This window comes from Mus caroli, unplaced genomic scaffold (assembly GCF_978045245.1).
Source record: "Mus caroli unplaced genomic scaffold, Mus_caroli_1 scaffold_17, whole genome shotgun sequence".
Classification (NCBI taxonomy): Eukaryota; Metazoa; Chordata; class Mammalia; order Rodentia; family Muridae; genus Mus; species Mus caroli.
The window spans coordinates 14,462,511-14,604,349 of NW_028227272.1; the positions used below are offsets into that span (position 1 = coordinate 14,462,511).

The following is a 141,839-nucleotide window of genomic DNA, read 5'->3' on the forward strand; positions in this document are numbered from 1 at the left end:
GCAAGTGTATCAGAGTCGTTGCCCTCTTCGTGGAATCGTGGAAAGACCTTCGTTAGACATCTCTGATCTTTCAGTGTCTGCTTCTTCTGAGGAGAGAGTTGACTTCTTGTCTCCTTTAGAACTCTGCCCTTATCGAGTAGTCCACAATTTTATGCTGCCCTGATCATTTCATGGTAATTTGCAATGTAGGTCAGGACTGAAACATTTTCAGTTTTCCTTAACAGTGAGACTGAATTAAGAATTGGAAAAAACAAAACAAAACCCAAAACCTAAGAATTGTTTCTCTTGCCACATGGCAAAGATTGGTGGTCTTTCAAAACACAACTGCCTTAAACTCTTACTGTCCGGCTTCTCTCCTCGCAGACTGGCACTGCCAGCTTAGCACCTTTTCTCCTGTATTGAGCAGGGCTGAGACAGAAAAGCTATCACTAGTCCATCGGTGGCACACAGTAGACTCTCTGCTCTTTCCAGCTCTTGATTGTTTTGTGTTTCTTACCATAGGCACTGGGAGGTAGGAAGCTGCAGGGCTATGCCTAATTTTTGGTGGTGAGTTCAAATACTTCCTTTATAGAACTTCTTCATTTGTAGAAGAAGCACACGTTACTTGCTTCACCCTTCTCTTACAGACACGAGATTTGTAAGGAGTTTGCTAGACTCTTGGCTCTGCTGACTGCTAGGTGGGTGCTGAGGAGTCTTTTGCTGTTTTTTACCCTTGTTTCCTGATTTGCATCAGCCTTGTGGGCTGTGAAGATGTATTTCCTAGTGGTGCTGTACCTAGCCCCCTTTGTGTTTGTTTTCTCATAGTGGCACAGTGACCAGTTCAGGCAGGCACTTGAGTTATCTGGCTAAGGTATTAGAAGGTCCAGATCAAGACTTGCTTTAATCTTCAGGCTCTAGGGAAGAATATGCTTCCGGGCTTATTCAAGATGCTGCCACAATCCAGTTTCTTTGAGGTCTTGAATTCTAGCTAAGCTGTGCTCTGTGTCTTACAGTCCACTGACATTGTACTGTACTTGGTTCTTTTAAAGTCTCTTTAGAATAGCACTTAGATGAGTGCTTCATTGAATTGGCAAGCAAGAAGAGTCTTGGGGGTTAGTCAGGGATTCTGCCTGTTGCTGGTGATTAGGTAAGGAAATAAATGAAAAGCTCTTAGGGTCATCCTGGCATCTAACAAGTGCTATAGAAGCATTTATCAAGGAGTTGCCACCACAAGGCTAGTTCTGAAGCTGGCTACTGTGATCTGTATGAGTTTGCACTTTAAAAATCAAAGGAATATGTGATGTAATTTGTGCTGAGTTCAAATGTTCTCCTGGGCATCCTGAAATTCTGTGGTATAGAAGATATTGAGATTTTGTCTTTGTTTTTCCACAGTGGTTCCCTAAGGCAGCCGTTTCTTGCTGGCCCTGGGAGTCTGCTATGGCGTTCCCTCACCTACAACAGCCTAGTTTCCTTCTGGTAAGTGTCACCTGCCTTTGGAAGGTTGATGATGATGGTTCTATAGCTGAGGAACTTAAAACTTTTTCCCACTGATTTGAAGGACTCATTTTTACGAGACAAGCTGCCTGCCCCGTTTCTTTGGGTTTTGGTATATGTGTGTGTGGTTCATTTTATTTATTTATTTTTGAGATAGGGTTTTTGTATGTAGCCCTGGCTGTCCTGGAACTCACTCTGAGACCAGACTGGCTTTGAACGTACAGAGATCCAACTGCCTCTGCCTCCTGAATGCTGACACTAAAGGCCTGTGATACCATACCTGGCTGTGTAGGCCTCTTGAACTCAAGTCCCTCCTGCCTCAGCTTCCCATGAGTTGGGATCATTGTGGGTTGGTGATTCAAAAGCTCTTGACTGGGCCTTTCTTTCTTTCTTTCTTTCTTTCTTTCTTTCTTTCTTTCTTTCTTTCTTTCTTTCTAGTAAACAATACCAGATCAGCATTAGAATGCTTACCATGCCTTCTGTGAGTGCAGGATATTGGGTGTGTTTAGTCTCTGAACTCTGATTTTCTTATTACAAAGATAATTGATTCAGCCAGTACTGGGGAGGCTGAGACAGGAAGGTCATTAAGAGTTCATGACCAAGGTGGCGCACATCTTTAATCCCAGCACTTGGGAGGCAGAGGTAGGTGGATCTCCATGAGCTGGGGACAGCAGGTTCTACATTGTGAATTCCAAGTCAGCCATAGCTACACAGTCAAACTTCATCTGAAAACAAAAACAAAACAATAATTGGAAAAAACCCAAAACAATAATTGATGCAAATGTTTTTTCCTTAGTTTCCAAACTGAGAAGGACATTTACCAGAGCGGTCATGATGCAGAAGCTCTGTGTATGTGTGAAATGTTCTAACTCTAGTTGTTGTCAGGGAAACGGAGGGATGCTGCTCCCTGTTAGGGCTTTATGTTAAGTATTAGAATATGAAGCTGGGAAAGCAGATAGAAAGAGATTCTTCGTCGCAGTGGCCAGGTGATTTTTGTTGTTGTTTTTCAAGACAGGGTTTCTCTGTGTAACCATGGCTATTTTGGAACTCACTCTGTAGACCAGGCTGGCCTCGAACTTAGAACTGCCTGCCTCTAACTTCTAAGAGCTGGATTTAAAATTGTTGGCCACCTTACCTAGCTTTATATATATATATATAAAGATATATATATAGAGAGGGAGAGAGAGAGAGACAGAGAGAGAGAGACAGAGAGAGAGAGAGAGAGAGAGAGAGAGAGAGAGAGAGAGAGAGAGAGAGAGAGAAAGAGAATATTTATTTCTCAGTGTACCCCTCTGGAGCCAGCTGGCTTGGCCTGCACAGTCAGATTTACTCCTCTAAGAGGGTTCTTGCAATCCCTACTTGTTTAGAGGTGGTCAGGTGGCCCAAGTCTTCAGCTTGAACGACTAGCATCTCCTGATCTCTACTTGGCCAGAGGTCACTTCTCCGTGGAGTCAGTGTTGTGCCCACATCCCAAGACTTTTGATAAATCTCCTTGGTTTCTGTTCTGAGTGTTTTGCTGGCTTATTCGTTATCTTAAAAAATATTGAGTTGGCTGAGGCCATCTGTAGTTTTAGACTACATTATTATTTGTAATTAAAATTTTTTATTTTGTTTTTGGAGTTTATAATATAATTATATCATTTCCCACTTCTCTTTCCTCCCTCCAAACCCTCTCCAGACTGCATTATTTTTTAAGGTGGTGATTCCAGTAAGTTGCTATGCTATGCACTGGTTAAGAGAAAAGAGGTCTTATGTACTCTGTGTTTTTGGCTGTTCTCACTCATGCCACAGTGGTACAGTCGTGGGTTGTTAAGGAGGTGGAAAGTGTGCACCTTCTGGGTATGAACTCAGCACTTGTGGACTGAATAAGAGTTTCCCATACAACAGGGATCCTGTCCTGACTGCAGGGCTGATTCCAGTGCTGACCTGTTTGTGGGTCAGCGGGAGTCAGTTTCCTTTTGATAATGCAGCACTTTGAGGTAACAGGATGCTTAAAGGAGAGCACCTGAGAATTTCTGGTCTGAAATTGATAGAATTATAGCTTCTCTCTTCTAGAAGTTGTGCATATGCATGAAGTGCTGGAACCATGCACCACACTATGTATTTCTGTTGCTTGTGTTTCTGCTTTGATTAGACACAGACTATTTGCAGCTGCATAGCAAGTCTCTTCATGACTCTTTCACATTGCCTCCTAGGCTAGCCTGAAAGCTGACTCTATAAATAAGCCCTTTGCACAACGTTGCCAAGATTTGGTGAAAGTCATTGAGGATTTTCCAGCCAAGGTACAGCTTTACCAGCAGTTCCCTTTCCATATCACCTATAATTTTTAAAAAAAGATTTATTATATATAAGTACACTGTAGCTGTCTTCAGACACACCAGAAGAGGGCATCAGATCTCATTACAGATGGTTGTGAGCCACCACATGGTTGCTGGGATTTGAACTCTGGAAGAGCAAGCAGTCATTGCTCTTAACTGCTGAGCCATCTCTCCAGCCCCATCACCTATAATTCTTATCTGTAGTAGGTACAAGCCAGAAATGCTAGAAACAGCCTACAATACACATGACAACTTGCAACAAAAAGGAATCCAACCCAAAGTCTGGCATAGTAATGTATACTGTAGTCCCAGCACTTGGAAGGCAGGAAGAGGCCTTCCAAGTTCAAGGCCAGGATACATAGCAAGCATACTACAAGGTTGTGTGAGATCTTGTCTCAAAACAGCAACAACAAAGTATCCAGCCCCAAACATACATGGTGCTAATAAGATTGAGAACCTCTGACATAAATACTTTGAGAATGTGTATTTAATATACATTTAGAATTGTTGAGCCCAAGAAATTGACCTGGATAATGAATTAATATGCTGTTATGTTTCAGTGATTTGATTTTAAAAGATAGCTCTCCTTTTTAATAGATAACTGTTAAGGTTTTGGGGAGTGGTGTTCTTATGTGTCAAGGTACACATGTGTTTGTGTGTATATGTGTATGTGTGTGTGTGTGTGTTTGTGTGTGTGTGAAGTTATGTACATGCACGTGTGTGTGCCATGCCAAAGGTTTGTTGCTTAGCAACTGTCTACCTTTTTGTTTTGAGATCTCACTGGGACCTGGGCCTTGCTGTCTAGGCCAGACTGGGTGGGCCGCAAACCCCAGGGATTCTCCTGTCTCTGCCTTAGCACTGAGATTATAACGCCTCTATTTTGGTATGGGTGCTGAGTTTCTGATCAAACTCAGGTTTTCATGCTTGTACAACAAGCACTCACTGCCTAAGCTATGTCTTTACCCCACTGTGAGTTCATTTGTTTGTGGTTGTTAGTGTTTTGTAATATGGGGGCTGAATGCTGATCTCGTACATGGTGTGCAAGTGCTCTGTCACTGAAGTACATCACCAGGCATTAAAATGTTATACTTGGCTGAGTATGATGGTGCACACTAACAGTAGGCTCAGCAGTTGAGAGGCTAAGGCAAGAGGATTTCTGTGAGCTGAAGGCCATCTTATTATATAGGAAGACTCTTGTCTCAAAAAAGCAAAGCAAAACAAAACAAAAACATTAGTGGAGTGAGGAGGGAAACTGAAGAGATGGCTCAGTGCTTAAGAGAAGTGGCTACTCTTCCAGAAAAGCCCAAGTTTAGTTTCCAGTACCCATGTCAGGCAGCTCATAGCCATGTGTAACTCCAGCTCCAGGAGATCTGACATCTGCTCTGACCGGCACTCATGTGCACACACTCATGCATATACACAGAATTTTTGAAGTGATAAAAATAAACATTTCTTTAAAAATATTTTAGTCAAAGGGCAACTTAGCACAAATATCAGGTTGGTGTGTTACATGCTGGTGGGAGAATTCAGTTACTCTTCGCCATGGAACAGAGCTTCTGTGGGTCTGTATCAGAGTGACCTCCAGTGGGCAGTGTGTGGCAGTGGTCCTTAGTGACCAAGCATCTAGCTGCCTTACTGTGCACTGTTTCAGGAATTGCATGCCGTCTTCCCATGGCTGGTGGAAAGCATCTTTGGCAGTCTGGATGGTGTCCTTGTTGGTTGGAATCTCCGATGCCTACAGGGACGTGTGAACCCTGTGGAGTACAGCACAGCGATGGAGTTTCTAGACCCAAGGTATGCAGGTTTCCTACTTGAGAAGGGCTGAGTACTTCCTCATGTTGACATACTCCTCCCCCTTTTAAATTTCATGTTCAGTGGTCCAATGATGAAGTTGGTTTATAAACTTCAAGCTGAAGACTATAACTTTGATTTTCCTGTCTCCTGTCTTCCTGTAAGTAAGCCCTGCTGCTGAGTAGCACTAAGGGGCAGAGGGCCCAGATGGGAAATCGTGCTATAACTGGGTGGGCAGAGAGTTTTGTTTTAACAATCTCATTAGAATGCGGGTGGAGACTGGCTCTGTGGTCTGAATAGCAGCAGGAAGCCTGAGTGACTACAATGCTCCAGACCTTCGGGGCAGGTTGAAGTGTGACACTCAGGAGAAGACAGACTGGAAACACCCAGTTCTCACCCTTGTGTGTGTGAAACTTTATGACTAGAGGAGAAATCTAAACCATGCTCCACGCAGAGGATGGACACTCTTTCCATAAAGCAGGATCTGTGTGTTGGTGTCTGCCTCAGCAGCCTCCCCCATAGTGCTGGAATAGCTGAAGGTCTCTGTGCTGTTGACTGCCTCTCTTTGCAGGGCCCTGTGAAGGCATCCATTCAAGAGAATGTCCTCCCTGACAGTCCTCTGTACCACAACAAAGTCCAGTTTCCCCCGACCGGAGGCCTTGGCCTGAACCTGGCCCTCAGTATCCTTTGCTGACCCAAGGTGTGGGAGGTTGGGAGGGGCCAGCGTACTGTGGAAGGTGACCCACTACCTCTCTATTTGCTCCTTGATACTCTGATCAGATCCATTTGAATACTATATGTTCTACTTTGCTTTGAGCCTCATCTCTCAAAAGGTACAGAAGGGATAACTCCGAGTATGGCTTGTAGTACAGACCCCATAGTGAAGGGCCAGGGCCTGTGATGGCCACTGATTGGAGCACTAACAACAAATGTTGTTTTCTAGCCAATGCCTATGTCCCTCCATGTCCGTACTTCGGACTGTGCCTATTTCACCCTGGTGGATAGGTACCTATCATGGTTCCTACCCACTGAAGGCAGCGTACCTCCACCACTCTGCTCCAGTCCAGGAGGCTCCAGCCCCTCACCAGCTCCCAGGTAAGGTTGCCTTGACTATGAAGACCTGGCTCTTCTATGGGGAGTGGCCTCATTAAAGGCATTGCCCAAGCATTGCCTAGTTAAGTATTATCATCCATGTTCAGGGTTCCCCAACTTTTTTTAGGTTCAATTTTCAATTTCTCTCGCCCTGGCAAAGACAGGAGTAGGTAAAACTTATCTCTAGCTTCATTGACACAGCCAGTGGCCCTCATGGCAGCTGGAGTCTGAGTCCTACCAAAGCAATGAGTTGAGTGGAGGGGAGGGACGATTGTAGAAATTGGTGGGAGAGCCTGGGCTGAAAAGCCATTTGTGCCAGGCTACATAAGATAAGCCTTATGCTGCACTGCACAGTTGGAAGTGGGTTACCTCTGTAGCCTGAGAGTGGCTCGGGGCCTCTCTGGCTGTTTGTTCTAAGCTTCTGGTGAGCCTTTAGCCCAGAGCCTCTAGGTCCATTCTCCTTAGGAGTCCTTCTGCCCCAACTGGAGTTGTTGAAGCTCCTCTACTCCCTCCCTGACCTCACTGGCCCACTACCTGCTCTAGGAGGCTGTAGGCAGGGTTTTGGTCTAGCTCATGTCTACTATTATGTGCATACCAGGCCATGTCTTCATCTAAAACTCACCATGTGGGGAGATGCTCTCAAAATATGGAGAGAGACTTGGGAAGTGAGGCTTCTGAGGTGGTCATGTGACCCGTCCAGCAGGTCCAGTTGTTCGAGGGTCTCGAGGGGACCTTCTCCTAAGAACCAAATGGGGGGGTAGAGAGAGATGGGGGCGTTGTGCGAATAACTACACGGAAACCGTTCTGGATTGCATCAAGCCCCAAATGTATTAGCCAGGTTTAAATGTATTAGCCAGGTTTAAATGCACAAGCAAAAGGGGAGGTGCCTTTCAGCAGGAGGAATGGGGCAGAGGAAATGCACCTCAGCAGGAGGGATGGGGCAGCCGAGGAAGTACTTCTCAGCAGGAGGGATGGGGCAGCCGAGGAAGTACTTCTCAGCAGGAGGGATGGGGCAGAGGAAATTTTTCTTTTGGTGACTACACGGGGAAGCAGGAACTTGTCGGTATCAGGGTACATCTTGAGGTCAGGACATCCAGCACTGACTTAGGGCTAGAACGATCTGTGGTTGTTCTCGGAGTGGTGCGTCCCCAGTGGCCCGCTTTTGACCCTCTTTTCTTCTGGGGGGGTGGGGGGGGCCCAATTCAGAGATCAGGACAATAATGTTGCCTTAATAGCTCCCAACAGTCATGCCAGTGACTGGTGACCTAACCCTGATACTCTGGTAGTACTGTAGTTGGGAAGGAGGGCTTCAAAGTCCAGTAAATTCCTACCCACTCCAAAGCAGAATGTAGGTGCTAACAGATTTGCACGGATCTAGTTTGTTGCCTTATTTTGGCATTTCATTTTGAAGTACTGTCACACTTACAGAAAAGTTTCCAGGTAGAATTTTCACAAGCATTTTAACCCAGATTTCTAAATTGCCGATACAGCTACAACTCTCATCTTCTGTCTGCGGTTTTGTAAAACATATATGGTTGGTGTTTTGTTTTGTCCTGTCACTCATACTGTGTAGCCTAGGCCAACTTGAAGTTCACGATCCTCTTGCTTCCACTTCTGGAGTGTTGGGGTAACCATTTGGTATTGCAGCATGTTCCCCAGAAGCCATCACATGTCTTGGTTGAGCTCAGTGCATCTGTCCACCATGGGAAGATAGCATGCTACCAGGTTGTCATCAAATCTGTATGTTCACCAGCTACCCTACCCATGTCTGCTGGCTGCTCACTGTGTGCAGTTGTCTTAGGTTTCTACTGCTGTGTTAAAGATCATGAGCAAAGCAGTGTGGGGAGAAATGTTTTATTTCATCTCTAGCACTGAGGGAAGTCGAGGTAGAAACTAAAGCCCAGGCCATGGAGGAATGTTTCTTATTAGCTTGTTCCTCGTGGCTTATTCAGCCTGCTTCCTAATGAACTCGGTACCATCTGCACAGAGGTGCCCCCCACCCCAGTTGCCTGGGCTTTCCTATATCAACTACTGAACAAGAAAGTGCATGACAGACTTGCTATAGGCAGTTTGACTGGGGGCATTTTTTCACTGGAGTTACCTCTTCCCAGGTAACTAGAGTTCGTGTCAAGTTGAGGAAAACCCAACAAGGACAGAGGTTATCTCTGTAGTCCTTCGGTGCTTATTCTCCCTACACTTGACTGGCAGAGGCCCCTGGGCGTGTTTGGCAGGGTGGTGCAGGCTCTCTTTCCTTGACTGTCTGCTCATGCCTAGGCCCAGCTTGGGCTGAGTAAGTGGGAAAGGATTAGTCACCACAGTGGGAACTCCAAGCAGTGAGTTGTCCTGTCAGGTCTTTGCTGTCCCTGAACTGCAGTGCTGGTGATAGGTGCTTAATCATCAGTGACCAGGTTTTCCTAATGTAAATCCAGATCTGTGCTTTGTACCCGACTTGAGGGCTTGGTGGGGAAGAATGTCAAATCGTTATTTATGTTAGCGTCTTCTGTTCTCAGTTACAGTTACTAATAGAGCAGGTTGTAAGTGTGACCTCATTGCATCCCTCACGGTTGCTAAGTGGTCTATAACAAGGATGTCAAATGTTTAGCACAGACCTTGTGTCACTGTGATGTGGTGTGTTGTATTGACTATTGGGATCATTGATTTCCGTGTCAGCAGAGAGAGGAACCTAATTTACTATTGTCTCTGTATATCCTGTCAGAACACCAGCCATGCCCTTTGCCTCCTATGGCCTCCACACTAGCCTCTTGAAGCGACACATCTCTCATCAGACATCTGTGAATGCAGACCCTGCATCCCATGAGATCTGGCGGTCAGAAACTCTCCTCCAGGTAAGAAAGCCCAGTCCCTGCTTCTATTCCAAAACAGACTGCTTAGCTACCTTCCACTCTGAGAGGCAGAACCCAAAGATACCCAGTCAGCCGGTGGCTGGGTGTAAATGGCATTTTATTGCTGTGACATTTAGAAAGCAGATAAGGAGAAACTGATGTAGTCTTGTAAACTAAATGTAATACACAGAATTCTCTGTCTCGGCTTCTCTTGTCCACTGTATTGTCTTCATTGGATCTATTCATTCACCAGTCCTCTAGTTTCCCATCCGCGCACATGTTGAGTGTGCCCTACCTTGTTCTCCTCTGACTCTTCCTGTGCTGCGAGAGTTGGTCTCCAGTGATTGCCATCTGCTGGTTATTAGGTCCTGCCGCAGAAGTGCTTGTATGCTGCTGCATGGTGTGGGCTCTCAGAACCTCCAGCAGTGAGCTCCCACCATTGAGCAGGAGATGCAAGTGGTAGGATAGTGTCCCTTGGGGGACTCACTGAGTGGCCCTGCTCTCTTCAATGTCCTGGTGTCTGGAGAGAATCAGCTGGTTCACACTGCGCTCTGAGGCTGGTGTGGCAGCCAGTGTTGCTCTCGACAGAGAAAACTGGGTAGGTAGCGCTCCATCCCCAGCTGTACACTATTGCTGGACTGTCTCAACCTACCAGCCACACAAGGAAAGACTAGAAGACTTTTAATAATTCTGAAAGCTTGGCTTTAGCTTGGCAGATTCTCAACTGGTTGATCTAAGTAAGCCAGACTCCCTAGCCATGTCTTTATACAGTGCAAGAGATTGTCTTATACAACTGGAGTGTGGAACACACTGCTGCACTTCCAGTAGGTCATTGTTATCCCTGTTCCCACGGGAGTTCTGTGTTGGTGTAGATGGTTCATGGGCCATGAGGACAGATGACAAACACAGAGCTTACAAAAGGGTTGGAGTATTCTGTTTCCTGAACCAGAGCACCAGCTTGTTTGTTTGTCTGCCCTCCCTCCCTCTCTCCTCCCCACCCTCCCTCCTTTCCTTCCTTCCTTCAGTCCAGTTGCTTTTCTTTTTCTTTTTTCTTTTTTTTCTTGTTTTGAGACAGGGTTTCTTTGTGTAGCCATGTCTGTCCTGGAACTTACTCTGTAGACCAGGCTGGCCTCTAGAATTAGCATTACAGATGTCTGTGACCCACCATGTGAGTGCTGGGGATTGAACCTGGGTCCTTTAGAAAAGCAGCCAGTGCTTTTAACCTCTGAGCCATCTCTCCAGCCCCCTAAAAAATTTTTTTCATTAAAAAAAAAAATCTGGGTAGTGGTGGCACAGGGCTTTATTTCCACCTCTTGGGAGGTAGAGGCAGGTAGATCTCTTGAGTTTGAGGCCAGCATGATCTAACAGAGTGTGAACAGCCAGGGCTACACAGAGAAACCCTGTCTTGAAAAACATACGGGGACAGGCAGTGATGGCACATACCTTTAATCCTAACACTTGAGAGTTAGAGGCCAGCCTGGTCTTCAGAGTGAGTTCCAGGATAGCCAGGGCTACATAGAGAAACTCTTGTCTCAAAAAAAAACCAAAACCAAACAACAACAACAATAAGTTTAAAAAGTAAAAAATAATTATAGAAAAGTATGTGTAGCATGAATTGTATCATCTTAACTTTTTTCCTTTTATTTATGTTTTTTTTTTTTTTTTGAGACATTCTTTCTGTGTAGTCCAGACTGACTTAGAACTCCTGATTCATGTACCTCAGTCTATGTGTAGTGTTGCGTACATTCGATTGTTGAGCATATGTGTGCCTGTGTGGGTTTCTGTGCACCACATGCATGCAGTTACCTGCAGAGGTCAGGGGAGGTCTTCAGACTCCCTTGAATTAGAGTCACAGATGGTTGTAAGCCTCTGTGTAGGTGCTGAGAACTGAACCACTGCAAGAGTAGCAAGTGCTCTTCACTGCTGAGCCCCTCCAAACTGCATTAAACATATATTTTTAATTAGTTCATTGGGAATTCTGTACATGCATATAATGTATTTGGATCATAATTCATCCCCACTGTTCCTCCCAGATCCACTCCCCATTCCCTACTTCTCCTAGCTTCCTGTGCTTGTCCTTCCCCTTCCTTCCTTTCCTCCTTTCCTTTCTCTATCCCTCCCTCCCTCCCTCCCTCCCTCCTTCTTTTGTTCTTTCCTTTTTTCCTTTTGTAACTCACAGTCCAGTCTGTATTGCCCATGTACTCATGAGTATGAGGCTATCCTTTGGGGCTCAGTTGACCTACCAAGAGGTGCACTGTTAAAGACTCCTACACACACACACACACACACACACACACACACACACACACACACACACAGAGAGGGGGTGGGCAGGCACAGAAGTCATCAGTTGTTAGTTCCAAAGCTTTGCCCTGTGTTTGCTTCTGAGTTTTGTGGTTTCAGCTCTTGTCACTATGCCGTTTTGCATTAATTCTTGGGTGGGATCAGATACTTTGCAGCTTTCTTTGGCTTGTGTGCCTCCTGTTTTCAGCACTATTTGTTAGCAAGACTTCCTCACCATTACATAGTCCAGTGCCCTGGTGACAGTTTGATCAGCTACTGTCCTTTTGCAGGTTTTTGTGGAAATGTGGCTTCATCATTACTCCCTGGAGATGTACCAAAAAATGCAGTCCCCTCATGCCAAGGTATGTCTCTGCTCACTATCCCTTCTCCTGTCTTGAGCCCTGGCTAGCCTGTTGTATCTTGTCCTCAGCATGAGTCACTTGTCTCAGATTGGATGGAGGAAGACTCACTGTTTGCCTTCACTCAGATAATGTACAGAAGAGGTGACCCTGTCCTTTCTGAGGTCCTCCCTGCACAGCCACACAGCCCTTCCCACCACTGGGGAATGGCTCAGATCTGATGCTCCTTGTCTTCTGGGACAAGGCAAGCTGTGGCTCTCTTTGGGATTCATGTTTAACTTCTCATGTCTAACTGTCATCAGCAGTGCCCTGATGCTTTCAGGTGACCATGAGCAAGCCCCTACATGCTGTGTTGACCTTATACCTCTTTGCCTGCTTGCTGCTCTGAATTGTGGCCATTTGTGGTGCGTGGGCTCTGGGACCCTCCTGCATGTGGCCTAGCCTGCTTCCTCCTCTTCTCTTCAGCCTTTCCTTGCCTTCCTCCCTGGGTAGCACAATCATTTGCAGAGATGTGGAGGTGGCAGGGTCCCTGGGATCTTCTGGTGGTGGTGTCCCTTGGGAAAGTACTCTGCTGGGCTTGTCAGAGTAAAACTGTTCTGTTCAGTTAGTGAATGGCCTGTGGAATTGAGAGTCACAGAGCCATACATAGGCAGTGTCAACAGACACTGCTGCTTGCATCTCCTTACTCTGTGTAGACTGATACTGTCACTGCTAAGTAGATTCTCGAGCACTTGCTTTAAAGTGGAGTGGGTGGGTGATGGTGTCCACATTGAGTCTTGTGACTCAGTATTGCACCCTGGGTTCTGCTACCATAGAGTCCCTGGAGCCACTGTAACTCCAGCCTTCTGCACTGTGGGAGATTCTCTCCTACTATTTTCAAAGTGCAGAGCCCCCCAAATCTCCTGTCATAGTATCACAATGGAGAAGGGAGGGCAGGGAAGGGCTGAAGACTTCTCTGGGGCCTTCACCACAGAGAGCCTGTGACACCCTTCCTGCTTCCAGCTGGTTACTCATGCTCTGGGTTGGCATGTGGAAGGCTGGGCCTGGACTGCCCTAGGTTCCCAGAGCCCTCAAGCAGGCTCAGCCTTGTGCACATGGCGTGGCCTTGCCGAGGCAAGCTTGCTTTGCTGCAGCATCTCCCTTGTGCCTGCTGTCTTTCCAGTGAGTAGAAGCCACACTTTCGTTCAAGAGTCAACCAAAAAGGCCCTTCTGGATGGTCTCCTCTGACGATTCTGCTTCCTTGGTCAGAGGGAAGGGTCAGTGGCTGTGCTTGTGTTAGCAGTGAGGTACATCCCTCTTGTCCCCACAATCGCTTCCTCTTGGCCAGACCTTGGGTGGGTGAGATGTGCTGGGAAGGTTGGTGCTCCCTGGCCAAACTTTGTACTTTTCTGCCTTCTACTGACACAGAACGTAAAGCCCAAAGGTTTCCAGTGGCTGGAAACCAGGGAAGATGGCTGCAGAAGTTGCCCTCATTCACAGCTCCTGTTACTGGGGTCTGTACCGTACCTTCCAGATAGGCTTTCCAGTACCCACCAAGCCCTGACTGCCACATGCAGAATATTTGACACCAGAGATTCCATTCTGATCAGACTATGTGCAGAGTACGCGTTCACTGCCAGGACTGGGGGCAGTGCTAGGTGTGGCCTATAGGCGGTTGAGACTTGCCTTGTGTTTTTTTATGAAGGGAGCCTGGTTCCTCTCAGCACTGCAGCTGAGCCTGGGTCTGGCACAAAGGAACCTGTGTGGAAGGGCCTTAGCTCCCCTCACTAGAGGATCAGTGTCTAGTAAAACTATTCTTTCCTCTCCGGTTGCAGTTGATGGGCATTCTGGTAGGGCATGGCCTTTGTGTGCTGTCGCTGGGCATTGAGCGGTGCTGCAGGGAGGTAGGGCAGAGGGGGCTTGAGTGGGGCTGAGCGGCTTGCTGGCTTGGCTGTTATCTCTGCTGCCCTGGGCTGTCCCTGCCACTAGGGGGGGTGCGACTCTGCAGATTCCTGAGGGTTCCTTCTTTTGGGAGCCCTGTGTGTGAGAGATGAGCCGTAGAAAAGGCTGTCTTTCCAGTTGGAACTAGTAAGCACCTTTAGTAGTTTCCAGTGTAGGAACAGCACAGCCTGGTAGACCAAGCCTGGGCCCCGGGCCCATCTCCTTAGGTCTGAGAGAGCCACTAAAGGACGAATATGTATGGTTTTAGATGTGTGAGACTTGATTCTTTCATATATTTACCCCCTGATTTGATCAATATATTTATTCCCTCTTCCCTCTTTCCTGAGCCTCACACATGCTAAGCAATCTCTCTATCACTGAGCTATATTTCTTGTGAATTTGATAACTTCTTGTCAAATCAGCCCACGGAACTCCCTCAGTACTCCTCACTCAGTACCTGAGGGACATCTCAGGGCCTAGTCCCCAGTATTCCCAGATCTTTGCATCATTAACTCCTTTGTATACGATGCTCTTGCATATAACTTAACTGTCCTGCTTTACGGTTTCTCTTCATGGCCTGTAATCCCAGCACTCCAGAGGCTGAGGCAGAAGAATTTAAGTCCCAGGCCCACAGAGCCTGCCATGTGAGACCCTGTCTCAAGACAATAAAGAAACTTCAGGATTACTTATAATACCCCATCCACACAGTCCTCATTCCCATACTCGGGAAAGATGCCTTTCTAAAATATTTTAAATTGAGTTGGTCAAATCCATGTGGAAGCCTATATATACTGAGGGCAGCTGTACATTTTCCTCTTCCTGCAGAGCCTATTCTTCGCTCAGGTTTTTTTTTTTTTTTTTTGTCTTTGGATTTTTCGAGACAGGGTTTCTCTGTGTAGCCCTGGCTGTCCTGGAACTCACTTTGTAGACCAGGCTGGCCTTGAACTCAGAAATCTGCCTGCCTCTGGCTCCCGAGTGCAGGGATTAAAGGCGTGCGCCACCACGTCCGGCTCTTTGCTCAGGTTTTTGTTTTTGTTTCTGAGCCTCAAGACTTCCTAGGCCTTGGTGGCAGCAGCAGCAGCAGCGCATTCCCAGTGACAATGAGATTCTAGGCTTTAGGTCATTATGTGTGATGTTGTGTGTGTATATATATATATATATATATATATATATATATATATATATACCATGTATCATCATCTTAGGAACAGTATTATACTTCTGGAAAAACAGAACTGGGCAGACTTCAGAGTAGCTGAGGCCTTCAGCCCCAGTAGCCTGGGACCTCCTGTGATCTTGTGAGGGCTGAGCCGCTGAGGAGGGGATCTTGAGGATCGTCTGGCTCAGCTGGGGCTCACTGTGGGACCCAGGGCTGCTGGGCAGCGTGTGTTGTATTGTCACTGATGAACTTTTATTCTTGTTTTTTGTTTTTCCTTCTTTGTTCTTTCTTCTGGGCTCCTTGTGTTTGTCTCTCCCCAACCCCTTCCCCTTCCCCTTCCCTTCCCCACCCTGTGTGTCCTCCAATCTGCCTCCTGGCCTTTCTGTTTGTTGTCTCTCAGTTGGAGGTTCTACACTACCGACTCACTGTCTCCAGCGCCCTCCACAGCCCTGCCCAACCCAGCCTCCAGGCCCTCCACGCCTACCAAGTACTGGCCTTTCCTTCCCTTCCCCTGCCCCAAGGTGGGCGCAGAGTGTATGTTGGTACAGTGCCAGAGTAAGGGTCTCCCAGAAACCTGCTATGGTCCTTAAGAGGCAAGACCTGAGCAAAATGAAGCCCAGGTATTAGGGTAGGCCTGATTGGGCCTTGAGATTGTTGATTGCCCTTCAGGTTTGCAGGCCAGCCTGGTTCTGGTGTATGACCGTGTACCTATGTTAAGGCATACGGCCTGGCAGGGCATACATCATGGAATCTTTCTCCTAAACCCCTACGCTGCAGAGCTGTCTCAGCTTGTCCGGTGTTTTGGGAGAGCCTTACAGTGGTCTGACGTACCCTCACTTTTCAGAGGACTGATGTCTGATATGGCTGTTGCCCTGCTCAGGGTTGTTTCCTAGCCTGAAGGATGCAGTTACATCACAAGATACAGATTCCCCCAGAGCCCTTAGGTCTGTCAGCCCTTCTGGTGAGCCCAGCCACTTACAGACTTCTTCAGAGGCAATGAGAGCAAGTGGTGGCCTCGTGGAGATTGCTGCCTACTTAGGCAGAAGTGTCCAGTGTGTGAACAGATTTGAGGTCAGTAGAGTGTCGTTCAGACCTCAGGTATTTGGGGGAATGGAGTTAGCTGATTTGTGAGAACCCGGGAATGGGGAGATGTGCTCCCACACAGGGCTGATTTACCCTCGGGAAGAATTTATGGCAGTTGACATTGAATTTGAACAAAGATGAGAAAACAGTGCTTGCACACTGAGTGTGCTGGCATGGGATGATAAATGCTTCTCACAGTGGGGTTCCCACTCATAAGCAGCAGATAGTGAGGAGATCCTATGGGAGGGCTCAGCAGTGACACGGCTTCCTGGGAAGACCCCATAGGAGGAGAGCTGTGAAGACCTGGGAGGCTGGGCATAGTGGGAAATACTATAGGGAACACATTCTTATGTCATTACAAAGTGCAGATGGCACTTGGGACACCAATAGCACATGAGTGTCCCCACTCAGCATTCTAGGAGAGAGGGGGAGATGGATAGGGTCTTTATCTAGCTGACCAGGAAGGGTGGGCAGGGCTGGCCATCTAGAGCCTCCATAAAAAGCTGGGTAAGATGGAGCAGTGCTTGCTGCTGGGGGCGTGGGGCTCCTGGGAAGGTGCCGCTTGCTCTCTAAACTGCGAGTCTGAGCTGATGGCATTGCTCAGGAGAGGTGCTGTGTGCAGAGAGGAGTATGGGTTGGCTAGCCTGGCCGGGTGGTCTTCAGTATTGATTAGTCTGTGTGGTTATTGTATGTTCTAATCCATTTTCTATTAAGTGTCATGACTAGTCAGTTATAAAGACAAAACTGTTGTGCTTTAGGTTTTATTTCCTCAATGCTGGTCCACAGTGGGGGAGGGGTTGTATCTGATGATGGCTTTATTGCTGACACCGTGGTAGGAGACAAGTAGTGTTATTGAGACCGAAATAGATCTGCACTTGTGAAGAGGCTGTGGGCAGATTGCCACTTGAGGCCAGTCTGAGCCGCATAGTGCAACTGTCTCAAAAAGTGCAGGGCTGCAGATATAGCTCAGTGCCCAGGCCTTGCAGATTTTATTCAAGGCCTGGATTCAGTCCCCAGAGGCAGGCTCAGGAGGTGACCCATTAACCTACTGGTCATGTGATGGGATTGATCCCTAATCAGAACCTTCTGATCTTCAAGATCCTCGGGCCCCACCTCTTAGTCCTGCACTGTGGGATCGGGTTAGCTCTCGTGTTCAGAAGGGGTAGGGTAGGCCTTTTTACTGTGTTTTGTCTGTTCTTCCTTAGAAGCAGCAAAAATCCCCTTTAAAGTTTAAAGTTCCAATAAGCAGAAGAGAACAGCCCCTCCTTAGGTTTTGCTAGTATGGTGCCACCTGCACCATAGGGCCTTTTCTCCCCGTTTCTTTCTTATTGAGACAGTTTCATTATATAGCCTCGACTGACCTGCTATGTAGGCCTTGATGGCCTAGAACTTAGACAGTCCCTCTGTCTCTGCCTCCTAAGTGCTGGGATTGCAGGCATGTGTCACCATGCACAACTGTTATGACAGGGAGACCTGGGTAGACAGAGCCCTGGACTCCTGTGTGTCACAGGACCAGGCTTTACCAGCCTTAGCTCCACAAGTCATCAAGGCCCAACAGATGCAGGGGACGGGGATGTGCCTGACTGGACTCACTCCTGCCCCACAGGACATTCCAAGCACCACCTAAATGCATGCTCAACAACCAGAGAGCCCGAGAGCCCATACGTCTCCTTTTGGCTCAGAGATCTTGTGTTTGTGTATAAAATTCACCTCACAAGCTTGAGAATGCTCTCGTCCTGGAGACTTTAGGTCTACTGGCAGTGGTGGAAGTAACTCCCTGGCTTCCTCCAGGGTGGACCCCTCATCTGGCTGTGACCAGGACAGGCAGCTGGGAGGGGCTGGGATTGTGGCTGGAGAAGGAACTGGGGAGAAAAACACTCCTACTTGAGCAAGGTGAGTCCTGGTGAGCTTTTTGCACGTGTTGGGAAGCAGGCAGACAACCTTGGATCCAGAGTGTAGGTGGGCTAGGAGCCTACTCTGTTCTCACCCTCTGGCTCAGCAGGAGGCCGAACCCTGAGGCCCAGCATAGGTTGCAGTGTCTGCTGGTGCATGGCCATGTGTTGCTAAAGTGGGGTATAAATTGCTCTTCGCAGACTCATCTGCTCTCACCAGCCCACCCGGGGCAGGCACAAGGCCACATGTTCCCATGTGTGAGCTGGTGGCAGTTCAGATCTGGCAGCATGAGGTGACATGCCTGGCCTGGTGCTTATCTCCTGTGGGGCTCCAAAGCCACTAGAGATGAGCAGAAGGTACTATAGCTCTCACTCGGCCTTGACAGCCTCCTTCCTTCCCAGGAGTCCTTCACGCCTACTGAAGAGCACGTGCTGGTGGTGCGCCTGCTGCTGAAGCACCTGCATGCCTTTGCCAACAGCCTGAAGCCAGATCAGACTTCGCCATCTGCACACTCCCATGCCACCAGTCCCCTGGAGGAATTCAAACGGTGGGTGTAGGATGGGTGGGGCTTCAGGGCTTTCCTTCCCTTATACCCACTCTGATCCCTGTTGGCCTGTTTGGTTTTTGACTGCTTCTGCTTTGAAAACCTTCCCACATAGATCAGTGGGTCTCACCCTTCTTAATGCTGTGTGACCCGTTATTTAATACAGTCCTCATGTTGTGGTGACCCCACCCCCCAATCATAACATTATTTTGTTGCTACTTCATAACTAATTTTGTTACTGTTGTGAACTGTAATATAAATATCTGCTATGCAGGATATCTGCTATGTAATTCCTTTGCCAGGGGAAGAGCCGGCTGAACAGAGATTACAGCCTTGCTGTTCTATCTTACTATCCCTTCCCTTAGTCAGGAGGAAGGCTGGTGCCACTGACTTCAAAGGCAACTTATACACTGTGTTTCTTGTTTCTTCTGGAGAATCAGGCTAGAAACAAATCTTACCTCAGGGGAGTGTGTTCAGTGTTCCCTACTGGCAGAACAGACTCACTAGCCAGGGCTAGTCCTTAGGAGCAGGCACAGGCTTCTGGGCAAGTGACAGCTCATGACTCTCCTATCCCTACAGGGCCGCAGTGCCTCGGTTTGTCCAGCAGAAGCTGTACGTCTTCCTGCAGCACTGTTTTGGCCACTGGCCTCTGGATGCAACCTTCAGAGCTGTAAGCACAAATACCTACCCTGCCCTCACTATTGACCTCTGGCATGATGTTGGCAGCCTATGGGGTCAGCTGAGACTTCTACACTGAAGTCAGGGAAAAAGAGTTCAGAGCCCCAGCATTGCATTAAAGTCTTCAACTAGGGCACAGATCAGGTTCAGATCACCAATAGGTGTACCTGAAAGTCAAGTGCACCAGCCTACAAGCACAGGCCTTCAGCCTACAAGCACAGGCCTTCAGGGCACATATGTTCCTCACAGGTCTTGGAGATGTGGCTGAGCTACCTGCAACCATGGAGGTATGCCCCTGAGAAACAGGCTCAGGGCAGCGATCCCCAGCCACGGTGTGTGTCAGAGAAGTGGTGAGTGTCCCCAGCCCACCTGTCCCAGTGATGCCATTGCCCTCTGGTGCTAAGTTAGGCATACTGTGCTTCAGGTCTTGAGTACACGGTGACCCTAGAACCCCATCTCCTTGTTCGGCCTAGCCTGGCTCCATGGTCACCCTACCAGCACAGAGTAACTGCCTAACTATCAGCACAGAGGACTGAGGTGGGGACATCAGGAAGGGTAGGCTTTGGGAGTAAGGAGCAGTGTGGCCCTGCCTCCTATAAGGGGTCTACACAGTGGTCTCACTCCAGCTGGCCTCCATCTTGCTACCTGTCTTCAGGGCACCCTTCATCCAGGAAAACCTGCTGATGTACACCAAGCTGTTTGTGAGCTTTCTGAACCGTGCCCTACGCACAGACCTTGTCAGCCCCAAGAATGCACTCATGGTCTTCCGAGTGGCTAAGGTCTTTGCGCAGCCCAACCTGGCTGAGATGATCCAGAAAGGTGAGTCTTCAGTCCCGGGCGGCTCCACTCAGTACCTTAGCTGCTGAGAATAGAGGAATTCTAGCACATAGAGGAATTGGGGTTGCCACATGCCTCAAGGATGTTCTTTGTGGCTTGGAGACTTTGCACATCAAAAGTATAGTAAAAGTTTGGCTAATGTCCCCTTCCTACTGCTGGCATCCAGGCAATGGCTATACTGAGCTCAAAGACATGGACATCAGAGCTCTAAGCTGTAGCTCTCCGAACTGCTGTTTTCCCCTATAGACTGGTGGGTAGTGGTGGGCGTTGGCTGCTGTCACTCTGCTAGCACAGTGTCTACTGTTGGCAACTGTTGCTGTTGCTCAGACTCCTAAGCATTAGAGCTGGGCCCTCGAGCTTCCAAGCCCCTGAGACAGTACACAGGTACCCCCTGAGACAGCACACAGGCACCCCCTGAGACAGTACACAGGTACCCCCTGAGACAGTACACAGGTAGAGGCCCTGGAGTACCTGTGCCAGATATTCCGGGTAGGCCTTTCTCTCTAGCCTGGAGCCTGGAGGTACAGCATTGCCATGGCTCTTCAGAAGCCAGAGCAAATTTTCTGGAGTCTTACAGGAGCACCTGGATGCGTGTGGCAGACTTAGTTAGCATCTTGCCTTCTAGGTGAGCAGCTGTTCCTGGAGCCGGAGCTCATCATCCCCCACCGGCAACACCGGCTCTTCACAGTCACCACCAGCTTCCTGTCACCATGGCCCCCTGTTGTGACAGATGCCTCCTTCAAGGTGAAGAGCCATGTCTACAGCCTAGAGGGCCAAGACTGCAAATATACCCCAATGTTTGGTCCTGAAATCCGAACCCTGGTGAGTGAACAAAAGTCTTCCTAATGTGGGGTCCCGGAAGCTGTGAGGACCAGCAGAACCAAGGAAGGGATTTTCAGTGCAGAGAAGAAGGGAGGAAGGCTGGGTATTGAGTGGAAGCTCTAAGTATAACTGCTCGTTTTTTTCTCATAATGAAGATTATCCACCCTATTAATTATAAGATGTCCCTTTTCCCTCTGGGTGGACACTCCTAGAGCTGGTTTCTTAGGGCCACCCTGCCCAAATGACAGGGCCACCACCTCCTTTGGTGGGTGCTTGAGCCCATTTGCAGTGCCTGTGTCTTTCTTGCAGGTCTTGCGCCTTGCTCAGCTCATCACACAGGCCAAGCAGACTGCCAAGTCCATCTCTGATCAGTACGTGGAAAGCCCAAGTGGTCGCTCCTTCCTGTCATGGCTAACCTTTGGCCTCACAGACACAAATAGCTGCTACCCAGCCAATGACCTGGATGAAATAGGTCAGGACAGCATCCGTAAGACAGACGAGTACTTAGAGAAGGCCCTGGAGTACCTGCGCCAGATATTCCGGGTATGTCCTGTACAGGTCCCTCTATGAGGGTCTCAGTCAGTGGGGGCAAAGAGCTCTCCCTTCCTTCCCTTTGAAATTGAAAGCAAAGGCCTTCCTCTCCAGCTCAGCGAAGCCCAGCTGGCCCAGCTCACGCTTGCCCTGGGGAGTGCTCGGGACGAGAATGGAAAGCAGCAGCTCCCAGATTGCATTGTGGGGGAAGAAGGACTCATCCTTACACCTTTGGGCCGCTACCAGGTAAACCATTTTTGTCGCAAGGGGCATAATGATGGTCACATGAGCTGTCTTTACCCAAGTAGTTTGCAAAGATATATTCTTTTTGGAATTATTCCCACTGCTTGGGTTTCTAGATTTTTTTTTTTTCTGTCAATAAGAAATTTACTTATTTTTAAAAAATCCAAATGCTGGCATTGTCCAGAAAATTTTAACAGGTTTATTTATAATTGTTATAAAGTTGAGCTGTTGAAATGAGTTCATGGAAACATTTTGCTTGCATTAATGCTTTACATCTTGCATTTATATTAAAAATTCACACACAAATGAACGGGTTTCTAGATCATTAATGGTCTGCGAAGGTTCGAGATTGAGTACCAGGGAGACTTAGAGCTGCAGCCCATCCGGAGCTACGAAATCACCAGTCTGGTCCGTGCACTCTTCCGACTGTCCTCTGCCATCAACCGTAGAGTAAGTGAGCAGCAGGGACAGCTGGGATGCCCTACACATAGCTTCCAGAGAGCACTCCTGCCCTAGGTAGCATCTTGCCCTTCACAGCCCTGCGTGAGAGTCAGTTGGTCCCAGAGGCACCCTGGAAGGGAGGGTGCTCTGTGTCTCCAACTACTGAGTCCTTGTTTGTTCTCCAGTTTGCAGGCCAGATGGCAGCTCTGTGCTCCCGGAATGACTTCCTTGGCAGCTTCTGTCGCTACCACCTCACTGAGCCTGCCTTGAGCAACAGACACCTGCTGAGCCCTGTAGGGCGGAGGCAGGTCACCAATCCTGCACGGGGTCCCAGGCTCAGCCTCCGTTTCCTGGGCAGTTACCGGACACTGCTCCTGCTCCTGATGGCCTTCTTTGTGGCTTCTCTGTTCTGCATTGGGCCCCTGCCCTGCTCCTTGCTCCTGGTCCTAGGATACGTCCTCTATGCTGTAGCTATGACCCTGCTCACTGAACGGGGGAAGCTGCACCAGCTCTGAACTGCTGGCCATCCTCTCCTGAGCAGACTGTGGCAGGTTGTTTAGAAGCCAGGAATAGAGCGGCAGGTCATCTTCAGTGTTCTTGGGAGTAGTTTCTCTGCAGTGGTGGAGTTATTCAAAAGAACATAGAGTTGGAAGGGAGAGTGATCCAGGCAGGCCTGACACAGAAGGGTCAGTATCAGAAGGTTCATAAGCCATTGTGTAAGACAATCAGAACTGGCCATGGCTCCTCACCTTCAGTCCAAGGACACACAAGCAGCTCAATATCCACTCCAGGGGAGAAGCAGGGTTTTAAGAGACTGAGCTTGGGGGTGGAGCTGGGTCCGGCCAGCCTCTGTGGACACAAAGCACAGCTGCATTGGTTTTGCCTGTAAAACTAAGGAATTTAAGGGAGCGTCACATTTGTAACAACACCTGTATGAAAAAAACACGTTCACATCAAAGCTAAGACACCAAAGGGCTCAAGTTCACCCTGCAGGTGAACACCACCATCTCCACGGTGTTCTTAAACCAGCCCTTTTGTTGTGGGTGTGTATAGCTGTTTTTAAAGAAAAAAAAAATACCAACCTGTTTTTCTTCAAAGTTATCACTGGGCTTTGTATTTCAATGTAATTTTCAGAATACATCATGGGACCCATGACCAAAAGTCAGCTCAAAACATAATTGACCAAGGATCCGAATAAACCATTCTTGCTTCGGAGATTGTCTGGGCTGAATCTTTAGCCTGTTTACCTGCCAAGGGTCCCTGGGCACTTGGGAACTGTGGAGCAAGCTCCTGGACACGGTACCTCCTTACCTCCTCGTGATGGAGTTCTTTCTGACTCCCTTTCATGCCTAGGGCATGTTGGATTCAACTTCTGCAGAAACAAGACAAGGCAGATTAACCCTGAGGTGGGGGCAGGCCCTGTGGTGTCCTGAGAACTGATTTCCCTGCTCAACACCTCAGAACTGGCTCTGTCATCCAGAACAAATACCACATTGGCTTCCAGAAACTTCCTTTTTGTTAAACAATGTCATTTTTATTTTATGTGAGTGAATGTTGCTTGTGTCTGTTCATCATATGTATGCATTGAAGGAGGCCAAGAAGGAGTAGGTGGGTGCTGGAGACCAAACTCCAGGCTTCTGTAGTGCTCTTAATCAACTACTGAGCCATCTCTTCAGCCTCCAGAATCTGAGAGTCATGGGCAGATGGGGCTGATCTATACTAGCCAGCTCCAGGCCAGCATCTTCCCAGGAGTACAACCTCCTTGTGGTGGGAAAGGAAGTTGCCATTTGAGTGTCCCACTGTTCCCAATTCCCCTGGTCAGAGCTGAATGACTAGCCCTTACCAACAACCCTATCAATATTTATCTTTTGTGTGGGGTAGAGATAGTTACTCTTGTGTAGCCTAGGCTGGCCTCGAACTCAGAGATACAATTACCAAGTGTTGGAATCAAAGGCTTGTGCCAGCCCTTTACCTGGCCTGTATTTATTTATGAGATGTATCTTTTAATTCTTTTTCTCTTGACAGTTACACGCACGCACACAGGTCATATCTTACTCCTTCAAGTGCCCCCCCCCTGCGCGGAGTTTAATGTTTTAGACTGACTTACGGGAGTATGGGGGGGTGCAGTGCATGCATGCATGCCGTGTATGCACATAGGTCAGAGTAGAAGTAGAAGTCAGCTCTCCCATCTATCAGAGAGGTTTGAGGAATGGAACTAGGTTAGGCCTCAAAGCAAGTGTCACCAGTTGTCAGCTTTCAGTTGTCAACTTGATTCACCTAGGGTGGTACCATCCCTAGGCAGGCAGGTCTGGGCTGTATAAGAAAGGTAGCTGAAAGTGAGCTGGGGAAAACCCAAGCAGTCTCTTGGTTTCTGCTTCAGGCTCCTGCCTTGCCGTGAGTTCCTTCATGCCATCTGTCCATGATAGACTCTAACCTATAAGCTAAAATAAATCCTCTGATGCCCACTTTGCTTTTCTTTTGGTCACAGTGTTTATCGCAGCAACAAAAAATAAAAGAGGATGCTCAGCTAAAGCCATCTCCCTGTTTTGGTTCATTTTTAGGGTAAGATCTCACTGCAGTCTGTAATGAAACTTTGCATCCTAGGCTAGGATTATAGGTATGAGCTTCAAGGATCAGTTTGAAATGATCTTTTTATTATTTGTGTGTGTTTGTTTTGAAGACAGGATTTCACTATGTAGCTCTGCTGACCTGGAATCTATGTAGATCAGGCTTTTTGCTATGTAAAGGATTGACCTCTGGGACATGGACATGGTAGGCAAGTGTCAAACACTGACCCATTGGAAGGTGACTTTTGCATAGCCTTCTCTTAGAAATTAAGTTTCCAAACCAGGCATTAATCTTAGGATTCAGAAAGGAGGCAGAGGCAGATCTCTTTGAGTTTAAAGCCAGCCTGGCCTATATAGCTAAACTATGTCTCAAACAAACCTACCATGTCATAAAAAGTAAGTGGCCGGGCTGGTGAGATGGCTCAGTGGGTAAGAGCACCCGACTGCTCTTCCAAAGGTCCAGAGTTCAACTCCCAGCAACCACATGGTGGCTCACAACCATCCGTAACGAGATCTGGCGCCCTCTTCTGGAGTGTCTGAAGACAGCTACAGTGTACTTACATATAATAAATAAATCTTTAAAAAAAAAAAGTAAGTGGCCTAGTTTTCACGTGGATAAGAGATGAGCCAGCAGTTAAGAAAGAGTGCTCCCTGCTCTTCCAGAAAACCTGAGTTTGGTTCCCAGCAGACACCCAAGGCTGCCTGTAATTCCAGCTCCAGGGCTCAATGCTCACACATGCACACCCACAGTATATACTCATACAGGGACACATAAATGAAGAAAACTAAAGCCAAGAAAGCCAGGACTTTCTTGTTTTCAATCCTGCTGGCTGGGTTCTCTAGGTAAAGGCAAGCACTGGACTTTTGTTTTCTTGAAGACATGTTCTCACTGTGTAGCTCTGACTGTTCTGGAACTCACTATGGCTGACTTCGGAACTCTCCAAGCTCCACCTGCCTCTGTCTCCCAAGTGCTGGGAGTAAAGAAGTGCGCTGGCCGGTTCTCTTGTGTGTTCAGACAGCTCTATTTATACACAAAGATTCAGTGAGTGTTGGAAGATTTTTTAAACTATTACTATGTATCCAAAAATGTGAACTATTAAAATGAAAGACTAAGACCCACTTTAAAAGCCAGTGCTTTGGCATACACCTATAATCCCGGTTTTACACAATGAATTCCAAGCTAGTTTGCGCTAGAGTGAGACCCTGGTTCAGAAGTACAAGCGGGGCTAGGGTGATGGCTCAGAAGGTATAGTGGTTTCTGTCCAAGCAAGAGGACCTAAATTCGGGTCCCTAGCACCCACATGAGAAGTGGTGAGGGAAGGCGCATTGAACCCGGGATTTTAGCGCTGGAAGCCGGGGAAATGGGAAGATCCTGGGGTTCACGGGCCAGCCCAGCTAGTCACAAGACGAGACAGACCTCTTCTCAAAATCTATGAGGTGGGGAATGAGACCCGACGTCGAGCGCTGGTCTCCAAAGGCACACGCACCGCACACAGCACTCATAAGAACTACTGTTCCGGACCAGTTCAAGAGTCTGGCGCCTTGGTTTTTGCGGAACGCGGCCGCAGGCCCCGCCCCGCGGCGCGCCCCGCCCTCTCCGGCGCGCCGGTTCCCAAGGCGACCGAGTGCCAGGCTCCAGCAGCCAGTACTGAGCGGCGGCGACGCCTTCATGAGCGGGGCCGGGCTGGCGGCCGGGGCTCGGCCCCTCAGCTCCGCGGCCCCAGGCTCCCGGGGTGCGGCCCGCCTACGCCCGCGCCCTCCCGCCGGCCTGCAGCACGCGGGGACGCAGCCGCCTCCGCTCGGGTTCAGCGAAGCACAGAAGCGGATCCTGGACCTGGAAAAGAGCCTGCAGTTCCTACAGCAGCAGCACTCGGAGACGCTAGTCAAACTCCACGAGGAGATCGAGCACCTGAAGCGGGAGAATAAGGGTGAGCCTCTGGGTGCTGGCCCAGCATTTACAACCTGAAGGTCACGGCCATCAACTCTGAACAGTCTCCGGGTGCGGGGAAGGATGCGGGAGGCTTCTCTTCGGTAGGGCCTGCCGATAGGCACAGTCCTCCTGTGCCCACCAGCCCAAATGAACGCTGACCCTCCTGTGCACTCTGTGCAGGGCAGGGTGTAGTCCGGCTCATTATTTAAAACTGTTGCTGAAGTTAAACAGCACACAGCAAATTCCAGTAAATGGGTCACCAACTAAGCACATCCAGATTTGGGGCAGGGATTGCCAGGATGCTGCTCCACCCCTGATCCCCACCCGCAAGGCCTACTCAGAACTTCAGGCCACCCTGTGACATAACTGCTTTTCACTCTGTCTACATCTCAGCTAGGGTTCCTCTGCTTCCCCACCACTCCATGACCTGTGCCTTGGTTTCTCCCTCTTTCTGGTGTTGTCTTTACCGGGGTTGCCAATGATTCTCTCCCTGGGCATCTTATTACATTAGGGCTCTGCTTGAGACTCACCCCATGTCTGACTGACCAGCCCCATGTCATACCCCACTTACCTTACCATTGCCAGGGGCTCCTGGAAGGCTAGCCAGCCATCCTGTCTCACTTCAGCAGCCCTGCAGCCCTGCCCCTGCCTGGCCTAATGGATGGGCACCTTGCAGGTGTTGGGGATGACAGGGATCAGCTAGAGGCATTTCTGGTCTGAGATGCCTGAGGTAAAGGGTTGGTGGAAAAAGCTGGTGGGACCCAAAGAGCAGGCCACAGTTGTGCTCCGAGCGGCTGTAGGGTTTAAGTGTGATGAGGATATTTGTTTGCTTTCAGATCTCCACTACAAGCTAATCATGAATGAGAAGCCTCAGAAAAAAGGTAGGACTTGCAGGGAGTTACCACTCAAGCCTATCTGGCAGCAGGGAGCCCTGCATGCTAACCCTGAAGAGACCCGCTCTGGGCACTTGGACAGGTGGCACTTTCCCAGCCACAGCTTGCTTGTTTGCTCTCAACACCAAAGGCATGACGTGTGTGCAGTAGGGACAGTGAGGAGGCTGCATACCCTCCCTCCCTCCCTCCCTCTGCTGAGCACAACTCCTGGGCAGCCCCATCCCCTGGTAGGTTGATGGCTGCTGTGGTGCCTGCCTCTGGTCCCCCAGCCCTGTACCGCTGGTTCCTTACACTTGAGTGAGGGGTTTCTTAGCACACTCCCTGTATGGAGAACAGCCCTGCTCAAACATGGAGGGCCAGGTAACAGGCTGAGCCCTGCATCTTCCCACAGGCAGCATCTCCACATGGAGCCTTCACTCTGGCAAGTCCACCTCCAATTCCACGATGTCCGGTGAGCCAGGGCCCAGGCTGGGCAGTCAGCGGGAGGTGTTGCCTAGAGTTGAAAACCCTCTTTCGCAAAGGGGGTGGCCCTGATATCCTATGTACAGAAACAACCAAGAAGGAGACTGGGCCAGGAGTCCTTGAGGGGACGCTCTACAAGCAAGACAAGGCCTGGCTGTCAGTGTAGCACAGCCAGATGATGTAGCAGGCCCACCCAGGTAGGGTAGTGAGTGAGTAGCCAAGCCATTAACAAAGGAACTCAAGTACCTTCCAAGCCCCTATTTTCTCCTGGGAGGAGGGTATGTACTCTACCAAGGGCCCCCCCCACCCCCACCCTACCCATGACATTTCAGGGACAAAATAAACAGAGCCTCTTCTCCCACTCACCTCCTCTGGGAGGCTACACAACTTCACTAGCAGCAGCCCAGATGCCAGGACCTACAGTTTGTTCTACCCCGGATGGAAGGCAGCAGCCCCCACTGGGGCTTTTCTGACACAAGCAGCAGGTACCACCACAAGCTTCACTCTACGCTTTCTTCTCTGCAGCCCTCCTCGGAGTGTTCAGTACAGCAGAGGGAACTGATGCATGGTCAGGGCTTCCTGGGTACATTGGTTGATCCTAGAGAATGGGCCTGTGGCTCTCAAGGCCTTTAGTGATAGCCCTGTTGGTGTGCCCTGCAGCCAACTCTCAAGGCAAGACCAGGCCCCAGCCCAGCTCCTTCAAGAAACAAGAGCTGAAGTCTGAAGCCCTCCAAAAGACAGACCTGGAAGAGCAGTCACTCAGCAGTGCTGCCCTGTCCCACAGCAGCAAGCTGGACAGAGTCCCTGGGGCTCAGGGACAGGCCAAGTAAGGCCTGCTTGCACCTGAGGACCAGGCCTGCACCCCAAGGGCCCCAAGCTTACCCTTAGTAGGTTTCCACCCTGGGACCAGCAGGCTACCTTGGGGAAATGGGGTTCAGGGAGCAGGGAGCTGCCAGGCTGCCGTCCATATGCTGAGTACTGCTTTACTCTCTCTCCTGGGGGTCCTGCAGAGACCCCTGGCTAACTTCACCTACAGGGGACCAATGGAAACCCCTAAATTACTGTTTTCTTAGAGAAGAAACCAAGAGACAAAGTGACTTGGTCTTCTGTGTTTGCTTGGAGAAGGGTTGGAGGGGCAACCAAGTTCTTAGGATGCAGTCCTGGCTGGCCTGGAGCTTACTCTTAAGGCTTTTAGCCTCAGCAAGCCACCTGCCTCTGCCTCTGTGTACCACCACACCTGTCTTTGAAAACAAAAACCAAAACCAGAGTTGGATTCCTGGGCTGGGCTGGCCTGTGTCTGATCAGTCTATCTTTGGGAGGCATGGGTGAGAAGTACAGAGCAGGACCAAGCTCTTGGTAACCCATTCCCTAGTAGTGCAACCAAGACTCTGCAGTCCCAAGTCCAGGAGCTACTCTGGGCAAGAAACAAGCTGGATGGGGTTGCTTCTTCAACATAGGGGGCGAAGAGACAGACCCAGGTCACAGCTGGCTCTAGAGAACCCTGGCTAGTGGGCAATGGAAACAGGCCTCTTCCACACTGGCAGGCATGGGTGCTGCCCCAGGGAGGAGGTGGGTGGGTGGCTAGACCACTCCCACAGGTCGCCTCTGGGCTGCTGTAATGTTTCAGAGACGAGGATGCAGAGCCCTCTAATTCAGGGGCCACGTTGGTGGGGGGCAGCCATGGCCGGCAAGGGACAGGGATGGCCCCCTTAATGAGCCTGCCCCCGCACCTGCGCAAGCCCACCACAGTGCAGCAGTGTGAGGTGGTCATCCGTCAGCTGTGGAACGCCAACCTCCTGCAGGCCCAGGAGGTGAGGCCCTGGGCAGGCACATGACCCTGAATGCCAGTGGCACAGGACACTGTTGTACCCAACACGCCTCTCCCTGCCTTTCAGCTACGGCACCTCAAGTCACTCCTGGAAGGGAACCAAAGGCCCAAAGCTGCAGCTGAGGAGGCTGGGCTGGGCTCTCCAAAGTGAGTGCCTTGTACCCAGTACCCTGCCCTAGCCTAGAGGGGGTGTGGCCCTCACGACTAACTTCCTTTCTCAGGGACCAGGACTCCATGCAGTTTCCCAAGGTCACCTCCAAGAGCCTTAGTAAGAAGTGGTGAGTCCCAGGCACAGGGAGTGTTTGCCCCCACAGCTTAGTGCCACAAGGGACAGGAGGCAAGGATGTCCAGAAAAAAAGGCAGACCCTGCTCCCAGCCCAGCTGTTGGTGCAGGGCACCCTTGAGGCAGCTGGCAGACATTCTTTTGTTCTCCACCCTAGCCTAATTCTGAGCCCAATGCCTGCTGCAGAGCGCGGCATCCTGCCTGCATTGAAACAGAGCCTGAAGAACAACTTTGCTGAGCGGCAGAAAAGGCTGCAAGTCGTGCAGAGCCGCCGCCTGCACCGCTCTGTGCTGCTGAGCCGGCGCCCTGGAGCCCGGCCATCCTCTCTTGATAGTGGCTCACACCAACCCTATTTCGCAGCCACACGCAATTCCAAAACAGACAGAACCCACGACAGATAAAAGCACTTGCTCTCAGAAATGAGGAGACTGTCTATTTTCTCTATTTTATTATTCCTGCATTTATGCAAAGGCACATAATAGAATGTTACTCTCCTACCTGTAGACTGAAAATAAAATTGTTTCTCCTAGTCCTAAGCGTCCTTCTTCATGCAAGTGTCCCTGCTACTCTGAAGTGCCCTGTCTAGGCAGCCAAGGCTGGTGGATCCTAGGGGTACTGTGACCAGCTATCCGAAGTGGCATTCTGGGCCACCTGGCTTTGTTACTTGGCTGGCCTGAAGGCTGCCTTCTGCTGGGCACATGGACACTGGGAATAAGACAGTGTTGCCTGGACACCCAATGCTGTAACATTCATGCTGGACTGGGGTGCCTGAGGCCTCACAGGATGATGACTGGGAGAGACCTGTCCCCCACAGCTATGCACTTCTGGAAGTGGTCAGCCTGGGCCTACTCCTCCTGCAGCACAGACCTCACAATGCCACTGCCCACTCCCTCATTAGAATCAGACCAGGGCCTGGGCAGGAATCATGATACAATGTCAGAAAGTGGATGAAGTCCAAGGTTTTCCAAGATGGGCTCAGACTTGCAAAAAGGTAGATGCAATAAACTCCTGACAAACACAGGAATAATAAATTTATTATAAGAATCATATGACAGAGTAGTGCACATATAAAAAGGGGAATTTTCACCAGAGTGCTCCCCATTGCTGCCCAGTGTGGCGAGTGCCATCTGCAGTATTCTGAAGGAAACCCACACAGTTGGTGGCAGTACAGAGAATAAGAGAATATGGTGTTGAGGCTGGTGGGTCCCAGTGACAGTATCTGCCTATCTGCCTGTGTATCATAGCACTGACAGCCCTTCACCCAAGATTGGCGCAGGAATGTCAGGGACAGCCCCCTGCCCCAGCTGGTTCTCCTCCTCACATGACTGAGGAGGCCCAGAAAGTGGAGGTTCTGCTGGTGGCAGAGAACCTGCGGATGCCCTATTGGTCTTTCTTCCAAACTGAAATGTGTGCCCTGGATTCAGACATGTTCCTGTGATGTGTCCACATGCCTTAGGAGGCACGCCTGAGCCCCAGTGTGGCTGGAGAACTGTGTATATAGTGAGGGTTTCCTATGTCCTGCACATTCTCCACATATGAGTACAATGTATTGCAACACAGAGATGCTTTGATGGGGCCCTGAGTTCTCATGCTGCTGAGTGGGCGTGGAAGCCCAGAAAGGCTGGAGGAAGTGTGGGGCCTGACCTCTGCAAAAACAAAAACCAAAAAATAACGAAACAAACCAAACCAATGGAAAACCTTCTGGGGAAACCGCCAGGCCCTCAAGCAGCCAGCTTCACAGCTGCCCAGTCAATACTGCACAAGAATGGGAAACAGCTGGCAGGTCCCCACCAAAGAAGGTAAAAGCAGGAAAGCTAACCTAACCCAGGCCCTCTAAGAAGCCAACACCTAGTAATGTCTGGTAGGCGGTGTGAGATCTTTAGCCAGAAGGGCTGCTGGCAGTCCTGAAGTTCCAGTTTGCTAGGCAGCTGAGAGGCAGGCCTGGTGGATGCTCTGGGCCCAGGTGTTGAGCAGCGCTGTGACCGAGTGCTTGTCAGGGAGCTGCAGCAGCCTGGAGGTCATGCACCGGTGCACTGACTGCAGAAAGGGGTTGGCATCTGCAATATAGCAGCAGTTGTGAGTGCTGAGCCTGGCAAGACAGCAACCACCTAGGCCGGCTCCTAGAGCACTTCTGGGAAGGTACACCACTGCTTAGTCTCTTGCACCTCACAGTGATGGGATTTTCCAGTCAAACTTTCAGTTAAGAGCTGGGATTTCTATGGAGTCTAGGGCCCCAGATGGTCCCTGCTATGTGCCAATAGAACCCAGGTACTGTTCTCACCCAAGAGACTATCACACAGACAGACCTACATGAGTGCCCAGGTGGCCCTGGGACAGTTTGTAGTGCTTCAAAGGAATGTCATGAACGTGACTACCCTCCCCCACTTGACAGGTGCCTTGGAGCTGTTGTATGCAAACGGCAGAAGACACAGGGGCCCTTCCATCTGTCCAACCTACTCTGTCCATTGGGTCCCTGGATGGCTCCTCTAGGCTCACCTACCATATTGCCACTGACGGTCGATCCACATTGGGCTCTGGGCAGGGTAGTCAGCAGGCACACTGAGCTCCAGTGGTGGCACACTAGGGAGGTCCTTATCATCTGTGACACAAAACTGCTCATGTGACCTGGCTGACAGCCTGGCAAACACCAACACAACCCTGCCCACCTCACCCCTGCTCCTAAAAAGGCTCTCTACACTCTACAGGGTTCCAATGAAGCCTGCTACAGACCTAGAGGCCTCTACATCCTCAGGCTTCCAAAGGCAGCAAACACCTTGTGCAGAGAGAATGCTGCCAATGGTTGCCCCAGGACCACGGCTACTTTTGTGAAGAAAGATAAATAAATGCATAGGGTCGGGGACTGGAGGATCTGGGGAGTTGTGGGAGGGATGCCCTGAGGAATGCCAAGTGAGACAGAGCAGCAGTGAGCAGGTATGGCAAACCACCCCATCCCCGACCCTGGCCACTCACCCAGCTTGCAGATCAGGTGGACAGTACCGTTGTTGCTGCAGTGAGAAGGGTCCAAGTTCACCAGGAACTTGGGATCCAGCCTTGCCACTTCACCTTGCAGCACATTGGGTATGCTCTGCCGCTCATCCTCCTCAAACCGGCGCTTCCGGGAACACACCACTGGCGACCTGGAGGAATCGACCCAAGTGATTATGCAGATGTCACACAGCCTCTGGGCTGCTGCTTATCACTAGGCTCAACCTGAGTGTACATACACGATAGGTGGGCCATGGATGGCCATCATGGCTGGCACAAATGTGCGGTACAGGGAATGGTTGAAGACAGGTGAACGGATGTTGGCCAGGACTGCATCTAGGAGTGGTTGGCACAGGTCCTGCTGTTTGGTTGGAAGAACTGGGGGTGGTGGGGGTGTGGGCTAGAGACAAAATAGAACGGGTCAGTGGTATGGGCTCAAGGCCTCATCCATTCTGAGGAGTCTTCCAAACCTCAGGTCCTCATCAGCACTCAAGCTCCAGAGGCTTCGCCTAAAGGCTCCACCCTGACAAGCATGCACACTGGCTGCCGCTTCAATGGATTCCCAGCCTTGCAGCCTCTCCCCCATCCTAGTGCTCCCCTCCCCCATGCTGGGGCCCAAACACAACTGCAGATTCAGGGAATGGGGTGGGTGGCTAGAATCCTGACAGGTCCTGTCTTTAGAAGTGCTAACTCCTGACCATAAAGCCTCCTTCTAGCAGGGCGGGTCTTGGCGTCCACTCACCACTGCCATGTCATTCTTGAGCTTCTCCAGGGCAATCTCACACTTTTGCAGGGTCTTCAGGGGACACCTGAGGGGAAGGCACATGAGCTGACATCTGCTGGAGGGACAGAGTAGGTAACTCTTGTCCCGACCACCACCTCATAGCTTCTTGGGCCTCAGCCACTGGAAACTGTCACAAGAATCCCAGTAGCACTGGGCAGTGGTGGCGCACGCCCTTAATTCCAGCACTCGGGAGGCAGAGGCAGGCGGATTTCTGAGTTCGAGGCCAGCCTGGTCTACACAGTGAGTTCCAGGACAGCCAGGGCTATACAGAGAAACCCTGTCTTAAAAAACAAACAAACAAACAAACAAACAAACAAACAATCCCACTAGCCCACTAGCTTCTTTCAGAACAGGAGGCACAGAAGGCCTCATTCTCAGCAGGACCAGCTTGTGCCACAGCTTGGCCCTGTGCCTCTAGGGATCCAACCTAAGAGGGCCTGGAAGACTGATTAGCTGTATCAGGTCCCATTCAGCAGTGACCACTGAAGGACAGCAGAGCCTAAGGTGTGCTGAGCCGTGGCACTCAGCAGGTATAGCCCTGAACAGCGGTGTTAGCAGCACCCTATCTATGGCTGGTGGGCAGGAGTTGGCAGCCTGGCAGCCTACTGACATCCACGAGCTTTTCCAGGCTCCATTTGGGTTCATCTATACAACTAGTACACACAGCTACAGCTGAGCCTACAGCCCACAGGGGGAGTGAGGCAAAGCTGTCTGTCAAAGGTCAGTGGGCAGCCAGGAAGAGATCAGGGCAGATTCAGCTAACTTGTCATGTCTAACTGAAGGGAGGGGACACTACAAATCAGCACCTAGCATTGTGACTCATGAGCCAGGCTATGACAGCCACAGGTGAAAGTGTGAGGACCACAACTCCTTGAAAGGTGGGTGCTGGAAAGGTGCTGGGAGGGGTGAAGTTTCCCTGCACACCTCATTTGTAAAGTCACCTGAGCCTCAGGCATGGTCACAGAGTGCTGTTGGTCCTTTGATTAGATCCATACTGTCACCAAGTCTTGGGGACCCTGTGTGAGCTGTGGTACAACACAGCCCTGCCCAGAGCCCTGGGCCAGTGCTCACCGCTTCGAGGGGTCAGTGAGGATGTCCAGCAGGCTCTTCATCTTACTTAAGTCCTTTTTTCTGTCTGGGAAGGAAAGGGACACTAAGAACAGGCCTTGGGTGTCCAGCCCCATCCTGCTCTTGGCTAGCTTACCTTCATTCTTGTCGATCTTGTTGATCATGCGTCGCAGGGGCTCGATGTACTTGGACAGTTGCTTCAGCTTGTCCAGGTACTGCTGCTCCTCAGCCTGGCTGGAGCCAGCTGGGCTCATGACAGAGCTGGGGTTCACTATAGGGGACAGGGTGGGTAAGATTGGTGGCTACAACCTGTGGGGCAGGTGTCACAGAAGATGTGAGGGTCCCATGAGCCCTTTACCCAATCTGAGCCCTTGGGAGGGAAGAGGATTTAGGCACCTTGTAAAGCTGCCTACCCAGCCCAGGCCCAACTTACCAGGGGTGTTTAAAGGTCCTGGGGAAGGAACGCTGAAGTTCTGTGGGGTGCGTGCTGTCACTGGGCTCTGAGAAGGCTGTGGTGAGGGGCTAGGCAGGAAGCTGCTGGGAGATGGGGCAGGGCCGGAGCTGCAGCCAAGTGAATAAAAGCAGGTCTGAGCCCAGAACACGATGCCAGCCCTAAGGCCAAATGGGGTGAAGGAGGTTGGGGGAAGGGTGCATCCCAGCAGCCTACCTGACATTAGAGTTGGGCTGTGAGCCAGGTTGTGGGGATGGCTGTGGGGGAGGGGGCATCGACTGTGGGGTCTGCACCTGCTGGCCTGGTGACGGTGAGGACAGCATGGTGAGGCTGCTTTGGCTGACCTGGAAGTGGAGAGACTTAGCCAGGTCCATGCTACACACACCCCCTGTACAAACTCCCCACTGCTCTGACATCCCATCTTATCCACCCTTATTTCCTTCACTCAGGCACAAGCCTTACCTCTGGGCCCACATAACACATGGTATCCAAGGGGCTAGAAGAAAGGCCAGGTAGGTAGCCTGGCTCCTTGGTGGGAGCCACAAAAATTTCAGGTTTCTGGGCTGGTATAGATATGGTAATGGCCTGCTTCTCAAGCACTGGTGTACAAGGAGGGAGCCTCGGAAGGCCCTATGTTCTGTCCTATTCTGCCTAACCTAGGAAACTCTTTTCTGAGGGCCAGTAAAGACCCTCCCCTGCTATCCCAGAAGACAGTCTTCCTCAGTGCCTTCATGAGTCTCCCAGGATGACAGCTCCAAGGACAAGGCCTTGGTCAAAGTGGCTCTGGCTGTGCAGATGCTGCTGCTACACCTCATCGTAATTGGGGTGAGGTGCCCAAGGAGCCACACGCATATCCATGAGGGGGAATGCACTGGCTCCACAGCACCCGTCTAGTCTGGCAGAGCTTATCTGAAGGGGTGAATGACTTATATCAAAGACCCCTGGGCTCAGAGCACCTACAACCTCAGAGGCCTGGCGTTGTCCACAGAGCCAGCGTGCCCTCTGCTCTCAAGGCACCTCAGACAACAGAAACAGGGCTGACTGCACCACCGTTAGCAAAGGCAGAACTGGGTTTCTGTAAGCACTCCAAGGACTGACACCATAGAGCCAGGCAAAGAGACAGGGTGTGTACTCCCACCTTTCATCAAAGAAAGGATTGCAGTTCTAGAAGGAGAAGACAGCTGCCTGTTGGCCTCTTGCCATCCTGGGCCAGCCTAGAGGCCACCAACTCCAAAGGTCCCCAGTCAATCACTGTGTACCAAGCAACCCCTTCAGCCTGCCTTTCACAGCTCAGTGGCCAGCCAGTTCTGCAGAGCAAGTCAATCAGGTGCCTCTCCCAAGGTAGCAGGTGCTGGTGGCGTGTGGGGACACACCTCCACATCTTCCTACACCATCTCTGAGTGGGATCTTAGGAAAAACGACACCTGCACTCCTCACCCCACACTGGTCAGGTCACAGAAGACACGTGGCCTGCCACAGTGGCCTGCTTGGCCATTCAGAAACAGCTCACAGACCCCACCTGGAGCAGCTCACACCCACCTATAATTCTAGCTCCAGAGACCCTAATGCCACCTTCTGGTTTCTGTAGGCACTGCCCTCAGGTGTACATCCCCAACTCCACATACAAACACATACACAGTTAAAATAAAATATTTTAAATAAAAAGGTGGATCGGACAATGCCATAACCGCCTGTGGGAAGGAGTGTGGGTTCAGGCTCTGGCTATGGGATAGTCATGCCAGCCTCTCTTCTAGCAGACTCACTCTGACTTGAAGGAGCTCAACAAATGTTCAGGTTTCTTCTATCCATACCCAGGACACGTTTGGTGCTGGGATGCACTATGAATCTAAGGATACCAGGGCAGGCAGGCATATGTCACAATATAAAACCTGCTTGGGATCAACCTGTGTCCCAAAGTCCCAGGACCATATAGTTCCATGCAGATGGTACCAACAAAGGCTCGGTCTAAAGCTCTGTCCTGTTGGCCAGGCCTTCCTTATAGTGGGTTCTTGACCCTTATACATTCCCAAGAGGCCCTGGAAACCCTTCTCTTTCTCTGTCCCAACTGCCTACCTGTACCTGATACTGGATGCAGAAGCTGTCCCTGGCAGCTGTTCTTTGGCTCTAGTTTAAGGCTCAGGTCTACTACATTAGATACCCAGAGGGCTGCAGGCCTGAACAGGGCCATACAGTAGGAAGAATTCTCGCAGTTCACGTCCCACTTTAACACCCATACTTGGGCGGGGCGGTGGTGGCACATGCCTTTAATCCCAGAACTTGGGAGGCAGAGGCAGGCGGATTTCTGAGTTCGAGGCCAGCCTGGTCTACAAAGTGAGTTCCAGGACAGCCAGGGCTATACAGAGAAACCCTATCTCGAAAAAACCAAAAAAACCAAAAAAAAAAAAAAAAAACCCCACCCATACTTGGGCACAGGACTTTGATACCATTTGTCCTTGTTGAGGACATAGTAGAGGTCAAAGCAGCTGTCCAAGAAATGCTACATTGGTCTAAGACACAAAAGAGCAATAATCAGTGGAATGTGAGAGACAGAGAAGCCTAGAATATAGGGAACGTCCCAGGACCCAGGCAAAGGGTCATGCTGTTGGGGACAAGAGGGTCTCTCCCTTATTGGGAAATCTGGACTCCAGTGTCATGATTCTCTTCCCCTAACATAATCTAGAAACTTCTTCTTCAAGGCCTCTGTAGTCCAGATGCACGCAGTCTATTTATACACAAGGCCCATCCAGATCCATCATAAATAGCATGTGAGTGCCCCAGCAAATCTCACCAGCACTTCACTAGGTCTGGGACTTCCAGAAGAAGAACCAGTATGTGGGTCTGCCTGGATTCTTTGGCTACCCCAGGACAGGTCAGCTGGGTTGGGGGCAGTGGAAGGATTTAGAACAGTAAGAACAAACCAAGGCGAGGCACCATTCACCTCTATGATCAGGAATGCCAGGTCCTAGAAGAACCTTCTAGGAGTCAGTGCCAGGTTCCTCAAGTCCTAGTCACCACAGATATCCCTGGTACAAAGCAGCAGCCCAAAGGCTATCTCTATACAGAAGTGACCTAGCAAGAGCAAGGGTGTGGGGAAGAACCAGAGGGGGGTTACTGGCTCCTGGGGCTTGTGCTGTTGGGGAAGGAGGCTGTGCTCTCTCAGGTCACGTCCTATGACCCAAGCATGGGCCTATCACAGCTGCTATCAATGCCAGCGTGGCTCACCTCAGGGATGAGCTCCTGACAGAACCCCTGGTGTCTTAGTCAGGTTCTGTTCCTGCACAAAGCACCATGACCAAGAAGCAAACTGGGGAGGAAAGGACATGGCTGTTCATCACCAAGGAAATCAAGCAGGTCAGGAAGCAGGAGCTGATGCAGAGGCCATGGAGGGATGTTCCTTACTGGCTTGCTTCCCCTGGCTTGCTCAGCCTGCTCTCTTATAGAACCAAGACTACAAGCCCAGGGATGGTCCCACCCACCAGGGGCCCTTCCCCCTTGATCACTAATTGAGAAAATGCCTTACAGTTGGATCTCATGGAGGCATTTCCTCAACTGAAGCTCCTTTCTCTGTGATAACTCAAGCTTGTGTCGAGTTGACACAAAACTAGCCAGTACAACTGACCCCTTGTCAACTTGACACACAAACATGTCACTAGCCTCCACCCTTACTTCCTTATTCATCCCCAAGATCTAAATAACTTTATATGTATATTTATATTTTAAATAACTAAATAATTTTAAAAGTCTTTATAAATTCTTACATATTAAAATTTCAATCCCTTTAAAATATCCAATCTCTTTTAAAATTCAAAGTCTTTTTACAAAGTCTCTTAAATGTGGGCTCCACTAAAAGACTTTCTTCAAGAGGGAAAAATATCAGGGCACAGTCACAATCAAAAGCAAAATCAAACTCTAACCAAACTCACAATCTTCTGGGCTCCTCCAAGGGCTTGGGCAAGCCCAGCTCTGTCTTTTGTAGCACACACCTTGTCTTCTGGGCTCCAACTACCTGTACTCCACTGCTGCTGCTGTTCTTGGTGGCCATCTCATGGTACTGACATCTCCAAAACACTGTTGTCTTCTGCTGCAACTAGGCTTCACCTATAGCTTCTCATAGGCTCTCTTCATGGTGCCAAGCCTCAACTCCTTTGCATGACCTTCAGTCCTGGGTCATCAACTGCAACTAAGGCTGCACCTTCACCAATGGCCTTCCATGGCCTCTCACAGTGCCGAGCCTCAGTTGTTCTTCATGACCCCTTCATGCCTTCAAAACCAGTACCATCTGCGTAACTCTTACACATTACCAAGTACAGCTGCAGCACGAGGTACAACCTTGGCTATCTCTGGAACACAGCTTTTCTGTGCTCTCAGGATACACTTCCCAGAAGATTTCACCTTAGTGATGCTGATCTCTTCTTAATCACTACTAATTTCTTAGCTCCAGCTAACCAGCATCAATAGTCCCAGCAATGCAAAGGTTTCAGCCTGATTCTTCAGCCACAGCTAACCAAAAAAAACCCTCAGAATCTTCACAATCAAAATATCAATGGCCCGGATAAGTCTTTAATCTTCCCTCTGAAATTTCACAAGCCAGGCCTCTATCGTTTGCACTGTTTTTTATATTATCTTCCAGGCTTCTACAGAACATCCCACAGAGCTCTTAACACCCAATGGCTCTTCTAGTCCAAAGTTCCAAAGTCCTTCCACAGTCTTTTCTCCCTAAAACACAGTCAGATTATCACAGGAATATTCTACTATGCTGGTACCAATTTAGTTAGCGTTTTTACTGCTGTGAACAGACACCATGACCAAGGTAACTCTTTTTTTTTAAAAATATTTTTTATTAGATATTTTCCTCATTTACATTTCCAATGCTATCCCAAAAGTCCCACATACCCTCCCACCCACTCCCCTACCCACCCACTCCCACTTTTTGGCCCTGGCGTTCCCCTGTACTGGGGCATATAAAGTTTGCAAGACCAATGGGCCTCTCTTTCCAGTGATGGCCGATTAGGCCATCTTTTGATACATATGCGGCTAGAGTCAAGAGCTCCGGGGTACTGGTTAGTTCATAATATTGTTCCACCTATAGGGTTGCAGATCCCTTTAGCTCCTTGGGTACTTTCTCTAGCTCCTCCATTGGGGGCCCTGTGATCCATCCTATAGCTGACTGTGAGCATCCACTTCTGTGTTTGCTAGGCCCCGGCATAGTCTCACAAGAGACAGCTATATCTGGGTCCTTTCAGCAAAATCTTGCTAGTGTATGCAATGGTGTCAGCGTTTGGAAGCTGATTATGGGATGTATCCCTGGATATGGCAGTCTCTAGATGGTCCATCCTTTTTGTCACAGCTCCAAACTTTGTCTCTGTAACTCCTTCCATAGGTGTTTTGTTCCCAATTCTAAGAAGAGGCAAAGTGTCCACACGTTGGTCTTCGTTCTTCTTGAGTTTCATGCGTTTAGCAAATTATATCTTATATCTTGGGTATCCTAAGTTTCTGGGCTAATATCCACTTATCAGTGAGTACATATTGTGTGAGCTCCTTTGTGATTGGGTTACCTCACTCAGGATAATGCCCTCCAGGTCCATCCATTTGCCTAGGAATTTCATAAATTCATTCTTTTTAATAGTTGAGTAGTACTCCACTTTGTAAATGTACCACATTTTCTGTATCCAGTCCTCTGTTGAGGGGCATGTGGGTTCTTTCCAGCTTCTGGCTATTATAAATAGGGCTGCTATGAACATAGTGGAGCATGTGTACTCCTTACCTGTTGGAACATCTTCTAGATATATGCCCAGGAGAGGTATTGTGGGATCCTCCGGTAGTACTATGCCCAATTTTCTGAGGAACCGCCAGACTGATTTCCAGAGTGGTTGTACAAGCTTACAATCCCACCAACAATGGAGGAGTGTTCCTCTTTATCCACATCCTTGCCAGCATCTGCTGTCACCTGAATTTTTGATCTTAGCCATTCTGACTGGTGTGAGGTGGAATCTCAGGGTTGTTTTGATTTGCATTTCCCTGATGATTAAGGATGTTGAACATTTTTTCAGGTGCTTCTCTGCCATTCCTCAGGTGAGAATTCTTTGTTCAGTCTGAGCCCCATTTTTTAATGGGGTTATTTGATTTTTTGGAGTCCACCTTCTTGAGTTCTTTATATATATTGGATATTAGTCCCCTATCTGATTTAGGATAGTTAAAGATCCTTTCCCAATCTGTTGGTGGTCTTTTTGTCTTATTGACGGTGTCTTGTGCCTTGCAGAAGCTTTGCAACTTTATGAGGTTCCATTTATCGATTCTCGATCTTTCAGCACAAGCCATTGCTGTTCTATTCAGGAATTTTTCCCCTGTACCCATATCTTCGAGGCTTTTCCCTACTTTCTCCTCTATAAGTTTCAGTGTCTCTGGTTTTATGTGGGTTCCTTAATCCACTTAGCCCACACCCACTGTGACACACCTACTCCAACAGGGCCACACTTCCTAACAGTGCCACTCCCTGGGCCAAGCACATACAAACCATCACACCTTGCAAACCATTTGTCACTTGCATGTTACAAGCAGGAGCACTGGTGACCACAGTGAAGTCACTTGTCAGGGTCACAGAGCTAGAAGCTCACAGGGACAGCAAAGGCAGGCACTATAAACAGCAGTGCTCCAGCAATGGTGAGGGTAGACAGTGGGAACTGTCAGCATGGCTGGGAAGGAAGCCCAAGAAAGTGGGAATTCAGGGGAGCCCCAGAACCTCAGACAGGCTGGCGACGTGGATGCTGCCCCTCTCTCACCATCTGCATGCATCTAGCACTTACATTTGCCCTTGTTCCTGAACCAGAACTGAGCCTGAACCATGGAATCCCACTCCAGAGAATCAAGGAACACTCTTGCCATGGTCTTGCTAGCCAACATTCACCATGTATCACAGACAGACAATATGGATGGTGCTGTCCTAGCCCTTTTTAAAGTGGGGAGTTTTTCACAGGAAGGGCTGAGATCAGACAGTTATACTGATGGCCAAAAGGGAGGCCTCCACCAGGGCTTTCTCCCCTGATATCTCTCCCTTAAGTATTCTCAGGGCCTTTGTCCCCTGAGTAGACAAGCAAAAGTGAATGTGCTTAAGACAAAACAAAACAGAACTAAACAAAAATTAGACAAAAAAACCCAGCCAGGCATGGTGGTGGTCCACACCTTTAATCCTAGCACTCAGGCGGCAGAGACAGGGGAAATCTCAAAGCCAACCTGGCTTATAGAATGAGCTGCAAGTTCCAGGACAGCTAGGGCCACACAAAGAAACCCTGTCTCAAGAAAAAAACAAAAACAAAAACAAACAAACTAAAAAACCCAAACAAACACAAAATAAAATAAGATAAAAAAATCCAAGCCCAGCCCAGCACAGCCTGGTCTGTCTCCTGCTGCCATGGTCCTCTAGCCAGCACCCATCTCAGATTGCCCATGCTGCTGCAGTTGACTTCACTGCAGAGGCCAAAGCTTCAGGGACACATGCCCCACTTGCCAGCACTTACCAGGGGATGATGAGTCAATCTGGGAGGACTTAGGCTGGCATATATCTGCTCCATCAACCAAGCCACAACATACTTTGAGAGTTACCCAAAATTTTTAATGTACCTTTTATTTTAGCATTGACCTTTCTCTCCTCTCTCTTTCCTTCAATCTAACTCACTTCCTTGCCGTCTAGGGTTAGGAAGTACTATAGATCCTAAGACCTACTCAGCTAACAATGTAGGAACGACTCCTCAGTAGGCTATGGAGGCAAGATGCAGAACCTAGTCAAAGATGCACAGATAGGTTCTGTCAGTCAGGAGAAAGAACAAGGCTGTCAGACCAGCAACAAAAGCAAGGCTGAGGGGTTTCTAGAAGAATCCTGTCTGACTTTGAATTCTGATCCTCAACATGCTCCCTTATAGCTCCTTTCCATTTGAAAAAGTAGCTAAATGCTGGAATTATGACCTGCCACGGTGAGAACTAACAAGATTCTAAACATGAAGAACCTAGCTCAAGATCTGACATATGTCATACCCTCAAAATGTTGGGGACCTTTAATTTCTACAAAAAACAATCTTCTATGCTGCTAAGTGGCGTATCTCCACAATTCTACCCAAGCTTGTAAATCCAATGCATACTGAGCTAGAAGACTCTCCTTTGAAGAAAGCTACACAAGTGTCCTATGTCTGACTATGCAGAGAGGATAGTTCCTGCTTGTGGGCCCTCAGGCAAAGGCAGAGACTCCATATGCTAGAATCAGAGATACACTTTTCCAGTGTAGGAAAAGGAATTTTAAAGGTCTTTTGGTTGTTGTTGTTGTTTTGTTTTTTTTTTTTTAAACAATAAAGCCTCAAAATAGAGAGCTCTGTGATAACATAATCTTCCAACATCTCTTGGCACATGGAATGCTGTTAAGCAAATGAATGCACAGATGTGGGCCATGGTACCACATTCCCATGAGGCCCTGACGTGTACAGAGCACTGTCTGTTCAGTTTCTCCTCCTAGAAAGCGGATGTGGACAGTACAAGTCAACAGCAGTGTGCACTTCCTGAGAAGCTGGATGCTGCAGAGCACTACAGCATTGGTCAGCAGAGCCCTAGACAGCCACAGGTTATTCTCTTCTGAGATACTATCTCAGGTAGTCCAGGTTGGCTTCAAACTCTTCATGAGTTCTAGAATGACTGTCACATTCAATTTTATACATGTAAATTGGTGATCAAACCCAGGGCCTTGTACATGCTAGGCAACTATACCCAGCCCATGTCTTCTGTTTTATTTTACCATGAAAATAAAAGTATGACAATTTTAAAGTAGAGGAAAAGCCCCTCACGATATATCAGCAAGAGCTGGCCATGGTGGCACACACCTTTAGTCTCAGCACTCAGAAGGTAGATCAAAGTCGGTCTTGTCTCAAGAGTGAGATCTAGGACATCTAGGGCTCCACAGAGAAACCCTGTCTCAAAAAAACCAAAACCAAAAAAGAAAGGAAGGAAGGAAGAAAAAAAGAAAGAGAGAGAGAGAGAGAGAGAGAGAGGGAGGGAGGGAGGAAGGAAGGAAGGAAGGAAGGAAGGAAGGAAGAAGAAAGAAAGAAAGAAAGAAAGAAAGAAAGAAAGAAAGAAAGAAAGAAAGAAAGAAAGCAAAGAAAGAGGAAGGAAGGAAGGAAGGAAGAAAGAAAGAAAGGAGAAAAGAGAGGGAGAGAGAAAGAGAGAGCATGGGAGGGAGGGAGGAAGAGAGGGCATGGGAGGGATGAGAGAGAGGGAGGGAGAGGGGAGAGAGAGAAGGAGGGAGGGAGGGAGGGAGGGAGGGAGGGAGGGAGGGAGGGAGAGAGAGAGAGAGAGAGAGAGAGAGAGAGAGAGAGAGAGAGAGAGAAGAAACGAAACACCAGCAAGGCCTGGCCTCAAATTAAGTTAACATTTCTTTACTGCTGTGAAAGCCACCCTGAAGAAAGTCACTGACAATGAAAAGTATGTTTCATGGGGGTGCTCAGAGGAACCCCAAGCTTTTGGGCCGGGCCCATATGAAGCCCGATCTGTAAATACCTGTGTTGTGGGCTGTCCGCCCAAAGAGATGGAGCTTGACGGGCCAGCAGACATGGTGGAGGTGGGCGGGAACCGGGCTCTTACGTGCATCCCGCCTTGGGCCAAGGCTTCAGCAATCATCTTTGAGGATAGAGGGACAACAGACAAGGTAATTGCAACAAGAACTGCAGTGCATGGCAGGTGAGGGTGTTTGCAGCCTCATGGGAGTAATCCAGAGGTGAGGCCCCATCAAATGACCCAGATGTGTAGAGGGAGGGAGTGCTCCAGGATGTACTCGAGCGTTCTACACCTCCAGATTCAGGAAAGCACCAGAAGTCTAAAGACACCAAGAAAGTAAGCCAGACTTTTCTATTCTACTAGCCAGCATCCTGTGGTGGTTGTCCTGGACATACCTCTGAACTGTAGATAGAACAGACCCTATGGCCTATGTCATGTCAGAGCCAGACTGCTCAGGTGGCAGTTTGAGGAGACCAAGTTCTTGGGACAAACTTGAAAAGAGGACAAGTCAGCCAGGCTTACAAAGAACAAAGTCAAGTGTCACTGAAGCAGCAGCCTGCTAATAAGTACTGAATTCTCTTAAGAGTGCACCTGGAAAGAACCCAGATAGAAGGCACACTGACCTATCTGGCCTTCTGGGGTGCTGCTTCTGCAAGTATGGAGGAATGCGGATGGGTGGCAGCAGAGGCTGGGATTTTCCCAAGGAGCTTCCTTGCTAATGAGGGAGGGCTCCCCACAGGGACAGAAAACACCTGCAGAATCAGGAGCTTCAAGACCAACAGAGACCTTTCCCTTGGTTAACTTTTGTTTCTTGAGTCATATGACAGCCATAGGCAGGTTATCACTGTTATGGCTTTGAAGATGCCTATCCTCTCTATGTTCTGAGGTGGTGGATGGAGTCCAATATGACTCCTGGAAAGCAAGGGCTACATGCCCTCAGAATGTTACAAACAAGAACAAAATGACACCAAAACAAAAACCTAATAGCAGATGTGAGAGGGTCACTTCAGTGCTGAAGTTAAGAGATAAGTAACATGGTAAGATCCCAGTTCAAAAAAAAAACCTTTGAGACCTGGGAGGCTATGAATTAGGCTATCAGTGTGGGACCTTACTGCAGATCCAATCTGTGCAGCAAAGTATGCTAGAGAGAACGTTCTCCAACGGGAGATAGGCCTATAAAGACTATGGCATTATACAGAGGTGCATGCAGCAAGCACCACACAAGACTCCAATGAGAGCATCCTAAGAGCCAAGAAAGAGGCAGCTTTCACCATTTCTGCAACCAGCCAAACAAACCTCTTGGTTCTGGTAGTGGGTGTCAAACCAGGGGTGCTGTCTCAAACAGGTGACTGGCAGACAGACACAAAGAGGGCTGATGTTTGAGGGCCCTTTGTCTACTCTGGGGGAGGGGATAAAAATTTATTCTAGGGTTCTTGATATAACTGGGGGTCACTTAGGGAGGTCCATTCACAGCCAGTGGCTGCCATGCCAACTTGTCTCCAGGAACAAGAAAAGCCTTAAGGAAGGAATCATTATGAAGCCTCTTAACTACTTTTAAAATTTATTTTATTTTTCAACTTTTTAGAGATTCCTCTTATTTTATGTTTATGAGTTTTGCCTACATGTATGTATATGTACTATATACATGCCTGGTAGCTGCAGAGGTCAGAAGAGACACTGCGTCCCATGAAACTGGACTTACAGACAGTTGTGAGTCGTCATGTGGTTGCTGGGAACTGAATCTACATCCTCTGGAGGAGCACTAAGTGCTCTTAGTTTCTAAGCCATCTTTCCAGCTTTATTTATTTTATTTTTAAAGACTTATTTTTTTACTTCCTGTACATGAGTGTCTGTGCACATGAATACGCAGTGTCCCTGGAGGACAGAAGAGAGAGTCACACATGACTATAAGCCACAACACAGGCCTTTAAAAGAAGTCAGCTCTGTTCTGTTCTGTTCTGTTCTTTCTTTAATTTGTTCTTTCTCTGTGTACCAGTCCTGGCTGTCCTGGAACTCACTCTATAGACCAGGATGGCCTTGAACTCACAGAGATCTGATTGATTCTGCCTCTAGAGTACTGGGATTAAAGTCATGCACCACCACTTCTTGGTGCAGCCAGTGCAGTCTCTCCAGGCCCTGGTTAGTTTTCTTTATGACAAAGAAAGCCCCACCTGCCCTACCCCAGGCAGAAACCCCAGAGAAAAACCACTGAAAATCTTTACAGGATCAGATGAGCAGCTACCAAGTGCAACTCTTGCAAAGATGATTCTTCTCTCTCTCTCCATACACTGCCACTTGCAAAGGAATTCTAATACCCAATAGAGCACTTTGCCAGATCCCGACTGTGGCAACAATTTAGGAGGACTCACAGGGATACAGGCCCTCTGAGTCAAGGTCTGGTCAAAGAGCACTTCTAAGTCAGCTATATTGAATGTGCAAACATGCATGACAAATGTCTGACTTGGCTGACAATTCTTTGTCACCTGCAAGTTATTGTTTAGTTTTATATTACTAGAACAGAATGTTAAGAGACCAATGTGTAGGAAAATAAAGACATACTTCTGCTTTTTTTGTTTTTTTGGACCCCAGAAAATTCCATTGAAGGTGATTTTATCTCTCTCAGAAACTTGAGTATAATGAGATAAGAGAGCTATATAAAACAAACATCTTGGGGCTGGCTGACCTTTCCAGAACACTTAGCCCAGGTGAAGAGCCCTGCCATCATTACTGCACAGATCACCACACCTGTCACTCTAGCACTGGTATAGGCTCTACCAGAACACTCCTACTGAGGGTACACTCTAGGAATGAAGCTGAAGAACTACCCACTTAGTGCCCCCACACCAGCAACTCTCACAGAGCTGTCTGGTGGCCTATCCTGTGGTGTGTGGTATTTCATATGCACAAAGATGCAATATGTGGTTTCTGCATACTGACAATACGTGGGTACAAGGTAGGAAATTCTAATCTAGGTCTTTGAGCTCCTGATTAACTAGATAACTTGCTGTTACTGTGCAAGGACCTTCAAAGCCACGTTGTGACTCACTCCTGGGAAACTACAAAAAACTGTCTTGAATGTATCCATACACTTAAAAGATTACTTCAATATCCAAAAACATGGCAATACTTGAGAACAGCAGCAAGTATTATAGTAACTCAAAATAAGGGCGCCCAGGAGTTTCTGCTTGCAGAGGGTACTCTGGAATCACAAGCCTTAGAAGCTTGGCTGTAGGCTGAGGCTCCTTGGTAGAGCAGTTGCTTACCACACTCCAAGTTTAAACATCCTCAACACTGCAAACAATGCTTTCACAGCTCATTCTAACATTTTAGTAGGGGCTAAGGCCTCTACTTTGGGCAGTATGTGTAGAAGAAATAGTGTTGTCAACTCAATGGTCTCTAATCACCAAAAAGACAAGCTTGCAGTATACCTGTGAGGGATTAGCTTAACTAGTTTACCTAAGTTACTTAGTAACAGGACTCCGTGGGCTGAGTCCTCAACTACATAAACAAGAGAAGGGGATCTACACACAGGCATCCGCTGCTCTCTGCTTTTGCTTTGTAACCAGGTTTCACTATGTAGCCTTAGTAGGTCTGCAATTTGCTATGTAGACCAGGCTGGCCTTGAACAGAAATCTTCCTGCCACTGCTTCCAGAAATGCTAGGATTAAAGTGTACACCAGCATGCCTGGCTGCTCCCTGTTTCTTGTCTGTAGATGCAATGTGCCCAGCTGCTTCAAGCTTCTGTAACCTTGACTCCTTGACATTATGGACTGGATCTTGCACTATAAGCCAGAAAAACTCCTTCTCACATTTCTTTTGTCAGAGTATTTTATTAGAGCAACCGGACAATTAGTTATTACAGGATATGAGCCCCTCCCTCTTCTTTATGTTCCAGTTGCCTGGAGTGCAGCTGTGATCTACCACATGCCCCCTGTCATTATGAGCTGGCCCACTATGCGCCCAATAGCAATGGGGCAAGCCGCTGTGTGGGCTGAAACCTCCACACCTGTGAGGCAAAGTAAACCTTTCCTCTATGCATCCATTATCTCAGGACTTTTCTTATTTTAACAGAAAGCCACTAACACACAATTAATGTGGAAAGCATCATAAATAAAACTGTGCAGGGGCTATGGACACAGATGACAGAGTGCTTGCCTAGAATGCAGGAAGCCCTGAGTTTGTTCCATTACTACTGCATACACTGAGTGTGGTGGTGCATGGTGCAATGCAAATATTAAGGAGGTGGAGGAAGAAGGGTGAGAAGTTCAAGATCAGCCTCAGCTATATAGGAAGTTAAAAGCCAGCTAGGTCTACAGGAGACCAAGTCCAAATAAATCAATGTACATAGACAATACAACTTCAGTGAAGTGAGAAAATCTGAAATGATGCCACACTACTTCCTGCTCTGGGTGTTTCTCTTATATCTCTCTATCTTCTGCAGTTATCAAAGCTTTGTTAAGGTTCACAGATCAGACTGCTGCAGCCCTTTTCCTGACCACTAAGGAAACCTGGATTTCAAAGGACTCTTGATTCCAGGGCCCTTCCCTTCAGAACGGCTTGTCACGCCCAAGCTACCCAGCCACACTCCTTTGCCCAACACTGCTAGAACAACACTGTTGAGACCAGCCAACCAGACCCACACAACTTCGACAGACACCGTAGATAAGACAGGAGAAGGTGGGAGAAGGGTAAATGGGGTAGATAGCAGGACACAAGTGTTCTGGTAGGGGATGGGAAAGGTGGGGCTCTTTAGCAAGGAGCAGGTAGATAAGTAAAATAACAATAAGGATGTCTAAAAAGCCACAAAGAATCATATTAACTATTTACCAAAATAAAAAACCTACAGTTAATTCCATGAATACATATATATATATGTATGTGTATATATATATATATATATATATATATATATATATATATATATATTAAATAACACATACAGTTTAATAAACTTTTCTCATCTGAGCTAGTAGTGCTCTCTCAAAGACCCCAAAACCACACAACAAAACCCCAACAGTGGACATAAGAACCCTCTTTTATGTTGTTAGCCAGGGCTGTCCAAGAGACTCCCAAACATACAGCCTATCACTGTTACCCTTGGTTACCTACCTACACTGGGGTGGGAAATAAGCCCCTATGAAGATATCATGCAGTTCAGAAACAGAGCCCACAGATCCCTAAACTGGAACTGGCCTAAATGCCCCCACTGTCTCAGGTCTAGTTTTCATGCGACCAGAAAGCACCATGTAACTCCTTCCAAAGGAGAGACGCAACCAGCAGCCCTACCTAGCTATCTGTGATACCTGTGAACCGTGTCAAGGAACAGCATGGCTGGATAACCCTCAGAGTACAGCACTGATACAAATACCCTGATAGCAACCAACGTTTTGTAATTGGACTTAAGACCCACTTAACTAGAGGGAAACCACGCCTGATACTGGGAACCTAGCCCACCACTCAGTGCAAGTGAAGTGTCGTCCTTGCCCCCTCATCAAAAATTTTTTTCCTCTTTCCAACAGAAGATTGTTACAGAAAACTACAACCAATCAATATGCTGAGTTGTGAAACTCTCACAGTGAAGAAGATGATGGGGAAATAAAGATTGTAAGAGCCGGCTAGAGGGTCGAGGAGTTTGCTGAGATTGTGCCTCCTAGGAACATCAGAAGCTACACCCATAGACTCACCAACATGACTACCCAACTATAACCTGGCCAAGACGACACCAGTGGACATGCCAAAGTGGACAGGGAAAAGCTTATGAAACCTCAACCCTACATATAGGTAACTGAAAAAAGCTGGGAGCAGGAGAGTAAGTCTTCCCCAGGGAAGAGCACACCAGCTGTTCAGTACATACATACATACATACATACAAGTAATACTATACAATAGGAGATAATTAGAAATACATGAATTTATATACACACACACAAACACAGAAACAATTAGTGAAAAAGGTCATGAATTTGAAGGAGAGTGGGAAGAAAGGCAAGGGAGTAATATATTAATCTCAAAAAGAAAGAGAAATAGAGTCAGCTGTGACAGGCCTGACTCCTAAGGCAGCATCGGGTTTGGACTGAGAAGCACACTGCTTTAGAAACACATTAGCCAGGTGTGGCGGTGCACGCCTTTCATCCCAGCACTCAGGAGGCAGAGGCAGGCAGGTCTCTGAATTTGAAGCCAGCCTGGTCTACAGAGTTCCAGGACAGCCAGGACTACACAGAAAAACCCTGTCTCAAAAAAACAGGATAGAAAGGAAGGAAGGAAGGAAGGAAGGAAGGAAGGAAGGGAGGGAGGGAGGGAGGGAGGGAGGGAGGGAGGGAGGGAAGGAGGGAGGGAGGGAGGGAAGGAGGGAGGGAGGGAGGGAGGATATGGAATACATACACACACAAAAGGCCCAAAAAATGGCACTGGAGGCAAGTGGGTGACACTTCTTGAAACACTGATAGCACAGTACTGAAAACCCAACTCCATGAGGAAATAAACCAAAGCACCAAGCACTCCCAGATAAGACAATTTCTCTCTGTTTCACCAATGAGGAAGGACCTGTGCCTGCCTTACTGCAGCTGCCACTGATTTCCATTGGGGTAAAAGGGACACTGACAATCAAGCTGTGTGCTCCAGGTGACTGTGCTGGCCACATTCCCACAGGAGCAGAGAAGGGCCAGGAACTATGGGAAGCCCTGCACTTGCCACAGAGGCTTGCTACAGAGCACTAAGGACACATGGCCACACCCTGGTTCTGGTGACTGACAAGACACTAGTAAAGCAAGGTAGCAACAGGATACACATTTCCTCCAGCAAGAAGCCAGCAAGCAATCTGAACAGGTGCAAACCAGTGGCATCTGTTGTCCTTTCATGGCTCCCTGCTGTACAATGCTGAGATGGATGAAAAGGGACAACCTCCCTTTCTGACTGGGCTGAGCCAGTGATATAGAGGTTTAGCTCTTCAGAGTTCCAGGTCAGTGGAGGGAGGATCATAAAGCAACAAGGAAACGGCCTCCACCATCAGGGCAGGTTCTGTGTCACTACTGTGCTGATTCTAAGCCACAGCTTCTCTACACAGTACAAATGGAAGAAGCCACCAGAAGCCTGAGATGCACAGTGATGATGGGAAATGGACTGGAATCCCATAAAGTATTCAGCCTCCCCAAGACACAGGAAATTCATGACATGTTTTCACACGAGGCTATATCTCCGTGTATAGGTAGCACAGGAACCCTGGACCCAGGTCAGCTAGTACAGTGACAAAAGAGGCCGACTAAACATCTTTCCTCATCCCAGATCTAACACTTGGGGGGATCTCCTCCACGGAATAAAATGATGTCTGACACATCCTAAAGCACCTAGCCCATGCTGCCATGCACCTGGACACTGAACTCACCTAGCTCATGAGCCAGCCAGTGCAGGCTTCTGAGGGTACACAGTGTAGTCATAGCATTTTCTCTGGATAGGATCCATCAAGAGCCCTGCCATAGCTCCTAACTAAGCCCCAAATCAGGACTCTCAGTGTGCCCACATGATGGGAAGAATTATGGCAGTATGAAGACGAAGCATATTTTTGACACAAATCACAGGGACCCTAGATGTTCAATTTCTCAGACACCAAGAAAAGGTAGCCTAGGCCTCCTGCAGGCTGTCATCGCACTGACATCTGCTATGCAGAGAATGGCTATGGACTGTCAGTGATAGGGATGTTGTATGTAAATGCTTTCCTTGCACAGGATGCTCTCTCCCTGCTCCTGCTGTGGCACATGCCAGAGCATCAAAAGATAGCTACTACTGTTCTTTCTAAAGAGCTGCCCTACAGCTCAGCCATCTGTGTTGAGGCTGAAGTAGGATGAAACTTTGGAGCTTTCTTCTCTAAAGCATCTCCTCCAAGTGCTATAATGTAGGAAAGATGAGGATACCCAAGGAAAAACAGAAATAACACACACTAGACAACGAATAGGTTCTAGCAATGACCAAGCAGAAACAACCACCCTGCGGGCCTCAGGGTGTGTGTGTGTGTGTGTGTGTGTGTGTGTGTGTGTGTACACATGTGTCCAAGTGATAGAAGATTCCTATACTTTATCCACTTAACCTCTAATTCAACGAGAACTCTCCTCACAGAGCTTTATGCATGGGCCAACATGCACCTGCTAGAGGCTAAGGAAACCCTGGGCTCCCAAGGCCCTCACCTGAACGCCGGGAGCTACCATCTGGGCAGACTGTGCTGTCTGCACTGCTGCCTGCGGCTGCACCTGGGGCTGTACCTGCTGCACCTGGGGCTGCACTTGCGGCTGCTGGACCACCATCGGAGCACGGACCTTGAAGGAGGAAGGAAAAAGCAACTTGGAACCATCTGCACAGAGAGCAGAGCACTCACTACCAGTGTGGGAGCTTTAAGAACAGAACTTACAGAGCTGTTGAGATAGTGAGTAAAGGTGCCTGCCACCAAGCCTGAGGTCTTGAGCCCTAAGACTCATTTGGCAGGAGAGAACTGACTCTTGAAAAGTTGTCCTCTGAACTCTACACTCGAATTGTGGCACACATGAAACTCTTCTCCCCCAACCCAAAAAAAAAAAATTTTTTTTTTAAACAAGAAGCTTCCTCTTGGGATGGGACTGTTAAGGACACCGTAAGCTGTGCCTGGTCACCAATATCCCACACCAGCCTATCAGCCACGTCCCACCTCCCCAGTCCTGACAAGAAAGAAGACAGCCCTCTCATACACACCAACTGCAATCACCAGCTAAGCAACAACTTCCAAAGCTGAGCACACAGCCTGCCAGCTCAGTCTACAAGTGTCCCCAAGAGCCCAGACTCCGTGAAGGAAAGCAGGCTGACCAGCTAGCAGATGGCTTAGCTAGAAAGATGACCTTAGGCGATGGAAGACAGAGGAAACACACATCACTATGGGAGTACCATGTGGAGACACTACTACAGGGACAGGGCAGACCTTGGCCAGATCCACATTGGGAGCTTCTCCTTACATCTCTCCAAGTTACCAGGCCCAATCCTAGTAGGCAGTTTGCCAAGGAGCACACAAAGTTTCTGGTCCCAGTAGGCTGGTTCTGGGTAACAGTAAATGTTCCTGTAACCCACAACCCTCCCAGCCGACCCCTTTTCACCCTGGCTTTTAGCTCAGGTGAAGTCCCTGTCACCATGTCTCTTAATGTATCACGGTAGAAAAGACCACAAAAACCAAGAGAGCAGAGAAGATGCTCAAATTGTTGCTTTTCATTGTAACGAAGTTTGGTGGCAAAATTTCATTCTCTGTAAATATTTTGACATTGACTTTAATCAAGATGCACAATGAGGCAGAAAATAAAGTTTTATATGACCATCTGTTTCAGAAATGTAGTAATGATGAGGCTAAAAGGGCTGGGACTGGAGATCATAGTAGACCACATGTTTAGTTTTCATGAAGTTCCCCTGGTACCAACAGAAAAAGAAACCCACGGAATAGCTGGCAGTTGCAGCATATCCTCCTACATGGTGAGATTACCTCTTAACCTAATTGTGTGTAGCAGACATGCAGCAGATGCTGCTGAAATCATTCATGTAAGCTTAGAATATGTGACATTCCTACTGTGTGGAGACAGCTCTAGGACACATGCTCCCTCATCTACTTGTGCTACGGAACTACAGAAGACCGGCGCAGGAAAGGATGCCTGAAGCCAGTGCATAAAGGACATGATACCTACATCCAAAGGGTCTAAGAAATTGCCAACCACACACAGCATCTTAAGACATGCATCTGCTACACCATAGGCTTCGGGTACTCACAAATTTCAGCTGCTGTTGGGCAGCATACAGCATCGGTCCAGGAAGGGCTTGTGCTTGTGACACCAAAGGCTGGCTCTGTGACTGTGGTGGGATCTGTGGTGGTTGGTTCTGAGCAATGGGGGACTGCTGAGCCTGAGGTGGTGGCTGGTGATGCTGTGGATGATGCAGCTGTGACAGCTGCTGGGGTAGGGCCTGAGAAGGGGGAGGCTGTGGCTGCTGCATTGGTGGCTGCTGCATTGGTGGCTGGGCCTGCAAAGCCTGCTGCTGTTGCTGCTGTTGCTGTTGCTGCAGCTGCAACTGTGCCATCCTCTGCAGTTGCTGCTGTTGTATCTAAAGACAAAATAATAACAGTGACCATTTCCACCCCTGGATGCTAGCCTTGACCGAACGAGACCTGGGCACGTGAAGTAAGCTCATCCTCCGTGGAGGCTGGCCTGATGGCCTCTCATATTGTGAAAGGAATGTGGCATATTCAGGACTAAGTCCTCTAGACCAACAATAGCTGTTTTCTAGACACCTAAGATAATTCAAGTGAAACAGGCTCAAGGAGGGTCCAGGAAGAATAGACACACACCTACAGCAGGGAGGCCTGAAGTTCAGGCAACTGCAGATGCTTTTACCTCTACAGAAAGGCTCTTTTATCTCCTGGAGTAGTCAGCAGTGGTCAGAAGTATGACCCTCATGGGGATGGGCTATAAGGAACACATGCAAAGCTAAAGATCAACAGCTAGCACAGGAAAAGGAGATTCCAAAGCCAGGGGTGGCCAAAAAAATGGAGGAAGTTTCCTTGGGCTTTTTTCCTTCAATCAACACTTGCTAGAAAAATGGATATGAACATGTCTAGATTCTGCTTACAAAACACAGAAGATCAAACAACTTCTGACAAGCAGCACTTCGAGTGTGGCATACCACTGTCCTACTAATTATTTTAGTTCTGACACCAAATAAGAAACAAAAGAGGAGTTATATGTGTCCTCAAAAGAATGTGCCAGGAGCACAACTCAAGCATTTCAAGTCTTAGAGTGTTTGCCTCCTCCTTTATTCCATTAGCTTATCTGTACTGTTTATAGACCCTGCTACACATAGAGAGGGTCTGCACCACAGAATCAAGAGCCCACCTGAGAGCCCTTCCTGCTAAGCTAGGGTCTACTTTTTCCACCTGTGGGGTAGCCCAAGGAGGAGGGCTAGCTTAGCCTTGCACCTAATAATATCTTGGGTGACACTTGTTCCCAGGCTCAAGGACTACAGGACTAAGGCCCAGTATAGTGACAAGAGAACTTGGTACCTGTTGTTGCTGGCTTTGATGATGCAACTTAATCAGGTGCTGCTGCTGCTGCTGCTGCTGGAGCTGCTGCTGCTGCACTACTGCTTGGAACTGTTGCTGCATGGCATTCTGTTGTGCCTGGAACTGCTGTTGCTGCTGTTGCTGCTGCTGCTGTTGCTGTTGTTGCTGCAGTGCTGCCTGCTGTTGCTGGAATTGCTGTTGTTGTTGCTGCTGCTGCTGTTGCTGCAATGCCACTTGCTGGAGCTGCAGCTGAGCTGGAATGGGCATCCAGACTTAGGCTGTGCCACCCTGCAGGTGTCCCAGAGCGACATGACCAGCTAGGCAGCAACAGCCATTGCCTACTGACAAAGCTATCTGTGACAGCTAAACACAGTACTGGAGGGAGACAGGTCAAGTAGGAAGTGTCATTTGTGCTGATTATGGAATTTACCATCATGGATTACTCTCTAACAATCAAGTAGAAAAGGGCCAAGTGAGTCTTTTGGATAGACCAAAAGTATCCAGCCTCTGGAAAGCAGTAATATACTGTTATCTAAGGGTATGGCTATCTGAACACTGCACACAATAGCATCAGAGAGCAGGTGTGCACTCCTTTTGCTTGGATAGCATCTATGGAGTACACCCAGATTGTGGAAGGGTACTAGCTTCATTGACATTTTTATTGCTAAATAACATTCTATTGTACCCCAATATTTGGTCTATTCATCCATTCACCAGTTGATAAACATTTGGGCTACTTCCATGCTTGAGGTACTGTGATAACAATGTTCTAGAATGGATAAGGATGACAGCTGTAAACTTAAGAACATACAAAAAGCCACTAATAGTGAGGTGAGTTTTGAATGAGCAAACTCCGTTAATAAGAACTGTATTTCAATAAAGCTAATAGAAAAAATAGCAGAAATCTTTTGTACACTTAGCCCGGTGGTTAAAATTATAAGATCACAACCAGATCTGGATGGGTTCAGTCACCATCATTGTAAGACACTCAATAGTTCCAACACCCTCAGCACCTCACCTGAAGTCTCAGGATTATCAACTCCAGAAGTTTTATTCTGACTTCCTCACATACCTGTGGCATGTATACTCTCCTCCCAAACAAACAACAAACAAACAAATAAATATGATTTTTACAAATGTGCTATAAAATCAAGAGCCCACCTGAACGCCCTTCCTGCTAAGCTAGGATCTACCTTTTTTTCCACCTGCAGGGCAGCCCAAGGAGCGCTAGCTTATTAGCCTAGTACCTAATACCTTGGCTGACAGATTTAAAAAAATTATACACACACACACTGAAACCTTGTCTCAAAAAACCAAATTACACACACACACACACGTATGTAAATATGTATGTGTGTGTGTGTGTGTGTGTAATGTTTTTTGAGACAGGGTTTCAGTGTATAGCCCTGGCTACCTGGAACTTGGGCTGTAGACCAGGCTGGCCTCACACTCATGGAGATCCACCTGGCTATGCCTCTCAAGAACTGAGAATAAAGTTGTGCAACCACAACTGCACGACTAGCAAACCGTAATTTTTTAAAGAGGCTAGCATGAACTCTTGGTGATTGGCATTTACCCACCCATATGACTTTCTGGTAACCCAGGTGCAGTGGTGACATCAGTAGGTCCTTCCCTTTATTTGCCAAATGGTTTATCACAGTATGGATACTTCCTAACATGACTATTTACATGGTGCAAGATCTGAGGAAACAGCAGATTCAGGCTATTATAAATAAAACTATGAAGGTTTGCACATGGAGTTTTCATATAAAAGTTCATTCTTCTGTGATAAATGCCCCCCAAAAGTGTAGCAGTTGAGCTATAGGCTTCGTTTTATATATGTGTAAGTCTGTATGCATATATGCCACATATGCATAGGTGCCCACTGATGCCAGAAAAGACCACTAGATTCCCTGAATTTAGAGTTGTAAGTGATTATGAGCCACCCAATGTGGTTGCCTAGTAACTAAATTCAGGTCCTCTGGAAGAATAGGAAGCACCCTTAACTGCTGAGCCAGATTTCTAGTCCCTGTATGCCTAACTTTTAATGGTTTATTAATTATTATTTTATGTGTATGGATGTTTTTCTTGCATCCATTTTTTAAACATCATGTGTGCAGTGACCACAGGCAGAAGAGGTCCCCTGGGCCTAGAGTAACAAACAGTTATGAACCACCATATGGGTGCTGGCAACTATACCTCTGCAAGAGCAACAAGGGCTCTTAACTACTGAGCCATTCCTCCAGCTCCCGCATGCTTCATTTTCAAAGAACTATTTTACTTACATTCTTATGTGAAATATATAAATGACTGTCTTTCCATCACTAACACTGCTGTCACAATTTCTTTTAGCCACTGTTGGTAGGTTTGGAAACTCTTAAATTTACCTTTTCTAACTCTGATACTCAGAAAAAATTTGGACCACAATACTCTGAAATTACTGAGGCTTATTTCATAATTATATTTATAAACATTTATTCCATCCTGTACTTTAATTAAGTTATTCATTACATCATTAAAATCTTTTCTAATATATGGCTCAGTAAGAACATGTATTGCTTGTATCAGTAACTGCAGTTGAGGGAGACCAATGCCATCTTCTGTCTCCCACAGGCAGTAGGTGGTACATATATGGTACACAAACATACATGCAGGCAAAACACTCAAACACATAAGAAAACTAAAACATATTTTCTTTTTTTTTGTTTTTTTTTGTTTTTTTTTGTTTTTTTGTTTTTCGAGACAGGGTTTCTCTGTGTAGTCGTGGCTGTCCTGGAACTCACTCTGTAGCCCAGGCTGGCCTCGAACTCAGAAATCCACCTGCCTCTGCCTCCCGAGTGCTGGGATTAAAGGCGTGCGCCACCACGCCCGGCTTAAAACATATTTTCTAATGAACCAATTTTTGTCTACTTAATTAGCCATTACCTATGGGACCTAGGTAATTGTCTAATACATCTTTACCATCTATTTTCATACTTTTCTGGGTCTTACACTACAGGCATGTCTCTTAAATGTAATAGAACTTACTACTCAGCCTGACCTGAATTTAATCTCCAGAACCCACATTTTGGGTTGTCTTCTATAAGTTGTCGTCTGACCTTTTCTTGTGTGCCACTGTATGCATGTGGACCATCAAGTAAATGTAAAAAGTTTAAAAAGTATAGTAACAAACTTTGCATTTGTAATTATATGTAATAAGTTGAAAAATATTCATAAAGCAAATCTATTTTCATCTTTTATAGAAAAACTTGGGGATGGAGAGATGGCTTAGCAGTTAAGAGAGCTCAGCTTTGGGCTGGCGAGATGGCTCAGAGGGTAAGAGCACTGACTGCTCTTCTGAAGGTCCTGAGTTCAAATCCCAGCAACCCACATGGTGGCTCACAACCATCTGTAATGGGATCTGATGCCCTCTTTCTGGTGTGTCTGAGGACAGCTACAGTGTACTCACATATAACAATAAATAGATCTTTAAAACAAACAAACAAACAAACAAGGGAGCTCAGCTTCTCTTGCAGAGGACTCAGGTTCAGTTCCCAGCACCTGCTGTGGCCAGCGCACAACAGTCTGTACCTGTACATTTCCAGGGAATCCAATGCCCTTTTCTGGTCTCTATGAACATACACCTGTACATACGCATGCATACACACACACACACACACACACACACACACAAGACTAAGTTTATTTCATTATGATTACTTATATTTTCAACTTCGCTTTACCTTTTTCTCCTCTGCCCTCCTCTATAAGTTGAAAATGCAGGACATGCACAGTAGATGGGCAAGCTTACCACTGAGCTACATCCCAAGCCTTTCTCTGTCGTTTTGCTAAGCTTCCTGCTTTTCTGTTTTGTATTAAAGATTTATTTAAATTATGTGTGCATGGGATGGGTGTTATACGTGAATGCAGGTGTTTGCACAATCAGAGGAATTGGACCCCTGGAACTGGAGTCACAGGTAGTTATGAACCAGTCCACAGAACCTGTGTCTCTGCAAGAGCAGTACATGTTGTTGACTGCGGAGCCATCCGTCCAGCCGCTGCATTTCTGAATTTCAAGGGTCTATCTTGATAACTGTACTGAACTTTATACGTTGGTTATTTGTTGCTTTGTTATAAGTTGTTTGCTTTTTTCCTACTGCTTTGAAATTTATAAATTATTTCTATTGTTTATGAGTAATTTTCAACTTATTACATATAATTGTTAATATACTTTAAAAATTTTTACCCAAGATACAAGATACAATTTGCTAAACGCATGAAACTCAAGAAGAATGAAGACCAAAGTGTGGACACTATGCCCCTTCTTAGAATTGGGAACAAAACATCCATGGAAGGAGTTACACAGACAAAGTTTGGAGCTGTGATGAAAGGATGGACCATCTAGAGACTGCCATATCCAGGGATACATCCCATAATCAGCTTCCAAACGCTGACACCATTGCATACACTAGCAAGATTTTGCTGAAAGGACCCAGATATAGCTGTCTCTTGTGAGACTATGCCGGGGCCTAGCAAACACAGAAGTGGATGCTCACAGTCAGCTATTGGATGTATCACAGGGCTCCCAATTGAGGAGCTGGAGAAAGTACCCAAGGAGCTAAAGGGATCTGCAACCCTATAGGGGGAACAACATGATGAACTAACCAGTACCCCGGAGCTCTTGTCTCTAGCTTCATATGTATCGAAAGATGGCCTAGTCGGCCATCACTGGAAAGAGAGGCCCATTGGACTTGCAAACTTTATATGCCCCAATACAGGGGAATGCCAGGGCCAAAAGAATGGGAATGGGTGGGTAGGGAAGGAGGGGGAGTATGGGGGACTTTTGGGATAGCATTGGAAATGTAATTGAGGAAAATATGTAATAAAAAAATATTACCAGCACTCGGGAGGCAGACCAGCACTCGGGAGGCAGAGGCAGGCAGATTTCTGAGTTCGAGGCCAGCCTGGTCTACAAAGTGAGTTCCAGGACAGCCAGGGCTATACAGAGAAACCCTGTCTCGAAAAACCAAAAAAAAAAAAAAAAAAAAAATTAAAAATTAAAAAATTTTTTTATATTTAATGGTGGACACATGCATTCAGTGGCACACACGTAAAGGTGGGGGGACAATTTATAGAAGACAGTTCTCTCCAAAATCTGGTCTTTGGGGATTAAACTCAGATCACTGGGCTTAGCAGTAAGTTCTTCTTACCAATACTTTAATTTATTTTCCAAATTTACCTCCCCTGCTCACAGTACTGGGGACTGAACCCAGGGCCCTGAAGGCTTTAGGGGTTTTCTAACACTGAGCTGAGCAGCAGCCTCTATTTTTGGCACAATCTCTGACCCAGGCTCTGATCTTTTAGTAACACTGCTTGAAGACCTGATCTTGGCTAAATACATAGAAGTGCTTGCAGAAGGCATAAGAAAGACAGAGCAGGAGGCCACTGGCACCTACTTCAGGTGAATCTAGGAGGCAAGGGCCAAAGGCAGAAAGGGAAAGTAGCTGTCAAGAGAGTACTACAGGATGTAGAACTGGAGTAGAGCCACCCAATAGACCAGCCCTGGATGCTAACAGGATGTGGGCCAAGGTCAGATGGAGAGAGGATACTGTCAGGACACCATAGCCTCTCCGCCGAATCTCTGGAAAATCATTTATTTAAGACAAATTCGTAGGAGTGGATTACAAGACAGATCACATGAGCACTCCAAGCCCAACATTCTAAAGCAATCTCTTACTGTAAAACAGCCAGCACTCAGGAGGCAGAGGCAGCAGCACTGAGCAAGTTTAAGGCCAACCTGATTTTACATGGCAAGGTCCATACAGTGAGACTTTGCCACAAACAAACAACCTATACATGGGTATAGGTTATATAACATAGGTTATACCCATGTAGCTGACTATAACTTAAGTCCCAGCCAGGACAACAGTATGTAGAAATCAGGGCAGGTAATACAGAGAGGTATAGTGTAATGAGAATTTTGGTTTCTTTAAAAAAAAAAACACAGAAATATTATGGGAATATGCTTTCATTTTGATCTCAGGTGTGGCATATGGGGCCACTTTAGATCTTATGGGAATATGTTTTCATTTTGATCTCAGGTGTGGGATGGGGGGCCACTTCAGGCTATCCACAGCAGCTGACTACGGGTTGCCTTGTGCTCTAGCAGAGGTATGATTTTGCCAGCTGCAGATAGTTTTTTCAAGCATATGGTGTTTGGAATCCAGGGAACTTTTCAGAGGATAAATACATGCTAGAGCTCCACAGGTGGCTGACTGCTGGTTGGATGCTGTTTGTCAAGTCATATGTACAACGAGAAGGAATTAGATATCCTGATGATGAAAATCAAACTTACCCCAAGGAACTCAATGCCTCCAATCAGCAGGAAGTAGTCTAAGTTGGTCCCTTTCCTATTCCTGACTTTATTCTGGGATTTCTTTCGCCTCTCTCTCACCTCTATCCTTCTTTCTTTCTTACTTAGTGTTAGGGGCCTGAAAAGGGGGTGGGAAAGGGTAGAAGAAGAAAGAATCAACAAAGTAGCCAAAAGTTGGGCTACAGGTGAGGAGGGCAAAGCACTTCCTTCAAGACAGAGGAGCCCAATAGAGGAATGACTGACTGACTGACTGCAGTGCACAACCAAGACTGACCACAGGATAAAAGTAGTCGCATGTACCATAACCTCAAGCGCACCGCCGGGGCACAGAGTGCAAATACTTCACTTATTTGTGTCCACTAACCTTAACAACAGTTCCTATTTTACTGATAAAACACACCTTGCTGGTGGTGACGGCACAAGCCTTTGATCCAGCACTCCGTTGGCAAAGGCAGGCAGACCTCTGAGTCCAAGACCAGCCTGGTCTATGGTTTCAGGACAGCCAGAGCTACAGAGAAATCCTGTCTCTAAAAACCAAAACCAAAACAACCCTAAGCAAAGAAAAAACCCCACAAGTTTACAAATAACCAAGTTTCTCCTCAGCATCACTGCCTTAGCTAGCAGGCAGGTAAGCACTACTCCTCTGAGCTTAGAGAAGGCTTAGAGCATCCCCTGCATACCTGCTGTCCACAACAGAGCTATCTGGGCTCCTTGACACTTTTCCCATTAACACGGAGAGCACAAGAATAGCATGCAGTGTCACCTGCCAAGGAGTGTAGTACTCACTCTGTGGAGTTGCTGTAGACACCACAGCCATGCCATGAGGGGCCATTCCAGAGGTTCCAGGGGGTGGCTGCCCGGAGAGGGGCAGTGGTTGTCCCATAGCGCCAAGGCCACCCATCCCACCCAGGGACTGTCCTGGGCCCCGAGGAGGCATGCCAATCCCAGCTGCTCCTGGGGTGGGTCCACCAGTAAGGCTCTGCAGTGCATTCATGGGGTCTGTAGGAACACAAGGGCACAATGTCTTGAGGAAAGGAACCCAAACTGAGTAATCTCACAGGAAAATGGCTCCCAGGACATAGAGGACCCCCTCCCCTTTATGTGCTTGACCCATTCAAATTCCCAAACTAGTAGGAGCCAGAGGCCTGAAATTCCCCAAGTCTGGGCCCAAGACTTGGAACTGCTGGAACACGAGGCTCAGAACCAGAGAGCATACTCCATGTTTCAGTCCAGCCTGTGTCAGTGCTCTAATGTGGATTACAATGGAACCCTGTGACGTGCACAGCTGCACTGAAGATGGGCTGAGCCCTCAAGCTCAACCAGCAACCAGACTCTGTCCAGATCTCCTACAGAGTAAGCCCACAACAGACTTCCAGAGACACCAAAGTATGAGGCCCTTATTTCCAGCAGTCAGGAACAAGTGGCTAGATTAGAGAAGCAGAGGGCAAAGGCAGACACTCCCTAGGAAGAGCACAAGTAGGCTCCATGCAGCATTTTTGCACCTGGGTTTCTCTAGAACAGCACTGAAGTAGAAATTTCTGTTTTCCTTAGAGACTCAGTGGTTTCGTGTGATGCTTCTCTAGAAACTGTCTTGTAAGAGGCTGCTTTGCTGAGGCAGACACTTGAGAGGATGCATGATGTGCATGAGTCTAACCCAATAGACAGTGGATGGCACTCGCTCTTGCATTGGTTCACCTTTCAACACTTTGCTGGTCTTCACTGATTGATGCTTGTTGTGACTTCAAATAGAGCTTCTTGCGGCATTCCAGCTGCTTCTTGCCACTTCAATGGACTCCTGCCAATTTGGCTGAGTCTTGTGTTTTCTTCTGGATTGAGTCATTGCTACTGGTTTGTGTTAGATGCTTGCCGACTGTACTGTACTGCACTGCACTGCCACTACTGATTCGTGTTTGATGTTTTGGACTAGACTGCCGATACAAAGACTGGTTTGCCCCAGAGAACAACTTCTAAACAGGGCCACATCCCCCTTGTCCTATAAACCATCTTCCTCTTCTACTTTGGTTGGTGGGCTAGAAAGAAGGCTGAAGTGTTTAAGAACCCTTATTAAAATAGGATTTGAAAATCTAAGCCTACACACCACTCCAACACAGATCTGAGGCCAGAAGCAGAATATCAGAGCAGGTAAAGGAGTATGAGAAGGCTCCACAGAGTGCTAAGGGGCAAAGCCATGCCCACTAAGCCTCAGGACAGCAGTTGTAGTTCAGTGAGCAATGCCACAACCAAGGACAAGGAGTCAGATGTCATCATTACAGTAGTCTAAACTCACAGCAATTACCGATAGACAGGTATCACCTGCTTGGTCATCTGGCCATAGAACTGGTCCAGCCCAATGAGCCTATGCTTCAACACTACAGAAGCCAGGCATTCTCCAGGCTACACACTTAACCAGTTCTGGGCCAGGGAGCTATTTAGGCTTAGGCTACTTACAGCTCTAGGCCTAGGGTAGGCTGCACAGCTACACAGTCTATGCTACTTTTTTTTTTTTTTTTTTTTTTTTTGATGGTGGTGGTTCTGCAGACAGAGCTCAGTACCCTGCACATGATAGGCAAGCACTCTCTCCCAGGACCTCACAACCTTTCTGACAGGCTGAAGATCAGCTGGCCAGAGTAGATTGGCAAATCTATGAAGGCAGCTCAGAAAGCAAAGGCCAGGGTTCAATTGAATGGACACAATTTCCCTTATATGATAAACCTTGAAATTAAAATTAAAATAAGATTTCTGAACTCATAAGCAATTTTGTAACTTAAGAAAGTGAAAATGATGGGTAATGGTTGTGCATGCCTTTAATCCCAGCACTCAGGAGGCAGAGGCAGGTGGATCCTGTGTTCAAAGCCAATCTGGACTACAGGGAGAGTGCCAGGACAGCCAGGGCTACACAGAAAAACCAAAGCAACAACAAAAAGAAAGTGAATACAGTTGGCTATAGTGGTGCACATCTTTTGTCTCAGCACCTGGTAGGCATAAGAGATAGATTTCTATTGATTTGATGCCAGCCTGATTAATGAAGTGTTCCAGGGCAGCCAAGGATACGTACAGAGAACATGTTTCAAAACACACACCCTCCTCCCCAAAATGAGTGAAATAGAGAAAGTAAATTCCCACAGCTCTTATGTGTGACAGAATACTATGGGTTATTATACTATGCCACAGTGGTTCTCCTAGGTAACGCAGCAAAGTCTTCTAAATAAAACAGGATGGAGAAGCACTGGCTTGCCTTCAGACTGTGGAGCAGACACTGCGAAACAGTAATCAGTACCACCTCACCTGAGATCTTTGCATGCTCCTGTCCAATATGAAGCTGACCCATGCACACAGGCACTATCTCATTTCTGCCACACCATACTGGAGATTGGAAATAACTGTACCTCAGAAGGAAGACTTACCACTGACAGAAGCTTGGGATTTCTTGTTATCTACAGAGAAACACAAACATAAAACCCCAGTAAACAGTTTTGCATGAACACGCATTTTCCCTGGGTAGGTCAGTTCTGCAGGTAGCTGACCAGAGGTCATTTGCTAAAACTAAGCTGACCTTACATAGAAACAAGGTCAACAGAATCTAGAGCCTCAATCCCAAGGAGCCACTGGTACCCTAATAACTAGAGAGGAGAGACCTATTCCCAGCACTGTTGCATACAAAGGGAGTCTGGAAGCAGCATGGGCAAAGAAACTTGGGGTCCATCTCAGTGAGCTGTGCCCAAGGCTAGTACATCCTGAGCTTGAAGACTCTGAGCTGTTCCTTTCTTGCAGGACTCAGATCCTGAATCACAAACAGGAGTGACAGGAACCCAGGCTGGGGCTATAAGCACAGCTCTGAGAGAGAACTCAAGCATCCCCACTTTCAGGTCATTCTATTGTGGCATTACCTCATTTTCTAAGTGAGGCAACCTACAAGTTGCTATCTAAAGTTGCTCAAGGCTGCAAACCTTGTCTCCCAGAAGGAGTACCCAAACAAATGGTGGTCAGGAGCCTCCTAATTAGTCCTTGCACATGAGCTTGCGGGCTGTGTGTATCTCAGGCCACCATCCTAAAGAGCTGGGCGTGGAAATCCATGCCAGGAGATCCAGCTGACTGCTGTATAGACTCTCTTAAGCCTTTCTCTTCCCCTATATGTCCTAAGTTCTTATGGAGTCTACCTTGCTGGCCACTGTGGTAAAAAATTAACTGTGGAAAAAAAATTAATTGGGCTGGAGAGACAGTTCAGCGGTTGTGTTGGCTAGTATTGTGTCAAGTTGATTCACAAGGTAGCCATTTTGTTTTGTTTTGGAAGAAGGGACCTCAATTGAGAAAGTGCCCCCAATTAGACTGGCCTGTGGGCAAACCATTGATACCATTTTCTTGATTGAGATTTATGATTAATGTGGAAGGGCCCCACCTCACTGTGCAAAGTGCCACCCCTGAGCTGGTGGTCCCGGATGCTTTAAGACAGCAGAGAGCAGGCTGAGCCAGTCTTGAGAGCCAGCCAGTAGGCAGGACTCATCTATGGCTTCTGCTTTAGTTCCTGCCCTGATGTTTTCAATAATGATGTTACCTGGAACTGAAAGACAGAATAATGCTCTCCTCCTCAAGTTACTTTTGGTTATGTGTTTATCAGAACAGTAGACACTATGACACTGTTTAAGAACATGAATTGCTCTTTTTCTTTATTTTGAGACAGGATTTCATTGTGTATTTCTGGCTGGCCTCAAACTTACAGAAATTCTTCTGCCTCTGCCTCTGCCTCCTGGAGTGCTGGGACTTAAGGTCTGAGCCATCACACCTGGCGAAGAATGCACTCTACTAGCAGCAGACCAGAGTTTGGTTCCCAACACCCATACCTGGCATCTCACAATTGCCTGTAGCTCCAGATCCAGGGCACCTGCTGCCTCTGGGTTCCATGGGCACCTGTACTCACATGCACATACCCCCCCACACACACAGACAAACACATAATTTAATAAATAATAAAACAATATTTTTCTAAAAGGTCGTGTGGAGCCAAGGTCACTGAGCCTTGGAATTCACAATGTCCTCCCTTGTTCTCAGTGGCCTGACACTGAAGCTGTGACTGCAACAACTACCTACATTCTGTCCCCAAACCATGCAGGAATTAAGATAAGGCCATCAAAATAAGCCTGTCTAGTGCTTATACAACAGGGAGGAGCACTGTAAGTTGGAACTCAGTGTTTACCAACCCTTGTATACCTCTGCCTAACATAAGTGTGCCAAGAATCTTGCCCCAGGAGGTTATGGCAACTCACATCTGAAAAGCCAGGGAACTGCCTGCCAGCTAACAGCACCACAATAGTACCCACTGAATCAGAGGAGTCAAGAGTTGAGGTAAGGGGACCCTTAGCACAGCAAAGAGAGGGAGCAGGGACTCGGGAACTAACTTTAAAAACTTCCAGTTTCATAGAAACACACAGTTCAGGCCTCCTAGGATTAATCAAATCAACTTTTAGGGAATAAACCCCTGTTATAAGGTAAACTGCTTACTTAAGGACTCCCCAGAGGCAAATGTTAAATCTTAACAAAGGAGATGGAATGGATAAGTGAGAAAAGCAGCCCACTTTAATCACTTAGAGTCCCACATCTGAGGCCTAGGGTAGGGAATCCTGAAGCAGCAAATATGCAATGTTCTAACTCAGGTGCTGAGGCCTACCTTGAGTGTTCCTACTACACAGCCACAAAACAGGCCTGTCAAAGCAACCACAATTATCCCGAAATAAAAACTCATACTTACGAATATCTCGGAAATGGATAATGAGTCGGGCCACAAGGGAAAGATACTCATCCTAAAAGTAAAAACACAAGTACTTTAATCCCAAATGGAGAAGCAAAGACAAGTGACTTTCCCTTGCCAGCCCTTGATAGCCCAGCCATCCAGCTGAGTTTCATCCTTCAAGCCTTGGCCTCTGAAACTGCCTGAGATGACCACAGCTATTCACACCCCCTGGTTCCCTCTGGAATCCATTTCTCAAAGGGGAGCTGTCAATGATTTTCCCTGAGAGGCACAAATTAAGAAGGGTGTAGAGGGCTTCTACCCTAATGTACAGAGCACTGCGGTAATAAAGTCCCCTCTTGTAGGTACGTAAATGCCAGGGGCCGTGCAGCCACAAAGGCATCTCCTGCAGGAGGACCTAATTGAAGACGGCCTGAGACACCAAAAATTGCTGATAAAGTCAATGCCAGCCAATTGGGAACTGCTCTTTAGAAGAGATGCTTTTTTGGGACTAACGGTACTAACGGGGCACAGATGGCGGATATTAAAGGAACTTGCAGCAGTGTTCAGATGTGCTTGCTGCATCGTTTCACACCTGCTCCCAGAATCAGCGTCACTGATTCTATGCCCCTCACCCCCAAACCCAAGGGCACAGGCAGCACCCTCTTTTTACAAGGCAATCAACTTGTAGTGTCCAAAGCCACAGCCCAACGTCACAAGCATACACTATTGGTATGTGAGTGCTTTTGCTTTCTATGACAACATTGTAGTAGCCTTTCCCCTGCTGCTGAGACAGGTATGCACACACAAATCTGCATGAATGCTACAAAAGAGAGATGTGGTCCTTCCTCCTTCTCCAAAGCTCTCTAAAACTTCTGGGATGACTGAGAATGCTCTTCTGTTAGTTGCACAGATGAGAGAAAGAGCAAACACATTTCAAATGTGACAGATGAAGACCACTGCCTGAACAGGCCCTATCTGTGCTGTCCCATTCCAGAAACTGCCCAGTGGGGCTTGCTTCTTCTGACTGTCTTCTGTCCATCTAAGGACACTCACTTCAGTGTTGTAGGGAAATCACTACTATGAGTCTATACTGAGACCAACAAAGAGATGCTTTGTTTACAATCCCATGACATCTATCTTTCCCTGTACTGAAAATCCCTCAGTATCTACTATTCTTCAGTATGACTGCTCTCCAGAGTCACCTTGAGATGATGAGATGACAAAGATAGACGAAAACAAGATAAAAGATGAAGATGGACTGAGGGAGTATACAAATCTTCAGCTGTTCTCTATCTTTTCAATAGACTCCATTTCTCACTGTTTCCCAGTGAAAGGAATCAGCATAGAGTAAGAAGAGGAAGCCAGAGAAAGCTATCTCTAAGGGGTAGGGTCAGAGTGAGGAAGGAGGCACAGCTGGAAGAGAGGGAAATGAAAGAGGTCCTGTCAACAAGAGGTCCTGGGTACATTTCCAATGCCTCATCAATTTCTGACTGAAAAGACAATGGTGAACAAAATCTCCACAAACAGAGGTCTGTGGAGGCTTAGGATCCAAAGTATCATCTTGTGATGAATGGGAAACAAGGGATGTTTGGGGCCAAAGAATCAGGAATGGAAATGAAATTGCCAAGGACCAGTGGAAGAGAACCCTAGAGCCAGGCAAGTGCTTTCTGTTAAAGGTTGGTACGATCTTCTCATGTTATCCTGAAAATAATTTGGCAGGGTTTTTTTTTTTCCTACCACCATGAAAGATATGACTGGAAGGAGTAGGTTCCAGAAGGAATGACCTATGTTTATTTAGACCCAGGACACAATAGACAAAGCATAGAAACATGTCCCCTAAGTCTTTCCCAAACACAGGCTGGGACAAAAGAATAAAAAAAACCCGATTCCTAGAGCCAAGGGTGTAGACACAGCATGCGGAGATGCCCAGCAGCACATGCCTGGCCTACAGTATAACAACCTTAAATAAGATCCAACTCAGCTTTATAGACCAAGAGAGAGGAATGGGACACAGAAAGCAATTAGTTACAGAGCTTTCTCACAGGCAGAATACATTTCATGCATCTCCCAAGGACTGGGCACCTAGGACCATGCTAGGGCTGTGTATGGGCAAACTGCCTTGGAGATTCTCCACAGAAACCTCAGCTACTGTCACTGAGCTCTTGAACCCAAGGCCTGGCTGCCGTTTGTTCCTTAACTGCTCCCTTCAGTTGTAGGCATTCGTGGCCTAACTGACCTTCTCATAGGTGTGAGCATTCCCAGCCTCTGTTCCTTCATCTCCAAAGTCCTCAAAACTTCCAGGATGGCTGAGAAAAGAGGCTGAGGGTTATCTCTACTCCTCTACTGCTCATCAGCAAAATTGGATGTGTCCAGGCTATACCCAAGGCTACATATTATGAAACTATATACAACAAAGCCAGTGCCAGAGCACACACACCCAAAAGGTACAAAGTACTAGACCCAGGTAGAGTGTCGGCCTCACAGATTTTTTTTTTTTTTTAGCAGACTTAACTCTTTTATTTTTCTTGTACAAAATCCTTATGTCGTAGCCACAGCTGGAGCCTGGGTCCTCTGAACAGAGACTCTGGTGTGGGTTTTCACAAGATGATCAGTGAATTCCTAATAAGGAGACTTGGTGAAGACAGTCTCTTTCCAGAGGTCGGGGGTCAGGTAGCTGTAAGTCTTGGAGATGGCATCAAAGGTGGCCTTAGCAAAGTTGCCCAGGGTGGCAGTGCAGCCTCTGGCTGAAGTGTAGCAGTCATCTATACCGGCCATCATCAGGAGCTTCTTGGGCACAGGAGCAGAGACAATGCCAGTGCCTCTGGGGGCAGGGATGAGACGCACCAGCACAGAGCCACAGCGGCCTGTCACCTTGCATGGAACAGTGTGGGGCTTGCCAATCTTGTTCCCCCAGTAGCCTCTCCGCACAGGGACGATGGAAAGCTTGGCCAAGATGATAGCCCCTCGGATGGCATTGGCAACCTCCTTGGAGCACTTAACACCAAGACCAACGTGACCACTGTAGTCCCCAATAGTGACGAAAGCCTTAAACCTGGTGCGCTGGCCAGCCCGAGTCTGCTTCTGCACTGGCATGATTTTCAGAACCTCATCCTTTAGGGACGCACCCAGGAAGAAGTCAATGATCTCAGACTCCTTAATGAGCAGGGAGAACAGGTAGATCTCCTCCAAGGACTTGATCTTCATGTCCTTAACCAGGCGGCCCAGCTTGGTGACGGGGATCCACTCCTTGTCTTCAGCTTTACCTCCACGAGCCCCGCGGCCTCAACCACGGCCACGACCGCGGCCCCTAAGACCGCTGCCAAATCCTCCGCGGAAGCCGCAGTGGCCTCCTAATCCTGGGTCCCCGGGTCCTCCGGGCCCTCCCGCTGCACCGGCGTCATCCGCCATTTGGTGTTTTCCCGAAGAAGAAGAAGAGCCAGATTTTCAAAAATACCCATCAGTCCTATAGAAAGAACAAACAGCAGTGGCCTAGAACAAGCTCCCATAAGAAATCAGAAGGGAGATGCCAATTTCACCCACCACTCTGCATCACATGCTACTGTGAGTAAAAGTCCCAAATCTGAATATAGTTATGAAAATCTGCACAAGAATTACTCAAAGGTAGACCACAGGGAAGTATCAAGTATCAAGAATCAGGCAGGAAATAGCCTTTGCCAGACATATCATATTACCGGTTTGCACTCAGAACGCATGTCAAGTTTTCATACCCGAGAAGATGAAACCAAAAGAAACACTCAAAAGTCAACAGATGCAAATGAATATCAAGTTGTTGGCAGAATACTATAGAGAAAGAAAAATCTTTTAAATGGTCATTTTCTATAAGAAGAAAAACCAAACCAAACCAAAAACCCAGAAACAAAACCCCAAATGGCACCTGTCCTCAGTGGAGAGTATACAGACACAAACACAGCTGCAAAAGTATCTGAAGTTCAACATGGATCACATTTGGTCACTAGTGGAAACTGAGCCAATGAGAGGAGAAGGTTAGACACTCACATTATCCTAAAACCTACATGGTCTAAGATGACAGACACTTTCAGATAACTCTGGAAGTTAACCTCATCTGGAAACATCAGAGGGAAATGATGGAGCTTTACTCATTATTTCAAAAATATGCTGTTTCATGGCTCTGTTCTCAAGATGGAAAAGCATGAAGCAGGGCAGAAGAGTGAGTTCAAGACAAGGCGGGACTACTAAGTGAGACCCTATTAAGAAAAGAAGGAAAGGAAGGAAAGGGATGCAGGCAGAAACAAAACTAAACTAGGCAACTACAAACAAGAGAAATGAAGGTCAGCCCCAAGACAAAGCCATGAGACTCGCACCAAAGCCTCTGGATCTGCAGTATTTACTATGCCAGCCATAGGAAACTAGTAATTCATCATTATTCTGACCGTTACAGAGCTTATCCAAATGCACACAAGATGCAGTTGTTGGGTGTTGTTTTATTCAAGACAGGGTCTCTCTGTGTAGCTTTGACTGTCGTGGAGCTCACTCTGTAGGCCAGGTTGGCCTCGAAATCAGAAATCCACCTGCCTCTACCTCCCAAGTGTTGGGATTAAAGGTGTGCACCACCACTGCCCCAGCAGCATTAACATTTCATACTTTATAAGGTCAAACAGTATTGCTAGATATGGACACATTCTGTTTATCCTCCCATCAGTTGATAAACATTTGAGTTGTCTCTATTTTGGGCTTTAATGTTATTACTTTAGTTTGTGTATGGGTATTTTGCCTGCATGTATGTCTGTGCACCATGTGCGTGCAGTGGCCAAGGTGACTAGTAGTGGGAACCAGATGCCCTGGAATTCGAGTTACCAGTGTTATGAGCCACCACCTGAGCCCTGGTCCTCTGCAAGAGCTGACAATGCTCTTGAGCAATGAGCCATCTCTCCAGCCCCTCTGCTTTTGGCTTTTATCAATGATAATATGGACATATCAGTACAAGTTTGTAATGGTCATGTTTCATTTATGTTAAATAATACCTAGGAGTACATACAAAGAGTGGGCCATTATTCTCTGAGAAATCACTATAGTGCTTTCCATAGCAGCTGCACCATTTTACATTCTTCCAGCAATGGATGAGAGCTCTGTTTTCTCTATACTTTGCTAACACTGTTTCTTGCCTTTTTTAGTTCTTAATGGGGGTCTTGTAATATTACCTTGCTTGTCTCAAGTTATCGTCCTGCCGCAGCTCCCAAGTAACAGGGACTACATTTATCACTACTACTACTAAATTTTCTTTAGAAAAAAAATCATAGCCATCATAATAGGTACAAACTGGTATCTCACTATGGTTTTGGAGTTTTGTTTTGTTTTTGAGGCAGGGTCTCACTATCTCAGAATCTTTGATTGTCCTTGAACTTGTGGCAATCCTCCTGACTCAGTCTACCAAATGCTAGGACTCTAAGAGTATGTCACTATGTCTACCTCTCAAAGTGTCTACTTTTTAATGTATTTTATTATGTGTGCATGTGTGTATCTATGCTATGTGTGAGCACCCTGTGTCACTGCACATGTGTGAGGGTCAGAGGACATCTTTACAAGTTGGTTCTCTTGCATTGCTTTTACCAGCTTTCACCCACGGAGCCATCTCACTAGCTTTAACCATTTGTAGTGGTGAATATCTCTTCTTGTGCACATTGTCTATTTTATACCTTCTTTTGAGAAATATCTATTCAAATCCTTTACCTATTTTTTAGCATTGTTTATATAAACTAAAGAGTCGATCCTCATCAAATATTATTCATATTTTCTCCTATGCCAGCAGTTGTTCTTTCACTCTTTTGATGTGTCCTCTAATCCACAAAAAGTCTGTATTCTGATTGACTTTATATGTATGTGGGTGGACAAGATACAGACATGCAAGTAGAGGTCAGAGGTTTAAAAATGTGTTCTACCATGCCAGCTTTATTATCTTAAATTTATGTTAACAATATACACTATACAGATAACCTAATGAATAAACTTTAGAACTGTTAACTCTAAAATTGTCTTCTCTCCATAAAATCCTTTATCCTGTATTAATATTCTTCACAGCTTAAAAACATTGAACTGGCAAAGTAACTCAGTGGTCAAGCACTTGCCTAGCATGTAGATGATCCTAGGTTCAATCCACAATATGGGGGAGCAGGACAAACAGACAGTGTTAAATTACTGTCACCTTGCCTCCTATTATTACTCTAAGTCCCCAAAGAACCAATAATATCTCTGATTTTATTTTATTTTATTTTGGTTTTTCGAGACAAGGTTTCTCTGTATAGCCCTGGCTGTCCTGGAACTCACTCTGTAGACCAGGCTGGCCTCGAACTCAGAAATTCGCATGCCTCTGCCTCCCAAGTGCTGGGATTAAAGGCGTGTGCCACCACCGCCCGGCTCTGATTTTATTTTTAACTTCAGCAGTGCCAGCTGAAGACAGAAGAGGGTACTGTCTTCTGGAGCTAGAGCCAACAGGTGGTTAGAGCTGCCTGATGTGGACGCTGGGAACTAAATTCAGATTTTCTGCAGGAGCATTTCATGTTCTTAGTCATTGAGCTCTTTCTCAAACCCCTTATTTTACATTGTCTCTGTGTGTTTATGTGCACACAAGCACAGATGCTCATGGGAGCCGGTGAGAATATGACATTATCTGGAACTGGAGTTGTAGGCAGTTTTGAGTCACTCAATATGGGGGTGAGGGTGGGAACTGAACTCAGGTCCTCTGCTACTGGACCATATCTCAAGCCTCTCCATTTTGCTTTTTTTTTTTTTTTTTTTTGAGAGAGAGACAGAGAGAGAGAGACAGAGAGACGGAGAGAGGGAGATCTCCTCTATATAGCCCTGATTCCCCTGAAACTCACTCCAAAGAATTTTTGGTTTGTAATTGTCTGTGTAGCCCTGCTGTGTGCTCCACTTATGACTGGTGCTTTTTTATTATTATCATCTTTCAAATGGAAGATTATTTTGACTTAGAGAATTTAAATTAAGGGAGTCTTACTCTTTCCAGGTAGTTGAAGTCTGGAGCTTTCCATAAATGCTGTTATTTGAATGTGTTTCTTTTTGAATCTCTGAGTTCAACACCAGCCTGGTCTACAGGGCTAGTTCTAGAACAGCCAGGGCTACACAGGGAAACCCTGTCTCAAGGGAGTGAGTGGGCAGGGGAGTCCGTATCTATGACCTTGCTCTCTGAAGGAAATATAGGCAAAAATCCTTGTGGTCTTAGCTAGATAACAGCTTCTGTTTATTACATAGCCAAGAGTGACTGAACTTTTAAAAGCATGATAGATATTTTATTATCTTTAAAGATAATTTATCTAATTCATAATTTCTGCATATAGTATAAGCCATGCAATGAGCTTATCTAATGTATTTTATTAAAATAAATGTTCAGATAGAATAAAAAGATTGTTTTTTTAGAGTGTTTTTTTTGGTTGTTGTTTTATGATTTATTTATTTATTTCATACATAAGTACACTATAGCCATCTTCAGACACACCAGAAGAGGGCATCAGATCCCCATTACAGATGGTTGTGAGCTACCATGTGGTTGCCGGGAATTTAACTCAGGACCTCTGGAAGAGCAGTCAGTGCTCTTAACTACTAAGCCATCTCTCCAACTCAAAACATTTCTAATGAAACAATTGTTAAATCCAGTGTAAAGAGAAATATTAATGTTTAGAATGTGTGGTCAAAGGAAATTGCAAGGAGTAAACTGGATTTAGTAAGACAGCAGTACCTGCATCAAAAGAGTTAACCAGTTTAATTCTGGCATGTGGTAGATTCCCTGCCTTTCACGTTCTTTCTACCATGTAGCTCCTGAGAGTAATCTCAGGTCATCAGGCCTGGCAGAAAATGTCCTTACCCACTAAACTATCTCAATGGCCACAACGAGCTAATTTTTGTACACTGAGTGAATTTAAGGTCTAAATCAGTATCTTATATATATGGCAATCCAGTTGTCACAGCACAATTTGCTAAAAGGGCCACTCTTGTACATGGATTCTTTTGGCATTCATGTCAATAAAACAATACTAAATATAAGAACTTATATCTGAATGAGTTTGAGGCCAGTGTGATGGTGAATGACTTTAATCCCAGTGCTTAGGAGGTAGAGGTATGGCCAGCTGGGTCTACATGGTGAGTTCCAGTACAGCCAAACCTATGTAGAGACTTGTCTAAAACAAACCAAACAAAATTAGACAGAAAAAAAGAAAAAAAAAGAAAAAGAAAGAAAGAAAGAAAAAGAAAAAAGTGCTCTTACATAGAGTATTTACAGTGTCTCACCTCTGGGCAAGTAAGTGGAATAGCGAAAGATATATTAAAATGGGACAGGAAGCTGAACAGAAAGAATCTTGTTCTCTAGACTGTGTGTGCTACAGTCCTGCTATGTGTTGGTGATGTCTTCTCATTCAATGAATGTCAACTCTGTCCCCCCAGGTCAGAGTCTATGAAGCTTCCATTACTAACACGGCCCATCACTCCAGATCTTGACTGTATTTTCTCCCTTAACCTCCTTTAGAGAGAGAGGAGTGCAACTCACAGGTATTATGGACATCAGAGATAAGTGGGTTTGGATAGTTTGTGCTTTGGTAGATGGAAGATAGTAAGAGACATGGCTGTCACTTCTGACACTCAAACCCCTCAGTCACTCCCTGCTCTCCACTAGCCTGGGTAGGGATCTTTGAGTCCATCTGTAACTACTTATGATAGTTAATATTGTTAAGACCAGGAATCACCAAAGAGACACCTCTGTGCACATGTCTATGAGTGCTTATCTAGATTAGGTTAACTGAAGTAGGAAGAACCAGTCTAACTGTAGGAAGCACTTTTACTTGGGCTGGTGTCCTGGACTACATTAAAAAAAAAAAAAAAAAAAAAAAAGCTAGCCAGTTGAATGCCAGCATCTGCTGCTTCCTGGCTGTAGCTGCAATGGGCCTCATGCTCCTGCTGCCATTGCATTCTGGTTATGCTGGACTGTATGCCCTTCAATTGTAAAGGGAAATGAACCCTTTCTTCCATAAGTTGCTTCTTTTAAGGTATTTTGTCACAGCATCAAGATAAGTAACTAATCTACCACTTCCTAGGGCTGAGTGGGAATCAGGTGGGCTCAAATATTTCAAGTACTCGTGATATGGACTTATCATGCACATAACTTCAGAGTCTATAAGTGAGTCATGAACTGTGAAGTCAGAAAATGTCAGTATGAGGAGAGCTTTACACACAAGCCCACACAGTGGAGGCCTGTGCCCACCACCAGCCAAAAGTGTGGTATACACTTCCAGACAAGAACATTCATGGTTCTCCTTGCCATGAGTCTGTACTGGACAGCCAGTGCGCCTAATGAAATCCTGGCTTCCTTCAGGTGGTGGGTGCTTGTGGACCTGCATGCTTGTCAGGATTTCAAGGAAAGCTCATTCCCTTCTTCCACAATTAGAAAGGTTCTCACTACAATAATAGGCACCTACCTCCATGGGGAAGAGCAGGTAAAGAGAGGGCAGTCAGACGTCAGTGCTCAAACACACTGTCCAGAAAAACTACAGAGATTTCCAGGCATGGGGGCATATGCCTTCAATCCCAGCACGTGGGAGACAGAGGCATGGGGGCATATGCCTTCAATCCCAGCACGTGGGAGACAGAGGCAGGTGATATCTGTAAGTTTCAGGCTAGTCAAAAGCTTCATGGTGAGTCCCTGTCTCAAATAAATAAATAAATAAATAAATAAATAAATAAATAAATAAATAAATAAAAATATCAATAAAAATTTTAAAAAAGCAAAACAAAACAAAAAAAATACAGACTGGCCAACAGTGCTCTTACAATCTGTTCTCTTCTAGTTAGTCAGGGCCTCCTTGTGGAGTCAGGGAGTTAGAGACAGCGTCAAAAGAAGTCATCAAGGCACTACTTATAACAGTCAATAGGTTGTGATTCAAAGACAAAGCAGAGTGAACTGCACAGACGAAAGGCTCACCTCTAGTGCCTCCTTTGGTACCTACGGCCTATTCATCAGGCACTGGAAAGGTCTGAGTTGGCTAGTGTCTGTGGTGGCTATGCCATAGTCACTGTACTCCCTGGTCCAAACAGGCTCCTGATCACACCAAAAGGCAGAGGCAGTTTCTCTCTGAACCTCCTGCACTGGCCTTAAACTTCTGGTATCCAAAGAATGTTCTAGGACTTCTGAAGACTAAAGCTTCCATCTCTTCCCTCCAGAAACACAAACACAGTGATATAATAAGGTCTAAGTTATGCCACTAGTGACACTGTAAGAGTCATGTAGGTTAGAGGGACATACAATCATGAGTAAAACTTTTAATGGACCTTCCAGCCCAGCCCAAGCCCTAAAGCAGCCACAAGAAGTCAGAGGTAAGACCAGGAGAAGTGCCTGGTTAGGAAACCCCAATCATCCCAACTCCAGACCCATCGACTTAGGAGAACCAAAGGGTTATAGCTTTAAGCCATTAAGTTTTAGACTGGTATAAGCAAGCTGAACCAACAAAATTTACATTTTGGAAATAAATGATTCAAGTCAGGATTTTGTTGTTGTCATCTGGTCCTGTCTATCTGTCCCCACCCCCGCCTCTCAGCCCCAGCACGCATACAGCGTCTCATTATGTATGTAGCTCCAGCTGTCTTAGAACTCACTATGTAGTCCAAATGGGCCCCAAACTCTCAGAAACCGAGTTGCCTCTGCCTCCAAGTGCTAAGATTAAAGGTGTGCACCATTACACCTGACTTCAGTTACGCCTTTACCAAAATTCCTTTCACTGTAGTGTACGACTTTAATCCCAGCACTCAGGAGACAAGCAAACAAATTTCTGGAAGTTTGAGGTCAGCTTGCTCTAGCAAGTTCCAACACAATGAGGGGTATATAGAGAAACCATATTTCAAAAACAAAAGAAAGGTCGTAATAGGGCTGCGGATAGACCTCAGTGACCTCAGTGATAAAGTACTTTGCCCAAGGACCTGGCACGAGCAGTGACCTTCCTCTCCCCCTCTCCCTCTCCCTCGCCCCCCCCACCCACCATAGACCTCAACAATAAAAATATTCCATCTCTGAGATATTTGCAAATTAAATGTTCTAGGTATCCAAATATATAAAAAACTACTAGGACTGGCAAGATGGCTCAGTGGGTAAGAGCACTGACTGCTCTTCTGAAGGTCCTGAGTTCAAATCCCAGCAACCACATGGTGGTTCACAACCACCCATAATGAGATCTGACGCCCTCTTCTGGTGCGTCTGGAGCAAGTGGGTCCAACCAGAGCAAGCAGAGGTCCTAAAAATTCAATCCCCAACAACCACATGAAGGCTCACAACCATCTGTTCAGTTACAGTGTACCCATATACATAAAATAAATAACTAAATGAATCTTAAAAAAAAAAAAACTACTAAAAAGATCAACAAGTCAATTAAAAGAAGACCAAAGGATAAACATGGATATTTTTCCACAGAATGTTTACAAATGGCTCAAAAGCACTACAGAGACGTGTGACATCATCACTATGCAGACAAACAGCAATCAGAAGCACTGGTGACCACTTCTCATACACGGACATAGCAAAAACATTGGTAATTGTTGGGGGCAACAGAACCTTATGTGGCTGGTAGATGACACACAGCTTAGAGGACAAACCTACTCAATCTTGGGACTGGCCGCTATCTTTAAAAAAAAAAAAAGAAGAAGAAGAAGAAGAAGAAGAAGAAGAAGAAGAAGAAGAAGAAGAAGAAGAAGAAGAAGAAGAAGAAGAAGAAGAAGAAGAACTGAGAACTTGACCTGCAGCTGAACCCAAGTGGCACCCAAGTACCAGGAAGAACCCCATGGCTTGTCCTTGCCCCATACCCCAGAGTTACTCCCTAGCTACTTCCTAGCAACAGCCAATCAAGATTAGTCTGATTGTTTGAGATGTCCTTTCAGACCTTTTGTGATTGTTTGTGGTTTTGCTTTGGAGCACCCACAGTAGTCATTACAGTAGTCTTACAGTAGTCATTCAACTAGATGCTTGCCGGGCTGAAATCCCCTCTTAGCTCACCATTTCCTATAAAACTTTGTCCCACTGAGGGCTCGGGGCTTCCTTCACTCGACCATCCTGCTGTATCAGGGTTGGTGGTGAGTGAGCCAAGCTTAATAAAAGAGACCCTAGTTCGACTTCATCAGAATCAGCTCCTCTGTGGTCTTTTGGGGCTTGTGAACTGGCACAACACAGCTACTCGAGAGAACAGCTTAGAAACGTGAGCCCCAAGTCTGTACAGAATTTTTGTTTTCCCAAGAGAAATGAAATAAGTCTTCAAATCAACAGACAAACAAAAAAAAACTAGTAGATGAAGCTCGGTGGTGGTAGCACATTCCTTTAATTCCAGCACTGAGGAGGCAGAGGCAGGCAGATCTCCGAGTTTGAGGACAGCCTGGTCTACAGAATGAGTTCCAGAACAACCTGGGCTACGCAGAGAAACCCTGTCTCAAGACAAAACCAACAACAACAACAACACTCCCTAGTATATGAGTATTTAAAATAAGTCATTTTTCATGATAGCCCCAAAATGAAAACCACTCAAATGAAGTCTGATTGATCAATATACAGAAAATGATACAGCCATCCAAGATGAAATATGACTCAACAAAGAGAGAGATCAGGGATGGTCACAGTGGCACACGCCTTTCTAATACAGAAGTAGGTGATCTCTGTTGAGGCCAGTCTAGTCTACACCATGAAATCTTGGCTTGAAAAGAAGAAAAAAGAATCAGGTATGCACTACAACATGGTCAATGTATGAACCCTGATAAGATTGTGCTATGTGAAAAAAGTAAGTTTCAAAAAACCCAAGTCATGCTGACTATGCTGATAAAGCAACTTCAGGTGGGAAAGCCTACTGCAATAAAGTAGGTGAGTATCTGCTGGTGGCCAGGAAATGGAGTGTGACTGCTAATGCCTACAAACTTGTGTAAAGTCTCTAACTCTACCCTGCATGATTTAACTATATACCTCCAGTGAGTGAATTTGATATTCCTTAATTCAATCTCAACAATGCTTTTCAAAGAAAACAGATGTATGTTATCCATCCACAGAGGAGCCCATAGCTCTGGAAATCTGTCTGTCCATGTACTTGTACACAAAAACACACTGTCTGCCTCTACTCAATATCACTTCATTTCTGCCATTTTTATGTCACTTTTTCTTTTTCTTTTTTTAAAAGATTTATTTATTGTTATATGTATGAGTACACTGTAGCTGTCTTCAGACACACCAGAAGAGGGCGTCAGACTCCATTACAGATGGTTATGAGCCACCATGTGGTTTCTGGGAATTGAACTCAGAACCTCTGGAAGAGCAGCCAGTGCTCTTAACTACTGAGCCATCTCTCCAGCCTGTCACTTTTTCTTTAAAAAAATAGATTGTTTATTTTATTTATTTGGAGAAGGTCTCACTTATAGCCCTGGCTAGTCTAGAGTTTGATATGTAGACCAGGCCGGCCTCAAATCCACCTGCTTCTGCCTCCTAAGTGCTAAGATTAAAAAGCATGCACCCAGCTTTAAATCACAATTGTGTGGGTGTAGGGGTGGGGGCAGGAATGGAGTGAGGTGGGGTCGGTAGGTGATATGCATGTGAGCACAGGTGTCTATGGAATTTTAGGCTGCTGTGAACCATCCTACATGGGTATTGGGAACTGAACTTGAGTTGTCTTCGAGAACAGTATGGTCTTGTAATTGCTGAGTTATCATTCAGCCTCTTCCTTCACTTCTAATTTCCACTCCTGAGAACTAACACACTGAAAGAAGGTCACATAGAGGCTGGTGCTGTACTAGCCTGGAAAGTCTTCTTCCAATTCTACCTGGGAAGTTCTACCCTCAACTTTTCCAGCATTGGCTGCCTCCCTGAACAGAGAAACCAAAGATGACTCTAGACCCCTGCCTCAGGGATGTGTAGCACAAAGCCAGCATCTCTTTTATAGGATCCAAGGAGCTCCCTGTGGGAATCACAGGGCCAACTATATATATATGACATGGTCAAAAATGAGGCCAGGGTCAGAGGCAGGGCCTGTAGCAGACGTGCCAATCTAGGAGTCTTGACTTTTTTTCCATGGAACATGGGAGGTTCCAAAGTGTTGTGGCAAAGCCAGCTGTATCTGAGAGCAGCAAGCAAGCACTCCCCTCACCAGGATACAAGTAGAAGGGGCTCAATATCAGCAACACACTCCTCCTGGAATTGCTCTGCTGGGGAATTTGGCCAGCAGGGTCTTACCCGGGTCTTGGCCTTCAGGAACACATGACTCTCCATATCCTTGCTAGATTTACTGTGGGCCACACCAGCTTTCCTCATGGCATCCTCACTGAAATACAAAAGAAGAGATGTGTCAAAACATTACCAAGTCCACCCTGGTAGACAGGTACTGTCCCTGGGGAACTAGTCTGGCTGAAGTCCTGGGGAGGAACCAAGGAGAGGCACTCAGCAGGGCAGTGGCCAGAGCTAAACATTAGAGAAAAAGGGCAGGGCCATAAGAAGGGTGAAAATAAAAGGCAATTACCATAAAGAAAAGAGAAGCCCCTGGGAATGAAGGACAGGGGGACTGTCCCAAGAGATTGCTCACAATCAGCACTATTGATTAGGTCAGTGGGTGGCTAGCCAGACTCTATTTCTAGGCCTGTGAGTGCCTGAGCCCCTACCCAATTCTACATCTGAGTACTGTGAGACTGCAGTTCTACATTTCTCACCTATAAAATGAACAGTCCACACAAGCCACATCCCAATCCTCGAAAGGCAAGAGTCTGTGTATGTCAAGTCATGTCTTCCTAATGGAACCAAAGAGACCAGCTCCAACTTCTAACTACTAAGAACAATAGGAGAGAGTACACCAATGTAAAACCACAACAAACATCGAAAACACATCTTATATACAGATAGAAAAAGGACTATCCTAGTAAAAGATATCCTTTTCACACTCCAGGGAAAAAGAGCTATGCACATGGGCCAGAGCTCAGAGAGCACATACTGCCTCCCTCTATCTGTACACACAACACAGAAAGAACAGGTATGGGGGCTGGAGAGATGGTTCAGTGGTTAAGAGCACTCACTGCTCTCTCAGAGGACCTGAGTTTGATTCCTAGCACCCACATAGAGGCTCACAACCACCTGTAACTCGTTCCAGGAGATGTAGCATCATCTTCTGCCTCTGAGGGCATTGCACTTGGTATTATGCATTCACGCAGGCAAAACATCATACACATAAAAGAAAATAAGAAAATAAATATTTTCTAAAAAGAACAGGTATGCATCTGATAGAAAGAAACATATTACTTGGGGCTATGGGCCTGAAATACTGGCTACTCTGGTTGGTCACTGCCTGTCTTCTTGTAGCACTGGGTTTGCTGGCAAACAAGTCAGAAAATTGGGGGCTCTGGGCTTCAACTCACAGTGGGATAAAAGTCCAGTCCAGTTGGTACTCAAGAGCATACTGGCGCAGGAGAGAGGTCTCCGTGGCTAAGATCACTGATTGCTCTTCCAAAGGTTCTGAGTTCATTTCCTAGCAACCACATGGTGGCTCACAACCATCTGTAATGGGATCTGATGCCCTCTTCTGGTGTGTCTGAAGACAGCTACAGTGTACTCACATACAAAAATAAATCTTAAAGAAAAAAAACAAAGGAAAAAAAGAAACCCTGCTAGGACTGGGCATGGTAGCACAAGTCTTTAATCTAGCAGCTCTCAATTTGTAGGTTTCAACCCCTTTCTGGGTATGAACTGACCCTTTCACAGGGGTCACATATCAGATATTTACATTACAATTCATAACAGTAGCAAAATTAGTTATGAAGTAGCTACAAAAATAATTTTATGGATGGGGGAGTCACCACATCGTAAGGTACTGTATTAAAGGGTCAGGCAGCATTGGGGAGGCTGAGAATCACTGCTTTAATCCTAGCATTCTGTGGGGCAGTGGTGAGTGGATCTCTGTGAATTTGAGGCCAGCCAGATCTATATGGTTCCAAGCCAGCCAGAGCTACTTAACTGTGCAGTGAGGTGGAATCCTCTAATACTTCCATCACACATAAATATTAGTCTGCCCAGATGAGGTACCAGTGAGTTCCTACAGCTTCTTCAGGCAAAGCTGTCCCCATTTGGACTGATTCATCCGGGGTATCCTCAACAGTGGAGCAGTCTACCACTCAAGCACAAAGGACCCTCTCATGGCTGTGCCAATAAACAGATTAGTCTTTCCTCCAATTCTTCCCTGATCCTCTTTTCCATTCCCCATTCTTAGGGCCCTAGTTATCACCCAAGGACCCCTTCACAGCTCTCAACTAGGAGTCTTTGATCTCGATTTCTTCATACTGTCCTCCACCCCAGGCAATGCCAGACTCCTTCCTTGGCCTACCTTCTTTCACACTGCTGAAGGGAAAGAGTACCTGCTCTTCTGGTTTCCTAAAGATGTCTTAACAACATAGAAAGATTTCTTTCTCCCTTGGGTGTCAGAAATCACCATTCTCAGATTAAAAAAAAAAAAAAAGTGCCCCACCCCCATTTTTTAAGGGTTTTGTGTGTGTGTGTTCTTTCATTCTTTGTTTTGCTTTGTTTTGTTGGTAGCGGTGTGTTTTTCAGATGGGGTCTCTCTATGCAATCTGACTGTCATGGAGCTCGCTCTGTAGACCAGACTGGCCTTGAACTCAGAGAGGCCCCCAACTCTCCTTTTGAGTGCTGGGATTACTTGGCTTTGTTTGTTGTCGTTGTTTGTTTGTTTGTTTTGATTGAGACAGGGTTCATGAAGCCCAAGGCTGGCTTTGAACACACTATATACCTGAGGATGACCTTGAATTTCTGACCATCCTGCCTCCACTTGCCAAGTGCTAGGAATTTCTGCCCACACCTATTATGTAAGTGGACTGCTGGCAAATCACTACCTGTGTATATGGTTTGTTCACTCACCTAGGATAGAAGCCCACAGCTTGCATATGAACCCCCTCTCCCTGAATGTTTAAAACCCAAACCACTAGTAATAAAGTCCTAGGAGATAAGTAAGGAAGAGGTGTCCAGTATTAGGATGACAGAGATTTTGTAGGCTTGTTACCAGAGAGAAAAATATTCAACACTTTGCCATCTTTTTTACCATCACCTCTAAAAGAGACAAGGAAAGGTGTCTCTGATGATTCATGCATTCAGAGGATCTACCCACCACTCCTCCCTCTTCACAGTGTGTAACAATCCCATGGAGACCACGTGGGACTTAGTCTTTGGAAAAGGCCCTAATGCCTATCCTTATTACACCAACAGGCTCTAGAAGGTAGGTCCCAGGAAAAACAACTGACAGAGAACATGAAGCCCAAGGTTAACTGTGCTGAGATATAAGTAAGAAGGCATAGGAAGAATTAGCACCAAGTAACCAGAAAACCAGCCCCCCAACTGCCCAAAGGCAAGAACAACTATCAAGTGCAGCATGCTTCTGCGCTCAGTGCATTGTTTGTATAGACATAAAATATGAACATTCATTACTGATTTACTCAGTCACACACTGGGAGCAGTGCAGAGATAAGACAATGTCCAGCTACAGAGCAACTCTGCATATCATTCACACAACTTACAAGGCAGCAGCACATGCAAGCTTCTAAGAACACAGGCACAGGCTAGAAGACACAGCAAGAGTCAAAGGTGGTTGCTACCTTTGAGAAGAGTCCCTGAGTAAAGGGCTAATGACTTTTGCAATTCATACGTATTTTAAATTTCAAGGGGCTGAAGAAATGGCACCATGGTAAAGTACTGGCCTATGAGCATGAGACCCTGAGTCTGGACACTGGTGCAATATGGGCAGCCAGTTGCAACAGCACTCATCTGTAACCCAAGTGCTGGAAGTACAGAGAGAGGTGGATCCTGGCCCTTCCTGCCCTCCAGGCAGTGAGAAACCCTGTCTCAAGAAATAAAGCAGAGGGGGCTGGAGAGATGGATCAACGGTTAAGAGCACTGACTGCTCTTCCAGAGGTCCAGTGTTCGATTCCCAGCAACCACATGGTGGCTCACAACCATCAGTATTGAGATCTGGTGCCCTTTTCTGGTCTGTCTGAAGACAGCTATAGTGTACTTATATACAATAAATAAATCATTAAGAAGGAAAGAAGGAAAGCCAGCAAGCAGAGAGCTGTGTCAGAGGAAGACTTGCACTCTGTTATGGTTTGTATATGATATGCTCAGCCCAGGGAGTGCTCATTGTGGGTGCAGGTTTTAAGACCCTCATCCTAGCTGCTTGGAAGTCAGTATTCTGTTAGCAGCCTTCTGAAAAGATGTAGAACTCTCAACTCCTCCTGCACTTTGCCTGCCTGACTGCCACCAGGTTTCCACCCTGACAATAATGGACTGACCCTCTGAACCTGTAAGCCAGATCCAATTAAATGTTGCCCTTGTAAGAGTTGCCTTGGTCATGGTGTCTGTTCACAGCAGTAAAACCCTAAGACACAGTCTCTACACCTACACACACACACACACTTCCTGAGACAGTGTCTTGCTATGTAGCCCTAGCTAGCTTGGAACTATGTCCACTATGTTGACCACATTGGGCTCAAACTCCGAGATCTGCCTGTCTGCCTCTGCCTCCCAAGCACTGGGGTTTAAGGTGTGTACCACCATGCCTACTCTAATAAATTTACTTATTTACTTCTTTGTTTTTGTTTTTTGTGAGACCCTCACCATTTAGCCTTGGCGGTCCTGCAAACTTGGCTGGCTTCAAACTCAAGAGATCTGCCTGACTTTGCCTCCTCAGTGCTAAGACTAAAGACATGTACCACTAAGTCCAGCCACAAAAAAATTTTAAGTCATTAAAAATTAAATTGCGCTGAGCAGTGGTGACACATGCCTTTAAACCCAGCACTTGGAGGCAGAGGCAAGTGGATTTCTGAGTTCGAGGCCAACCTGGTCTACAGAATCAGTTCCAGGACAGCCAGGGATACAGAGAGAAACCCTGCCTCAAAAAACCTAAATAAATAAATACATACATACATAAATACATAAAACTGACTGCTGTGATGGTTTGATAAAAATGGCCCCCATAGACTCCTATAGTTGAATGCTTGGCTGTCAGACGATGACACTATTTGGCTGGGACTAGAAGGTGTGGCCTTGTTGGAGGAAGTGTATCACTTGGGGTAAGCTTTAGGGTTTCAAAATCTCCAGCCAAGCCAAGTGTCTTCTCTCTTCCAGATACCTGAGGATCCAGATGTAGACCTCTGAGCTACTTGTCCAGCAACATCTCTGCGTGTACCACCACGCTCCCATGGTGATTATGTACTAAACCTCTGAAACTGTAAACCAGTTCCAAGTAAATGATATCCTTTATAAGAGATGCTATGGTCATGGTCATGGTGTATCTTCATAGCAACAAAACAATGACTAGCCGTCTTGTGCGGAGGGCGAGCCGCCATGTCATGCCGGGTGGAGCTCACTGCCGGCGATGCGATGCGATGCTCGTGGGTGGCATGTTCAGCTTTTCCTGTCTGCTTCGGTGCACGGCTGCAGCTCCGGCCTCGGGTCTAACTCGCCACAGCATGGCTTCCGCTTTGGAAGAGTTACAGAAAGACCTAGGAGAGGTCAAAGTATTGCTGGAAACGTCCACTAGGAAAAGACTACGTGATACTCTTACAAGTGAAAAGTCCAAGATTGAGACGGAACTCAAGAACAAGATGCAACAGAAGTCGCAGAAGAAACCAGAACTTGATAATGAAAAGCCAGCTGCTGTGGTTGCTCCTCTTACAACAGGATACACTGTGAAAATCAGTAATTATGGATGCGATCAGTCAGATAAGTTTGTGAAAATCTACATTACCTTAACTGGAGTCCATCAGGTTCCCACTGAGAACGTGCAGGTGGACCTCACAGAGAGGTCGTTCCATCTTTTGGTAAAAAACCTCAATGGCAAGAATTACTCCATGATTGGGAACAATCTTTTGAAACCTATCTCTGTGGAAAGCAGTTCAAAAAAAAGTAAAGACTGATACAGTAATTATTCTATGTAGAAAGAAAGCATAAAACACAAGATGGAAAAGGAATGCAAAGAGAAAGAAAAGCCTTCCTACGACATAGAGGCAGACCCTAGTGAGGGATTAATGAATGTTCTAAAGAAAATTTATGAAGATGGAGACAATGATATGAAGTGAACCATTAATAAAGTGTGGGCGGAACCCAGAGAGAAGCAAGTCAGAGAAGACACAGAATTTTGAGGCTTTTAAAAGTCCTTATGGGAACTATGATGTGGAATGCTTGTGTTCCAGTAAGGGGGTGCTGTTGAACTGCACATATTTGTTCATGTGGGTATGTAGTTTTGACAGATAAATATTTACACAGCCTTTTTTTTTTTTTTTTTTTTTTATATTTTTATTACATATTTTCCTCAATTACTTACACAGCCTTTTAAGTAAAGACAGCAGATTCTCCATTTCTTACTGGAGGATTTGATTTAAATAAATAAGCTTATTAAACTGTTTCCTTCATTAGCACCCCAGACATTTTGTTTCAGAAAAGGCTATATGGCATTCTTACTGAAAATGTAAAAAGGAAGTCTTGCATAATGAAAATGTTACGTCACAGATGTTTGTTCTGGCTGGGAGATAGAATACAGAAGTGTTTGTCTGTCTGTAGCTGACATTAGGTCCCAGTAATGTAAAAAATAAAGCAAAATTTTTGCATAAAATTCAAATTTGTACAAAGTTACTACAGAGCTGTTCTATTATTGCCATGTGTTACCATATACTGCTAATTGATTTAAGTGTACTTATGAATATAAAATTAAACAAAATACAAATGACAAAGATAGACAAACATCTTGTGTTGATAAGAACTATCATGGTTCAGATGGCTTAAAAATAACCATGATGCGAAAACTTGAAAAACGTCCATTTATTCCTTTGTTCAAAAAAGTTGGAATTTTACTAAAAAACAAAACAAACAAACAAAACCAATGACTAAAACACCTGCTCACCTAAAGTCTCCAGAATGTTATACTTCCACACTTTTGGCTCTGAGCAGCACCATAGCAATTAGGGAAAATGAGTGTCTGACATAACGGCCAAAGAAGCAGGCAGGAAAAAGGGAACCAGGAAGATTTTGGCCGATCCCTTTTGAGAAAGACTGGTGTCATGTGACAGCTCCAGCAATGTTCAGCATTAAAAACACGAAAACAGTAGTCACAAGGGCTCAAGAAGGCAAAACTGCATCTGATTACCTCCAAGGTCATATGCTTAAAGTGAGCCTTGCTGATCTACATTTCAACAAAGTTGGATTTAGAAAAATCAAGCTACTTACTGAGGATGTTCAGGGCAATGGATCTTACCTAGGACAAAATGTGTTCCATGGTTTAAAAGGGGAGACCATGATTGAAGCTCATGTTGCTATAAAGAGAAGAGATGGTTATTTCTCCATCTCTTCTATGCTGGTATTACTACCAAAAAAATGTGTTAATAACCAGATATGCAAGACCTTCCCGCAGGTCCACCAGAGCTAGGGGAAGACAGAAATCATGACCTGAGAGGGGCAGACACATGACTTTAAAGAAGTGGTAAGTTGAATCCCAAAACTGGGAAAGACGGAAAAGGCTTGTCAGTCTTTATCCTCTTCGGGTGTCTTCATTGGAAAAGAAAGCCTAAAAGCAAATGGTGAAGCAGAGCAAGTCTGATCTGGGAGAGAGCTCCACTGTTGCAAGTGGAAGGTCTGGCAGAGCTGCTGGTGAAGAGATACGTGCAGCTGGAGTTGAATGAGCTGATAGGTAAAACTACCAGTCTTAGAATCTGTTTAAAATCCAGATTTTTGATAATGATAAATAAGGTTATTTGCGGGGGTGGGGGTCGGGGGAACATACTAATTAATGAAAGATGAATGTGGGGCTCACCCTTATCACCTCAGTTCTCTGACTAGCAACTAGCAACTGATTTAAAGGAGTTTTAGTCTGTCTGCCCAACAGAGTGAGTTCCAGGTCCACCTGGACTAGAGACTGAGAAACTGTCATTAATAATAATAAATTAGCAAGGTTTGATAGCTCACACCTGTAATATAAAGCAGCTAAGGCAAGAAGATCAAGTAAGTTTGAGACCAGCCAGCCAGGTTTATAGAATGAGACCTTGTCTCAAAAAGTGGGGTGGGATGCTAGCCTAGCCTGGGGATGGTGTTACACTTTAAACATAACATTCAGGAGGTAGAGGCTGACAGACTTCACAGTTCTAGGTCTATCATAGTGCGAACTAGTTTCAAAAAGGGAGTGTGGTGGTTTGAATATGCTCGACCCAGGGAGTGGTACTATTAGAAGGTATGGTCTTGGAGTAGGTTTGGCCTTGTTGAAGGAAGTGTGTCACTTTGAGGGTGGGCAATGAGACCCTCATCCTAGTTGCCTGGAAACTAGTCTTCTTCTAGCAGTCTTCAGATGAAGATGTAGAACTCTCAGCTTCTCCTGTACCATGCCTGCCTGGATGCTGCCATGCTTTCCACCATGATGTTAATGGACTGGACCTCTGAACCTGTAAGTGAGCCCCAATTAAATGTTGTCCTTTATAAGAGTTGCCTCGGTCAGGGTGTCTCTTCACAGCAATGGAAATTCTAACTAAGACGGAGGATATGGGGTAGGATGTAGAGAGATGACTCTATGGCACTTGGTGCTCTTACAGAGGAACCACATTCATTTTCCAGCACCCACATGGTGGTTCACAACTCTAAAGTTACCCAGTTCCAGGGATCTGATGCCCTCTTTTGACTACCATATGTGCCACAAGTGAGTGCCATGTGGTACACACACACACACACACACACACACACACACATAGACAAAACACTCATATACATAAAACAATTTTTTTTTCCGAGACAGGTTTTCTCTGTAGCCCTGGCTGTCCTGGAACTCACTCTGTAGACCAGGTTGGCCTCAAACTCAGAAATCTGCCTGCCTCTGCCTCCCGAGTGCTGGGATTAAAGGTGTGCGCCACCACGCCCGACCTTAAAACAATTATTTTTAAAAAGAGAAAATGCATATAATGTGGCACAGAAACAGAAACTCCTGGGGCTGGCGCAATGGCGCAGAGGTGAAAACTTTGTACTGCTCTCTCAGAAGAGTTCGCTTCCCAGCACCTGTGTTTGGTGGCTTACAACCATCTGCAACTACAGCTCCAGATCTGACAGCCTCTTCTGGCCTCAGGCACCTACCCACAACACCCTGAAACACAATTTAAAGTAAATCTTAAAATAAAAAGCTTCTTAAGGCTTAAAGCTAGTTCAAAACCTTGGAAATTTGCTTGCTTGTAGTGAGTATAAGCTAAAATGTCATTCGGTTCTTAAGAAGAGTATTATGTCAGAGAATCACTCAAATGAACAGCAGCCACTGTTGAGGAAAATCTGATTTATTTTTCTTTGTGGTGTTCAGGATGGAATCCAGGGTTGTGCATGCTAGGCAAGGCTCTGTTCCCTGCTGATTCACATTTCTAACCCTTCCTATGTCAACTAAAAGACACGAAGCTTCTTTTCTATCAACAAACCATGTATTCTTCAGGTCACAAAGCTGAAATTGGCAGGGACTTGAAGGTAGGTAAGGCCAACATCTATATACAGCTGAAAGGTGCCTTCTAGCTGCAGTTCCAATGTGTCACTGCACCCCAGATGGAGAGGTCTGTCTGTCCTTCCCACACAGGCCTGACTCTCATCTAATTTTCTGACCTCCTCAGGCTCTTTAGAGCAGCAGTGTCCCACATCACTGCCCACCACCTAGACACAGCAGCCAATTCACTGTCTCAGTATCTAGGTGGCTTCACCTTAGAAGGAGATTGCAATTGTTTGGCCACCAAAGCAAACACCTGGACTCTAGACCTCACAGGTAGCTGAGGTACATCTGCCAAACTATACTACAGCTTCTTCCTTTTATTAGCAAGCAAACGTGTGGTTTTCAAACATTAGCAGGTTCCTTGACTTTCCATTCAGTCATTCACGTGTGTATATGAGCATATATGTGTAGGTGTACATCTGTACACACACAGAGGTCAGAAAGAGTGTTCAACTATTCAGAGCTGGAGCTACAGTTGTGTTTGTAACATACCCAGCATGCTGCATGGGTGCTGGGATTGAAAATTCAGTAAATACTCCCAACTTCTGAGGCATCTCTCCAGGCCCAGGTTTACAAAAATAATATATTTCAGAATTTATTCATCTATATACAAGAATGGATATTTTGGACTTGGAAGAGAGCAGACTTGTACATTTTCTCTTCACACTTCTCTCAGCTACTCAACTGAACTCTCCTTCTGCTCCCAGGAATGCCAATGAGGGTTAGTCTAAAGAAGAGCCTGTACCCTTCAAACTCTGAGCTGCTTCAAATGACATGAGCCTCAGCTATTTTCAACCTGTTGGTTTAACCTAAATAAGAAAACTGGAGTGGTGGTGTAGGCCTTTAGTTCCAACACTCGAAGGCAGACACGCCTCTGTGAGTTCATGGTCTACATAGTACATTCCAGGACAGCCAGAGTCTCAGTAGTGAGACACAGCCTCAAACAAAAATGAACAAACAAAAAAGAACCAAGAGCTGGAAAGACCTTTTGATGCCCGCCCTGATGTTAGCCTGGGGCTCCCGCACATCTCAACTGTCATCAAGCAAATTCACACAACACTCTGCCTACATGGTTTTGTGGTACTGGGGCAGGGAGCCCTATCTTTAGAGATCAGCACTCACAGCTAAAATCACATGGCATCCTGGGTATAAGTTAAAGCAGTCCAGAAGGGAATAGAAAATGCATGTGAAAGAACACTGGCCATACACTGTTACCTCTCAAAGGAAATAGGAAAAAATTCCTATTATCTCCACTTCTAGAAATGTTCAACAATCCATAGAAGAACTCGTCCCCAAAAGAACATTAAATGACGTTTTCCTTAAACACGTGGCTATGCATGGTCTATGCCCCCTTGGGAATGGAAGCTGTGGGCATACAGGGACAAGCCAGAACCAACCAAGGAAGAGAAAACAGCTTCAGACAGGAAGAAAAACCTACAGCTCAGACCTGGACTCAGAAAAGTATGTGTGTATACATCTACCAACAAAATAGACATAGCATACGGGTCTAGGGGAAATGTTTCCTTATTCAATAATGACCACAACTGGGCAAAGACATTACAGAAACAGTTCCTGTTTTCAATCCCCTATATATAATGTTATCTGGTAAGGAATGAAGTGATACACCCAAAATTCTGGCTATACTGACCAAAACAGGAGAAAGAGGCAGGGCTGAGGCTGATGTCACAGAGTTACTTCTTTGAGGCCAACGGGTCAAAGTCTGATTCCCCTCAACCCACAGTTGTTCTCTAGGAAAATAAGCGGAGGAGATTCAGTAAGGACAGAGATGAGCTTCTGAGGTAGTATATGTAGTAGGTACCTAAGAGGTGGTTAAGCTTCTCTTCTGGTCTCTAAATTAGGTATCTGTTTTGCTTACCAAACAGAACCACCTTAAGTGATCCATCTTTGGTCATAATAGTCTGTATTCTTTTTAAATGAAAAACAAAATCTTACTGTGTATGTGTATTTGTTGGGGGGGGGGGGGGAGCAAAGTTCCCAGGCTTGGGGTCTCAGGCAGGGACAAGGAGGAGGAGAGAGGACACAGGGGAAGGAGGAAGAAGCCACCATAGGGTAGGTGGATTGTGAGCACTATGAGGACCAGAGACAGAGATAGAGAAAGAGAAATATGGACAGTATGGAGGTTAGAGGGTAACTTTGTAGACTTGATTCTTCCTTTCTCCTTTATTTGAGTTCCAAGGACAAAGTCTGAACCATTCACCCTGCTTTTGAAAAACCATTGGGTCTACTTATACAGCAGGCCCATCCTATACCCCTTTCAGAAATGTGCTTTTCCAAGCTACTGTTGGGACATTTCTCCTTGAAAGTACTGGTACTGATACCCAAAAACTCAGATCATCTTGCACCCATCTCTCAGAATAAGTACAGTGTAAGGCTTTCTCTACTTCTACTGTAGTGGGTTGGTCTGGTGTGGCTATATGCTCAAATGCTAAATCCTATACCCCAAGATCTGGTTGCTCCAAAATAAAGAGATCCTCACATATATCAGCTTTTGTTGTGTATACTCTGTCCCCCAAGTTATCCCTGATTACTTAATAAAGATGCTTATGGCCTGGGCTGGGCAGAAGAAAGGGGGCAGGGCAAAGTTCCCAGGCTTGGGGTCTCAGGCAGGGACAAGGAGGAGGAGAGAGGACACAGGGGAAGGAGGAAGAAGCCACCATAGGGTAGGTGGATTGTGAGCACTATGAGGACCAGCATGTTGGAGTAGGAGCAGCCCAGGTGGAACATGGCAAATGATATCTCCAAGTTATTTACAAGGAAGTAGACAAAATAACATAGAGGGTTGATACTGGCCCAAATCTGGTGCTTAAAGGCTTCTTATAAGTATAAAGGTTTTGTGTCTTTTATTTGGGAACTAAATGATCAAAGGTGGGGTAGAATCCTCCAAATAATATTTACCACAACACTGTGCCTCCCTTCTTTCCTCTGCGTGCTCATGTATGCAACCACACTCACAGATGCACAGGTATACAGTCACCAAATCCAACCCCTCCTTTCTTCATAGGATTTCTCCTGAAACTATCCTGTCTAGTCCTACTGTCACTGTCCCAGAGAGGATCTCACATTTAAAAGTACCGCTTGTTATAAAGGTAGATGCTTTGAAAACACCAAGTGCAAATGCCAGGCAAGTACAATTTCCTGACAGTGTTGTGAGGATGTAAACTTAGGAAACTGCTCAGGAGAATGGGCCACATCCTACAGGCCACATCCTAATCCAGCCCTGACTCTTCCTACATACAGAGCCCAGAAAGTAAAGTCACTACATCCACCTTGAAATAGGCCCTCAGTACCCACACAGCAGCTTACAGCCACAATAACTCCAGTGCTGGGGAATCTGGTACCCTCTTCGGGCTTCCATGGTACTGCATGCACATGGTGCGGGGGCGCGCGCGCACACACACACACACACAGACAAAACACTCATACACATAACATAAAAATAAAGCTGACTGGTGGTGATGCACTCCTCCTCGAATCCCAGCACCAGGGAAGCAGAGACAGGCAATTCTGAGTTCAAGGCCAGCCTGGTCTATAGAGTGAGTTTCAGGGTACAGAGAAAAACCCTGTCTGGAAAAAAAGAAAAGGAAAAAAATGTTAAAAAAGAAAAAGAAAGCTCTTTCCTTTTGCTGCCATCGGTGGATCACAGCTGCCAAAATGAAGTTCAATCCCTTCGTGACTTCTGACCGAAGCAAGAACTGCAAGCGGCATGTCAATGCACCTTCTCACATTCAGAGGAAGATCATGTCTTCCCCTCTTTCCAAAGAGCTGAGACAGAAGTATAACGTTCAGTCTATGCCCATTCGGAAGGATGATGAAGTGCAGGACACTACAAAGGCCAGCAGATTGGCAAGGTGGTCCAAGTGTACAGGAAGAAATACGTCATCTACATTGAACAAGTCCAGCAAGAGAAGGCTAATGGCACAACTGTCCATGTGGGCATCCACCCCAGCAACATGGTTATCACCAGACTAAAGCTGGACAAGGACAGCAAGAAGATCCTGGAGAGGAAAGCCAAGTCCCGACAAGTAGGAAAGGAGAAGGGCAAATACAAGGAAGAAATGATGGAAAAGATGCAGGAGTAGAAACATCTTGTGCACGGCTTTCATTAAAGACTGCTTAAGTATTCAAAGAAAAAGAAAGAAAAGAAAAGAAAAGAAAAGAAAAGAAAAGAAAAGAAAAGAAAAGAAAAGAAGAGCCAGGCGTGGTGGCGCACGCCTTTAATCCCAGCACTCGGGAGGCAGAGGCAGGCGGATTTCTGAGTTCGAGGCCAGCCTGGTCTACAAAGTGAGTGCCAGGACAGCTACACAGAGAAACCCTGTCTCGAAAAACCAAAAAAAAAAAAAGAAAAAAAAAAAAAAGAAAAGAAAAGAAAATTAGTTTTAAAGGCAGAATAGAAGCCCAGGCACAGTTGTAGATGCCTATAATCCCAGGACTCAGTAGACTGGCCTTGGAGTATGTTAAGTGCAGCCTGGGATACACAGCAAGACTGTCTCTAAAAGAAAAACAAAAAGATTTGGGGTGCAGCTTTGTTGGTAGCATGGCCCAGTACACTTCCACGCTACCATTCCTATGCTCAGCAGGTGGAGGTAAGAAGTTCAGAAGCTCTTGGTAATCCTGCTAAGGAGGGCATTTTGAAAATAAACAAATAAATTTTAAAGAAGAGAGACATAGTCATCATGGGAAGTATCTTTAAAAGTAAAATAATGTATAGAGAAAAAAGAAGAACGAATTGATAGTTGGAACAAGCCCTTTTAATCCCTTTGGCTCTCTAGGATTAGGTGTCTATTTCCTTACCTATGGAACACATAATGAATTTACACTCTTCTTGATTATCTTCTTTTTTAAAGACAGGACCTAGTAGTTGTGTAGCCAGGGCTGGCCTTGAAGTCCTAGAATTGCAGCAAGTACTGGAATTGCTGACACACATTTCTCAATAGGTATGGTAGAACACATTCAACAATGGAAAGATTTTTTTTTTCAAGACAGGATGTTTCCAGGTAGACTTAGCTGTCCTGGAACTCACTCTGTAGACCAAGATGCCCTCTAACTCAGAGATCTGTCTGCCTCTGCCTCCCTAGTGATGGGATTAAAGGCGTGTGCCACCACCATTGGGCTCTTTAAAAAAAAATAATAATAATCTATATCCTGATAAGTTGCAAGCCTGATCTACAGAGTGATTTCCAGGATAGCCAGGACTACACATAGAATCCTGTCTTGGGGGGTGGGGAGTCGGGGGAAAAGGTTTCACTCTAGAAGTTGGACATGACTCACAGGTTAAGAGAGCATATTGCTTTTTTTTTTTTTTTAAAGATTTGTTTTTTATGTAAGTAAACTGTCGCTGTCTTTAGATACACTAGAGGAGGATTCCATTACAGATGGTTGTGAGCCACCATATGGTTACTGGGAATTGAACTCAGGACCTCTGGAAAAGCAGTTGGTGCTCTTAACCACTGCACCATCTCTCCAGCCCACGCATATTGCTCTTATAAAGGATTTAAATTTGATCCCCAGCACCTATTTCCAGCAGCTCACAACCACCTCTAACACCAGCTCCAGGAGATTCTGGCTTCCAAGGGTACCTGTACTCATGTGCTTCCCTACACACACACACACACACACACACACACACACACACACACACAATTTAAAAATAAAAATAAATCATAAAAAAATTAAAAAGTGGGGCTGGCGAGATGGCTCAGTGGTTAAGAGCACTGACTGCTCTTCTGAAAGGTCCTGAGTTCAAATCCCAGCAACCACATGGTGGCTCACAACCATTCATAATGAAATCTGATGCCCTCTTCTGGTGTGTCTGAAGACAGCTACAGTGTACTTACATATAATAAATAAGTAAATCTTTTTAAAAAAAATTAAAAAGCTCCATCCCGTGATGTAGTAGTGAGCATCCTCATTTCACCAGGGTATGAACATGCTTGGATTATTTCTTTGGAAGAAATGAATGAGGAAGTGAACAATTTAAGATTACTATTCTTGTTGCCAGAGGGATTCTAGAAAAATGGTCTGTTTTAATTTTATGTGAAAATAAAATGCTGATTTAGTTGGTTGGCCAATATTTTCATGGTTACTTCTGTCTTTACCCAAGCCAACTACCCAATAGTAAGCCCCAGAACCACAACACCTCAACCTGCCCAAACCGGTGCTCACAAAACGTATGTTAGACAGACTCAAGAATCCTGTGCATTCTAACATTCTACTTGATGGGAATGAACGCTTATTCCATAAGCATTCATGTTGTTCCTACCCTACACAGTTGAGACTAGTGGGAAATAAGCCTTCAAGCAATCTCATATGAAATTCCTTCTCTTCACTGACTTTCAGGGACAGATGGCCCACTGTCCTGGAAGAAGAGCTACCCAGCTCAGCCACAGGAAGAATGGGTCTTTTAGGTAGAACAAACTAGGCTTTCAGCAGTCAAGGAAAAAGTAGGGCGGCATGTGTAGGCACTTGAAGCAGGGTGAACCCTCAAGAGTTGAGTCTACAGGCAATGGACAGCCACTAAACACATCTGGGATATCAAAACAGCTTGAGGAAAAAAGGTAGAGTTCAAAAAAAAAAAAAAAAAAAGGGACACATGGGTCTCTGAACTGACCTGCTTGGCTCCTGTGATTTTAGTTGCCCATTTGAAGCTTGGAAGGTTCATTAGAATTCCTTAAAAATGTCCCCTTGTGTATCTAACTGAAACTATTAGCCTAAAGAATGCTTAAATGGCTTCTTCCCAGCAGGTAGATAATAACATACCCACAGTCCCCAACCTCAGAATGGCTAATACCCATCTTCAACTAGACACAGCCTTGGTCACCATCAGGCAACAGCAGAAAGATCTCTGGTCAGAAAATAAATATAAGGTTCCCAGCTTTCCTTTTTTTTCCCCCCCACAAGCAGCTGCCAAGATAGTTAAAGTGGGGCAGAAAAAGTGGACCTTCCCCAAGTCCACCAGTGGACCTGGACCAACTGCAGAACATGTACAACACCTGCAGCCTTCTGCAGAATCAGCACTCACTACTCAAGCACCTGAGAAAAGCCAAGAAGGAGGCACCACTCATGGGGAAGCTGGAGGTGGTAAAGACCCTTCTAAGAGACATGATCACCCTGCCCAAGACAATGGGCAGGATGGTAGATGTGTACAGTGGCAAGATCTTCAACCAAGAGGAAATCAACCCAGAGATGACCCGCACAAGTTTTCTTGTCTACCAGGACATGAAGCACGCCCAGCCTGGTATGGGTGCCACCCACTCCTCCCACTTAGATCCCCTCAAGTAGGGATGCTTAATAAGGAATGTCAGCAATACTAGGTGGGTGGGTCACTTGCAAAAAGTTCATGTAGGGCTCAGCCTATGACAAGAGGTCAAAGATCGTCAGGAAAATAGGTGTGGTGACTGTAATCCCAACATTTGCAAGGCAGAGAAGCCAGGATCTGGAATTCAAGGCCAACCTGGGCTGCTCCCCACACACCAAAAAAAAAAAAAAAAAAAAAAAAAAAAGGTATTAGTCTTAGCCTTTGGAGGAGACTTTCTAAAATAATAAATTGGAAGCTCAGTAGCAGTAGGCTCTTCTCTAAAACTTCCACTTCACATGGCTGTAGAGATAATACCTTCTGTCTGTATGGATCTGAGACCTGTCAACAATAAATTTGGCCTATAGCTTAGGTAGGAGATGGAACATCTGCCAAGCAGAAAAAATTCTGAGATAGTGCCAGGCATAGGAGATTTGCCAGGAAGATATGACAAGAGACATATGCATGGTACCTAAGCACAGGTAACCAGCCACCTGGCAGAATGTAGGTGAGAATAAATGGGTTATTTCAAGTTATGATCTAGTCAGAGAAGAGCATAGCTATATGGCCAAGGTATCTGTAAATATAGTTTGAGTGTGAGTCTTATTTTGGGGAACATGGGGCTGAGATGTAGGACCAGACCTAACTTCTACATTTTGAGCTTCCCCTTACCCAGTTCCATGAAATGAACACAACCTTACTCTCCCAAATATTAAAAGGTAATTTGCCTCTAATATAGTATGATCCAATAAGCATCCATTTTTACTATGGAGATAACTAACTACAAAGAGGAATGACCTCTCCTAGGCCTTCTACCTCATCTAACTACTGGAATACATGCCCGGACCTGAGCATGCTGGCTGCCCATGCCTATAACCTTAGCATCTCAAGACCAGTCCAAACAACTCCTTCTACTCAGTGCCATATTGTCTCAAGACCAAAAATATTTTTAAAAAATTTAAATGAATAAAATAAAGGAAAAGAAAAAGAGGTGCATGAAGACAACATGTATCAACTCATCACAGCTGGTGTGGTGCATGCACTTGGGAGATGAGGCAGGATGATCATGAATTCATGGTCAACCTCTATTACCCAATACACTCAGGGCTAGCCTGAGCTACACGAGATCCTTTTCTTTTTTGAGACAGGGTCTCTGTGGTGGTTTGAATATACCTCACCCAGAGAGTAACACTATTAGAAGGTATGGTCTTGTTGGAGGAAGTGTGTCATTGTGGGGCTTTGACTTTCCTCCTAGCTGCCTGGAAGCCAGTTTTCTGTATGCCTTCAGAACAAGATGTAGAACTCTCAGCTCCGTCTCCAGCTCACTGTCTGCCTGGATGCTGCCATGCTTCCCACCTCAATGATAATGCACTGAACCTCTGAACCTGTAAGCCAGCCCCAAGTGAATGCTGTCCTTTATATGAGCTGCCTTGGTCATGGTGTCTCTTCACAGCAGTAAAATCCTAACCAAGACGGTCTCTCTATGTAGTTCTGGCTGTCCTGAAGCTCAATGTGTAGGCCAGGCTGGCCTCCAACTCAGAGATCTACCTGTGTCTGTCTCCCTAGTGCTGGAATTAAAGACATTTGCTACCATGAATAGTGAGACTTTGGTGTTGAGAGAGAGAGAGAGAGAGAGAATACGACAAGTGCCTGTCTTTCCTGGCCCCATAGCATGCTCTGCTTGGCCCTCTTACACTTTACCAGGACACAAATATTGACTAACTTTCCCTAGCTGCAGCTACTCCTTCCTGTTTACATGTGTGCTACATTAAAGACCACCAGAGATAAAAGCCCCAAGAGTAAGATGACAGAACTAGAATTTGTCAGCAGGGGAAATTTTCCTTTGACATAAGTTTATGATTATTTTGCATATATTTATTCTATCAGTTTTTATGTTCTCAATAAGTGTTCAGTTTATTAATGTCCTTGCCTAGAGGGAGGAAAGAGGATAGCTTAACAGAATTAAGAACATGGAACGGGCTAGGGGATGGTTCAGTTGGTAAAGGCCTTTCTGCAAAGCACGAGGACCTGAGTTTGATATCCAGCACTGAGGTACAAAGCTATGTGCATGTGTATGGCATTCCAGACCTGGGAAGGTGCAAACAAGGCTTGCTGACAGCCTGTTCAGCTGAATCAGTGAGCTCCAATTTAGTGAGCGATCTTGTCTCAGAATTATGATAGAGAGAAACTGAGAACGATATCAACTTCTGGTTTACACATACGCATAGAAAAGCTGAGAAATGACTGATAGTGCTCTTGTATTCTGTACTGCTTATGTATTTGGTGTGTCCCTACTCAATGTTAGGCCTGAACAAGTCAGAATATCTGCAAGAAAGAGTTTTCTGCCCAGTCCTCAGACCCTACAAAGCTGGCACAGAAGTCTCTTCACTGTCCCTCCCAGCATCCTTGTCAGACAAACTAGACAAGTATCATTTCACAGATGCAGGCCAGATTAGAAAGGTCAGCAGTGCCCAAGGTCACAAAGCCAATGAGAAGGGGTAGATTCCAGGGTTTCACAACACATAATGGTCACTGTAACAGGAAAGGTTAATCAGGAGGTCCAGGAAAATACTGTATCCTGTACTCTTCATGCTGCAGAGGACTGGAGTTCCCTGAGAAACTAAAAAGTGCTGAAATAAAGTGGGATGACCCACTTTAGATGAAGGGGCAAGGAAGGATCTGAAGTATTTGACACCAAAGCAGACACCTACATAAAGAAGAGCTGCTCATGACAACGGTGAAGAGAATCTTTAGTCACAATTTTTTCAATATCCTAAGTACTCAGTAAGAGTTGTTTTAAAGAGACAGCAGGGGCTAAAGGAACAGATCAGTAGCAGAGTATATCCTGAGCACATGAAAGGCCCTGTTCTCAACCTGCAGCAAGTAAAAACAAAGAAACAAAGGAAGAACTCGGAAAGTTAAAGTGGGGTGAGCAGTGGTAGCACACTCCTTTAATCCCAGCACTTGGCAGGCAGATTTCTGAGTTCCAGGCCAGCCTGGTCTACAGAGTGAGTTCCAGGACAGCCAGGGATACACAGAGAAACCCTGTCTTGAAAAATCAAAATAAAGAAATAAAGAAATGAAAGAAAGAGCTAGGGGGCTGGTGAGATGGCTCAGTGGGTAAGAGCACCCGACTGCTCTTCCGAAGGTCCGAAGTTCAAATCCCAGCAACCACATGGTGGCTCACAACCATCTGTAATGAGATCTGACGTCCTCTTCTGGAGTGTCTGAAGACAGCTACAGTGTACTTACATATAATAAATAAATAAATAAATAAATAAATAAATCTTTAAAAAAAAAAAAAAGAAAGAGCTAGCTAGCAAGGAAGGAAGGAAGGAAGGAAGGAAGGAAGGAAAGAAAGAAAGAAAGAAAGAAAGAAAGAAAGAAAGAAAGAAAGAAAGAAAGAAAGAAAGGTAGGTTAAGTTAAAGTGGAAAGACGGAGACACTGGACAACAGGGGAAACTACAGAACAATAAGCCAGAGTACAGGACAGTGGACTGCCTGATGAAGGCATCAGGCTACACACTGCCCTCATTTGTGTAGTATAGGAAAGGCTAAGAAGCCTAGACTCCAGTTAGAATTGTCAAACTTGCTTTTCCCCCAATGAGAGATGCTTCTCCACTGAAACTTTGCAGAACCTTCCCAGTGTTTTGCTATGCTCCCCACTCCCCAACAACTGACACTGAACTGAGAGCTTCATGAGGACTGCATACACAGTCTTCTACTAAGCTACTCTCTCAGCCCTAAACTTTCTTTATGCCTCATCTAATATAAATCACTATGGTTTGAAGTGCATCCCCAAATTTAAACAACAGCATCACCCCTGGAAGAAGTCAGAAGTAAAGATATGTAGATTAGCCCAGTATAAACCTTCTTAAGCTCTATCAACACAGTTAATCAAGTCACCAGCAAAGTCAACCCTAGAGAGAAAACAAGCAAACCGAAGAAGAAGTGAAAACACCCAGTAAGTGTGGTTAGGGTTTTTTTGTTTTTTTTTTTTGGTTTTGGTTTTGGTTTTTTGAGACAGGGTTTCTCTGTGTAGCCCTGGCTGTCCTGGAACTCACTCTGTAGACCAGGCTGGCCTCTAATTCAGAAATCCACCTGCCTCTGCCTCCCAAGCGCTGGGATTAAAGTTGTGCACCACCACCGCCTGGCAGCTGATTTTTATTTACTTTTTTACAAGTACAAAGGTTTTGCCTGCATGGATGTTGACTGCACCAGTTTATGCCTGGTGCCCACATAAGTCAGACAAGGGCTGTGGAACCCTTGGAAATGGATAGTTTTGAGTCACCTTTCAGGTGCCTGGAATCGAACCCTGGTGCCTTGTAAGAGCTACAAGCGGTCTTCACCATGGACTAAATTATCTCTCCAGCCCCTGGAGCCTTGCTTGAGTTTCTGACTCGGCTTTTCTCGCTGGGGGTTGGGGGTGGTGTGATAAAGTGTAACATGAAATAAACCCTTTCCTCCTCAAGTTGCTCTTGGTCATGGTGTTTTTCACAGTAACAGAAAGCAAACTAAGATACCTTTACTCTTAGAAAGCAACCTTTGAGGGGGCTCACTCAAATGCAGTAGACAAATGTTGCCCCCTCCACAAAGATACACAGGCCCCAGTCCCTGGAACCCATGACTATCTTTCACTGACCTCATGGCTGTGATTGAAGATACAGACTAACGATTGTGTTCCATTGTTCCAAAATGATCTGGGAAATGCCCAGGATGTTCTCTACCTGAATTTGGTAAGTGTCAGAAAAGCCAGCCAATGTTAGACTAGGCCACAAAGAAAGCACAAGATACAGTCAACCTCCAGGAACAAAAACTGGCCCCTGAAAAATAGCCAGGAAAGAGGATACCTCAGTTTTATAAGTGTAAGGAATAGAATTTGGACAGCAACTTGAATGGAGTTGAAAGCAGATTCTGGCCGGGCGTGGTGGCGCACGCCTTTAATCCCAGCACTTGGGAGGCAGAGGCAGGCGGATTTCTGAGTTCGAGGCCAGCCTGGTCTACAACGTGAGTTCCAGGACAGCCAGAGCTATACAGAGAAACCCTGTCTCGAAAAACCAAAAAAAAAAAAAAAAAAAAAAAAAAAAGAAAGAAAGCAGATTCTGTCCCAAAGGTTCCATCAAGAAGTGTATATTACCAGGCAGTAGTGGCACATGCCTTTAATCCCAGCACTCTGGAGGCAGAGGCAGGCAGATTTCTGAGTTCAAGGCCAGCCTGGTCTACAGAGTGAGTTCCAGGACAGCCAGGGCTATACAGAGAAACCCTGTCTCGAAAAACCAAAAATAAATAAATAAATAAAATTTAAAAAGTGTATATTGCCAACGTATTGATTTCAACCCTGGAACTAACACCTACCAAATCTTACATGAACCTCTGACATAAAAAAATGATCAAATATAAATCTATGTTGTTTAAGATGATAAATGCATGGTAATTATTATTACAGCAAAACAAAATAATATACAAGTGCAGTATCTTACAGAGGTAGAAGGCACCTCAGGACTCACAAGGTAGCTGCAAGCTGCATTATAGTGTATCCAGTATACTTCAGTCTTCCCTCAGACCTCAGATACTTGTGCAGCTCTCCCCTACTGTCTGTGATAACAACTTGCTCTTCCAGAGCCACTGTACTGGGCTTTCCCAAAGAAGCCTTGCCCTGGGGCTCAGATCATTTCTCAAGACTTCACTTAGAGATAACTCAAGTACATCAATACTGCACTTGTGGGCTGGAGACTTGGCTCAGAGGTTAAAAGCACTCACACTCAGCTCTTACAGAAGAACCAGGTTCGATTCCCAGAATTCACAGGGCAGTTCATAACCCCTTGTAGCTCCAGTCCCAGGGAATCTTATATGCTCTTCTGACCTCTGACATCATGAGATATACATGGTTCATTTATATACAGACAAGCAAAACACTCATACAAATAAAATAAATCTAAAACAATTAAGAAACAAAACACTTGTTTGTTGAACTGTCTGCAAAACCGTGCAAGGGTTATTTTGTGGTGGTACCAAGCCACCGACACAGTACCCACTCTCTCCACTGTACTGATGCTTTCCCACTTTAGCCCATTGCTTCACTCCACCCCACCCCACCCCCTCCATCCAGTTAGTCACCAATTGTCCACATATTCATTCCTCTTTCTCTGGAACCTGTCTTCCTCTTTCAAGTTCAGCATTTAATACTGGTCTTTATGATCTCTGCCAACCAAGTCTTCTACAATCAACTCATGAGACCATATGATCTAAATGAAAAAAAGACAGAACCCCCACCAATCCTTCCAAAGGGAAAAAAACTCCCCAAATTACCTATTTGGCCTCTCTTGGGTCCCTAATTCATCTCCAGGGACTCAGGGGCCTTCCCAACACACTAATGCTGCACCACCTCAAGGTAGGCCACATGTAAAACATTGGAGGAAGGGCCGGGCAGTGATCCCAGCGCTTGGGAGGTAGAGGCAGGCAGATTTCTGAGTTCCAGGACAGCCAGGACTACACAGAGAAACCCTGTCTCGAGAAACTTAAAAAAAAAAAAAAAAAAACAAAACCACCGGTACAAGTTGTTTGCCCAAAACACCCAACACTAACCATGCCAGCATCTGCTCATCCTCATGATGTATCCTTGACTACTTTGCTTCAAAGACCCAGAACTCTCCACCTACAGCAATCCATCCTGATGCTTTCACAATCATCTGCTAGGAATGGTGGCCTGTCACCCTCCTACTTTTCTCTCTAGAGCTCAATCTGTCACCTACTCTACGAGGCTGCTCCAGTCTACTCAACTGACACTTTAGCACCCACAAAAATGACTGAGCATTGGCACGACTGTACTGTTTCTTTACAGACAGACAGTACCAACCCTCAGAGGAAAGGCCGTGCCACAGGCAATTTTCTAAACACTTCAGGAAAGTCAGTAAAACGGCTAAGTGCAACAAGCACTCAGCAGTGCTCCGTGGGCAGAGGGCATCCCTGCCCTTCACTCCCGAAGTTCCCACAACTATTTCCTGCTACCCTTTGGCCAAGTTGACACACCTTATGGAAGAAACCGGAGCACTCGTCTATTCCACTGCCTACAACCCAAACACATATCAATCTTCCAATTTTATCTTCCTTCCAGCCTCCTCCAACTCATTGATGTGGTTTTCGTTTTATTTCATTTTTTTTTTTTTATATAAAAGAAGCCACGCGGCACCCGGGTAAAAATCTCTGGCTGCCTCATTCTCTTTCTATATTCGGTGCGAATCGAAGCAAAGGAAAATCTGCACACAAATGACGAGGCGGCTCAGGACGATGACTCACTAGCCAGGGCACTAGCTGGGTTTGCAGAGTTCCACCCCAGAAAAACTAGCCAGCAGTCCCTGTCTGCCGAGAAAGGCCAGGGAGACTACGGGAGGACCCTTGTACGTCCCCGGCACCCAGCGGACACCGCAGCGTCTGACCAGGGTCAAGAGCAGGTCTAGCCCGGCCTCACCCTCCCGGTCCGGAAGGTCCGACCACCGGTCCTTGCCCCAGGCCACACTCACATTTGGCTGACCAGCTTCTGCCGAAAGGCGGCGCTACGCCAGTCGGTCTCCTGCCCCGAAACGTCCATGCCCGGAGTCCCTACTCTTGTAGCCCGAGTCCCTACCGGCCACCCCCGGCGCCGCCGCCTCTACCACAGCGACAGGCCCGAACCCGGAAGCCGAGCGATCCCGCTACTGGGCCACGCCGGAAGTACAGGGAGAATTGTGGGAAATGAAGTCTTGCTTTTGTATACGCATGCGCGCCACAGAGAGGGTGGGGAGAGAGGGAGAGAGGAGGAGAGGGGAGAAGGAGGAGAGGGGGAGAGGGGGAGATACAGAGGCGGAAACACAGAAGGACAGAGACAGAGAGAGGCAGAGACAGAGAGAAAGACAGATACAGAGAGAAAGAGAGAAAGACAGAGAGACACAGAGACAGATACAGAGACATAGAGAGACACACACATACGGACACATAGACACACACACACCACACACACACACACATACAGAGTCTATGCATATTTTGTTGCCAGTGTTGGGATAATTGCTAATGTATAACATATCTTTTGGTATTTTAAATAAATTTGGTATTTAAATATTGAGATTTTAATATCTAACATATGTTAAGTGTACATAAGTATATGTACATTCTACAGTCATCAAAATAAAGCTAGTATTTCACTAACAAGCAATGTTAGGTTTAGGATCTCTGCTCATTGAATCATTAAGCTCCATATTTAAAAGGAAAGCAGCCGGGCGTGGTGGCGCACGCCTTTAATCCCAGCACTCGGGAGGCAGAGGCAGGCGGATTTCTGAGTTCGAGGCCAGCCTGGTCTACAACGTGAGTTCCAGGACAGCCAGGGCTATACAGAGAAACCCTGTCTCGAAAAAACCAAAAAAAAAAAAAAAAAAGGAAAGCAAAAGCATATTTCTGTTAATGTTTTCTCTGTGGTTCATATCCCTTGCTTCTTAGTGGTGCATCCCTTAATATGGGGCATTTTGGTCTAAGTGGATAATTGTTGCTGTGCTTATATGTCTCAAGTTCACCTTTCAATGTTTATATGATTTAAGTTTAGAGTAGAGATTACAAGGTAACTAAACAATTTTGTAAGTCTTCATTTTTTCCCAACAATATGTAAGGCCTCATTTAAGAACTTTGTTTGTTCCAGCACTTGGGAGGCAGAGGCAGGCAGATCTCTGTTGAATTCAAGACAGCCTGGTTTACACACTGAGTTCCAGGACAGCCAGAGCCTATGTAGAGACACATTGTCTCAAAAAAACAACACCCAAAATGAACCCCAAAATAAATAAATAAATAGACAAATAAAGAAATAAATAAAATACATATGTTTATTATTATAGAGGAAAGTTAAGAGCACTGACTGCTCTTCCAGAGGTCCTGTGTTCAATTCCCAGCAACCACATGGTGGCTCACATCCAATGTACTGTTTTGGTGTGTCTTGCGCGTGTCCAACTCGACCAGCAAGAACGATGCTGCAACAGGATCCTTCTGCACGCGTTTATTGGGAGAGCTTGATTGCAGAGGCGAAAAGACCCTCAGCCCAGCCCTGGTGCTGCTTTATATAGGCCTAGGAGAGGCGTGTCTCACACCCGAATTGTGTTGTGTTTGGTTGATGCTTACAACCTCATTTGCATTCCTACATCTGATTGGTTACTTTCTCTCTTATCTGATTGGTTACTTTCTCTCTTATCTGATTGGTTACTTTCTCTCTCTTCTGATTGGTCAATTTCTCTCTCTTCTGATTGGTCAATTTTGGTCAATTCTCAAAACCTCATCTTGGCAAAAAACTTTTCTGCCTATGTATGTGTGGTGGCCAGCAGAAGCCTGTGCCACTCTGCAACGGCACATGTGGCTTCCCACAGGTGTGCCAGAATATCTGAAGACAGCTACAGTATATACATGAAATAAATAAATAAATCTAAAAAAAAAAAAAAACCCTGAGTGTGGGGGCTGGAGAGATGGCTCAGCCATTAAGAGCACTGATCTATTGCTCTCTTCTGGTGGGTCTGAAGACAGCTACAATGTACTCATATACATAAAATAAGCAAGTCTTTAAAAAACTGAGTATGACAAACCTTAAAAAGAAAATTCAAAACCGCCAAGCATGGTGGTGCGTGGTGATGCATGGCGGTGCAGGCATGGTGGTTAAGGCATGGTGGTGTATGGTGCTGAAGACATGGTGGTGCATGGTAGTGCATGGTGATGCAGGCATGGTGGTGCGTGGTGATGCATGGTGGTGCAGGCATGTTGGTTCAGGCAAGGTGGTGTATGGTGCTGAAGACATGGTGGTGCATGGTAGTGCATGGTGCTGAAGACGTGGTGATGCATGGTAGTGCATGGTGGTGGAGGCATGGTGGTGCATGGTGGTGCAGGCATGTTGGTTCAGGCAAGGTGGTGTATGGTGCTGAAGACATGGTGGTGCATGGTGGTACAGGCATGGTAGTGTAGACATGGTAGTGCATGGTGATGCAGGCATGGTAGTAGTGCATGGTGGTGCATGGTGGTACTTGGTGGTGCAGGCACGGTGATGGTGATACAGGCATAGTGATGCAGGCATGGTGGTACACCACTTTAATCCCAGTCCTTGGGAGGCAAAATTTGGCAGTACAGCTGGACAAAGCTAATTCAGGTTCTTTATCTAAATCTTTTTTTTTTAAAAAAAAGAATGGGAAAGCCAGGCATGGTGGTACATGCCTTTCTTCCTTCCTTCCTTTCTTCCTGCCTTCCTTCCTTTCCTTTAAAGATTTGTTTGTTTGTTTGTTTATATGATACTAAATAAATAAACCACATGAAGGCTCACATCTGTACAGATGGATGTGAGCCTTCATGTGGTTGCTGGGAATTGAATTTAGGACCTCTGTTTGCTCCGGTGGGCCCTGCTCACTCCGGCCCAAAGATTTTTTTTTTTTTTTTTTTTTTTTTTTTTGGTTTTTCAAGACAGGGTTTCTCTGTGTAGCCCTGGCTGTCCTGGAACTCACTCTGTAGACCAGGCTGGCCTCGAACTCAGAAATCCGCCTGCCTCTGCCTCCTGAGTGCTGGGATTAAAGGCGTGCGCCACCAACGCCCGGCTGATTTATTTATTATTATAAATAAGTACACAGTAGCTGTCTTCAGACATACCAGAAGAGGGCATCTCAGATCTCATTATGGATGGTTGTAAGACACCATGCAGTTGCTGAGATTTGAACTCAGGACCTTTGGGAAAAAAAGTCAGTGCTCTTAATTGCTGTGCCATCTCTCCAGCCCCCCTTATCCAAATCTTAGATTCCCCAAGCCATGTAGTCAGAGACCTTCACACAGCGTGGAAGCTTCACACAGAGAGTGGAAGATGTCTTGCACCCACAAAGATTTCAATAGTGCATTATAAACGTAAAAGGCAGCTGCCAGTCCATGACAAAATCAACCCAACCACGTCAACATGGGTAAGCTCATGACGAGAAAAAGAAGGGGGTAACAGCTCCACGATAATCAAGCCTTCTTCCTCGTGGTGACCTGGCACAGCGTGGTGAGCATGCGTAAGACTATCTCCAAGGCATATGAGAAGAATGAAGACGACTTCTTGTTCATGGTGCATGCCTCCCAGGCGACGTTCAGACCCACATTAGCCGTATAAGACAAGAAAAATGCCTAATGTTTGTTAAGCCCCTACCAAAGGGATGGGGAAAGGACCATTCCCAGTAGAGTCCAGTCTGCTTGCCACTCGTAGCTACACACAGGCACCCACCTAGGGTATTGGGAATTCCTTGTCAGGCAGAACTAAGGTCCAGGCAAACACATTTAGCTTGGTAACTCACCTAAACTGGGCTATATAGTTTTCAAACTTTAGAAGGTTAAAAATAAAATACTTTACACTCTAAGTTGCCAATAAAACAAAAAACAAACAAACAAAGAATAAGTTCACAAACCAACCTTGGTGGTGCACACCTTTAATCTCAGCATTTGGGAGGCAGAGAAAATCTGGTCTCTCTGAGTTTGAGACCAGCCTGGTCTACAAAGTGAGTTCCAGGGCAGCCAGGACTGTGACACAGAGAAGTCCCATCTCAAAAAAACAAAACAAACAAAATAATAATAATAATTAATAATAATAATAATAATAATAATAAATGTTCAAAAGGTACAGTGGTTTCAAAGGCAGCACTTTGCCTACTCTGGTCATCTAGTCACAGATAGTGCAGCTTCTTTTGTTCCAATCATAATGGCCAAAATGTACTCATTTCACACAGTACCCAATAAAATACATACACATATGTATGTGATTGCAGAATGAATATAAGTTCAGCTACAGGCTGGCGAGATGGCTCAGCGGGTAAGAGCACTGACTGCTCTTCTGAAGGTCCTGAGTTCAAATCCCAGCAACCACATGGTGGCTCACAACCATCCGTAATGAGATCTGGCGCCCTCTTCTGGTGCATCTGAAGACAGTTACAGTGTACTTACATATAATAAATAAATAAATCTTTTAAAAAAAAATAAGTTTAGCTACAACAGAGTTCAGGATGTTTCAGGCATGGGCTAAAGAAATGTGAGAGGGAGTCCTACTGCTCAGATACCAGACTCTGAGCAGCCTCTTCAAAGAATGGAAGAAGCCAGGTCTAAGGAGTGTCAGGGTTGAGGAGCGAAGATTTCATGGGCTACACATACAGCAGGGGATGGAGAGCTGGAAGAGAGGTCTAGACGATCAAGCAGGTGGTATGAGGAGCAACACCAACAGAAGGGGACAGACTGAATCGAAGCTCCAGGAACAAGCAGGAGTGCCCTGCCCTGGTGCACACATGGGTTACCAGTGGGACGAATCCTTGTGTAGCACTGGGGTGCTGTCATGGTGCTACAAGTCCACCCCTTTATAGAGTTCAAGTGTGCCCTTTTGTTGGTTTGCATAACATGACTTTAATATTCCCACGTGCCCCTGCAGTCTCCTTTCACCTGGATGCATTTATAGAATGGACTCTTCTGTTCCCAGCAGTGAGGAACTTATCGGTGTGCACTTCACAGTAGATGGTGCTGTTTACTTATCCACCTGAGGGCACAATCATCCTCCACCCTCTAAATGGACTAAAAACCCTCTTGAGTGCAAGAGTCAGGAGAAAAAGAGGCACTCAGAAGAAAGTAAGCCACTCTCCAGTGCACGGGTGGGCACTCCTCAAAGAGAAAATCTCAGAAAGTAAGACATAGCCAAGTGTGATATAGGCTCTTCAAGAAAGAGTCAGAATGAATTGCCTTAGCAGTGAGCACTGTGAGGGTGAATTTTGACTGTCATCTTGACAGGATCAAGAATTACCCAGGAGAGGCACTTCCAGGCACAGCTCTTAGGAAGTCATGTTGATTAGGCTAGCTTCTGGCATGCCTCTGAGGGACTATCAAGCCAGTTGAGTTGAGGTGGGAAGGCCCACCTTAACTGTGGGTAGCACAATTCTGTGAGCTATAATCTTGGGCTTAGTGCATTTATTGCTTTCTGTTTCCTGACTGCAGATGAAGTGGGAGGAGCTACCTCACAGTCCTTGACCATAGCTCCCTCACATGGCCAACTATAACATCTGAGAGCCAACACAAACTCCTCCCTCGGATTGCTTTTGTCAGGGTATTTTCATCAAAGTAAGTGGGAAACTAAGACAAATCTAAGAACAATTTTAGCATTTTAATGTCTCTGAAGTTACATCTTAAAAGACTGCAAGGAAAACGGTATTATTCCTTTTCTTTCTCTCTCTTTTTTTAAGATTTATTATTTATATGAGTAAACTGTAGCTGTCTTCAGACAGACCAGAAGAGGGCTTTGGATCACATTACAGATGGTTTTGAGCTGCAATGTGGTTGCTGCGAAGTGAACTCAGGATATCTGGAAGAGCAGTCAGTGCTTTTAACGGCTGAGCCATCTCTCCAGCCCCTTCTTTTCTCTTTCTTTTGTTAGGTGGGATTTATAGGGTGGCTCAGGGGCTGAGGTGTATGAAGTTATTCTCTGCTAGAGTAAAGCAGGCAGTTGTGTCTGCCAAGAAGTTCAGCACATGTCCTTTCCCTATAAATGGAGTCTCTGGTGAGAGTCCTATACAACTGCAGGTTCACAACAGGAGAGAGCAGGGCCCCAAGTCCTTGCTAAGTGTGCTGGAACTAATTGTTTTTCAACTGGCAAAGGCTTCAAACAGACTCCATCTTCCTATCCTGCCTCAGTTAAATATGCTGTTTAATTGTTACTGTTGAATCTTCTGAACATACTTGGAGAATTCTGTCTACCTCGATCATTGATTTAGACCAAGAATAAGGAGAGAATCAGAAACTCACACCCAAACATAAAATCTGTTTTGTAAATTAATGAAATAAGATTCATCAGTTCAAGGAAATGTTGATGTGAAGATATGAAGAACTGATGTAAACCAGTAGCTATTCCTGTGTTCAAAGCAACAGGGCCTTTTGTAGACTTTTTTTTTTTTTTTTTTTTTTACTTTTTAAAATTAAAAGTCGATTTATTTTTTGTTTTTTGTTTCTTCTTCTTTTTCTTTTTTTCTTTTTGGTTTTTCGAGACAGGGTTTCTCTGTGTAGCCCTAGCTGTCCTGGAACTCACTCTGTAGACCAGGTTGGCCTCGAACTCAGAAATCTGCCTGCCTCTACCTCCCAAGTGCTGGGATTAAAGGCATGTGCCACCACTGCCCAGTGAAAATTGATTTTTAAGTTCAATATATTCTAATCTGGTTCTCCTCCCCCACCTCCTCCCAGATCAACTCCACCCAATGTATCTTCTCTCTCTCTCTCTTTCTCTCTCTCTCTCTCCCCCCCCTCTCTCTCTCCCTCTTTTTCTCTCTCTCCTTCTCTTTCTCTTTTTGTTTCCTTTGAAAACAAAGAGACAATCAAACAAAAACAAAACAAAACAAAACAAACAACCAAACAAAAAAACAGATAAAATTAGCCAAAGAAAAAGCTCAAGAAAGAAAGAAGGTAAAGGTAAAAGCATACTGTGTGAGCAAAAGCCCTGTAGAGTTAAAGAAAATTTACAAGACAAAGAATCTCATTTTGTGGTGGAAGTCTCCTGCTGGGCATAGGTCCTGCCCTTAAGTATGGTTTGTATGCCCAGCAAAACTGTTGAAAAAGACATTTTTCCTTTGGCAGCAGTTGTAAGCTAGAGATAGCTGCTTGGTTAGGGATGGGGCATAAGTCTACATCCCCTCATCCAAGGAGCCCCCATCTGGGTTAGACCTGTGCATGCCATGTGCAGTACCTTCTTTTTTTTTTTTTTTTTTTTTTTTTTTTTTTTTGAGACAGGGTTTCTCTGTGTAGCCCTGGCTGTCCTGGAACTCACTTTGTAGACCAGGCTGGCCTCGAACTCAGTAATCTGCCTGCCTCTGCCTCCCGAGTGCTGGGATTAAAGGCGTGCGCCACCACGCCGGGCTGTGCAGTACCTTCTTAAGAACAATGTTCTGGCCCCAACAGTGGTGGCGCAAGCCTTTAATCCCAGCACTTGGGAGGCAGAGGCAGGCAGATTACTGAGTTCGAGGCCAGCCTGGTCTACAAAGTGAGTTCCAGGACATTCAGGGCTACACAGAGAAACCCTGTCTCAAAAAAACAAAACAAAACAAGTCAATGTTCGGGGAAACAAAAACATAATAAACAAACAAAAACAGTACTCTGCTCTTAGTAATATTTACAAAAGGAAATTGACTTAAAAGACAAGAGTTTATGTTTTGTTTTGAAAGCAGAGTATGTGTTTAGTTTCTTTTTTTTTCTTTCTTTGTGTGTGTGTGTGTTAAGTTTCTATTGTCTACCAGTTGACTACTTAGGAAATTGTCTTAACAAAGACAAAGTTGATTTTTTTTTTTAAAGATTTATTTATTTATATGTAAGTACACTGTAGCTGTCTTCAGACACTCCAGAAGAGGGAGTCAGATCTCATTAGGGATGGTTGTGAGCCACCATGTGGTTGCTGAGATTTGAACTCCGGACCTTTGGAAGAACAGTCGGGTGCTCTTACCCATTGAGCCATCTCACCAGCCCACAAAGTTGATTTATATATCTGTTCTGGACCTGTAGGGATCACACAGCAGTTAAGAGCACTGGATACACTTCCAGTGGACCCAGGTTTGATTCCCGACACCAACAAGGCAGCTCACAACCATCTGTGACTCCAATCCTAGCCCCTATGTGGAATCGATGCCTGATGCCCAAGAAAGTCAAAAGAGGGTGTGGGACCCCTGAATATAGGGTAATGTGTGTGAACCACCTTGTGGGTGCTTTGAACTGAACCCTGGACCTCTACAAGAGTGACTAACATGTGTGCTTAACTTTTTGAGCCATCTCTTTAGTTTCCTGGTATTTTTTTAATGGTGTTTGTTTGTTTGTATGAATATTTAGTTATCCCGAGCTTTTGTCCCCGCCGGCAAGAACACACTCAGGACAACCGGAATCTTCTGCGGCAAAGCTTTATTGCTTACTTCTCAGGAAGATGCCAACCCCAGAAAATGGAGTCCCTTATATAGCACTCAGCCATGACGTTTCAGCACCTGATGTGGCGTGACAGCTCTTGATTTGTTGCTCGCCCATCACACCACTATTACACCCCGAGAATGGGCAGTGACTAGGAGTGAGTTCACTCTCGCACTTGCGCACAAGGCTTGTTTACTAGTTAGTCACAGCGGAGGCCAGCGCCATCTTATAATGGTGATTGCTCGTGGCACGCGCACGGCTCTCCACAGCGATTGCTCGCTGCACAGCTTTCCACATTTAGTCTGTGTATATCTACTTACACCTGCAGATGATAGAAAAGTGTTAGGTCTTCTAGAACTAGAGTTACACGTGATTGTTTGCCAACATGTGGGTGCTGGGAATCAAACCAGGGTCCTCTGGAAGAACATAAGTAATTTTTTTTTTAATGTATACGTGCTCTGTCTGCATGTACACCTACAAACCAGAAGAGGGCATCAGATGCCTTTATAGATGGTTGTGAGCCATGACATGGTTCCTGGGACTTAAACTCAGGACTTCTGAAAGAGCAGCCAATGCTCTTAACTGCTGAACCATCTATCTCCCCAACTCCCAGTCTACTATTTTTAATCCATGATATGTAGAGGAAAAACCTGCCACTTGGAAAATCTTGCTATCTGAAACTCTTGCCTATAGCTACTTGCCCTGACAGAATAAGTATTACAATATTTCGTATGAGATGCACTTATACACTAGAAAAAGGAGCCTGCTGAGCCGGGTGTACTGATGTATATCTGTAATTTCAGTATTCAGGATGGAGACAGGATCTACCATAATTTCAAGACCACCCTCAGCTATGTAGCAAGGTAGTGGCCAGTTTGTGCTACATGGAACTTAGTCTTAAAAAAACAAAGAAGCCAATAATGATGGCTCAGGGCTTTGGCTTTGGACTCAGCACTCAGGACACAGAGGCAGGCAGATCTCTATAATCTCTAAGTCACTTGGTCTACTTAGCAAATTCCAGAATAGCCAAGGCTAAGTGGTAAAACTTGATATCAAAATATTTAAAAATAAAGAAAAATGGAGAATTTATTTGCATTACTACCACTGTTCCCTAAATTTGTTAAATAAATATATAATTATTCTTTGAGGAGCTGGAGAAATGGCTGAGGAGAGGATACAGGTTAGGTTCCCAGCTCTCACATGTGGCAGCTCCCAGGTCAGTAACCCCAGTCCCAGAGAATCTGACACCTTCTTTTGACCTCCATGGACATCAGGCTAGCACAGACATACATGCAGGCATACACACATACACAAAAATAAAATATTTTTTTTCATTTTTTTATTAGGTATTTTCCTCATTTACATTTCCAATGCTATCCCAAAAGTCCCCCATACCGACCCCCCCCCACTCCCCTACCCACCCACTCCCCCTTTTTGGCCCTGGCGTTCCCCTGTACTGGGGCATATAAAGTTTGCAAGTCCAATGGGCCTCTCTTTCCAGTGATGGCCTACACAAAAATAAAATATATTTGACATTTTTTTATTTTATAAAATATTCTGAGAATTTCATATAAGTATACAGTTAAATATGATGACATCCACCCCTCAGTTCATCCCTTCAACTCTCCCAAGATCACTTGAATTTCCCCCACCCAGTATTATTTCCACTCCTTTAAAAAAAAAAAAAAGCAACCTACTAAGTCCAATTAGTGTCAATCATATGAGCATAGGTGTGGTGCCATCCAGGGCAGCAAGGGCAGCCTTCTAACCTGTGTTTTCCACCCATTCAGAAATAACAACTCTGAGACTTCTGCATATGAACAATTGCTTAGACCAGTAGCATTAGCTCTGTTCTTCAACCAGCTCATATCTTAATTATTCATTTATTATATTCTGTCTCATGCCATATGGCTGGTTACTTGGTCTTCAGTTTCATATAAAACTGTCTTTTTGTGTGTCTGGGGCAAATCTCCTGCACCTATTTTCCCAGAATTCCTCTCTCTATCAGATGTCTTACCTTCTAGTCTTGCCTCAACTCATTATTAGCCAATCAGCCTCTTATTGACAGGATGCAGGCATACACACAATAAAGTTTCATAAAGCGCACAATAACATTATGCCTACACAATCTACCTGTGGGGTCACCCCCAGAGAAGAATGGTCCCTCCAGTAACAGTGAGCTCCTAACAACTCTCATGGTTATCATTGGCTGGCTTGATTTGTGCAGATTGTGTGCAAGTGGCCAAGATACTCTAAGATCATGGGCACACTGGGCATGGCATGTCCGGAAGACAGCATTTCCACCACTCCTTTCCACCTTCCCATTCTAACATTCTTTCTGTGTTCTCTACCTCAGTGGCTCCTGAGGCCAGCATCGATCTCAGTGTAGTGAACTGCTGTCTAAGTTTAAATCTTTTTTCTTAAATATAATATTTATTTAATGTATATGAGAACACTATCACTGTCTTCAGACACACCACAAAAGGGCACCAGATCTCATTACAGATGGTCCTGAGCCACCATGTGGTTGCTGGGAATTGCACTCAGGACCTCTGGAAGAGCAGGCAGTGCTCTTAACCACTGAGCCATCTCTCTAGGCCTCTAAGGTTAAATCTTAACTGTCAATTTGACAGACTTTAGAAAAACCCAGGAGACACCCCCCTGGAATTGTCTTTGAGAGAGTCTATAGAGAAGTGTAATGGAGGTGAGAAGAACCAGGAAGAATGTAGGTGGCACCATCCCCTCCCCTGGGATGGAGTCCTGGACTGAATAAAGGAAAGTATAGCTGAGTACCAGCACTCACCTCCCTCTGCCTTCTAGCTACAGGTGCGATTGTAAGAAGTCTCCTTGTGTTCCAGTCACCAAGCCTTCCTCCCACGGTGGACTATATCCTTAAACTGTGGACCAAAATAAAACCTCCCCTCTATCAAGAGTCAGGAATCACTGAGGACGAGGAGACAGAAAGAATGTAGGAACGGGAGGGTGGCTGAGCATTGGTTGCACACACTTTTAATCACAGCACGTGGGAGGCAGAGGCGGGCAGATTTTGAGTTCCAAGCCAGCCTGGTCTACAGAGTGAGTTCCAGGACAACCAGGGCTACACAGAGAAACCCAGTCTCAAAAAAAAAAAAAAATATATATATATATATTATTTTTCTCTCTCTCTCTCTCTCTCTATATATATATATATATATACTGAATAAAGTATATACTTTATACTTTATTTATACTATATTTATACTATATTTATTTTATATATATATATATATACTGAATAAATATATACTTTATTCAGTATATATATATATATATATATATATAGAGAGAGAGAGAGAGAGAGAGAGTGGGGATAGGGCTGGTAGGGCGGTGAAATTTGATTTTGTTGGGTATCTTGTCATACCGGAAAAATAAAAGTAGCTGGTATGTGGTAGAGCCTAAGAACAGAAATTCCTGGAAAGAAGCAGTGCCTGCTTTGTACACTGCACAAAGGCTGCCTGACTCATTAGAACTTCTGGGAGTATAGAGAGTTGCAAAGCTGCAGATGGGAGCCAGATTCTCTTGGGCTAGCTTGGCTCCTTAAGTAGTTACTCATTACTCACATCTGTATGTGACTCCGTCTCCTGTGGCTATTAGGTAAATCCTTTGGAATGTGCGGGCAACAGACTGCTAACTCCCACCAACCCTAGAACTTGAAGTGCTGTCATCAGATAATAAGTGACTGATAGCAGGAGCTTACATCTTCTCGGAATCTGCCTACCTAATGTACCCACTGGCAGGCTCTAAAAGTGTTTTTATTTCTGATTTTCTTGTTCAATTACTATAAAACAATTCATGAAAATTTTACTTCACTGGAATGCGGGAATTGCAGGAACCCTAAGTCTGAGCGCCAGGACCATGGTTTATATATGGCTCCAGAATAACTCGTCTCTTACTGTCCTTGAAATGAGAATTGTGTTCTTGTTTGTTTGTTTGTTTGTTTAAAGATATATTTATTTTAGGTATATGGGTGTTTTTTTTTTCTGTCCTATGTATGTGTGCCACATTTGTGCCTGGTATCTGAGGAGGTCAGAAAAGGGATTTGATCCCCTGGAATTGGAATTACAGATGCTTATGCGTCACTATGTGGGTGCTGGGAACTGAACCTGGATGCTCAGCAAGAGCAACAGTGACTGAGCCACCTTTCCAGCCCCAAGAACTGTGGGGTTTATGTTGGCAAAACTTTGAGATGTGCGGTTTACTGGACAGTGAATTTTCATTCCTTCTTTGTATGGATAAGACAGTAGTTCTCAACCTTCCTAATGCTGTGACCTTTAATACCATTCCTCATGTGTGGTGACCCACAACCAGAAACATATATTTGTTGCTACCTCATAACTGTAATTTTACTACTGTTATGAATCATTATGTAAATATCTGCGGGGTTTTTTGATAGTTTCAGGCAGTCCCTAAGGGGTAGAGACCCACAGGTTGTGGACAACTGAGTTAAGAAATCATGGATCCTTTGTTGTAAAACTAATATTTTAGCATTAACATTTCCCCAAGAATTAACAAGTTTATGAACTGAACAATTTCACTGTAATGTTGATAACAAAATTCTCTCATACAGTAGGGCTGGAGAGCTGGCTTATTGATTAAGAGAAGTTGTGCAGTCGTGAGGAGCTGAGCGTGATGGATGTGGCTGCATCCCTAACTCTAACACCAGCACTGTTCAGGGTGGAAATGGGGACCACTGGGGTTTGGTGGATGCCAACCTAGCTAACAGATTCTAGCTCCAAGTTCATGGAGAGACCTTGTTTCAGTGGAATTAGGAAGAGGGTGAGAGAGGAAGACAGCTAATACCCTTCTCTGGCCTCCCCAGGTATGTATACATGTAAAGGAATTTAAGTTCATTCGCACTTACAAGAACAACACATAGACATCTGTGGGGCAGTGGAATGTGCCACCAGACAGAAAACCTGGTAAGATCAAGCCAATTCAGGAACCCCAGCAATTCTCTTATCTGCAAACAGTAGGCATTTAAATCAACTCCCAATCAGTTTCCAGTCCTGAAAGGTGACCACAACACCTCATTAAGAGGACTGTACACCTGGAGTCCTTCCACATGCAGATGAGGCATCCCTAATATCTCAGACCAAGCCACTAGAAAGCATCTGCCTCTAGATTCCCACCCACCCCAAAATGTTTACAACATCCTATCCACGAGGAATAAAGTGCACAAGTCGTTTCACCAAAGATGGTCTGAGGTGCCAGGGGAGAGCTGTCCCTTCCAAGCTTGACTGCAGCCACTTCCTGTCAGTGGCCCCTAGCTGCAAACTCCTGCTGTTTCTCACCACCTGCCACAGAGACCAGGGTAGCAGTGGCTGTCCTGGAGAAGGCCTGGCAGCCCGCCTTGCTCTGGCTTCTCCTTGAAGAGCTATAACACTTTGATTATTCTGGCCACAGCCAAGCCCCAAGAGACCTTTCAATCCTTCAGGCCAAGCAAAGGATTCTCCCTGACTGAGGTCCAGTACACAGACCTACACAGACCCATACACCTCTCTCTCTCTCTCTCTCTCTCTCTCTCTCTCTCTCTCTCCCTCCCTCCCTCCCTCCCTCCCTCCCTCCTCACATATACACATGTACACAGATACATACACACAACAATTACTTTATCAATGGGGCTGGAGATGTGGTTCAGTGGTTAAGAGAACCTGCTGCTCTTCCAGAGGACTGGAGTCAATTCCTAAACACCCACAGGGTGTCTCATAAACATTGGTAACTTCATTATCAGAGGATCCAAGCCTTGTTCTGGCCTCCATGAGCACCAGGCCCACAGGTGGTACACAGACATACATGCAAGCAAAACACCCTACATTCTAAATAAATAATAATCAAAACCTTGTAAAGAACTATATCATGGCAATTCTTTACATAGCTAACTTCAATGGATGTAAAAGATTATTTTTATGCACATGTCCTGGGGTTCAAACCCAGGACCTTATACGTGCTATGATGGCTTTTTGTGGTTCTCAACTTCACTACATCTGGAACTAAAACCCAAAGATGGAGGGCACATCAGTGACAGATTTTGCTTAACTGGAAGCAGGAAGATCCACCTCTAATCTAGACCTAGATCAGGCCCTTCTTTAACCCAGATTTTATGAACTGGGGGAAAGATAGGCCTTTGATCCTGATCTTTAATCCAAGTCTAATCTAGGCCATACCCTCTGCTGGAAGCCTATATCAAGACATAGGAGAAGGAGGTTTTTGCTCTTTGCCTGCTTGCTCTTGCCTTGTTAGCAAGTCCATTCCTTCACTGGCATCAGATCCTACATCTTCAGGATTTCAGCATCTACTGAAGACCAACTGAGACAAGCAGCTTTGAGGACTGAATAACTACTGAATTCCTGGATCTCCCATCCACAGTGAGCCATTGTTGGATTAGCCAAATTGCAGCATGTAAATAATTTGAATGAGTCCCCTTCCTGAATGTATATAGAGAGGTTTATCCTATGAACTCTGTTATTCTGAAGAACCCTGTCTAAAACACACGCTAAGCAAGGACTTTACCATTTAACTATTTGTTAATCCCATTGGGTGAGAATAATCATTATCACAATTTTGAGCCAAATCTGAAGCAAGCTTTAATTATATACTGGGCAGAGCGATGAGCTCTGGCCAGGTCCATTACTGGGTTTCCAGAAAATGGCAACAAGTCACATTTTGCAGAGGTCAATAAGGCTGCCTTATTTCCCATCAGGTCCAATCATGAGCAAGCATACATCCTGACATACTCCCTGCCTGCTTACCTCCAATCTACATATGATCAGGCATATTCAGTGCAGTTGGGTTAAACAAGTTTGTTTAGGGGAGAAACATGAGGCTTTCTGTCTTATCTAAGACAGCCTCCAGGATCTCAGGAAGTATTTGTCCTTGGACAAGGGTCTTACAGGTTAGAGGCATTTTTGTTTCTTGAGTGTCTTAGGCACAGTAATTAAAACTTAAAACATAGCTTTGAGCCGGGTGGTGGTGGCGCACGCCTTTAATCCCAGCACTTGGGAGGCAGAGGCAGGCAGATTTCTGAGTTTGAGGCCAGCCTGGTTTACAGAGTGAGTTCCAGGACAGCCAGGGCTACACAGAGAAACTCTGTCTCGAAAAAAAAACAAAAAACAAACAAACGAACAAACAAAAAACATAGCTTTGGTTCTCACATATCCCAGAACCCAAACCATGGTTTTAATAACAATATTATGGCAAACCTGGGAATCCCTCCTAGGGTTTGTCTTTTTATCCTTCTGTTTCTGCAAGGAGGTCAATGTTGTTGTTTTTTCCTGTTACACCGAATTTATGATAAACATCCTTGTACAAAGATCTCTGTTAAGGCAAAAAGAAAGAGATATTTGGTCTGATCTTAAGTGGACCATGGGGTGGCTAGGACCTCCAAGACAGAAGTTCTCAGCAAAAGGAGACTTGCCCCAGAGCTACAAAGGACAGGGAATAAAAGACAAAGCCAGGAGACAGAGGACTAGGGAGAAGGGGAAAGGAACAAGAAGGGAGAGGTCAGGGATATTTGTTCCTGAAGAGGAAAAAGGACTGCCTCTGGATAGAGAGGAAACAGCCTTGGCCCATAGGTAAATGATGATTTATAAAGTCAAAGGGGGAAACCCTGTGTTAGGATGAGGTGTCTAATTTTGATTAGACATGTTAAGTAGGTAATTAGGTGAGCCAAAGGAGGCTTTTGATTGCTGAACTTCAATACTTTAATAGTTGGACCTTGGTAGTCAGTCTCAGCAGGAAGAAGTGGCCAAATAAGAGACTAGACCTTGGTGCTAGCTTCAGGAATGCAATCCAGGTCACCCTAAACTGAAGAGTAAGATCCTGTTTCAAAGCAAGCAAGCAACAGAGTAAGAAGCAGACTCAGTGCTTGAGTATGGCTAGATCCTGGGGCATTTGCTGACCAAGCACAAAGCTCTGTGTTTAACTACTACCACTGCAAAACCAAAAGAAACATGTTTGTTTGTTTGTTTTTAAAAATGCAACTAATGAGTTATGTTTGTGTGTGTGTGTGTGTGTGTGTGTGTGTGAAGGAAAATAAATAAAGATGTATAAAGGAGGAGTTTCAAATATTTAGGAGATTTTCAGGGTAGTTTTTCCAATGTCAAGCATGAAAATTGAGTAGGTAGAGAAGTGGGATCCCCAATTCCCAGCTTTCTGACTGGAATAACAGGTTTTACATCTTTCCCATTGGAAGGCAATTTCTGGGGTCCCTGGAGATCTGTGACACAAGGACCTTCATGCTCCCAACATAGGGCAGCCAGGACCTTACCTGTCTCAAAACGGGGTGCTGCTGGTGGTGGATGTTCTTTCTCTGTGGGGCTAAAAATCAACCCCACAGTGTTTTGCACATGCAAATGTCAGGACAAATGGCTAAGTGTGCGTCTATTCACATACCAACAAGCATGCTTGCCTCTAGGTTCTCTCAGTATAGCAAGTACCTGTTGCACACTCCATCCGGGCTTTAACAGCTCTTCCTTACCCAGTACCCTAAGACTGAAAAAACGAAAAGGACATGACTGCTCATGTATGTGTGTGTAATGAACATAGTCAAAAAAAAAAAAAGTCTTTAAGGCATGTAGTAATAGCTTAGTCAGGAACTCTATGACCCTCAAGGCTGCTCCTGATAACAAGAGCCCAGTGACATCACTCACTCAAGATAACCAAATATAGTCCTAAACTCTGTGAGGCCATGACACCCACTGGACAGTATATAAGTAGAGACCAAGAGCAATGCACATCCGGAGAGCCTCCATCTTGATCTTCCTTGAAGCTGGAGAATCTCCCCCAGGATTCTACTTCTGGAATCAGAGACTTCGGCTAGACACTTGAAATGACCTTTGACTAAGATATGTTGCACAGGTGAGTAGCCTTAGAAAGACAGGCTTAACACAGTTGTTAGTGTAAAGAGTCTGAAAATCACTGAAGGAAGACCCCAGATTCAGATAGTTTGCAAAAACAACCAGCATTCAGGGTTAAGCATTCTTTGAAGTGGTGACCCAGACAAAGGCACACAAGTCCTCTTATAGGGAACCGGGGAACTCTCTAAAAGAATTAGGTAATCTAAAATTTCATTGGTGGGTGCTAGAGAGTCACAGGTGATCAGTGGTCTACATTCCTATGTCATGACGTTCAATCAGGTCTGGTCAGTGGTCTGCATTCCTATGTCACTAATGTTTAACCATGTGATGAACTAGGGCTGCCCAGGGCAGGTGGCCCATTCTGAGATAAGGGATTTTCCCATTTTTGTGGCTATCCCAGGCTGCTCTTTGGGAGAGGGTTTTATAATTTTGTTCTGGATTTTATGGTCTGAACCTAGAGCTGGTGTCTTATAACCTAGTTTCTGGGACTTATGGTCTATTCTTGAAGCTGATGTCTTATGGCCTTTTTAAAAAAAATCAGGCCTGGTCTTTAAATGGAGACAAATGGGGTTTATGTTGCCCTTTCATTAGGAATTTGAAGTGTGAACATAGTGTGATGATCCTCGGCATAATAAAATTTAACTTTTGTTATACTAACCACGAATATCTACCTTCTTGCTTGTGACAGTATGGGGTGAGGAGAAGGTTTACCGTAGATAGGAGGGAGGGAATAGCCAGAGTCATCTGGAAGGGTACAGACTGAGCCAGGCCATGAGAGGAGAGGCAAGAGGAAGCAAAAAGAGTACTGGGAACTCAGAGACCAAGAGACCACAGAGCTAAAATGGCTGGGTCATCTAGGAATCAAAAGCTGAGGAAAGGGGCGCACAGCCTTTGGCTGGAGAGAATGCTGGTCAGGATAACAGGTTCTAGTGAGCAGGGACTGCTGGGAACTGACCTCAGTTATTCACCAGGCTTTGTTTATCACAAAGGGGCAGCAATATAGTCCCTTATATCTCTGCTGAAACTGGGGCATCCCTGCCGAGGGACCAGGAAGGCTAGAATGATTGTCATGACTCTTGACAGAGGAACACAGGCTGAAGACTTCTCTTTCACTCACTTCCTGTGCTCAGTGGGACTGCCTGGGGGTAGGGAAGTGCAGCAGCTTTGGGACAGTCTGTGTCACAGAGGGTCAGGCTGGTCCAAAATGCCATCAGAAGCACTCAGGGCTGTCATGTTTGTTGCAGTTTGCAGTCTGCAGTGGTTTGAAGGTCTGCTAGGACTAGGAGCAGAAGGTAAAGTTGAGGAGCTTGGGAGAAACTTTTTTGTCTTGGTGTACACTTGAAACTTCCAGACCCATGATCCTGGTAATTGGGAGAGGCCAGTCCCAAGACCAGAGAAGGGATGGAAGGGGAGATGTGGGAAAGGGGAGAGATCCCACCCAAAGGAATTGGCAGTAAGCAGGGAATCTTAGGCTGCTGGTTGATAGGGGTGCTTATCTGGAATCCCTTTGACCTGTGAGAGGTGGATCCAAGTCAACTCTCTGAAGGTTACATGAATCAAGTTTCCAAAAAGAGATAAACATCAGGGCGGTGGTGGCGCTTGCTTTTAATCCCAGCACTTGGTGGGGCAGAGGCAGGCAGATTTCTGAGTTTGAGGCCAGCCTGGACTACAAAGTGAGTTCCAGGATAGCCAGGGCTATACAGAGAAACCCTGTCTCAAAACCAAAAACAAACGAGAGAGAGAGAGAGAGAGAGAAGGAGAGAGAGAGAGAGAGAGAGAGAGAGAGAGAGAGAGAAACAGGGCTGGAGAGATGGCTCAGTGGTTAAGAGCACTGACTGCTCTTTTGAAGGTCCTGAGTTCAAATCCCAGCAACCATCCGTACTGAGAACTGACACCCTCTTCTGGTGCATCTGAAGACAGCTACAGTGTACTTAGATATAATGATAAATAAATCTTAAAAAAAAAACTTTAAAAAGAGAGAGATAAACGTTTATACATATTTACATCACTACTGTTTATAATCTGAACTTATATTTACAGAAAGAACAATAGACTTTGAGTCATGGTGTACTGGCTAGTTTTGTGTCAACTTGACACAGCTGGAGTTATCACAGAAAAAGGAGCTTCAGTTGAGAAAATTCCTCCATGAGTTCCAACTGTAAGGCATTTTCTCAATTAGTGATCAAGGGGGAAAGGCCCCTTGTGGGTGGGACCATCTCTGGGCTGGTAGTCTTGGGTTCTATAAGAGAGCAGGCTGAGCAAGCCAGGGGAAGCAAGCCAGTAAGGAACATCCTTCCATGGCCTCTGCATCAGCTCCTGCTTTCTGACCTGTTTTGAGTTCCAGTCCTGACTTCCTTTGGTGATGAACAGCAGCATGGAAGTGTAAGCTGAATAAACCCTTTCCTCCCCAAGTGCTTCTTGGTCATGATGTTTGTGCAGGAATAGAAACCCTGACTAAGACACATGGTAAAAACTTAGGAATCTGAAAATTTTATTTTTTTTATGTGTCCCTTAAATCATTTCCTTAGACCTTTACAACTTGCTCCTACCCTCATAACTTACTTAGGCTTGAAACCTTTTGTTTTTATCTAATCATTTACCATGAGACACAGGTGGCTGATTTCTGGGAGCAAATATTGCAAATCAAATTCCTTTAATTAAAGGAATAGCAAAAAAAGTTACTTTGAAACCTGTTTGGTGAGTTTTTCCCTTTAGGAGTGTGAGTCTAGCTGCAAGGTAAACTGTTTGCCTTTCTTGGTAGGAGACCTGGTAGCTCTAAAAAGGATAAGGCCTGGGGCTGCTTTTTCTATGGAATGAACTGAACAGGCAGCAGAATTCAGCCTTGGGGAAGAGCCAGGTTGCTGGCTGCTGTTAGCTATCAAACAACAATCTGAGAAGGGTACATTATAGCAGGAAGTGTGATCCAAATGGCCTATGTATCCAGTAAAAGGACGGAGACCCACTCCCCACTCCCTAGGCTCCCGAGGTGGTCTGGGTCGTTGGTCTTTGGCTGTCACCCAGGACAGCATTAACTCTGCTGCTGCTCTGCCCTCAGCTGCCATCCCCAGAAGGTCTGAGAGATTTTCCTGTGGAGGAGGAACCTAGGAAAACTGACCTGCTGAGACAAGGCTGAGCAGGGCAGTCCGTCCAACAGTGTACACAGCGTGGACCCAGCCCCGCCTGCAGGCAAGGCATAGGGCAGGTTTCCAGTGGTTAACGTTGCTGCAGTCCAGCAGGTGGGGCAGTAGTGCTCCAGTGCCTTCTTTATAGACTTCGGATTCCCAGTAGGAGCTAGCATTTCTGTCTATCATGGAAAGCCTTTTCATTAAACATTTCAATTGTCATATTTAGCAGATCTCTGATGAGTTTGAGGACCATAACCTATTAAGTACACCAACCTTTAAGCAAAATTTACTTGTTTTTAGTTACTTGCTTTAAGCTTTACCTTGAAAACACATAAAGGAGACTTAAAAAAACCAAATGAATTACATTTGTACTTAGCATATCTATGAGCATAGTTCTGAGCACAGTAAATAATTTGCTTGTTCGTAGGGTGATGAGCATTAGCTTGCACGTCTTGATTATCTAGCAGTTTACAATAAGTCACTAGGCTTTTGTTTTATTTTGTTTTGCTTTTTGAGACAGGGTGTCTCTGGGTAACAGCCCTGGCTGTACTGAAACTCACTCTGGAGACCAGGCTGGCCTGGAACTCACAGAGATCCACCTGCCTCTGCCTCTCATGGGACTAAGGGCATGCACCACCATTTCCCAGGTCAAGTTAGTAGCTTTTTATTAAGACTAGGATTTTACAGCTTTGTCCCTGTTAAGTTTGAGCCTTGCAATTTTGAGTTGAAGATTTAATTATAGTGTATGTGTCTTTCATTGGGGAACATAAATCCTGTTGAGGCAGGTAGTAACCCTAAGCAGGAATTTGTCAATATATTCCAACTACAATAGAGATAAAGGGATTTTTTTAAAACTCATTATTGATTGTTTGTAAATTTCATATTATGCACCCCAACCCCACCCATCTATCTACTCCTTTGCATCTATCCTTGCTACCTCTCCCTCATAACAAAATAAAAAGCTAAAATGAAAAATCAGATCTCGGGCTGGTGAGATGGCTCAGCAGCTAAGAGCACCCGACTGCTCTTCCAAAGGTCCTGAGTTCAAATCCCAGCAACCACATGGTGGCTCACAACCATCTGTAATGAGATCTGACTCCCTCTTCTGGTGTGTCTGAAGACAGCTACAGTGTACTTACATGTAATAAATAAATAAATCTTTAAAAAAAACCAAAAAACAAAAATCAGATCTCGCTGTGGAGGCTGCTGTGTCATAGTGTGTCACACAGTGTGTGCTTTTGTCTTTATTTGCAAACGTTCATTGCAGTGAATCATTGATCATCGAGGTCTCTGGCTTCTGCTACACTATCAACACTGAATCCTCACCAGGACTCCTTTCAGATGTCCTGTTGTTGCCCTGAGTCGGGGAGATCTGTAGTTTGGATCAGCAGGACTTGACCCTTCATGAGCTCCAGCAGTTCACACATCGGGTAGATGATGTGCTGAGCCAACTCAAAACTTTGGGTCTGGGGCCTGGGAGGTGGGTCAGTTGGTCAGCCCTCCAGCTCTCCCACATGCGTACCACCAGAGGGAGCTCTTCAACACTGAGCTGGCTAGTGTGGGAGCAGGTAGTCTTCTGAGATAAGAGGATTTTAAGAATGGGAAGTAGGCATAGTGGTCACATGTCTTTGATTCCAGCACCCCAGAGATGAAAATCTGAGAGTAAGAGGCTACAGAGAAAATTTATTCCAGCAATATTGCTGCTCTGACAAGGAATCACATCCCAAGCCCTTCTGGTTTGTTTTTGTTTTTGTTAAGATTTGTTTATGTATATGGGTGTTTGTATGTATGTATGTATGAACACTAGAAGATGACATCAGATCCCATAGGACTGCAGTTAGAGACAGTTATGAGATGCCATGTGGATTCTGGGAATTGAACTCAGAACTTCTGGAGGAGCAGTCAGTGCCCTTAACCACTGAGCCTTCTCTCCAACCCTGTCTAAGTCTTTAATCCAAAACAATGAAGGCAAAGTTAATTTGTAGAAGGACGTAGCCATGTTTGAAAGTGGCATCTAATTAAAGGGCAAAGTGATGAATCAGAGAAAGATTTGACAGAATGAGTCAGAGATCGGCTATGCCCAACTGTCATGAGGACAGCACAGGAAAGAGAGGCTGCTTAAGAGCAGTACAAGCTGTGCAGGGAGGGTGTGGCAAGTTGAGTTGAGTGCAATCAAGAGGCACTGTGGTAGGGTTGGGTTCATTTACATTCAGTTCATGAAGCAAAGACCAGAGAATAAGAAGGAACAAGGAGATTAGAGAAATTGCCAAAGTTAGTTTAAGGCCACGCAGAGCAATTCAGTGAGAAGCCAAGAGAGGTCAGATTGAATCGGTCAGCTTGGAAGATTAGATTGTGTGGAAGCTAGAAGCTTTCAGACCTCAGCTTAGGAATAGTTAGAACAGAGAAAGAAATACTCTGGGTCCAGCCCAAGCCATGTATTTACAAAGCTTGGGTATTGGTCTCATCTCATCACTTCATCTGTGGAGACAAGTGCAACATTGACATGGGACAGACTGGTGTAGTGGTATTTTTGAAATTTTGGTTTTGATAATTATTTCTTTTTTTTTTAAAGATTTATTTTATTTATTATATGTTAAGTACACTGTAGCTGTCTTCAGACACTCCAGAAGAGGGAGTCAGATCTCGTTACGGATGGTTGTGAGCCACCATGTGGTTGCTGGGATTTGAACTCCGGACCTTCGGAAGAGCAGTCGGGTGCTCTTACCTACTGAGCCATCTCACCAGCCCTAATTATTTCTTTTTAACAATAAATATTATAAGAATGTGATTTAGCTTTAATTCCAGATGTAGGAAACCGATTATGATTTTCCTCATGCTCTAGTAGAAAGATGGTTTTGCCAGCTATAGACATTTCTGTGATTGTGTGGCATTTGGAACTCTGGGAACTTTTCAGAGGATATAAGTGGTAGGTCCCCAAGAGGCCAGGAGGTGGTGTGTGTGGTTGTGGTCATTTAGGGAGGTTGGTTGAGGTTTGTTAGTAGCTGTGGTTAAAGAAAAAAGAAAAGGAAAGAAATTAGATTCACAGGTTCCCCCCACCCTTTTTTTTCTCTCCTAGCTAGTGATAAGGGAAAGAAACTGGGGGTGGGTGGGCGTTGGGGTTCAGGAATTGCCTCACAAACAAATGAACACTGATCTCAATCAGACAGGCATAGTTTATTGAGCATATCCCCCAGGACTGGTTGACATAGGCCATGGTCCAGAATCCAGAACTGAACCACAACCCTGAGTTAAGATCCTACAGGGTTTTTAAGCCCCAGATCCAAAAACATTTGTGCCAAGTTATTTTATCAATCAGGATTGATGGATCGGGGATTTCTTAGGAAAATATCTTTGTTGTACACTTTGTTCCCGTTGGTTGCGGTATTCAACAGTGGCAGAGGACTTGTCTAATATTCCTGTTCTAAATTCTATACAAGGATGGGACTTGTCTAACATTCATTAACAAGTTAACATTCTTTTTTTTTTTTAGATTTATTTATTTTTATTATATGTAAGTACACTGCAGCTGTCTTCAGACACTCCAGAAGAGGGCGCCAGATCTCGTTACGGATGGTTGTGAGCCACCATGTGGTTGCTGGGATTTGAACCTCGGACCTTCGGAAGAGCAGTCGGGTGCTCTTACCCACTGAGCCATCTCACCAGCCCCCACAAGTTAACATTCTTAACTTGTCAACCAGGATGTCACTTACCGACATACATGTCTCTTTCTGCCAAGTAGGGTGTCAGTTCCCAGGGAAGTCTTGGGATTTTAAACTTTGGTAGTCAAAATGGAAGTCTTATTCCAAATAGTTTCTTATATTGGCACAGGTGTCTCTCTCATGTTGGGTTCCATCCCAGGGGCAGCTTATAAAGACAAATACCATAAAAGCTTATACATAGGTGCAGGATGTGACGTTGTGTGGCTGGTTCAGGTTCAAGCATATTGTGAGTAACTATACAAAACAGTTGTACTGACTTCTCCTGGTTTCCGAGGGCACAGAACATAACAGAACATGTAATGTAGAAAGTTTTCTAGTGGGGCTGGAGAGATGGCTCAGTGGTTAAGAGCAAATGGGGATGGGGATAAAGGGTGAGGAAGAAGAAGAACTCACAAAGTAGCAAAGACCAGCTACAGCCTGGCCTACAGAGTGAGTTCCAGGACAGCTAAGGCTACATGAAGAAACCCTGTTTCAAAAACTAACTAAATAAATAAAAACACATGAACAGAAAAGAGTGGTAAATAGAAATACCTTAGAGGTAGGAGACTTTTGGACATGCAGAGATTTGGGGATTATTTGTGTAGTGTCAGAAGTTGTTATCACATGAGAGAAATTGTAAATTGAGCATGCCATTTAAAATTTTTATTATTTTTTTAATGTGTATGTGTGTGTCTGTGAATGTGCCCAGGAGGTAAGAAAAGCGTGAGCTCTCTGAAATTGGAATTACAGACAGTTGTAAGCTGTCTGAGGTGGGTGCTGGAACTGAAACTGGGTCTTCTGCAAAATCATGTGCTTTTAAACACTGAGCCATTCATTTTCCCAGCAAGAATGCCAATTTAGGTTTTTTCATTAATTTTAATTTTTTAATTTTAATATCTTTGTCACTGAGCTGTATTGAAGCCAAATCAAGACAAGTCTGGTAGTAAGACAGCAAGGCTTTAATAACAGCAGTGTACTGGTTCAGGAGTGCTTAGCAATGCTTCAGGACTTAGCAGGCAGCTGCCCGGGGAGATATGAGAACAAGGGGAAGTTTTAAGATGACAAGAATTTCAATCTGGGCATTCCCAAATGTACTGAGCTGTCTGAGGTCCCAAATTCCAGAAAGGCGTCCCTTTTCCATGTGACCAGGGGCTCAGTAAGGTGAGGAGAGCTTCCTGGCACTAGTGTGGCTTTTGTAGTAATAGTAGACAGAGCAGGCAGTTCCAGGTGATACTTATCTAGTAGAGTAGGAGAAGAAAGAAGAGAGTTGCCCACAGGGGTGTAGATGCCCACAGGGGTGGAGACCCACATGGGCATAGCAGGCCAGAGAGACTGCGAGAATTGACAAAGAGAGGCCAATGGTCAGAGCCTGTGGAGTGAAGAAGCAGCTGAAAGGGTGGACTCTAGAATCTGGAGTCAAATTTTGTGGGTGGCAGAAGCCAGTAGAAACAAATGATCCATGTATACCTCAGAAGAGTTATCAGCAGCTTGGTTCAGAGAGGTGGAGTCTTTTGGAAGGAAGCTCATTTATGCTACTCCTGGGTTTCAGCATTAGATGAATACAAACAAAACAAACAACAACAACAATAAAACCAACTAACCAACCAACCAACCAACCAACCAAACCAAAAACAAACAAACAAAACAAACAAGATGACTAGTTAGGTGGAGGGAGAAAACAGCCAGAAGTGGAAAGATCAAGACTACACCAGGCCATATTGGTGTGGGGTGGGAAGAGAGAGGAACAGGAGGACATAGCCAAAGTTGCTGGTTATTTAGGACTGAGAAGCTGGGGAAAGGGAAGCCCAGCCCAGCCCCTGGGCTGAAGAGGTTGAGGGTAGGGGTCATGGTATGCCAGTCATGATGAAAGGTAAGAGTGAGTACAGATGGAGGGAAAGGGGCAGCCAGAGTCTACTTTGACATGTTAAATAGCCACTTGTCCTGAGTTCAAGATCAACACCATATCCCCTAAATTTTCCCAGCCCAAGCAAGGGCTTCCCTTCCCTCAGCTTCTCATTCCTATATAATCCTGCCATTTCTTTCATCTTCTCTCTTTGCTCTCTTGGTTTCTCCCCCCAGACCCCACCCCCTCTCCTCTCTGGCCCAGTTGGATCTGTATAATGTACTCCTTTCTCTCTTTGCTCTGGGTTCTTCTAGATGCCTCTGGCTGTGTTCTTCCTCATTTCTACAGTAAACACCTTCTTCTCAACCATTCCTGGGAGTGGTCATGTGCTCATTTTATACTCTAGGAAGTGCTCCACCACGGAGCACATTCCCAGCCTTTATTTTGAGTTTGCTTAGCCTGACCTTGAATTTGTGATTCTCCTGTCTCAGCTGCCTCAATGGCTGGATTACAGGGTATCCCACCAGGCTCATCTTGAGATGTGTCTCTAAGCATCTGTCCTGTCACAAATGTACCACAGGTAGCTCTACATCAGGTTTCCTACCTAGGTTTCTATAGAGATTAAAAGGCCAAAAAAAAAAAATGCTTATACTTTAACAGTCAAACCTTTACTCCTGGGAGCCCAGTTCAGTGACTTGGGATGTCTCACAAAAACTCTACAGCTTAACTCCTAAGTAAGGTACCCATGGTGACTCACCCCAAATGTCAGTCACAGGAAAGACAACTGAGATGACTGCTGTACACACACACACACACACACACACACACATACACACACACACCAGATCTCACCTCAAAGGAAATAAGAGGTAGTTTATTCTGGAGCCAAATATGAGTGATCATGGCTTCGGAACACAGCTCAAGGCCACCCCAGGTTCCCTGTTTCATTCTGGAGGCAGTTTTTCATATTTTGTTTTTTTTTTTTTTTAATAGTAACAGAACAAAGAAGCTCATAAATCAATACATTGTAAACTACACCAGAGGAAATATTAAGTGAGCATTCTCAGCTGCTATCTGATAGCATTCTTAGTCCTTCCATTGGTGGAGAAGAGGGTTTTGTTAAGTTAATACATTACAAAAGTCTTTATCATTTTATTTATGCTCCAAAGAAATTGTGATTAGGTTATCAGATTGGCACTGTGGTGGTTTGGATAGGTGTGGTCCCCAGAGACTCTTGTGTTTTTTTTTTTTTTTTTTTTTTTTTTTGGTTTTTTGAGACAGGGTTTCTCTGTGTAGCCCTGGCTGTCCTGGCACTCACTTTGTAGACCAGGCTGGCCTCGAACTCAGAAATCCGCCTGCCTCTGCCTCCCGAGTGCTGGGATTAAAGGCGTGCTCCACCACGCCCGGCGACTCTTGTGTTTAAATGCTTGGCCCTAGGGGATTGGCACTGTTAGGCGTGACCTTGTTGGAGGAAGTATGTCACTGTGGAGGCAGGTTTTGCTATGCTCAGTGTGGCACAGTCTCCTTCTTCTGCCTATAGGTCAAGATGTAGAATTCATTTCCTTCTCCAGCACCATGTTTGCCTTGGGTGTCGCCATGCTTCCCACCATGATGATAATGGACTGAACCTCTGAACTGTAAGCCAGCCCCAGTTAAATGTTTTCCTTTATAAGAGTTGCCTTGGGCTCTTTAAGCTCTCACCTTTCTTACTCTCATCTCTAGCCCTCCTTCTCTCTCTCCCTTCCCTCTTGTCTCCACGTGGCCCTGGCTGACCTCTCTCCCTCTTTCACCCTTTTCTCCTTCTCCCTGCCTTTCTACAATAAAGCTCTAAAACCATTAAAGCAGAAGTTGCCTTTGACATTCTTCACAGCAATAAAACCCACACTAAGTCAAGCAACATTCCAAACTCTCCACAGTTATTAAAGTTTTCATCTGTAGCCGGGCGTGGTGGCGCACTCGGGAGGCAGAGGCAGGAGGATTTCCGAGTTCGAGGCCAGTCTGGTCTACCGAGTGAGTTCCAGGACAGCCAAGGCTACACAGAGAAACCCTGTTTCGAAAACACACACACACATAAAAAAGTTTTCATCAGTATTCAATGCAGACATCTTTCCAGGAATTCACATTTACACTGCTTATTTATCCGGATGTGGACCCCACATTGATAGAATATGAGATTGTTAGATAACTTGGGAAATGGAGCTTGTAAGAAAACTGAGGCAGAGAAGCAAACAGATGGGATCTTGCAGCTGAGACTGCTCTATTGGAACAGTGAGGGCCCAACCTTTCCACAGGATGAAGGCTAAGAACATCGAGTGAGGTCGAGGACCATGTATACAAGTAGTTACAAGAAGTTACAGCTGTGTGTATGTGTGTGTGTTGTGTGCGTTTGTATGTGAGTGTGTGTGTGTGTGTGTATGTGTGTGAGAATGTGATTTGATTGGGAGAAGGGTGAGTTGTTTTCCATACATTGTTTCTGCATGTGGAGTAGACTGGTCAGGCTGGGGCCAAGTCATTTCCAAGGCTAGGGCTTATTGCTCACTGCTCAGTACAGTGGAACTCAGTGAATGAATGAATTTTTTATTGAATGATAAAAAGAAATGGGAAGGAAGGACATGACCCTACTAGGTATGGTGGAGGAGGTTTATTGCCAATAAAAGGGAGAACAGAGACAGAGGAAGAGACATCTGGGAAAATCCAGTGTGAACATGGCCCTGAAACTGGGCCATGTGAGGAGTGGGGAGAATTAGGAGGGTAAAGTGCCAGGTAACCAAAATGCCTGGATTATATAGAGAAAGGCCACTAAGGGAAGAACAGGTTAGTCTGTGGGCTGGAGAAGTTTAGGGTATGTTAATGTGGTATGCTACCTATATCCTGTAACAGGTATGGACTGAGGATGCTGGGAGAACCTGGTTGGCCAGGTCTGCTTTGATACCTTAGGTCGGCACCCCAGTCACTTAGCCATTTGTCCTGGGTTTGAGACCTAAGAAGTTTCTTATGGTCTGAGGCTATTATGCAATTATGGGAGGGGGGTCCAAGAAAGATGAGCTGAGATGAACTGCCCTTGGGGTAAAAGACTTATTAGGGGAGTTATTAATGAAGATTTTCCTGACAAAGTGAGTTGTCTGTTCTTACAGGGAGGAGGGAGGTCCCCGACAGCAGGCTTTGTTAATAAGTAGTACATACCTGGTTAGTAAGTAGTATACTAGGCGCCTGTGGTCTCAGGTTGTCTGGGATTCCTGGTGAAGGGGGTTGGGGATGGGATGGGGAGTGTCAGCTTTTTGTGAGAGCTGAGAAGAGAAAGGCTGCAGGGTCACAGCAGGTGACCTGTCACACATTTTCAAGGGAGAAAGATTGCAGGGCTATAAGTGGCCTGGTTTGTGAGGGGAGAATGTTCCCTTGAGGTCTCCAGTTCAGGCTGCTCTCTGTCCCAGAAGCAGTCTCTGTAGGCTCACAGAACAGAGGAACTTCAATGGCACACAGTAGCAGAGCAAACAGACTTTATAATGTAAGCAATGCATAGTTCAGTCTAGAAAGAGTGGCCCAGCTGAGCAGCAGCAGCACACATCTAGTGTTACTCCGGCTTGGAGGCCGGCCATATTCCCTGTCACCGTTAGCAACAAGCCAGAGACAGAGATAGGTGGGGGAGATAGCTTTACACAAGTGCAGACTTGGAAAACTGGATTAAAGTCAATATGTCTTAGAGGATAGCATTCCTCAGTTTTGAAGGGAAAAGTCGTCTTGGGGGTTTTATGGGGCAATGCATGGGAGAATTCTGTGCTTAAAGACATTCTTTGTTCTCTCATGTGAGTTCCTAAACAACAGAGCTTTGCTCTATGGGTTTTTTTGTTTGTTTGTTTGTTTTCGTTTTCGGGTTTTTTTTTTTGTTTGTTTGTTTGTTTTTGAGACAGTTTTTCTCTGTGTAGCCCTGGCTGTCTTGGAACTCACTCTGTAGACCAGGCTGGCCTCGAACTCAGAAATCTGCCTGCCTTTGCCTCCCGAGTGCTGGGATTAAAGGCATGCACCACCATGCCTGACTATCTCTTTACTTTTTTGTTGGTTCTTGGTGAATTTGATGTCATGTCCTCCATCCTACTCCTCTACTACCTGCCCCCACCCGTGCAACCTCCCCTCAACAGAGGAAAAAAAAACTTTCTGTGGAAGCTGTGGTGTGTCACATTGTGTCCCACAGTCTACCCTTTTGTCCACACTTCTTTGCTTGCAATGGTCATTGCAATGACTCATTTATCTGGCACGAGGCCTCTGGCTTCTGCTATTGCTACTCCAATACTGAAACCTCATTGGGACTCCTCTCAAACATCCTGTTGTTGCTCTGTGTCATGGAGGTCCTCTAGTTTTGGATCTGTGGGATGGGCCCCTTTATGTTCTCCAGCATTATTGATGGGGTAGATGTTGGAGTGGGCTAATTCAAAGCCCTGGATCTGGGCCTGAGAGGTTTCTTACCTGGTCTGCCAGTGGCCCTTCCTGCTCTGACATCCTCAAGTGCCGGCTTACCAGCAACCCCAAAACCAGGGCCAGTTCTACCCTGGACATCTAAAGAAAAATCAGACATAAAATCTATACTTCTTGGATAATCATTAGTCTGTCTTTGTTCTACGAAACTTGTATAAAGAAAGAAACAATCTGTTTGCTATCCAGTCAGAGCTGTAGAAAAGGCATGACTGCTAGTGTTCTAGAGCTGCAAGATTCCCCTGACCATTGTGCCTGACTCCCTCCCCACACTCTCAGACTCCTTTTGTCATCTGAGGGCCACCCTATCAGGGACTGGCTGTACTGCAGACATTTAATTGATGTCACTATGTAGTGCATGACAGAGAGCCTGGAAGAGAGTAACTTCACACCCTGTCAACAAAGGTTTCTGATTCTTACATGTTTTTGGAGGGTGGCAAGAAGTTCCATACCACATGACTTAGTCTGGCCTAGCCTACATGTCAAGGGCTACAGAGGCCAGCACTAAGTAGGAACATACTTTAGCTTTTAGTTATAGGGGGGAGTAGAATTTCTTTTCTCCCCAAGGCCTGAGTGCTCTGTCACAAGAGACACCTTCAGCTTTTTATCCTAGGGGACAGACTGAAGGAAGAGTGACCTGATTTCTGGTAGGGAAAGAGAGAGGCAGTGTGAAGGTCTGTGATCTACCCTGTCTCAGGGTGACTTTCTCCCTTTTACTCATTTACATCTCTCTTATCAGTATATTTTCTTTAAAAAGTTCACTTTAATCTTTCCTAACTCTGTTCTAGCTTGGAAAATACTTTTATTGAGACACATAGAAAGACATTTGTAGTATTAATTTTTTTTTTTTTTTTTTTTTTTTTTTTTTTTTGGTTTTTCGAGACAGGGTTTCTCTGTGTAGCCCTGGCTGTCCTGGAACTCACTCTGTAGACCAGGCTGGCCTCGAACTCAGAAATCCGCCTGCCTCTGCCTCCCGAGTGCTGGGATTAAAGGCGTGCGCCACCACGCCCGGCTTGTAGTATTAATTTTTAATAAATCCTGATGCAGGATTGCTTCCTGCCATAGTGGTTTATGCTCCAGAATGAAAGACACACACACATAGCCATTATGTTTCAATATGCCTTAAGCAGCACATAGCTGGGCATCTGCCTGACTGATGTCAGGATCTACCGCCCGCCGATAAGTCCACGTGACTACTTCCTAATTCCTATGTTCCTTCTTGCCTGCTCCTGACCCAACTGAGGATCCTCTGGGCTGTTCTCAGTCGATCTCCATGGCAGCTCTGCTTCTCCCTCCTGACCACACCTCAGGCATGGTGGATTTCCTCCTTCTTCCTCGAGGTCCCATGCCTGGGAATCCTAAATCCCACTTCTTTCTCCTTTTCCCCAGCTATTGGCTGTTGGCATCTTTATTTGCCAATCAGAATCAATTAGAGGCAGGTTCCCAGAAACTAAGTGCAGACCCTCTCAGGCAAACAGTTTTGGGGACACAATTAGCTTTAGAGTACAAGCAGCTCCAGACATTAACAGCTTAGAGGCCATTGAGGAGGGCTAGTCCCTCCCTCACAATCAATTTGTGGACTTTTCCTCCCATTGTAACATTAGAGAGCTAAGCATTACAAAACACACACCTTTTAAAAAATTACATATTGATGGGCCAGTGGCATTTGCTTTTAATCCCAGCACTTGGGAGGCAGAGGCAGGCAGATCTTTATGATTTTGAAGCCAGCCTGGTCTACCTAGTGAGTTCCAGGACAGCCAGGACTATGTAGAGAAACTTTGTCATAAACAAACAAGCAAACAAACTTGATATTGATTGATTGGGTATGCATAATGTACCGGGATGCACATGTGGAGGTCAGAGGACAACATACAGGAGTCAGTTCTCTCTCTCCACCATAGTTCCCAGGTTGCCAGCGTGAGCAAGTACCTTTTAATTGCTGAGTCGTCTCACCTGCCCACAAGTTCCACGGGTGAAGATTTAAAGCATCATATGAAGGCGGAGGCATCTGCACCTTGTTGGGACTAAGGAAATGCTATTTCTTCGTCAAAAGAGTGGACCTGAGTTCTCTATCTGGTCCTGGGTGTGGGCAGAGACAGGATGTTCTGTTCTGCCCCAAAGAATAGAATATTATATCCTATTGTCCTATTACCCCTTAAGAGTAAACCTGACCATGATATGCTTAGAAAAAGACGATTTCCCTGGAAACATGATAGCGACATGGGAGGAATAATTATCCTCTTAATTCAATAATTCCCCTTAGCTCTGGTCCTCAAGGCAGCTGGTTCCACATCTTCACTGCTAAACTGGCCCACTTTTCTGAGTTCTAACTCAAAAAGTGTAAGTTATCTTTCCCCCTTTCTGTCTGTCTGTTTGTTTTTTAAAACAGGGCTTTCTGTGTGCACCTCTGCCTGTCCTACACCAGCTTTAGACTCCAGAGCTCCACATGCCTCTGTCTCCTGAGCGCTGGGGTTAAAGGTGCCTGCCACCACTGCCAGGTTTCCTTTTGTATCTTGTTTTTGAATAGCAAACTAACACGTTCTATGGGTTACATTTTTGTTGCTGTGATAGAATGGCCAAAGGCAACTTAAGGAAAACAAAATTTACTTTAGCATAAGATTCTGTGAGATTAAAAGTCTACCAAGGTGGAGAGGAACATGGCAGACATGTGGCAGGTCTGGCAGTAGCAGGAAGCTGACCAGGAAATGGGTGGAGGCTTTAGGTGCTCTAAGCCTGCCCTTGGTGATATACTTCCTTCAAGGCTGCACCCCCCACCCCCTTTACAAACAGCACAACCAACTGGGACCAAGTGTTGGAATGCCTTAGCCTTTGGGGACACATGCTTTCCTTGGCACATGGCTTCTCTGTGCTTCTCTGAAGACCCCTGCCCTAAATCTTTGCAGACATCTGTTGTTGTTCCGAACAACAAGCCTGACTTTCCCTCCTCTTCTCCACCTCCATCCTCCTGGCACTGCTTGGGACTTTAGCTTGCTTGCTTTGTTGCTCTTCCTTTCAAAGTCTAACAGGAGAGTCCCCCGGCTTCCTTCTGAGGCCATTTTCAAATTCTTTTATTGCCAGGTGTGTTAGTGCATGCCTTTAATCCCAGCACTCAAGAGGCAGAGAGGCTGGTGGATCTGACTCTGGTCTACATAGTGAGTTCCAGGCAAGCCAAGGCTACATAGAGAGACCACCTCAAAAATAAAGGCAAAAATCAAAATCCGCAACACACAAAAACCAAAAGAAAAAAATTATCAGTGAGAATAAGAATCCACAAAGGAAAAAGAGCCCTGATTTCTCTGTGACACCTTTCTTATGACATCTTCTGCTTGGCACCGTCCTTCCTAGTGTGACATTTTGGTGATGGACCGGGAACTCTCTTTTTGCCTCCCTTGGTCTTGTGTCATTTCACTCTGGTGCTTGTGGCAGTAGGTGGATCTGCCTGTATCCACCTACTGAAGATCTTGCTGGTATTGCTCTCCAATAAGACTAACAAGATAACAATTGTAGTATGGATTTCTTCTCCATGACATTCCCAGAGCCACCTTGGGGTAGAGAGTGCCTGTTAGCCACAATAACCAACTGAGCAGAACAATACAGTACTGTCTAGGTCTGCAATAATAGTAATGATACTCCCTCATTAATAAAAAGGGGAGGCCCATAGGTCCCTCAGCTGGGTTTCTAGTTACTCCTCTTGGCCTTCCTCCTAGGTGCATGTGATCTTGGGAGATTCTGGAGTATATAAGAAGTAGAAGACTAACTGAAACTGAGACTGAATGGTGTAGCTCCTGTGAGGTGTCATCAGTGACAGGGCGGGACTCTGAAGTGATACAGCTATTTGGGGTCACCCAATCTCCTATAAGTAAGTCTAATAAACTCTTTGGTTCATAAATATGGACTTCAGTGGGACCCTTACTTTGGTGTATCATTGGAAGGTTCATGAGAAAGGATAGGTGCACATCACCCTTCAGAAGAGCTTTATTAGGAGAGGGGGCCCTGCAGGGGGACCGCAGGATCAGGTCTGAAGAGGAGCTGGGAAGAGAGATAGACTGTTAAGGGCCTCGGAAGCCATAACCGGGTCTTGAAGGGTTTGACAAAACTCTTCCTGGGGAGACAGAACACACAACTACTCATCCCAGGTAAGGAACCCACAACAGAGCGAAGCCCACCTTGGTGAACCAACAAGGTTATTGAGGTTACTTACAGGGATATAGGTGATAGGTTACTTAAGGAACAGAAATGACTCAAAGACAGCTGCACAGCAGGCTGGGAGCCTGGAGCACACTGCACAGCCTGCAGGCAGGGGAGGAGTTTGGAGAGTCCTTTCCAGGTATGTTGGATGGCCTAAACCTCTTCCAGGCAGCCCAGCTGCTTTCTGGTTTGTCAAGGCAGCTGGTCTGGTCTGAGTCTACTGTGCAGCTTTTCTCCTCTCAGAGTCTTTTGTGCAGCTCAGTTTCACCTGTCTCAGCTTTTATTATTTCTCTGACAGGGAGGGACCAAGTGTATTTGGTCAGTTTCAAGGACTTCCTGAAACTATTTTGAATTTTTTAACCTTCCTGCTTAAGGAGTTTTCCTGAAGAATGGAACGCTCCAATCTTGGGGAAAACTGTTATACAAGGGGAAAACGAATCTTCCTTTCAAATCCAGAGATCAAAGTGGGCTTAAGTTTTTAGAATGGGAAGAGCTTCATACTATATAAACTAGGTTTGGGGCATAGACTTTGAGATTTCTTCCTATTCTGCTATTCTGTATCTCTAGAACTTTCTAGTGGGTGACCTGTTTCAGTTGTGTTTTCTGATAGTCAGAAATGACAA

At 45.7% G+C, this 141,839-nt stretch overlaps 3 protein-coding genes and 4 pseudogenes across 13 annotated transcripts in view; 5 read left to right on the forward strand and 2 right to left on the reverse strand.

Annotated features, from left to right (window-relative positions):
* The window catches only part of Smpd4 (sphingomyelin phosphodiesterase 4), a 24,238-nt gene extending 713 nt beyond the window's left edge, over positions 1 to 23,525 (forward strand). For 2 of the 3 annotated variants that reach the window (XM_021184837.2, XM_021184835.3), the window contains exons 2-20: positions 1,372 to 1,455; positions 3,669 to 3,755; positions 5,443 to 5,585; positions 5,667 to 5,742; positions 6,154 to 6,262; positions 6,363 to 6,415; positions 6,526 to 6,677; positions 9,391 to 9,520; positions 12,091 to 12,162; positions 15,639 to 15,725; positions 18,616 to 18,761; positions 19,338 to 19,428; positions 19,686 to 19,786; positions 20,092 to 20,255; positions 20,899 to 21,095; positions 21,405 to 21,638; positions 21,741 to 21,872; positions 22,191 to 22,319; positions 22,496 to 23,525. In XM_021184837.2, the coding sequence (XP_021040496.1) occupies positions 1,417 to 1,455; positions 3,669 to 3,755; positions 5,443 to 5,585; positions 5,667 to 5,742; positions 6,154 to 6,262; positions 6,363 to 6,415; positions 6,526 to 6,677; positions 9,391 to 9,520; positions 12,091 to 12,162; positions 15,639 to 15,725; positions 18,616 to 18,761; positions 19,338 to 19,428; positions 19,686 to 19,786; positions 20,092 to 20,255; positions 20,899 to 21,095; positions 21,405 to 21,638; positions 21,741 to 21,872; positions 22,191 to 22,319; positions 22,496 to 22,825 (2,472 nt within the window). In that variant the 5' untranslated portion in view covers positions 1,372 to 1,416 and the 3' untranslated portion in view covers positions 22,826 to 23,525. The remainder of the gene's footprint in view (positions 1 to 1,371; positions 1,456 to 3,668; positions 3,756 to 5,442; positions 5,586 to 5,666; positions 5,743 to 6,153; positions 6,263 to 6,362; positions 6,416 to 6,525; positions 6,678 to 9,390; positions 9,521 to 12,090; positions 12,163 to 15,638; positions 15,726 to 18,615; positions 18,762 to 19,337; positions 19,429 to 19,685; positions 19,787 to 20,091; positions 20,256 to 20,898; positions 21,096 to 21,404; positions 21,639 to 21,740; positions 21,873 to 22,190; positions 22,320 to 22,495) is intronic. The other variant, XM_021184836.3, reaches the window with a different exon arrangement.
* A 2,975-nt stretch (positions 23,526 to 26,500) lies between these two features.
* Positions 26,501 to 30,789, forward strand: Ccdc74b (coiled-coil domain containing 74B). Its single transcript, XM_021185173.2, has 8 exons — positions 26,501 to 26,805; positions 27,644 to 27,688; positions 28,092 to 28,151; positions 28,823 to 28,988; positions 29,790 to 29,973; positions 30,058 to 30,137; positions 30,212 to 30,268; positions 30,431 to 30,789. The coding sequence occupies exons 1-8, from the start codon at positions 26,547 to 26,549 to the stop codon at positions 30,672 to 30,674; spliced, it is 1,095 nt and encodes a 364-aa protein (XP_021040832.1). The 5' UTR covers positions 26,501 to 26,546; the 3' UTR covers positions 30,675 to 30,789.
* Positions 30,790 to 31,289: 500 nt separating this feature from the next.
* On the reverse strand, positions 31,290 to 106,765 carry Med15 (mediator complex subunit 15). 9 transcript variants are annotated; one of them, XM_029470332.2, is made up of 19 exons: positions 106,595 to 106,759; positions 82,923 to 83,038; positions 82,453 to 82,540; positions 68,241 to 68,292; positions 65,902 to 65,931; positions 63,284 to 63,496; positions 56,146 to 56,399; positions 54,861 to 55,190; positions 53,270 to 53,398; positions 45,096 to 45,215; positions 35,778 to 35,905; positions 35,544 to 35,671; positions 35,247 to 35,381; positions 35,114 to 35,177; positions 34,001 to 34,067; positions 33,498 to 33,658; positions 33,244 to 33,410; positions 32,774 to 32,872; positions 31,290 to 32,330 (listed from the first exon to the last, which is right to left on the reverse strand). In XM_029470332.2, the coding sequence occupies exons 3-19, from the start codon at positions 82,528 to 82,530 to the stop codon at positions 32,194 to 32,196; spliced, it is 2,292 nt and encodes a 763-aa protein (XP_029326192.1). In that variant the 5' UTR covers positions 82,531 to 82,540; positions 82,923 to 83,038; positions 106,595 to 106,759; the 3' UTR covers positions 31,290 to 32,193. The 9 variants fall into 9 exon arrangements, with proteins under 9 accessions (XP_029326192.1, XP_021040018.1, XP_021040026.1 ...); XM_021184359.2 differs by lacking the exon at positions 82,923 to 83,038 and having other exon boundaries at positions 106,595 to 106,765; XM_021184367.2 differs by lacking the exon at positions 82,923 to 83,038 and having other exon boundaries at positions 32,770 to 32,872; positions 106,595 to 106,765.
* On the reverse strand, positions 70,746 to 71,661 carry LOC110311130 (small ribosomal subunit protein uS5 pseudogene; annotated as a pseudogene).
* LOC110311131 (calcyclin-binding protein pseudogene) lies at positions 87,667 to 88,406 on the forward strand (annotated as a pseudogene).
* On the forward strand, positions 88,433 to 89,828 carry LOC110311972 (small ribosomal subunit protein eS1 pseudogene; annotated as a pseudogene).
* On the forward strand, positions 95,435 to 95,862 carry LOC110311132 (ribosomal protein uL24-like pseudogene; annotated as a pseudogene).
* Positions 106,766 to 141,839: the final 35,074 nt, after the last annotated feature.

Bases quoted from the DNA above. Each gene is read 5' to 3' on its own strand.
- Ccdc74b (XM_021185173.2), top strand. From the start codon at position 26,547: ATGAGCGGGGCCGGGCTGGCGGCCGGGGCTCGGCCCCTCAGCTCCGCG. The intron at 26,806-27,643 runs GTGAGCCTCTGG...GTTTGCTTTCAG, and splicing joins CCTGAAGCGGGAGAATAAGG to ATCTCCACTACAAGCTAATC. The intron at 30,138-30,211 runs GTGAGTGCCTTG...TTCCTTTCTCAG, and splicing joins GCTGGGCTGGGCTCTCCAAA to GGACCAGGACTCCATGCAGT.
- Med15 (XM_021184359.2), bottom strand. From the start codon at position 106,662: ATGGACGTTTCGGGGCAGGAGACCGACTGGCGTAGCGCCGCCTTTCGG. The intron at 63,497-65,901 runs GTAAGTCTTCCT...GTGTTCCTACAG, and splicing joins ATCCCAAGCTTCTGTCAGTG to ACCCCATGAATGCACTGCAG. The intron at 56,400-63,283 runs GTGAGTACTACA...TGCCCATTCCAG, and splicing joins GTCTACAGCAACTCCACAGA to CTCAGCTGCAGCTCCAGCAA.